The sequence below is a fragment of the Trichosurus vulpecula genome, chromosome 1, assembly GCF_011100635.1.
Source record: "Trichosurus vulpecula isolate mTriVul1 chromosome 1, mTriVul1.pri, whole genome shotgun sequence".
Taxonomy (NCBI): domain Eukaryota; kingdom Metazoa; phylum Chordata; class Mammalia; order Diprotodontia; family Phalangeridae; genus Trichosurus; species Trichosurus vulpecula.
The window spans coordinates 20,852,525-20,961,141 of NC_050573.1; the positions used below are offsets into that span (position 1 = coordinate 20,852,525).

The 108,617-nt window shown below is 47.0% G+C and overlaps 2 protein-coding genes across 8 annotated transcripts; one reads left to right on the forward strand and one right to left on the reverse strand.

The window, feature by feature from the left end:
• Positions 1–9,195: 9,195 nt before the first annotated feature.
• ANKRD13A (ankyrin repeat domain 13A) lies at positions 9,196–41,814 on the reverse strand. Its single transcript, XM_036741993.1, has 15 exons — positions 41,630–41,814; positions 30,640–30,772; positions 29,538–29,662; positions 26,871–26,916; positions 25,910–26,053; positions 24,977–25,166; positions 20,395–20,461; positions 19,092–19,173; positions 17,179–17,240; positions 16,509–16,639; positions 15,315–15,472; positions 14,177–14,290; positions 13,615–13,775; positions 11,995–12,062; positions 9,196–10,908 (listed from the first exon to the last, which is right to left on the reverse strand). The coding sequence occupies exons 1-15, from the start codon at positions 41,726–41,728 to the stop codon at positions 10,713–10,715; spliced, it is 1,776 nt and encodes a 591-aa protein (XP_036597888.1). The 5' UTR covers positions 41,729–41,814; the 3' UTR covers positions 9,196–10,712.
• A 694-nt stretch (positions 41,815–42,508) lies between these two features.
• On the forward strand, positions 42,509–102,145 carry GIT2 (GIT ArfGAP 2). 7 transcript variants are annotated; one of them, XM_036741998.1, is made up of 20 exons: positions 42,509–42,767; positions 63,121–63,254; positions 64,867–64,979; positions 65,615–65,720; positions 68,603–68,689; positions 68,850–68,980; positions 71,116–71,210; positions 72,473–72,518; positions 73,397–73,448; positions 74,280–74,352; positions 74,799–74,896; positions 75,646–75,757; positions 78,752–78,894; positions 80,115–80,264; positions 84,800–85,048; positions 87,374–87,463; positions 90,929–91,011; positions 92,062–92,250; positions 98,431–98,494; positions 99,098–99,425. In XM_036741998.1, exons 3-20 carry the CDS (start codon positions 64,867–64,869, stop codon positions 99,308–99,310), a joined length of 2,094 nt encoding a protein of 697 aa, XP_036597893.1. In that variant the 5' UTR covers positions 42,509–42,767; positions 63,121–63,254; the 3' UTR covers positions 99,311–99,425. The 7 variants fall into 7 exon arrangements, with proteins under 7 accessions (XP_036597893.1, XP_036597891.1, XP_036597889.1 ...); XM_036741994.1 differs by lacking the exon at positions 42,509–42,767 and adding an exon at positions 52,692–52,864 and having other exon boundaries at positions 99,098–102,145; XM_036741995.1 differs by lacking the exon at positions 42,509–42,767 and adding an exon at positions 52,734–52,864 and having other exon boundaries at positions 73,400–73,448.
• Positions 102,146–108,617: the final 6,472 nt, after the last annotated feature.

Genomic DNA, 108,617 nt, shown 5'->3' on the forward strand with positions numbered 1-108,617 from the left:
AGCTCATTGTGACCCAGTAATACTGAGAATGCAAAACCTTTTTCAGGGAGCTGATACAACTGTGCACACTTAACTATTGCATTGTCTTCGTTCCCAACTTTGCACTCTAATAATGCTTCCCCTTAAAAGCAGTATCATAATTTAGCAAGGCATGTCCCAGCCTAGAAGGCACTGATGCTTAACTGGAAATGTTCAGTGTGTTTGTGTGTGCTTGTCTTTGTCTTAAAGCATATTTGAGGCATATTTAATAGCTGTTTGAAAAGACTTAAAAAGTCCCACTAGAAAAAAGGTGCTCCTCTAGATGCGCACTGTGATGGTGTTCCAAAACCAAGTGTAGCCCTTTGCATCCACAAAGTTTTATCTCAAAAATGGCCATCAAGCTTTAAACTTAAACAAAAATCTAAAGCCAGAGACTCATTACAAACTGTGCCCAAACTAATCCCGTAGAGTTCTTTTAAAGAAAGCTGGAGCTCCAGCCATAGCCAGTCCTGGGTTGGAAGGGTGAGTAAAGGCTTCTTAAGGGCAGCTTTGTGTGTCTACGGTGTGTAGTGGACCTGAGTGTTTACACAAACTAAATCTGAACTCTGTAAATGCTGCTATAAATCGCACTGTTAGAGTGAACTGGAAGGTTTTTTTTGTTTTCTGTTTGTCATATATGACAATTATTCTGTAAGTACAAAAGTGTCATTAGTATTTATTTTAGAAATGCTAGATTTAATTATTTTGATTTGTCAAAATGTTTACTCTATGTCCCATTCAAATGTAACACTGGCTTTTCATCACCAGGGTCTGGTGTAGTGGTATCTCTGTGTGTGTGCCCACACATGCATTTGTGCATTAAGCCTTGGTAATGTATCACTTGATGTTTTTTGCGTTGTTATTCATAATAACTATTCATTTAGGAGGCCAGTTTTATGTTTTCAAGCAAAATATGAATTAAACTGAAATCCTATATTATAACATACTTAAGATTTTTAATTTGTTGTGGTTTTTTTTTAACCTAACCTCGAAAAAAATCTTTTAAATCAGTTTCCCACAAACGTGTTTCTGTAGAGCTTTCTGAATATGGGTGGGAACAAATGGGGGGGGAACCAAGTATTGGTGATGTGCCTAGTTCTCTTATCTGTAGTGCCGTGTTACAGTGTGAAAAGTCGATAATGAACAGGCCGTAAATAACCTAGGTGAACCACAGAAGAATAGCTAGAGTTTGCCTTTGAGACGCATGATAAGGTACCTCTGCCATTAAAAACCAATCCTATTAGTCCACATGATGCACTGCATTCTACCCTTTTCTCAACTTTATTGCCATTTGGGTCAGAGAGCTTTGTTTGGAAGGCTAGGACAAGTCATACATTTGACTTTTTTAAAAAACAAGCCTAAAGGAATATAGCCTAAGGTGAGTTAGCAATGCCTTCTGTCCCATTTGAAAAGAGGCTCTTTATGAGAAGATAATAATACACTAAAACCTTAATAGCCCCAGAACCTTCAGTTAAAAACTTTTCTATATTTAATTTTTTGGAGAAAGAAAAAGCTGTTATTTTTCTGGCCATAAGGTAGCTTGCTGCTTGTGGTTCTTCAGAGCTTCATGTTCAGAAGAAAAAACTACTGATGCAGTAAAGGAATATTCTAGAGCAAAGACAGAGACACTAACCAACCTACAGTGGGGAAGCATTTTTCATAGCCATGTCAGCTTGAAACATGGGGCAGAATGGGACAGAAAGCGGCCAGGGGGCTGACAGCATCAGTAGAATGGAAAGAAGATGGGCTTGGAGGACAGAACATGTTGCTTCTAAAACTCAACTCTTAGATCCTAGCAAGTCACTGAACTTCCATTCCTCATTAATAAAATGAAGCCAGATGATCCCTAAGGCTGCCCCTTCTGTCTCCAAATCCAATTTTTCTAAGGCAGTTAAACGGAAACTTCTTGAAACGTAAAATTGTGTATGTTACACCACCTATTAAACCAGGTTTTGAGGAAGGTGCTATATAAAAAGTGAATTGCTGTTACCCTCTGACCATGGTAAATTCTGGCTGCCACCGTTGTGCTGGGGAGGTATGGTCTGAACCTGTTAAGCCCAGAATTCTTTTATCCCTTTCATTGCCGATGGTAACCGACAAGCGTTCCAGATGGAATGAGGACCACAAAGCTCTCTCTCAGTTCACAGTTCGAGGCTGTACTTTGCTCACAATAATAATCCCTGGAAGTTAAGACTGGCAGTAACAGTAATTGGTTTTTCCCAAAGTTGGGGATTTGTGGAATCAATCTCAGATGACCCCACACACACACTTCTACCCCTACTAGGTAAGCCCTAGTATCTTTTTGGAATTGCATCTTAAGTGGTAGAGAAAAATTTTGAAATAGGCCTATCTACCACAATAGCTGATGGTGATGTCAGAAAATGATTGGGTCATAGGATTTAGAGATGGAAGAGCCCTTACCAACCCATACCTTTCACGTAGAAAGCCTAATAAATCTTGTTGAATTGAATCGAACCCCCAACTTTACAAAGGAGTAGACGGAGGTTCATAGAAACTAAGTCACCTCTGGTCATAACTACTAACGGTGAGACCTGGGGCTGTATATCAGTCTGACTTGGAGTCCAGTGCACTTCCTTCTTGAAAACCATCAATCAAAATTCCTTTGTTATCTTGTCCTGATAGTTTCCTCACCTAGCAGAAAGAAGGCACTTACTGTCTGGCACATAGCAGACACTTAAATGTTTGCTGATTGATTCTAGCAATGGTTCTTGCATAGAGAATGGCTAAACAAACTGAATGGAATCTGAATTATCTGAACATAATGGAATACTTACTGCTGAGCCATAAAATAGGTGGATAGAGTGCTGGGCCTGAGGTCAGGAAAACCGGAGTTCAAATCAGCCTCAAACACTTATAAGCTCTGTGACCCTGGGCAAGTCACTTCACTGTTTGCCTCAGTTTCTCATCTATAAAATGAGCTAGAGAAGGATATGGCAAACGATTCCAGTATCTCTGCCAAGAAAACCCCAAATGGGGTCTTGAAAATATAACTGAACACCACAAAGGGAGACTATGAAGACTACAGGGCAGAGAAGTAAGCAGAGCCAGGTGAACCACAGACACAATTGCTACTACGATGTAAAGAAAAAAGTTGAAACTGAATGTTGCATAAATGCACTCCAGCTATGTCCCCAGCAACGAGATACGAAACACTTTTTCTTGGAGGCAGGAGACTAAAAGTATGGAATGTCAAAGACAATGCCAGGCTCAGCTGATATCCTGCCCTGTTTAGTTTCATGGAACTTCTTTTTTCATCATGAAGAATTTTCTGGGTATGGGGAGGAAGAGGGACGTGTTTGGAAATGTAAGTGGCAAAAAAACAAAAAGCATCAATGTTTTTTAAGCTAGTGGGCCAAGCCAAATGCTTTTACTGAATGCCCTTCTGCTGTACGTTATGAATTATTTCTACTGGTCAGTGCTGATGGAGCCACATTGATTAGTGATAAGAATATGATCTTAGAGAGATGGGCTGAACACTTCCATAGAGTTCTCAACAGACCATCATCAATGCTGAGACCACTGATCGTCTACCTCAGGTTGAAGTCACTCCCTCCCTAGCTGAAGCTCCAACTGAAGAAGAGGTTTTGAAGGCCATTAGGCTCCTTTCATGTGGCAAAGCACCTGGTGCTGATTCTATTACAGCTGAGATTTGCAAGGCAGGGGGTCCATTACTTACACAAAAACTGACTAGAATTTTCCAGGTTACATGGTAAGAGGAGGTTACTCCACCAAAGTCCCACTCTGATCATCCCTCAAAATGATGTGGCAGTTTCCCCTCATTGTCTGTGTTTGAACGTAGGCCCAGCACCAGACCATCAACCAAGCACCAGTCCCAGCAACAGAGGGATAGTGACCCCAGGATAAAGCTTTTCAGTCACGGTAACTCAGTAAGACACGAAGTTCTGGAGATGAGATTCTCAAGAACTCCCCATCATAGATTCACAAATCCTGCTCTGTGAGCACAGCACTTTTTTACAGGGAAGGCAAGAAGGAGGTGCCATCAACACCAAGGAGGAGAAGCCCATGAGGATGGGATCGGGGCCATTGGAGCACTTTCCTCATAACAGCCCTATTTACTCGTGAGAAGATGGACTCATTGGAAAAGAAAAGCGACTAATAATATCAGGAGTTAAAGCTGAAAGGGACCTTGGATCTCTCAGATCTCATCCAACCCCCTGTGGCCTTGCCCAGCATCATGGAAGTAGCCCAGCCAAGGTTGGAAGCCAGCTCCTCTGACCCCAGATTTACTGTGTGCCATGACCACTGTACTGGCTTGCCCGAGATTACACAGCTAGAAAGTGTTGGGAGTCCAAGTTTAAAGTGCCTACTATGTGTCAGGTACTGTGTTAAGTGTCTTATAAATATCTAATCTGAGCCTTACAACCACTATTGTCCTTAATTTACAGTTGAAGAACCTGAGGCAAACAGGGTAAGTGACTTGCCCAGGGTCATACAGCTAATTAAGTGTCTGAGGCTAAATTTGAACTCAGGACTTCCTGACTCCAAGCCCAGTGCTCTTTCCACTGAACAGCTATCTCTATATGACTTTCCTAACTTTTAAAACATGTCTAAAAGAAAGTGTGACACTACCATCCTTCAGCAAGAACCGCAGCATTGATGAACTCTGTCAAAGATTAAATAAAAGCTGTTTCTGGTGTGGATTCCCAATACCCTGTTAAAAAATTTGGCTGAGAATGCCGGCCTTCAAACAATAGTAGTCTTATTCGGGCTGCTTTATTTGTACCATACACGCTAAGGCTAATTTCTCTTACCGATCCATTCTCTGCAACACACATGGGAATTTGAAGGCTACTACATGAAATGTTTTTAAAGTGATAAAACAAGGCATTAAGTCTGTAGGTGAAAGTCTGCTTCCTGAACAAACTTCTTTAGACCCAGGAATTAAAAGATCTAGACTTTTGTTTTCCAAGGAGCTTATCTAACAGAGTAAAGCTGTTTGTTATGAAATTAATTGCTTAAAAGTATTTCTTCAATTAATGCCAGAGTTGGAGAGTAAGTTACTTATTTACAAGTTCACAACAGTTTCAGCAAAGTTACTGGTTGGAAGTACTGATGCTACAAACTGGGTTCCTAATGTATGTATTTTTTAATGAATGGAGGCATTATTCTTTGATAAGATTTTCCAGAATAGTGTAAGGTTAATCCCTTTTGAATCTGATTAATCTTAGAACTTAATATTTCCACGAAGTCAAAATATTTAAGATCAGACTGGCAGGCCTTTATAGAAAATGCTTCTGGCTGAAAGAGGGTGATGCACATCACAATGGCAAACTATGCCCACAAAAATCAAGACCTAATACAGATCTCATTCCATGGTTTGTGATAACAATTAAAGCTGGATTCTTGTGTTTGTCCTTCATTTTTGAAGAGGACCGTGGCATCAGGGAAATGATGACATGACTTGCAGTTGACTTTGATTTGGGTGAGGGAGAGCTGTGCAAGGTCACCAGCCTCACTTTCTCCTCCCAAAGCTGGATTCTTACCCAAATACACTTGGAAGTCACAACTGAGTCTCTACTCCATCCACCCCATAGAGAGGAAGTGTGGTTGACTAGCAAGATGGAGGGACCAAAAGACTCCAGTTCTAACCCAGTCAATACCACTAAGATGGTAACCTTAGAAAGCCAAGCATTGGTCCTGGAGTCAAAAGCCCTGGGTGTAAATCTTTCCTCTAATGCTGACTACCTGTATGACCATGGACAAGTCATGTATTCTCCCTAATCTCCATTTCCTCCAGCCCCAAGATCCCTTTTGGGCTCTAGATATATGATCCCACACTCATCCTCTCCATTCTTTTGGTTCTCAGCTTCCTCACATACAAAACGAAAAGCATTGGATTAGATGGTTTCTAAAGGCTCTTTCCAGGCAATGGAATGCCAGCCACTGCTCCTATGGCTTCCACATTCTACATCTTCATCCTTAGGGCTCATTTTCTACCTCAGAAGACTGAGAATGAGTAGTCATTCCACAGTATTGTCATAGGTCTTGGAAAATTCCTTTCAAAGCAGGCTTTTCCCTGCTCCTAGTGCAATGGATTTTTCAGTCTTTGCAAGATTTGATGCTGTTAATGAGTGAAATAACCTGCTCATTCTATAATAAATGCTCGGGCGTAACGATCAACTAGACTTCCATGGACAGTCTTTTGAAGCATTCTGGATACTGTGTATCACTGTAATAACTTTTGTTCCCCCTTCCAAAAATGGAGTAAGATACAAACAAGATCACAGACTCCTAGAAAAGGAGGTAGCCTCATCACCTATCAAACAAGAAGGGTTTCTGGATGGAGAGCACTGTTGGTGGAGCTGTGGATTTCCCAAACCATTCTAGCAACACTCTGGAACCATTCTCCCAAAGTCATTAAGCTAACGTAACCTTTGACCTCGTGATATCCTTACTAAGGAGATTCTCCTAAATAGCGAAACGACCCATATATGCAAAAAGATTCAGAATAGCACTTTTTGTTTCAATAAAAAAAAACTGGAAATAAAGGGGCACCTGTAATATTAACATGGAGACTGGCTTTAACTGTGATAAGTGAATGGAATGGAATTACAACCTAATGAAGGATGAAAATGAAGTATTCAAAGAAGCTGGGGAAGATGTGCCTGATATGATACAGTTAACTTAGCAGAATTAAGACACCTATGGTTTTACTCATGGAAAGACCACTGAAGAAGCCTTGTTGCTATACTCCGAGGACCAGTGAGCACTGCCATCTGACTTAAAAGCTGAAACTTCCTATATGTGGTGGCGTTATGGGGTCATTTCAATCACATCCAACTCTCCATGACTCCATTCATAGTTTTCTCAGCAAAGACACTGGAGCGGTTTGCTATTTCCTTCTCCAGCTCCTTTTACAGATGAAGAAACTGAGGCAAACAGGTTAAGTGACTTGCCCAGGTCACGCTGCTTATAAGTGTCTAAGGCCAGATTTGAACTTGAGAAGATGAGTCTTCCTGACTCCAGGCCTGGAGCTCTATTCACTATGGCGCCACCTGGTTGCCCCAGATCTGCTGCCTCCCTCTATTAAGAATTGGAGTTCCTTGAGAGCAGGGACTGTCTTCCTTTACAATTTTTATCAACACTTCACTTTTGCATAGTCAGCATGCCATGTGATCACAAAGGCCATGTGCTATGCACATAGCATCTAAATACATGCTTTTTCAATTCATCCATCCATTCATTCATTCATTCATTCATTCTCCATTCATCCACACATATACTGGAAATACTGTAAATGAGAATGGCTTTGAAAGACTAGAATTCTGATTAAAGTAGTAACAAAAGACCGGTGCTGATGCTCACGTCACCTCCTGTCTCTCGGCAGACGTGATAAACCAGAAGTGCAGAAGGAGACACAAACCCTAAATATGGCAAATATATTGATGTGTTTTCCTTCACTATACTTGTTACAAGAAACGGCTGGGATGGGGAGAGGGTGCAGTGAAGAAAGGAAGGTGTGATAGAAAGTGACAGAAAGATGACTCCCCACACACACATAAAGGACATCAATAAAGCATTTTTAAAACAACAAAAAATTCAGAAGGGGACACAAAAGGCAATTTTCTTACTGTGTTAAATTTAATATCAAGTTTTTCAAATGAGTTGTACATAAGCCATCTACAGTTTCACATACAACCTCCTTTTGTTCTTTGTAGGTTGAAATGTTTGTGGTTGATAATGCTTAGGTTCATAATGAAAGAGAAAATCAAAATTAAAAAAAAAGCCCAAGAGATGGATGGCTCAAATATTATAATGGTATGTCCACAAAATAGGAAAAGAACCCGAGGACGGCCTCCTGCATTGGATAGCCCTTCTATGGCAGAGGTTCTTAATCTACTTTGTGTTATGGACCCCATCGGCAGCCTGATCAAACTTGTGGACCCCTTCTCAGAATCATGTTTTTAAGTGCACAAAATAAAATAAAGAAGATTACAAAGGAAACCAATTATATTGAAATATAATTATCAAAATATTTTTTAAAATAAGTTGACAGATTCCCTGCTCTGTGAAAAGACTGGATGAGGACATATGCTATATAAAGGTGTTAATAGGTTCTGTTTTGCAATGGCAGATAGAAAATTCATCCCAAGAGTACAGATCCCTGAAGTATGGCATAAAGAGACAATACATTAAATCCCATTAAAGAAATGTTTAAAACCTGGTTCTCCTCTCCTTATTCAAAAAAGGCTTGTCCTCCAAATTAGAAGAAAGATGTAAAACCAACCGTGATCCTGTCCTCCACTGTCCTTTTATGTACAGCCAGCAGACACCTCCGGATGCTTCCTCACTTTCTAAAGAATAGCACACCCGATTCTATCCCAGCGGCCTTCAGAAGGGTTGGAAAGCAACTTTGGGTTTGTGTAAGAATTTAATCAAAGTTCTAACACTACACCATGCAGCCTTCCTCCAATACCTTGTGACAGAGAATGGCTATCACTGGAGTGACAACTCAACCCTGGTAAACCCTACACTGGGTCAGAAAGGCTTGCAGTACAGGCTCAGGGGCACTGTAGGGTGGTCAACTCTTTGTACGCAACAAATGGATCTTCGGCCATGGCATCGGTAGGAGGAAGGGAAGAAAGGAAAAGAAGAGAAAGAGGAAGAAAGGTAAGAGGGGAGGGAGCAAATGAGAGAGGAAAGAAAAGGGGAAGAAAGGAAAGAAATGGTAAAGAAGGAAGGAGAGAAGAAAAGGAGGAAAAGATGAAGGGAGGGAGAACTACCCCCACATTAAATCAAAACACCTTCAAGGACATTACCCCATCCCAAACCTCTTTGCATTTCTTCTGCATAACAGGGTACACAGGGGACTGTTCTCCAATTCTGAGCCAAAAAAAAAAAATCAGCCTTGAGAGTATAACTGAAACACTGAGAGAACAACCTCCAAAGAAGCAGTATTTAATGTGCATTGCACACACACACGAGTGACGCAAGGCTGAGCATTCCCTCTGCTCTGGGCTGACCCTCCCTTGGCAGGCAGCAGGGCAAGTCTGCTGATGATTCACTTCAGTGAATCGATGCCTTCATCCATTCGCCAATAATTGCCAACAAGCTACTCCCATAAAGGTAAGTCAGGTTTACAAAATGCTAATAAGCTGCAGAGTTTGAGATAAATGCAGTGCAGACTCTACTGGCTTTGTTGTGCATAGAAGGAATTTTAATTGGACAATTACACAAAAAAGTAGGTGATTATAAGGCATTAAAAACATTGTCCTATATGACTAGAAACATTTCACCAGCAACCTTAAAGGGATGATCCTGAAATTATCCCAACCAACCACCTCCCCTCCATCTCCCAGGCCACTTGTCAGAATGGCAGCCACGTCCACACAAGGCCCACGTGGCTGAGATGGCCCATAAAGTTATTTCCACGCTGAAAGGAATCCCTGCGGGAACAGACACATGGCCTGCGGCGTGGAGTGTAGCTGTTTATGTTCAACGGTGCTCTCTATATGGTGAGGGGGGTATTTACAGAAGGGTTAGACAAAATAGTTAAATCACTAAAGGTATTAAAAAAGGCCTGAGAAAACCTGGTTAAAATATATACTTGTATTGCTACTGGTGGGAGTAGATTTTTCTTTTATTTTTTTCAAAAGTAATAAAAAGAGTCTGTTAAAAAAATATATATCCAGAAAGATGTGGATTTGAACTGTAAAAAGCAATTAGAACTTTCCCTTTGGGCTGCTTGAGAGCCATTAGTCAACACCAAGCTGACCTCCTAGTTACAATTCCATTCCTTTCCCTCAAGAACATGGCCCAGCTGGGACTTCTCAATGTACTTTGGTGTATGTTTCCTTCCCTAGAGACAGCACGTTCCATGGAAGCTTTCTTATTTTGGTTTCAGGCTGCCCTAATCCTCCATATGCAACAGGTGAACTGCCAAAGCTAAAGATTTCAAGGGGCGCCCCCGCGGGGGTGGAGGGTTAGGGGACATGCTGACCAAATGGTGACCTCACTCTGGTGGGAATTGCCTTTTCAGGTTCAGCTGCCCCTCCCTCCACAGCAGACTGGCAGACCATGGGAAGGGGAAGGCTGCTGTCATGGTCAGACACAGATCCAAACCTGATGCAGAGTTCACAGTCTCAGAGATGCCACTCATTTCTCCTCTTGAACATTACCCAGGAATGTGGGCAGAGCAAATGTCCGGGAGACCCAGAAATCCCACTTGCAGGTGGTTTGGAATGCCCATAAAAACAAGGAGATCTGCAAGGACCCATTTCTTTGGTGAGCCGGGAGAAGCTTCTTTGGACTCCTCACAAACCACGTTCTGCTTTCACATCAACGTAGTGTGTGTGCGTGTGCGTGTAACACGTACAAGCAAAAGCACACACACACACGAAAGCACCTTGACTGCAGCAGTATCTTTCCATCGTTCTTTGATAAACAGGAGCCTACAGACCTTGGCAGGGTTTTTGGTTAGGTTCGGTTTTAGCAGAGGTGACCCTGTGAGCCAGCACCAGCCCACAGGGGCTGAGGGTATGAGTCCAGAGATGCCATGTAGCAGCTCTGCCCCACCCCGACCCCACCTCAGACAACGGCCCACTGGAAGCTGCACCCCGGAGCCCACCAGCAAGGAGGTGGCTGCAGCAACCAACTTCCAGGGGAGCTGGGCTCAGGTGCGGGCCCCTGCTGCTGGAGGGGGCAGGAGGGGTCTACTTCTCAGTGAGAGACAGCTGTAAGACCTGCTGCAGCTCGGCCTCCTCCTCCTGGAGCCGCAACTCCCGCTCTTCCAGCTCTTTGGCAGATAATTCCATGGCAAGCTGCAAGTCAGTGTCAAAATTCCTGGCCTCCTCCACGGCACTGGCCTGGAGACCATTGGAACTAGTGAGCAGACTCTCCTGAATGGCCCTGGAAAAAACAAGGCATTGTAAGCCAAACACCCCTCAAGCCATGCCTTCCCCTCCTTCTTTTCCTTATTCCAACCCTTTCCCTCACATTTAACCACACAAGATCCCTACTGTAGGCCTGGGCTAGATCCCAGGGTGGGAGCTCTCCCAGGCGGATGAGGGCACCCCAAGACACCACCATCAGGCTCTCGTGATGCCCCATAGCTCTGAGTACTAGGATGCCACCATCTCAGAAGTTTCCAGGTTTCAGGTGACCCAAACGTGATGACCCACATTCCATAGAAGCTTTCTTATTTTGGTTTCAGTGAAAAACCGCTGGGAGGATGGGGGGTGAGCAGGTCAAGAACATTCTGAGTGCCATGAACACACCATCCCAAGGCAGGTAGATATGAAGAAGAAGGGCGCAGGCCACAAAGGAGGGAGGGAGGACAAGGCAGATGGCCCAGGCAAAGTCTCTATTGGAAGGCCATGGCCATGAAGACATCGATGGGTCCCAATCTGAGCCTATGCAAGGAAGACCCACAGAGTGGAACCAGCCCATGGGCTGCATGAAACAGGGGCAGCTCTCCCCACAAAGTTCATTGTCCTTACAAACTTAGGGACAAAGAATGGCTATGAAAAATTCATAGGAGAATGGGAAGATGTGAACAAGGGATGTGAAGAAAAGATAATCAAGAAAACAACGTATGTAGTGATAACAATGGAATCCCAAAGAACGGGCCCCCAAACTGAGAGCTATGCCATCAGCATGACCAAGGTGGGTCCCAGGGAAGAGATGGGGGTCTACGGGCATGAAATGCTGCAGACACTGTCAGACAGAGTGGTTGTGCCAGCTCTTTAGGCTGAACTGCTTTTTTTCTCTTTCCTCTCTGATCTTTGTTATGAGGCAATGGTTCACTGGGTAGAACTAGGGAGGTGAAGGTCATATGAAAACAAAAGATACCAACAAAAATAAGATTTTAAAAACCAATGTGGAACATAGGGGACACCTCATTTCATAGTATTTCTTAAAAAAAGAAAAGGCTAATTAAAAATCTGTTGAAATTATGCTCTCCCACTTGAGGACGGGGGAGTCCAAGGACATTACCTTTCATATTGTGAGTCGTAGATGTGTGCACTGGAGAGTCCCCCATTTGAAGGCAGGCCTGAAGCATCCTGGGAAGACAAAAGAAAGGCATCAGCCACCATCTCTTAGAGTGGGGAAGTCAGTGGCAATCCTTCTATCTCTGTCAAGAACTAAAGGAAATCATCATTACAATATTTATTGAGGCGTCATTATGACTTAGCACTGTGTCTCCCAAGGCTGATACCTAATGACTTGTTCCACACATTAGGGTCAAGGAGCTGAATTTGCTGTTCCATGGAGGTGGATGCTCCAGGGGAGGAGAGTGGGGGACTGGAGGGGAAGAGTAGGGGACTGGGGGAGGGAGAGGGGCTCTCTGGGGGGAGCAGGGCGCTCCAGTGTGGGCCTTGCTCAGATTCAGGATCATGGCCCCTCACACTGAGCCATCCAGAGGTCTGGCCCCAAATGTTCTGTGTACCTTATGAGCATCCCAAACAAAAGTCTTCACTAAAAACTGTTAAAAAAAATGGAGAAGAAAACTGTGCAGACCTGGAGGGGTGAGAACATGATGGCAGTCTTCAAATATCTCTAAGATTGTCATTGGGAAGGAATAGCAGACTTGTTCTAGTTGATCCTAGTGGCAGAACTAGGAAAAGGGGGTAGAAATTGCAAATAAATGGGCTTTGGCCCAATAAGGAAAGCCTGCTAATGACTAAAACTGGTCAGAACTAGAGTGGGGTGGATGAACTAGGCAGGGAAGGGAAGGAAGGGAAGGAAGATGGGGGGAGGGGAAGGGAGGAGAAAGAAGGAAGGAAGAAGGGAAGGAAGATAAAAGGGAGGGAGGGGAAAAAGGAGGGAAGGGAGAAGGAAGAAGGGAAGGAAGATGGGAGGGAGGCCCTGCCGGAGGCCAGCATAGAACCACACACAGCGCTTTCTATAGGATCCTGCAGGAAATCAGGGAGCCCCTGGAGCTCAGCGGGCTGGGCAGCAGGGAGGTGGTCAGGCCTGCAGCTGCTGAGTGGAGGACGAGCTCAAGGCTGGCAGGCCTCCCGGCAGCCACTGTCCGGAGCAGTCCAGGCATGAGCAGAGCAGGGCCTGCACCAGAGGGGCGGTCATCTGGGTGGAGAAAGGGGAACAAGAGATGCCGTGAAGGCAGAGATGTGCGGTGAGGTGTGTGAAGTGAGGACATACAGAAGGACTCTGAGGCTGTGGGCCTGGTGACCAGGAGAACCGCCAAGGCCTTGACAGTAATAAGCAAGTCTGGAAAGCGGGAGAGTTTGGAAGAAGACAATTCATTCTGTTTTGGATAAGTTGAGTTCAAGATGGCTGTGGGACATTGAGATCCCCCTCTGACGCTTCCTTATGTAACAGCTGGGCTCCTGTGGGATGGCCGGCAAAGCACTGGCCAAAGGCCATCCATTACAGCTTTTACCACAGGGCAGCAGAGAACACAAAGGCAACGTGGTCCATTCCCTCCCCACAAGGTGAAGGCCCACAGAGGAGGGGAGACACAGACACATCCCGGCAGTGCACACTCAAACAAGCCGCATGTCCAGAAGCTGTGCCAAGTTCTGCAAGGATGTGGAAGCCCCTGCGGGACAGATAGGGCCGGGCTCTCGAGAATCGCGGCCCCGGCCCACTCACCTGACTCCTGCTGGATTCCAACAAGCTCTGCTGAATGGCAAACTGCATGATTTCATAATCTTCATCCTGCAAGTGCATGTTTCTGCCATTATCTTGGACGTGGTATGATTCGGGGATTTCAAACACAGACTGATCGACCTCAAAGTTAGAGACCGAGGAAGCTGAAACACAAAGGCAGACACGGGCTGCTGAGCCGAGGGGATGGGACTGCCGGTGTGGACGTCTCTCGTCCACTTAAAACCAGCCGTGCAGGAGGAGCAGAGTGAGGGCGTCTGATGCGAAACAGCCGCCTGAGAAGGAACACCAAGCCAGCTGGGTCATTCACTACTCAAACCCAGCCTGTGTCCTGGCTGCGCAACACCGTGGACGGGCATCACAACCTGCCCAGGAACAGAGGAAGAGTCCTTTAGAAACACTGACCACCAAGAGACCCCTCAGATGAAGCGTCCAGGGGCAAAGCAGGACCGCGTGGATGGATGCAATCCCATGGGCCTGGAGCCTTAGCGGCCCAATAATCAGGTCACATGGTCTAAGGAGCTCTGGCCTGGCTGGCTTGGCTCACCTGGCTCAGCGTGGCCCCCGTCTGTGCTTTGTGCAGCAGGTTCTTCAGCTGTGCTACAACCATTGACGTTTCCAAATGTAATCCGGGCATTCAAGACATGGAACAATGGAATTTCTAAGGGGGAAAAAAAGAGTTTTCAATAAAATACATGATGTCTACTTCCCCTTGTAAAGCAACAGTGGTTTAGAGTCACTTTTGGGGGGCGGGGGGCTTAAGGGGGAAGGCAGGGCAATTGGGGTTAAGTGACTTGCCCAAGGTCACACAGCTGGTGTGTCAAGTGTCTGAGGCTGGATTGGAACTCAGGTCCTCCTGACTCCAGGGCCGGTGCTCTACTCACTGTGCCACCTAGCTGCCCCTTAGAGTCACTTTTTAAAAAACATTTCATGCGCTGATGCATCCTGAATTCTGATCCCTCAGGCCCCAACCGCCCAGGCCCCTGACAGACCCGGGTAACAGAAGAAGCTCTATCGGCGTCCCCAGACAAGTGAGCAACTCCACAATCCTGGACCTGAACTGTGTCAGAACCTCCACCTGTGAAGTTGGCCCCTTTCATAAGGGAGTAATGCATATTAAGGTTTGAATTTAACAGGATTCACATGAAAATAACCAAGGAATCAGCTGGACACACAAACCAATCATCTTTGGGCCTTAAAATTAAGTGGTTTATTTTCCCCAACAAATGATCTTCATTCCCATGTCACACTCTCTCTACACAGAATCCCAGAACCAGACAGTATGGGGTAAAGTAACAAACTACACATCAATCTGGCGTGAAGAAGTCCACCATCAGCCCACCAGTCTCTCTAAAGAGCTATTCTGCCAGTGCAAGGAGGTAATGAAGAGGCTGGCACACGAGTCACTATATTCTAAGACTCAGCAGAGGCTTCAGAATGCCCGCATTCACGTCCAGGCTGACCAGCTCATCCTTTGCACCAGGGCACCACAGCATCAGGTTTATTAGTCTCTACAAAGAAAGGCCATCCCTGGAAACGGGGGCCCTCTTCATAACCAGTGAGCTCCCAGACACCTCTGACTTCCCATGGGAGGCATCCCTAGAAATCACCCGAATCCTGAAGCTTGGGCTTACTTTAGTTTACGAAAAGATCATGGCAAATCACAGCCAGAGAGACGGGCGTACCGATTTTGACGGGAAATCCGGGTGGGAACTCGAGAGTGATGAAATCTCTCAGTCTAGCAAAATGGGCGCTGGTTCTGGCCATGAGGTCAATGATGGGAATGACCTGCTCCACCAGAGACAAGGGGAACTCTTCACACATCCAAAGCATGGCTTTAAACCTGTGATGTCAACAGAGGCAATGTCAGGCCTGTCACCACAGCTGGGAGCTGCCCCACCCCCCGCCCAAGCCATCTGGGCTGCCTGGAAGCCCAAGAGGGCAGGGACACTCTCACTGCTCCATGGGCATCCTCGGCCCTCCTTGGCACACAACAGTGGTTTAATAGAGCTTTTTCATTCTTTCATCCCATGACTAACAAGGAAATCAGATTCCTCAGACACAACAGGCTGGATGCCACCACCTCACTCCTTCACAAACATTGCTAGTAATTCAATTCCAAACACATTTATTGAGTGCCTGCTATATGCAAAGCATCTCAACATTTGGCCATGTTTATAAAAATAAAACCCTGAAGAATCCCACTTATCTCCAAATCCCAGCCCTGAGCCACCTGGCTCTCATTTTCACAGCCTGAATCTGAGGTGGTGGAGCAAGTCTACATTTTAGCAACCCTTGACAGTGGACTGAGGGGTGCGTTCACAATATTTTTTTTTCATTTATTTTTTTTTAGTTTACAACACTCAGATCCACAAGTTTTTGAGTTCCAAATCTTCTCCCTCTCCTCTCCCCTCCCCAACCAAGATGTCATGCAATCTGATATAGGTCTACATACACCTTTGCATTAAACTTATTTACACAATAGTCAAGTTGTAAAGAAGAATTATAGCCAATGGAATGAATGAGAAAGATGAGTTAACAATTCTGAAGGAATGCAGTAACAGGTGATGAAGATTACCCCCATCTTCAACAGGCTAAGGCTCACCAGTGTGATCAGGGACACAAGTGAGGACCTCCCCCCATTCTACAGTGCAGGAGAAAGGAACATGGCCAAGGAGCAAGCAGGGCTCGTGACTCTTTTCAGTGACACTCTCGAACTGGAGAACACTGAAGCTGGAAGGACTGGGGGGTGGCGTGAAAAGAGGAAACACCAAATACTAACACACACTCAAACTAGAGAAACACACAACCAAACAAGAATTCAGGAACCGAGAATGCCACAGGCCCCAGCTCATTTGCCTGGGCCGTCGGAATCTTACTTTTGGGTTCTGATTGTAAGTTCCTTCGGTCGCCCTATGTCTCGGTCCTTCAGATCAAACTCTTCATTGAAATACTCCTCAGGTGTGATGGCCGTGGGGTTATTTGCTGTTGCACACTCCGTAGTGAGGTCCTGCAAAAAGGACCCAAGAGAGCATCTCGCACACTCAGCCACCCTGCCAATTCTGCCCAATGAAACCGAAGCTTTGTAGAGACTGTACCCATGGGCATCAGAGAGAAACTCAAATATTTAATGTCTTTAAATGTGGAAAGCATCATAACCCACTGCATAAAACATGGGAGTGAGTCACAAAAGTATCCACCACTCAGCCTGAGTCTAATGGCTTCCTTTTTCGGTAATTAAGAAATAAAATATGCTTCATCTCTCTCTATTCCCTTGAATGCTTTCTTGTAGCAATCTTTTAACAAAAAGGAAAAATGCCCAGCCAGAGGCTGCAGTCCACCCTCGGGAACAGCCAAAGGCCCACAATTGCAAACACCCGCCTGTAATCCTCTCTTCCCCTTTCACACCTGTAAAAATGAAAATAAAAACATCTCTCTAAGCTCAGAAACAGGCTGACCTCTCCCTTTGGGCCATCTCAGTGTCCTCAAGCCCTTCCAAGGAAGCTCCCAGATTAACTCAGGGGCTCTTGGAATGGCCACTGTACTTACCCCCTGAGCACCAAACTGGTGTTCCACAGTCCCCAGCAAAGATTCCAATGGATTCCTGTCAGCTACGGAAGGAAAAACATACACTTTAACTCAGAGTGCCATGTGTCAAGTCATGCTCCCCCAGCAAGAAAGCCTCTAGTATCCCAACGTGTCTCACTGGGCAGGGGCTAAGAGGTCAGACGGGAAGACGAGAGCATGAGGGACCGGCTCCTTCACCTTTAAAGGTGGGCAAGCCCTGCTTCCCATCGGAAGGTGAAGCTCTCTGCATGTTCTGTTCACTTCTCATCTTGCTGTCCACAGCACTGAGCCCAGGGCTGGACACGGCATCAGCATTTAATAAATGCCTGTTAGTGAACTGACTGATGGCAACTCAAGAAGGGGGGTATTCTCATGTAAAGGAATCAGGAGATCTGGGTTCCAATTCTCACTCCATTATAACTTGCCAATAAAACCTAATGCTCTGAGCCTCACCTTCCCCATCTATAAAATGGGGTTTGGGAGGAGACAAAGAAGAGACAGTCTGTAAGATTCTTTTCAGTTTTAAATCTTAGGAACTTTTAAGTTATTTAATCTCAGTGAGTCTCTCAGGTTTTTATCCTCCCTGATGAAAAAGAAGGCCTGAAGGTAAAGAAAAAGTAGGTCCATTAAAGGTTTGGGTTTTCTTTTTTCAAACTGGATTACACTTGGAAAAAACTAAGACCACAATTATCCTGCCCACATTGCGGGGCGGCGGGGCGGTGTTTAGGGGCACAGCATCCCCTCAATCTGGAAAATCCATGCAAAAATTTTTGGCCCTCCCTTTGTACCAGAGAAGAAGTCTGAATTTTTTATTTTTCTTTTGTAGGGTGTTTACCCTATCTTATTATAAAATCTGGGTTATTTGGTCATAGGCTGTATGTCTGTTGGCATTTGCATGTCATCTGGGGCTTCCACAAAACTCAAAAATTCCCATTTAATTTCTTATGCTGACCCATGATATAGCGAAACCATGATCGGGAAAGTTGCAATGTGGAAGGAATAAATGGCCTACACACTGGAATAAATCTCTAAAGACTCCTCCCAGGTGGAAGCAAACATAACGTTTTTGTTATTATTAATACCCTCTCTAAAAAATTGTAATTTATAGTTTATGATTTTGTTTTCACATTGTCATTTTTTACTGGAATGTTTTAGTTATGGAAAAATCAAGGTCTCTTCCAGCTCCAATATTCTGATTCCACCAAAGCTGGCACGGAAAGCAAAAGTTACCAAAAAAAAAAAAAAAAAAAGAATAGAAAAAGAAAAAAAAAGAAGTCACCAAAACCAAGCTAAAACTTCACAGGAAAAAACACTAAGGAAAGAAGAGAGTCCTAAGATTATAAATAAAAAATTTCCTCAAGAGAAAACATGACATCAAATTTCCACAGTTCACAGTGGGAGAGAGAACAGTCCTACGCAGTTATTTGTCCAAACAGCAATGGCTTGACTTAGAATGCTTTCATTGCTATGTCTCAGATTACTTAGGCTTTCCGATGATAAACACACTCTAACACCTTTGCCTCCTTTAAACAATTAGTTTATTCCAGGGGTGGGGTAACCTTCAGCCTTGAGACCATGTATGGCCCTCTAGGTCCAAATCCAAATCCCAATCTAAACTAGATTCAGTCCAAGGGCCACTCTTGAGGACCTAGAGAGCCCCATGTGGTCTCGAGGCCACAGGTTCCCCACCCCTGGTCTATCTTAACAACTGTCCAAACATAACCCAGGTCCCATGGCTGATTTTACTAAGGGCTAAAGCTAAATGACCTTTAAGATGGGTGATTTTTTTTTTCTTTTTAGTGAATACACAAAAATGTAGCCTTTCTGTTTTTCTTTACTCAACAACTCATCGGACCACACCATGCAACAACAGGCCCAACCCCCCCAAAAGTTACCTTTATATCTCTTTTTTTCTTCCTCTGTCAAATGTTCTGTTCGTATTTTGGTTATCACACTTACGTTGTTTACCGTGTACACCTTGGGAAAATTTCCAAAAAACAGAGAACAGTTACCCACAGAAAATCAGAATGTGAACATTAGAACTTTAAAAATGAACCAAGAGCAAAAATTCTGAACCATTGGGAAAAAAACCAGGAAATGGTGAACACCAACTCCACTTCTGGGGACCCCTGGCTATGATCAAACCTACAAAGCTACAGGTTTGAAAATGCAGCAGCAGCAAATCACTCTACCACAAGTGAGCAGTGACATCCCCACAGGTCGATTCATCATCCTACCGGCCTCGGTTTCTCCCTACGGTTCTATCATTGGAAAATTTCATCCGTTTTAAAAAAAGTGACCGAGGTCTCCTGGCTGAATTTCTTTCTACGGTCATCTCTACTGTGTGTAATGGAATCAGGTTCTAAGACTAGGTGGCACAGGTAGCCATCTGCTGGACAAAGAGAAATAATGAACATGTGGTTCTCTAAGCCTAGAAGACTAAGGGAAATGAGCAAAGGACAGTGGGTTGTTTGTTTGTTTTTTAACTACTTGGGTGACACTTAACCAACACCAATATGATTGGGGAATGGGATGTTCGAGTTAACCAATATTCTGGTTAGCAGAGTTCCTGTTGATAGTACCCTGAGGGGTTGCCAGGGTTCAAAAAATCCTAATAGTCACCATGCCAAACACAACCCTTTGAATTCAGAAGGCATTTCAGGATCTTACTGTGCCTTGGAATCATCATTACCAATCTCATCTCATCATTAGGCACAGCTCAGAAGAAAGGCCAAAATTAACAGAGGGCTGTAGTACATGGAGTCTTGGGTGAACGAGCTTTATTCTACCACAATTAAAAACAAAAACCCAAATATAATGACTGAAGTGGCAGAAACTCTTCCGTTGTGATTAGAATTTAAAAGAAACAACTAACGAAAGCCAATTTTTACTATTTAAGAAGAAAATTCATCATCAAAACAAGTAAACAACTGTGTCAAATTTGCAACCTTCTTTTTTGAAGGGCAGGCCTGGGTTTTGCTTCAAGAGTCTATGCTCACTGTCTTTCAGAAGAGCTTCCCCTTTATATGAGTTACGTCTTCCAAAGTCAGAGACATAGCAGCAGTTACTAATTCAAGTCCTTCCCCCAGACCCCAATCACCTTGAGGGCTGAAGTGCCAGCAAGGCCCAAAAGAGGCCTTTGTTTGCATAGGAGCTCAAAAGCCATATGAAATCTTATTTGAAGAGTTTCATTTTTACCTTTGCTTCGTAACCATTAACAACTTCTGCTTTATCTGTCCTCCAGCCCCAGAATCCGGATTTAGTTCTGATAAAAAGTGAACACCACAAATTGCTACATGTACAACATGCCATTCAGATTTACCCCTCTAGTCTTTTTTTTTTTTCAGCTGAATTTAGCAAAAGATTCGGGATTAAGAACCTTGGAAACTATCGTCGTCTTGCCTACATTAAAGCAAAGAGGGCCAGCATCACACCCCCCGTGTCCCCCTCCCACTCTAATCAGCAGGCTCCAGGCCTGGCAGGGAGATCTTCAGCAGAAGCAAGGCAGCTGGGGACAGTGGGAGGAACCTGGGACTCCATCTGGGCTCTGACACTAACTGTGTGACCCCACACAAGTGACTTCCCCTTCTGAGGATGTTCCTTCATCTGAGAAATGGGAATAATACTGGAACTCTACTGTGCAGGGCTGGGATGAGAATCCAATGAGCTACTGTGTGTGAAGCACTTTCCCGTTGGGATTCTCTCCAGATGACCAGAAGGGCTGTGGGAATTCTTGGGCACAGGCCCCTGAGTCATAGGAAGGAAGGCGGACCACCACAAGTGACCCTGCTAGATGAGGTCAGCCCTGAGTCAGGGCTTACATTATCCAAATTAGCAAGCTCTCCTCGTCGCCAGCTCTGACTTCTTTAACAAACTGATTTTCCTCAATAAAGAAGTTCTTAGAATAATGAAGCACCAGCTGTACCACAGCTCAGCAGAGGGTAGGGGGAGGGAGGGAAGAGAAACACCATCACTGTGGTGGGCCACTTAGAAAACCCATTAAAGTCTGTGCTATTAACGGGCCATAAGTCATACACTGTCAGGTTTGTTGCACAAGGGGAAGGTTGTTAAAAGAGGCATTTGAGTAATTGATTCCAACTCTGTCATATCTCAATACCGCACTAGCAGCTGAGCCTTGGGCAAAGTGCCCAAATACCCAATCGTTTAGGTCAACATGTTCCTGCCCAAGGCTGCCACTCATGACAGAAGAGGCCCGATGGTTTTTCAGAGAACAGAACCACTGGGAAATCTCACCATCTACTCAGGGGCCATTGTTAGGCTCCGCCCCTTTGTCTAGGACATCACACCCTCCTTCACCATCCTCTGATCTGGCTCTGCCTACATTTTGGGTGCTGGTCAAATCCTGCCTGGCTTCTGGTCCCCTCTGACTCCCAGTAGGGGGAACATTACCCAAATCATAAGGAAAACCAACTGGCATTTATTTTGTTTTCAAACAACCTAGCTTTTTATTTAAATTCCCTTATAAAGGAAGTTCTTTTCAGAAAAGTATTACAGAATAATTTAAAAGAATCATTACACAATCACATGCATGAAAAGAGATAAGAATATGGAGTCCTATTGTATCAGATCTCTACAGAAGGGATCTGCTTCTCTGCAAAGTCTCTTCTCCCTGCCTGATGACCTCACATCTCTGAGAGGGTAGGAAGAGGTCATAAGGGGAGAGAAGACCTAGAAAGGGGATGTGAAAAATTCTGAGCCCTGAGCATTTACATTTCAGAAAGAAAGATATGGCTCCAGGGGCCTCGGAAATGCAGCCTCGCTCCCCTGGGCCATTGATTTGATCAATGTTGTCACAAATAGACAGAAAAAAGAAATCTTGACCTATTTCCTAATTCATTCCAAACGTCCAAGAAGTTTTAATCCATGCAATGTCCAGCCTTAGAAGTTCTGTCCTCCATTTCCTTCTCCCTACTCCAGCAGAGGAGGACTTTGGTTCTCTATGCCTGAACCGTGGTGCTAGCTACTCCTTCCTACCCACAAGGATCAGCAATCTCAGAAATCCTTTCCCTGTGACCCGGCCAGCCTCTGACTGCGGGAATAACTGGTACGTAGACACTGGGTAGCTGTTAAAGCCCAGATGCTCCATCTTGGCTTTTACCAGGATTCCAGTCAAATTCTCAACAATGGACTGTGTTTCCAATCCAAGGATTTCAAGAGCCATGACAAACTCCATCTCCCTCAGTACTGCCTAGCTCTGGTCAACCTGGCTGGCTCGGGCTTGCCTTTCAAGGTAAGAGATGTTCCTTCCAACTCCAGCTTATCTCAACCCTAATTCCAAAGCCAGAAAGCCTCATGCAGACCAGAGCCCCTCTTGTGGCCAGGGATCAAAGGAGCAAACTGACCGGGGCTAGATCCCCCTCTCCTTGAGGGCTGCTGCTCTGCACACTGGAAGATGCTCTCAAACCACTGGCATGCTATGTGACTGGACTGTGGCACAAAAGAAAAGCTTTACTTCAAGAGGCTTCATCTTCTTGTGTAAGAAGGAAGAGATGGAGAAAAATGACCATAAATTAGCCATCAATGAAGGGGAGAAGGAAAATGTCTAATTACAAGCTTGATAAACACTTGCACCCAGAGATCCCAACAAGAAGAATTCTACAAAACTAACTGGGCCCACAAAGTCTCCACAGTCGTTCAAACGACTCTTCAGCAAAGTGAGCCAGTGGTCATTCCTGGCTGGCCACGACCCCTGCTGGAATCAGCTCGGGCTCTGAACTCTCCCTCCTACGTCTCCATTCTACCTCATCTCATACTAAAGGCTTCGGGAGGCCCACGCTCCTGAGGACAGGAGCTAGCCAGGCTTTCCTCTCTACATCTCTGGTGCCTGGCCCACCGAAGGCACTTCTGCCTGTGAAACAGAGCTGGGAAACAACCCACTCCCACAGGAATTCAGACCAATGGTAAACTGCCTGAGGGGAGCTGTGGTGATTGTTCTCATCTCTGTACCACCAGCACCTAGTAGGGCTTGACACCTGGTAGGTGCTTAACAAATGCCTGAATTGGGCATTTAATCAATTGCATCGATTAGGGCCTTGGTAAATGTCAGGGTTGGAGGGGCAAATTGTATGTATGCAAACCCTGTGGCTCTATAGTTCCTGACTCTCAGATGAACTGCAACATCTTGGTCTTTTTAGTCCATCTTCACCAGGGAACAAACCCTAATGACCACAGCTTCTCTCTACACTGCATTGATTAGCAGTGAGAGAAGATGACCACTACACATTAAGAAATAGAGACCTGGTCTTGTGGCCATTCTTGATGAATTCCTCCCAAAAGCCCTCAAAAGAAGCCAGCCAAACTCCCCACGAGGCCCAGGACGGCCCCAGCAAAGGAGACTCATGCTTCTGAACCGCAGTTTGGAAAGGAGAATGCTGAGCCATCAGGAACCATCCCCCCAATTTCACAGGGGCTCAGAGTCCCCAGCATTGGCTTCTAGCCAGGCTGATCTCCATGCCTCACAATAATTAAAAATGGGGGGCACCAGGACAGAGAAGATGGAAGCTAACGCTTGGGTAACTCTCGCTGACATGATAAGAATGATGCAGCCAGGTGCCTGAACCCCAGGAACATGACGGAACACAAGAATAAGGCTGGCTTTCCCTTGAACTTCCAATCAGCTATCTAAGCCCGAAGTTCTTTCTAAGTTGGCCGCAGGATGTAGAAGGACACAAGATTTGGGGCCAGAAGACCAGGGTCCAAGCCCAGGCCCTGCTGCTTACTGCCTGTGTGACCAAAGATGAGTCGTTTTACCGTGCCGGGTACCATTCTCACGGGTAAAAGGACAGGCCTGGACGAGATGACCTCAGAGGCCCCTTCCAGCTCCAAATTCTGCTGTGATCGTAGGAAACCTTCTGGTTTACTAAACCTTCTATGTTGTTTAAAAATCTTTATAGAATAAAGGTAGAAGAGTTTAAAAAATGCATTAAAAAGAGAGGAAATAGTTTAAATAATTGAACAAATTAAAATACACTTTTATTCTTAACTTGAACTTCCACTGAACGTGTAAATCTGATTTATAGAGAAATGGGTGTGATGTCCTAGGCAAACAAACAGTGCTCTCCTGAGCTCCCTTGGCTGAGAACTATCCTAGAAATACTCAGGCCAAAGTGCACGAGAAATAATCATAAGGCCAAGCAAGCCTCCTCCATGTATCATTCTCATCTCTTATAAGACCTTCCTGGGATATTAATGAATGAAACCCAAATGTGAATCAGAGGTAATGGCAATTTGGGGAAGTTGGGGCACAAAGCTCTTAAAATGGCTCTTCCTGTAGAGCAAAGAAAAGAATAAAAACAACTCCCAGATACTCCCTCTAAGTCATTAAGGCTTGTAAGAAGAAACACAAACCTATCATTGTTAAAATGGCAGCATCACTAAGAATTACATTCAACACATCATTGGCCCAATCCAGAAAGGTAAAGACACTGCTCGTGAGCGGCACAGGCTGCGGAGGGGGAAGGGCATGTAAGAATTAAAGCGTATCTGTACTCGATTAAGATCAGTGAGGAGGGGCACATAAAGGAACATAGAGACGCATTTTCTCTGAAAGACTTCTAACTAATGAACTATAAAAATCAAGTGCCACACTGGCGTTCTCTGATTTACGCTTGTGAGAGTCAAGGCTGGCTTTAAACCCACTGGTATTTATCATGTCACATTCTCAAAGTCCCAAGAGCCATCATTTTCTGTAATGTTTAAGAGGCACTCGAGGGTAGTAGTGAAGGGATTAGTCATTAACATACAGAGCTTAAATGAGTACCTTTCAAAAGCAATGTTTCTAGTCTCCAGGCTGGTATTGATGACTGGAGACGTGAGCCGTCTCTCCACCTCCCTCCCTTTGGGTTTCATGGAATCCAACGTCAGGCGTTCCATTTCTTGAGAGAGATCAAAATGTTCGGTCGTGACGACTTTGTCATCATGATTAACCTCCATCAGCTCCGCCCAGCTATCTGTTAACATGTGACAGAAGGAGAACCAAGTGTGACCGAAAGATGAGAAGAGAAAGAAGAAAACCCGGCTAGATGTTAAGAGTCATTCTCCTTCAATTACTCCTCCCAGACCCTACTTTATCAAATGAGGCAAATCTGTTTTCAATGACCCAAACACAGGTTCTCTTTGATTGGTTTCCCTTCATGCCCAACAAACTTTTGGACCACCTTAGAATCACAGAATCCTGGGGCTTTGTTGATGGAATAAATGTAGCTGTCCCACCCCCTCATTTTACAAAAGAAAAAATTTCCTTAAAAAAAAAGAGTGCTTGGGATGATCATCAAATCAGCCTGCAATCTAATCTTTAAAAAGATGTTTAAAATCAAATAATAACATTCCCACAGCTCTGGATTATCTGCTGTGGATGGGAGATTATTTGAGCCTGCCACACCAGGTGCTACGCTAAGGCCTAGGCAAGACAAAGAAGCCCAACACACAGTTCTTACCCTCTAGGAGTTTATAGTCTTGTAAGAAAGACAAGCCAGATACACATAAATGTAACAAATACAAGGTAAGAAATAAGTGATGAGAGTGAAATGCTATCATTTTGGTTTCTTGTCTGGTATCAGTAAGAGAAGTAACTGCGTCACAGCAATGACAGAATCTTACATGCGTTCAGAGAAACTTCAACATTAATTTGGAAACAGTTTCTAAGGTTGAAATCAATGTATTCAGTGAATACTAGAAATACTGACTCACTTACCCTCTCCCTTAAAAATAAAACTACGTCTTCCTCTTATCCAGCTCATGTTTTCAAAGCCCAATAATGTAATATCAACACGAAGTTTGGCCCCACTTTTCCAAATGCGACAGACGTCATTGGGACATATCCTAGAAACCAATGGCACTGCAAAAGAAAGTATTTGCAACTAATAAAAATCCATCAAAAATGAAGGCAGGAAAACCTAAATGGCAAGGACTCTTATTTTAATAACAAAGGTGGAGGCGGGGGAGAAGAATCTAGGGTCCAAGAGCAGAAATTTGGGAGAGGCACGCTCACCAGTCACCCATTTAGCACTTTGGGAAAGATCAACCCATCGACAAGCATTTATTAAGCTCCTACTGTGTGCTAGGGATACAAACAGTAAAATAAGTCCTTGCACCCAAGTGCATCCATGGAAATTGATCACACACACCACACACACACACAAATTTGAGGAAAGAGTGGGAAGCCAGGCTACGTGGTGACTTCCCATCCTTCTTCGGACATTAAAGGTTTCTTATCAAATCTGCCACCGGAGGTAGATCAGGTTTCCTCAAATTAGTGTGCCCTGGGGATTACTCACATTGTAAAAAGGATATTTGCTTTGCCAAAGGACATGGTGCAGAGTCCTGTGGCTATCTCCTATTTCTAAGGGTTTATAAATCGTTCCTACTGGAGGAGGCAGAAGGGCTAAAAGATCAGAGAACCAAGCTGGGGAGTGAGCAGATCGTCAGAGGCAGAAAGAAAGCCTTTCTGAATGGTAACTCTATCACATTTACAAAAGTTTGTTTTTATTCATGGGAAAACATGATTTGCTTTACAAAAATCTGTCTTACAAACATCTTGGAGAAGCAAGTTTATCCTGGCACTCAGCAATTTCTTTCCCAGCTGCAGCAAAAGTTTCAGAGACTAGGGCTTAAGATTTAAAACAGTGATAAATTCAAACCATCCGGCCACTTACCCCAACTAGTGAATTCCCATTTCATCTGAACATAAAAATCAGGTGCCTGGAAGGAACAAACAAAAATTCCAAATTCACTACAAGGCAGGTTCATTAATGTGTACTCAGAATTACCAAACAAATACTAATATAATAATTATTAGTTATTATGAGAAAATAAATGAGCCCAGTACAATTCCCAGATCCAAGATAAACAACAAAAATCCTACAAATAAAGAATGTGAAAACATTTTTTTAAAAAGAAACCTCATTTATCATAGTAATAAAACTATTATGCATCTAGGAGTGAACTTTGAGATATACGACCTTCATAAAGACAGTGAAATAACAGCGTACCATCATAACGCCCTGGGCGAGGGCATACTGCATGACAAAAGGTGCAGCCCAGGGCAGGGATTCCAGTGTGGAAAGGGCCTCCACAATCATCTGGGCCAATCCAGAGGCAGAAGAAACCCCACCCCCACCCTGGGGTCTTCCAGTCTTAGCTTAAAGAACCTCCACGATGGGGAGTCAGGTCTTCCTCTGGCTGCTCATTCCATATCTGGATGCTCTGCGGCCCAATGAGGCCTCTCCACAATCCCTCCCCTCCTTGCTCCTGGTTTCAGCTGATTCTGCTTCCACACATCAGCCCATCCAGCAGACAGCTCTCAGATCCTGGGTGTCTTCTCTTCCACACGCTCGACATCCCTGGTTCCTGCACCTGATCCTCCTAGAGACTGGAATCCAAGCCCTTTTCCAGCCTGGCTGCCTCCTCTGGACACTCCCCGGCTTCATCAACCGTGTTGCCCAGGGCCAAGCCCAAAACAAAGGCTGGGTACCACAGTGGAGAGAGTACAAGATTGGAAGCCACAGAAGGACCTGAATTCTAATCCTGGGTCTGTTACATGTCTCCCCCGGGGCAAACATTCCACTTCTCTGCACCTCAGTTTCTTTTTGTGAAAAATAAAGGGGATGGACTAGAGCAGAGGTTCCACAATGCTCCCCTGGGCAGCCCCATCCAGATTAAAATGTAATTGGGAAGTATTTAACAACAATACAAAAATACAATAAAAAGCAGATTATATGATGTTTTAAAACTAAGTCAACATGGACCCACAGGGATGCTTATTAGGTAATATATAATTATTACTATTACGTACAGATTAGTGGCCCCCATTTCTTTTTGAGTTTAACATCCCTGGCTCAGATGATCTCTAAATCTATAAACCTATGATTAACAATTGACCAAATATGAGAGCAAAAAAGCCTGTGATAAAATACTGCACGAATTCCTGGGGGAAAAAACATACAGAGGGATTCTTCCTCAAGACAATGAAAAGCCTGAGGACCAAAGCCAACATTACATGCAACAAAGAAACACTGAACATATTCCCGGGAAAAAACAGGCGCAAACCTGGGGCACTCACCCTAGGTAACACAGCGCATAGAGCGCGGGGCCTGGAATCAGGAAGACCTGAGTTCGGATCCTGCCTCAGACACTCCCTAGCTGTGTGATCCTGCATTTCCTTATCTAAATGAGTGTAATAACAGTGCCCACCTTCCAATGTTGTAGTGAGGACAGAATGGCACGGTAATTGTAAAGCATTTAGCACAGTCCCTGGTACTTAGCTGGCTCTATAGAAACGCCAGCTATCATCATCATATTATTGGTTATTATTATGATCAAAAATGCTGGCAATAACAGGAAGACAGGAAGAAGAAAATAACACAGGAAATGGAAATCAAAACACCACTCTACTGACGACAGGGAACGTTTCCCTCGAATAGCAGTTCTTAAAACATTCTGGTCTCAGGATTCCTTCATACCGTTAAAAATTACTGAGGACCCCAAAGACCTTTTGTTTATGTTGGTTATATCTATCAGTATTTACCATATTAGAAATTTAAACTGATATGTTTAAAAATATCTAGTTCATTTTATTTAAAAATAACAAACCCATTTCTTGCTGACCTATTTTTATGAAAAATTAACCTTATTTTCCAAAATGGAACAAAATTCAGTGAAAAAAGTAGCCCTGATTTCTATGTTTTGAAATCTCTTTAATGTTTGACTCGACAAAAGACAGCAGGGTCCTCGGAACTGCTCTGGCATTCGGTCTGTTGTGACGTGTTGTTGTGGGTGAAGTATATAAAGAAAATCCATCCTCACCCAGAAATACACTTAACTGGCAAGTAAGGTCCTAATATTATCATGAAAAGATGGACCTCCTGAAAGGATCCACCAACCATACTTAAGAGAAATGTCACCCTAGAAAATCTATCTCAACAAAAATAGAAAATAAACTAGTGCGCTGGCTAAGCTAACACTACAGAGTATCTAAAGAAAACAGATATAAAATATTCATTGAGGGTAAATGGTGGAAGGCATAATGAGACAGGAATACCTTTACCATCTGTGGTGAAGTTACTCTTTGTTGGTAAAGCGCCTAACAGTTTGGGAAGACCTGAGTTCAAATTCAGACTCTGACAGACTGGCTAGGCAGGCTGGGGTGAGTCGCACGACCTGTGGGGACCTCAGGCACCTTTTAGACTTCGTACAGAGTTTCTGAGCCAAGAAGGAGCTCCCTAGACGGATGAATCCAGTGGCCAGGCTCGCCTCATCTCAACAGCTTCTCAAAGCCGCATATCCCGCCAGCTCTGACACAGCCCAACCTGTGGTTCACATACCGCAAGGATCTTCTGGAGCAGTTCGGGAACACCTTCCAGTGCCATTGACGTGTTGTGGTAATCACGATGCTGAAGAATGGTGTACACCATCTCCGGGTCTCCAGTACTCACCGCCTCGTGTAAAACTGAAATCCCCAAAGAGCAAAGTCCATTAAAATGCCAACAAAGGGGAGTAACACATGCTATCTCAAGGATCTGTGATCTCACTGGTGAGGGCACTTCCTCCACCAATGCAGATTGCAACCCCTCTGTGACTTGGCAGACAGTCCTCAAGAGTCGCCTTGGTCACAAAAGGGATCTCTCTGTGGCCAATCTGGTAAGGAAGCTCTGTGCACTTGTCCTGTGTACAGGGCCCACCCTGCCAGGGTACAACTTTCAAGGTCCCAGGGTCAGCCCCACACCCTCGAAAAGGCCTCAGAGAACACTGACCCCAGTAGCCTCCAAGGCCTGTCTTATCTGAATAGGTTCTGCCTGAGAAGGGCAGCCCACTCTTCCCCAGAGAGAGAAGCCAGAGGGCCAGGTCTATCACTAGGGACAACCTCACTCAGCAAAGCACGAAGGACAAAGCTGTGGGGCTGTCTTCCTTCCTCAGATGCACCCCAGCCTGAACCAACAAACTGCTTCTGCCATCAGAGTTCCTTTTTTGGGGGGGTGGCTACAATGGTGCAATCACATAACTTTAATGTAATGGACCCCAAGGTTTCTGCAGGCTTCTGCGCACACTGGTTAATAATATGCCTCAGAAATGGCCTCCCATCACCCGTCACTTCTGCTCCACCTGGTCCTTCCATGGGGATTTCCTACACAGCTGCCTGAGTGCCTGCCCTGCCACATGAGGCCCTGATGGCAGCTGCCTTTGTCGACGTGACAAGTCTCCCTCCCAGGGGAGCCAGGCCAAGGAACAGAATGGAGACCCTGGGGCTGAGCGTGGCCAGCAGCATCTACTTGGAGCTTTCTCCCCCTCCCCTTTTCCTCTTGTCCCAAGGGAAGAACAGTCACGAGTCAGCTAATGACATCTCCTTCCAATAAAATTGTGATTCAGGGCTGCCTTCACGCTGAAAGGACCTGAAATGAAAGCCTTTTTTAAAAAACGTATGCTTGCCTGTCCATCCCTGGCGATTTTCTTTCGTGACATCTGCTTTATGTCGGAGTAAGACTCTGGCAGACTCCAAGTGGCCCAGGGAGACAGCAAGGTGCAGTAAGGTCCGGCCTCGGGGGTCCAGGGCTTCCACATTCTGTAAATAAGATTGGTGTAAACACGCTCCGAAGAGGCTCAAGCCGACGCAGAGGAGCGGCCTTGCACCCATGACTGCACTCAAGCTCAACCTCCGTGGAAGAGGGGCTTTTGCTGACAGGCAATCACATGCTATGACATGGCCCAGGGGACAGCTTCTGAAACATGTCAATGCTCAATGGAGAACAGGGAGGACCAGACTAGAATCAGACTGAAAGTAGAGAAGATAATTTCAGTAGGAATTGGAAGGCTGTGGGCCAGCTGGACTTTCACCAAACCTCGGAGTGCTGGTGCCCAAACCGCCGAAGCAGATCGATGGGCCCTCAGGATCAGGAGAATGGCTAGGGAGGTGCAGGAGAAAAGAGATTTACACAGCCATGAAATACGGGCACCCCGGCTCCATGCACTCCAGGCCTCCTGACTGGCTGCGGGATACGACTCACTGCACTTTCCCTCATCCCTCCTTTCAGCTTTGGGTTCAGAGAGGGTGGACACAGGGTCAGGATGGAGACCTCCGATGTTGTCTCCTCCAATGGCTTCATCTTACAGAGCAGGAAATGGCCTGGAGTGGTCACTAGGTCACTCTGTAAAATGAGGTCACACGGGAAAAGGGGGCAGCTTGTTCCACGTCTCACCAAGCTGACTCTCCCTAACCTGAGTCACATCTCCTAGCTCCTTCTCAGGGAGACTACACACCTTCACATGGATCTCCTTAGGACAATATGTGAAATCAAGATAAGGAAAAGTATGGACTCGTGAACAGCGCGTAGGCCCTAGGAGGCCGACCAGCCCAACATTCTCGTCTGACAGGTCAGGAAGCAGAAGTGCAGGGTCACTATGTGCTGTGCCCAAGGTCAGACTGGCAGTGCCCCTCAGAGGCTGTGGATGAAGTCTTTCCACTGTGCCACAGCATGACTAGTCTAAATAATGATAATAATAATTAACATTTATACAGAACCTACCACATGCTAGATACCAATGACAGGTGCTTTACAAAAATACTCTCATCTGATCCTCACAACCACCCAAGTCGGTGATGATATATTATCTCCACTTCACAGATGGAATAACTGAGGAAGAAAGATGTAAAGAAACTTGCCTAGAATCACACAGCTAATAAGTGTCTGAGGCTGGATTTGAACTCAGGTGTTCCTGACTCTGGGCCCAGGGCTCTGTCCACTGCACCACCCAGCCACCCTAAGGAGATGACTCTTGGGGAGAAAACTAGTTGGAATGCACAGAAAGAAGGCAAACGCCAACTAGACTCGAGCAGCTACAGTAAAAGAGATTAAATGCCATTGAGGACTTAAGACACCGCCACGGCTTTGCCTATGGGACAAAGACAGAGAACCTACTTTTTTTGTTTGTTTTTGTTTTTTGGAAAGGGAAAGGCAGGGCAATTGGGGTTAAGTGACTTGTCCAGGGTCACACAGCTAGCAAGCGTGTCAAGTGTCTGAGGCCTAATTTGAACTCAGGTCCTCCTGACTCCAGGGCCGGTGCTCTGCGCCACCTAGCTGCCTCAAGACAGAGAACCTATTAACAAAGAAGTGATGACCCTTCCTGATCACACCCGCCAAGGCTCCCTGGCAGAGGGGAGAGAGCAAGCTCCTGCTCAGTGCCACTACACCCGACGGTTCCCTCCTCTATGAAGTCAACGTTGTAACACCTCTCTGGAGCAGGCAAGCAGCCAGCTTTCAAGCCCAATCTGAATGTACTCCTCCCGCCCCCATCTCATCAATCCACAAGCCCTGCAATCTCTAGGCCACCTGTTCCCTCCTCCCCACTCCAGGATACCGTGTCTTCCCGTGTCTGAAGGGCTGCCATTTCTGCTTGACCTAAGACATCAGTAATGGGTACAAAGTGGGAAGGAAGCAGTCCAAGCTTGAGGTGGGGTAGGGAGAAACCTCCTGAAGCAGTGGCCGATCCCAGGAGGTACAGTCACATCTTCTCCCTGGGTCAGTGACTCCTGGCAGGCCTGAGGCTTAGATGCCAAGGAGGTGCCTTCTGGCGCCGACGTTATTCTCCCCTAGACTACTTAGTGATAATCTCCTAATAGGACTCTTCTCCCTCCAATCTGTCCTCTCAACGTTGCTGCTAGATATCTCTCCTCAAGTTCAAATCTTAACTACTTTGTCACTGCCCAGACTTGTCACAACATTTTCTGCCTCAAAGCATTTGCTCCAACTGTTCTAATATGGTTTCCCCTCATTTTGGTCCAATTCTAACTGTGGTTTGAGGCCCAACTCAAATATGACCTCTATGAAGTCATCCCTGACCCTTCCAGCTAGAAGTAATCTCTCACATTCTAATAAGAAAATCACAAAATGGACCTACCATGGGGGTGGGTGGCATCTGCTTCTATACTGAAGATAGCCCCAGAAGACAGTGTGAAGAACCCCAGTCTTCTTGGACTGTCGATCAAGATTAACTTAGCTACAGGTTGTCTGAATAGAAGATCCTTGTGCAGAGACCAACGAATGGACGTACTTCACAAGGGACTGCATCTTCCCCATCTCATCCATCCCACTGTAAGTTAAATTGGAGGCCAAAGGAAGCGCTATTTAGGGCAGGAAGGCTACAAGCTCTCCTAGGAGAGACAAGCACTGATCATTTGGGAACAGCTGGCTGGGCCTCCTTTGAGGCTTGTGAAAAGAGCGTTTGACCAAAGATGTCCATGAATATATGACATATCTACGTAATACAGAGAGCATTGCATATTACTGCTGATGTACCAAACTCTGGTACAGAGAATCAAGAGAGTGGAGAAATTCTCAATCTGTATGATTGAATACTATTGTGTTCTAAGAAAGGATTGGAAGGATGCTCTCCGAAAAACCCAGACAGGCTTCCAGGAGCCAATTGAAAGTGGAATGTACTGTGTACCAAGTAACAGCCACATTGTAAGATGATCGACTGTGATTGACTTAGCTGTTCTCAGAAATACAACGACTCAAGACAACTTTGAAGGACTTAGGATGAAGAACGCTATCCATCCCCAGAGGAAGAACTGATGGTGTCTGAATACTGATTGAAGCACTTTTTTTAAAACTTTATTTTTCTTGAGGTGGTTTTTTTTTTTTGGTCTATGTTTTCTTTTACAACATGACTAATATAGAAATGTTTTGCATGACTACACATGTATAACCTATTTCGAAATGCTTGCCTCCTCAAAGGGGGGAGGAGAGGGAGGAAGGGAGAGAATTTAGAACTCAAAGTTTTAAAAATGGATGTTAAAATTTGTTTTTACACGTAACTGGGGAAAAACAAAATACTCAAGTTTTTTTTAAAAGAAATTCTAAATCTACAAAGAATCCAAATTAAACCAGCGCACACAGGCAAAGACAGATGAGAGGAATGTACTAAATGCCCAAGGAAAGAATTTATTTCCAGCTCTAGTTCTGCCTCCTATCTCACTCTCTTTGATCGGCCAGCCATCGTTCTTACCCATATATACTCATGGGTACATGCAGCCAATTTGGGATAATGAGGCTATCCTAAGGAAGGCATTAGAGTTTCCATTTTCACCTCTCATAGGAAAATGCCTCAGTTCACATTTCATCATGGCTAACAGACAAGTTCAGGGACTGCCCCTCTGGCCATTACCTCTGGCCATAAGAGAGTTCCCTATTTAACCTTAAATTCATCCCTCAGGGATAGAAACCTCATGGTTCAGAGTAGATGGTCTTCATCCAGGCAGCTAAGCCAGTCTTCCAGGTTGGTCATTTCAGCCTCAGGCTGTGCAAAAAGAGCGTTTCTCTTCCTAAAGAAATCGGAAGGTCAAATACATTCAACTTTGTGATTCTCATGCGGACAATCCTGTTATGTTGGCTAACTAACCTGTTCTTGCTCTGAAGTTCTTCTCCCTTCTTACACAATGACCCCTGAGCAGGCCTAGACTAGACCAGACAACACTGATCTTCACAGGCTCTACTGATTTCCTTGGAGGTCGGCAAACAGCACAAGTGGAGGGTCTTCTCATCTTTGGGGCGAGGGCCTCCGGAACTTTCACTGTTCAGTCATTTCAGTCATGTCAGATTCTTCACGACCCCACTTGGTGTCTTCTTGGCAGAGATACTGGAGTGGTTTGCTCTCTGGCTCATTTTACAGATGAGGAAACTGAGGCAAACAGGGTGAAGTGACTTGCCCAGGGCCACCCGGCTAGCAAGCTTCTGAGGCTCAATTTGAACTCAGGAAGATGAGTCTTCCTGATTCCAAGCCCAGTGCTCTCTCACCCAAATACACCAACCTAAAAGTGAATTCAGAGGAAGCAAAAATGCTGCTGGTTGTAGCTGTAAAACATCGCCACTCTGCCAACAACTATCTGGGAAGAGGAGATCGATTTCCATTTGTTTCCATAACAAATTGTGGACTGTTGTGATATCTGTTTAAAAAAAAGAAAAGAAGCCAAGCCGGTCCAAACAAGAGCAAAGTGACCTAGGGGGCTACTTCTCATTCATCATAAACTCTTAGCAAAGACCAGAAAAGAAATGGTTTCCATTGTGGCAACTAAGCTTCAAGGCCACATGGAAAGCTCACAACATTCAAGGCAGATGCCCGCCATCACTTTCTCTCTCCACCAAATGCTGAGGGCTTCCAACAGTTTCACTATAGGCCTTAAGTCATTCTCTGGAAACATGGCCAAGATTTCTGGGTTCAAGTTGGCACACAGAAACTCAGAAATGCATTCCTCCCCTTAGGGTGGATAAGCTTTTACTTTTTCCATGTTGCTGTTCCTGGAACAAAGTAAAATCCTTTCAGCCACCACCATGTTTGGGGAAGGAGCAAAGCAAAGGGAAGCAGCGATTCTGATAAACAAGATGTTAAAATGAGGCATCCAGTCTTACTGCAAGGCTGACAGAAATCGTGCCTTTCCAAAGTAACCTGTCCTTCCAAGTGAAAACCCATCAAGCCCCAAGTACAAATCAGAGAGGAAGCTCATGTTACATTTCATAATGCCTTTTCTTCCCCGGGATCTCTTTGGGCTCTCTAATCCCTAGTCATATGGATTACAGATGAAACCCAAACCAGGTTCCAGTGCCTTCAGAATGTCCACAGGAGAAGGCTGCTAACACTGAGGAGAGGTACTTTTATATTGATTTCTCTCTTTCTCTCTCTCTCTCAGATATCTACCTCTCCCTCCCTCCCTCCCTCTCTCCCCTTCTTCCTCTCCCTCTCCTGTCTCTGTCTCTTCCCTTTCTCCTCCCTCTGTCTCTGTCTCTCTCTGATATCTCTCTTCCTCTCCCTCTCTCTGTCTCTTCCCTTTCTCCTCCCTCTCTCTGTCTCTCTCTGTCTCTTAAATAACTTGCTTTTCTCCACTTTCCAGAAGTGTTAATCCAAACAGCATAAGCTAGCAGTCTGGTCAGCAATGAAGGGTTTGGCTTCATTCTAAGCTTTTAGTAAATGGGAGCAAAGGCAGGAACCAAGCCATCCCTGCACTAGCTCATGCCCATGACCTCATAATTGGGGAGCCAGGAGCCTGTCGTGATGAGCACCAGAGTGGCTGCTCTGCTGTCTCCGCTGAGCTACTAAGGTATGACCTTGAACAAGACACGGAGGAATCATCCAATGTAGGTGGCACCACAGCATACAGAGGACAGGGCCTGGAGACAGGAAGACCCTCGGCGAGTCACTTCATCTCTGCCTTCCTCAGTTTCCTCAACTGTGAAACAGGGATCCTGACAGCACCAACATCCCAGGGTTACTGTAAGGATTGATTTATAAAGCATCTGGCACAGTCCCTGGCACACAGCAGGTGCTTAATAAATGTGTTTCCTTCCTAGTTCAATTCCTTCCTTTTACAAATTGGGAAAATTAGTCTCGGAGACATGCACAAGATCAGACAAGAAAGAAGGGAAGCCAGGATTCAAACCCAGCTCTTCTGACCCCTTGAAATGCAGAAAGCCCACCTCAATGTAACAACTCAACTCATAGGATCTTGATGTGGAAGAGAGCTCGGAGAGAATCTCCACCAGCCCTCTCATTTTACATGAGAAGCAGAGGGCAGTAAATGCCTCAGCCAAGTCTTCCAGGCTATGAGATCATGATGATTTCTAAAGTCTTTCCCAGCTCTAGATCGATGATGATGACTGGGAGGATTCCGGGCTCTCCCGAGTGAGGGCTGGAAGGTTTGCAAAGCCTTTCACATCCATAAGGTCATGTGATCTTCACAACAAAGCTCTGAGAAAGGTGTGACAGATGATACTAGCTCCACTTTACAGATAAGTGTCCTGAGGCTCACGCAACTAAGCTACTGACTTGATTTTAGCACCTTCCGAGGAGAGATGAGCATGTGTGTTAACTCCTAGTCTACTGAATGGCATCCCTAGTACCCAGTACATAGTAGTCTGGGCTCAAGAGGGCTGGTAAGACCCAGTCATGTACTTTCCACCGAGACAATCTTTGCCCAGGAAAAGTATCAAACTCTAAATTAAGAAACTGACCACCACCACCACCTCCACAGAGCAACTCCAAATAAGCCATTACTAAACCTTAAACTGTGAGCAAGATGATAAGGGCATCCTGGCAAACACACGCCTTTCGCTGCTTATCTTCCGTGTCCCTTCTTCACAACAAGTGGCCACCAAGCCTGGGCCAAAAGACCTCTAGGGAGGAGGATGCCCAGGCTACTCTGGATGGCTAGGAGAGCTCAGAAACCTCACGCCTACATCCACCCCTCCTGTAACTGCCCCCTGCTCCTAGTCGGGTCCTTGGAGGGGCCAAGCCTAATCCCCTTCCCCCTTCTCCATTGACGTCACATTCACCACCATCCCCCCCTTCTCTAATCCCAGGATCCCTCATTTCAGCATTTTCCAAGTGAGCATCCTCTCTGCCATCTCTGTTGCCCTCTTGGGCAACAAGACTGAAGGAAGAACAACTGGGCAAGCCTCAATTCCACTCCACAGGAATGTAGTGGAGGAAATCAGAAAGACTAGCCACAATGGAGAGCTAAAGGTGTTTTCAGAACTGCAGACAGTTTCACTGCTTACAAAGCTTAGTTCACAGGCACGGCTACCGTTACCTCAATTTATCCCAACCATCGCTTATTTCCCCATTGGACAGTTACATGCCCGGGAGAGCAGGGACTGCCTCTCACCTCTCTTTGTAGCAAAGACCCTTAGCACAATGCCTGACTTTGAATGAGTACTTAATAAAAGTTGACTGCCTACCTCCAAATGGATTTGCTCAAGGAAAATAATCCAATGTACAATCTGAATTCTGTGACCACATGGATGATTATTGGAAGTCAAGGGGCAGCAAGAACTTTCAGTGAACAAAGTTCATTTTACTGTCAACAAGAAAATAAAATGATTTTTCAACTAAACTACATTTTCTATTACAAATTACGACCCAGTTCATTCATCTCATTTATGATTTAACAAAAAATTATAATGTATCTTAATTCCACTGTTTACCCAAAGTGAATTCTGGGAATACAATACACCCTTGGGAAGAGATCTGCTTATTTTAAAATGCCAAGTACTAAAATATATCCAAGTTACAATTTAATTCAGTCCCTATTCCATAAACTCCTGGGTACCCGAGATGGACACAAAGATAAGACAAAATGAAAGTCCTCTTTTCACAGGATGCTGACATTCTGAGATCTACACAGATGAGTGGCCACAGAGTATAGCAAAGATTGATCTTAAGAAAGTCTAAAAAAGAAAGCTAGCAGTACATAAAAGAGACTCGTCATTTCATACAATTGCCCTTCTCTGTTCTACCACATATATGCAAATGCCCATTCAATTTGCTGTTTAAGTTCAGAAAAAGAAAATATGTACAACACTGTACAAAGTCATTTTAAGAGGAAAAGAATACTCTAAAAAAGGTGAAGGAACATGAAAAGTCTTAGGAAGTGGCATCAAGACAGTGACGGAAGGAAGAAGCTAGAGACAGGCAAAGATCGAACGTGCAGACATGCAGGACGATGCTTCCCCGACTCTTCCAAGTAGGTTTTATTTAGATCTGGGGCTACTTTCTTTTTGTGTGTGTGTGCTCACAGACACAGAGATGGGCATGGAGATGAACACAAATGCCCATCTCTCTCTCCCTTCACACACACACACACACACACACACACTCACTCACTCACTCACTCACTCACGCACACACACTCACGCACACAACTGTTTCTCTCTTTCTGCCCCCTCCCCACTCCACACACACACACAGAGCCAGAAATGATATTCTGCTGAGAGTTTAACCTAGAAAAGACCCCACTAGCAAAATGTGCACCAACTCCTACCTGAACACTTAAAAGACATTCATGTTTACTGTCATTCAGCCCTGGAAATAAAGCCAAGCCCAAAAGGATGGACTGTGTTGGGCAGAAAACAGAGAGGTGAATGGCCAGTCAGGAGGAGGTGGCCAGTCAGGATTAGGCTGGCAGGTCCAGGACTAGTGAATCACTTGACAGGAAATGTGTTAAAGTATCTCCTCAGCTGCTCTACAGGGACTTGGAGGCCTAATTAAAAGGAATGAACCTTACAAGGAAATTCAACCAGTCTGGGCAGAGAAGATTCAGGAAACAAGTACCAACCCTTGTTACTGGAGGGGGGGGGGGAGGCACCTGGTTTTCAATGGATTTCTGGCTGTTTTGACAGTGGGCTCTTAGGACTGCAGTGGACAGATTCCTGGCAAGGGTGAAGGCCCGTGCTTGGCAGCAACTTTTCACTCAAGTAGGTGATGCTTAGCCTGCGGATTTTTCCAGCCAACCAAATGAAAATCATTTGTGCTTCCCACAAAGCATTTCCCTGATGATCTTAGGGCTGCCTTGGAGCCACCTAATGCCATGGCACACCTGCCTCTGACCCAAAGAGTGACTCACACCAATAGTAAGAGGCCCCAGCCTTCAGAGGTACTGCTAAATGTCTTAGCCCGATCTGAACTGCTCACCCCCAGAGAGTCTATGGTGCCAGGCTGGCGCTCTACAACTGGCCAACACAATACAAGAAAACAATAAACACTCATTAATACTCATGGAGAGACAGCCTGGGACAGTATAAAGAAAACACTAGCATCAAACCCAAGCCCCAAGAATGTGGGTTGTGTGGGCTGTGTGACCATGGGAAAGTCAATTCACATCTCTGAGGCTCGATTTCCCCCCACATCAAATGGAGATAATAAAACTTCCCTACCTAACATAGGGTTCTTGTGAAGAAAGTGCCATACAAACATGGCTTATTAACATTTCCCTAAGTAAGTACATCAAGCTAGGCCCCGGAGTTGACAAGAAATTAAGAGCCAGATCCTGACCTCAAAGCAGTCAAGTAAGGGAGATATGACAGTCAAGTAAGTGCATTAGAGACGGATCAAAGTCCCCTGCAGAGTCTTACTGGGGCAAGCCTTTCAAAGGTCTGGAGGCAAGCTTCCTCACTCACAGAGTGTGGGGCTTTAAATGAATGAACTCAAAAGTATTTATGAAGCAGGTATGTCACTGGTCTCCAAGGTCCAGAACCACAGCAGCACAGAAAGAGGTGGGGAGATATGTAATTCAGTCTCCCCCACCGAAAGACCTTCAGAAGGAGGCAGCTAGCTCATCCCCCTTTCCAGACTGCTCCGATGGTTAGGAAGATCTTTACAATAACATGTAGCCTTCCAGCTGGAAACCCTCTCGAGGACCCCCTCTGAGCATCAAGGATCCCCTGTGTATGCTCCCCAGGCTCACAGCCCAGGGGTCACCTGGACTCCTCTTCTTTCACCCCCTAAAGCTGATCTGTTGCCAAGGCCAGTACATTTATCCTTTGTAACATCTCTCTAATACAAACACCTGCCTTTCCTCAGACCCAGCCCCCATCCTGGTGTAGACCCTCACTCCTACTACTGCTGGGGTAGGGAGGGGTGGTCTGCCTGCCTCAAGTCTCTCCCCACTCCAGTCCCTCCTCCATTCAGCCACCAAGTAATTTTCCTAAAGCACAGAACCAACCATGTAACCCCTCTACTCAATCAACTCCAGTGACTCCCAATCGACTTTGCCATCAACAATCAAATTCCCTGAAGGTCAAAGCCCTTCCTAACCTGCTCCCCCACCTTGACCATCCCATCTCTCACTCTGGGTACTGTCTCCCAAGCCTGGAGCAGCCCCCTCCTCATCTCGGGCCCCCGGCTTCCTCCAAGTCCCAGCTAACTCCCAGCTTCTCCAGGAAGCCTTTCTTAATCTCTCTTAATGCCGGAGCCTTCCCTCTGCTAATTAGCCTGTTCCGCCTGTCTCCAGCTCGTTTGTCCGGAGCGGCTTGTGTGCGGTCTCTCCCACTAGATTATGAGCTCATCGAGGGCAGGAATCGCCTCTTGCCTTTCTTTGGATCCCCGACACTGAGCACGGTGCCTGGCACACTGGGTAAAGGCCCATTGACCGGACTTGGCCCACATGGCCCATAAGGTCCCTTCCCGCCCTCAGTCCCGACATCTCTGTGGAGTCTCTCCCCCGACACTTACAGAACTAGCAGGAGGTTCCGGAGACCCCTTCTATCTCGGTGATAGGACCTTCCTGCCCTTCAGGGTCCCCCGCGGCTCCTGACCCCACGCCACTCTCTGGGACTCAGTTTTCTCTCCCAGTCCGGGCCAGTGAGCTCAGCCTCCCCACCTAGCCTGCTCTGGGGTTCAGTTTCACCTTCTGCATCAATAGGATCGAAGTCCCCTGCAACTCCTGACCCGGGACTGATCCAAGCAGTCAGGGTGCCCTGCGGCTCTTAGGTCTTGGCTCACTCTGCCCCCCACATCTGTGGATCCAGGGTCCCCTGCAGCTCCTGGCTCCGGGCCACAGGCTACTCTCTACGTCCCTGGAATCAAAGTCCCCGGCAGCTCGTGACCCCAAACCCACTGCGGGCCTCTGTTTCCCCCGAGGCCAGAGGCTCACCTGGCCGTCCAGCTCCTTCTCCAGCTGCCGGTAGTCATTGTTCCAGACCAAGGCGTGCAAGGGGTAGTTGCTGCTGGGGCCGTCACGCCCACAGGACATGCTGAAGCCCCCGCCGGGCCCAGGGAGCCCCGAGCGGCGAAAGGGACGGCGGGCCTTGCCCGACCCTCGGCTCCCGGCCCCCGGCCCCCGGCTCTCGGCCCTCGGCCCTCGACTCCCGGCTCCTGGCCCCCGGCCCCTGGCCTCCAGCCCCCGGCCCTCGGCTCCCCGGTGCGCTTTCGGCTGCCGCCAGCCGCCCCCACCCGCCCCCGGCCTCCGCCGCTTGCCGCCCCGCTCGCCTCCGCCCCGACGCCGGCGCGCTCCGCCCGCGACTTCTCCGCCCGAACTGTCCCAAACAGGGAAGGGCTGAGCCAAACCATCCCGGGCCAGCCGGAGGGGGGGAGACCCGGCCTGCGGCTGCGCGGACTGGGGCCGTCCCAGGCTCTCGGGCGCCCAACGGTGAGCGCAGGAGGCCCGCAAACCACACCTGCGTAGCCGGTCCCCGCCTCTGGGCGCTGAGGCTGAAACCCCGAACTCGGCTTCTCTCGAGCCTCCAGACCCCACCCCCGGCCCCGAGAGCCCCAGTTAGTCTCGTCCACAACTCGGGCTTTTCCATTGGCTCGGCATCGGAGGGGTGTGGGGAGGAGGAAATGGGTAAAACCATTCAAGCAACCTTTGGCCCCGCCCCAGCTTCTGACGCCCCGGCGGCCATATTAGGCAAGGGCGGATTCTTCTGTGATTGGCTAAGAGCCTCTTTGCATACGAACAGGGGGAAATTTTTAAATTAAAAGGGGAAGTCACTTGTAAGCTAGATTAGGGATGTGGATGGTTAACTCCTCACGTCCGAAGTCAATTAACAAGCATTTAATTAATCAATTGATAAACATTTGTTGAGCCCTTGGGGATACAATAAGCACAGTTCCTGCCCTCCAGGAGTTTACAATCTAATGAGGGAGACAACATGGAAACAAATATGTACAAAGCAAGCTATGTACAGGATAAATAGGAAATCGTTGAAAGGAAGAAAGCACCGGAATTAAGAGGTCTTGGAAAAGGCTTCCGGTAGAAGGTGGAATTGTAGTTGGGACTTAAAGGAAGCCAGGTAAGGCAGGGGGTTGAAATGAGGGGAGAAGACCAGTCTCACTGGATCCAAGAGTACATGTGGGGAAGTAAGGTGTAAGAAGACCAGAAAGGTAGGAAGGGGAAGATTGTGAAGGGCTTTGAATGCCAAACAGAGCGTTTTGTATTACATCCTCCAAAAGCAATAGGGAGCCATTGAAGTTTATGGGGTAGGGGGAGAGGATGACATGATCAGACTTGTGTTCTAGGAAAACTTTGATGACTGAGTACAGCATGAATCGGAGAGGGGAGAGACTCGAGGCACAGCCATCTGACTCACAGGCTAAAGAGCCTAACCTTTTCCCGTGGAAATTGACTTCTTGTTGTTTAGTCCAGAAGGGATGGAAATTGACTTTTTTGTTGTGGGGGCGGGGCGGGAGGGTAGAATTGACTTCTTGTTTAGTCAGGGAAGAAATAGAAATTGACTTGTAGTTGTTGTTTAGTTTTGCTTGGAAGGAAGTGGACTGTTTGTTGTTCAGTCCAGAGGGAATGGAAATTGAGGTTTTTTTGTTTAGTCCTGAGGGGATGAAAAGTGACTTGTTTGGTGGGAAATGGACCCTGTTGTTGTTTAGTTGTGAGGGGATGACAGTTGACTTTTTATTGTTGTTGTTTAATGCGGGGGAGGGGAGGGTCTTGGCCCAGATACTGGTTTGCCATTTCCTTCTCCACCTAATTTTACAGAAAAGGAAACTGAGGCAAATAGGGTTAAATGACTTGCCCAGGGTCACACAGCTATTAAGTATCTGAGGCCAGATTTGAACCATGAAGATGACCACAGATGAGGCACCCTATCATACACTGTGCCACCTAGCTGCCCCAGAAACTGGCTAAAATGTAGAAGATCCCATGTTTGAACACAGATCTGGAACTCCAAAAATGCCAAGTTTTCATGAATGTTCCTCTCCCCCCTTGGCTTTCCATTACAACCATTTTGGAGAACACAACATTGTTTTTCATCTGGCTTTCTTTGACGGAAAATTGATCGGAATTAAATTGCAGCTGCTCATCAGACTAGCCTGTCTGTGGCTGTTGTTTCCCAGCTGCCCACAATTAACCACGCTATGCTCTTTGCTGCTGTTTTCAGATGTATTCATAAAGCATTCCTTCTGCCTTCCCTGCTTCAGCTCTAGACACAACAGCTGGTTGGGAATCCTGCTGTAATCTATTCTCCACACAACAGATCCAGAAGCCATTATGTTTCCCTGAGCAGCGCCTCAATACTTGGAAACCAATCATAATAACTGACATTTACACGACCCCTTAAAGCTTTCAAAGTATCCTGTACACGTGAACTCATTTGAGTCTCAAAACAGTTCACAGACGAGGAAACTGAGTCACCTGCCTGACACGGGTAGCCTATGTCGAAGGCAATATCTGAACTCCAAATACAGCACTGTATCTTGTTATCCAGACAACCCCTGGTTAATTTGCCTCCTGGCCGCCAGAGTGGGATGCACCATAGTACGATAGATGGCCTTGACTCAGAGAAGGTAATTGTGTTCCAAGGCAAGGTCTGAAGGCTTTGAGTTTTATCTGAAAAATGTTAAGCTTAATTCATCACAATGCATACATACATTCGTACAGGCCATAGGGAAGAAAATGTCCAAGCATTAAACATGGATGCAATTGTAAAGGTTAGGTTACACTTAAGTCCTCTTTCGATATGACCTGGTGGTACCGATAGAAAAAACTTACACTAGGGTGTCACAAAGTGGTCTGGGCTGCCCCTAGACAGGGTGGATTCCCCCTCTCTGGAGGTCTTCAAGCTGAGGCTTGATGCCTCCTTACTGGGGGGGGGGGGGGGGAGGGGATATAGAGTCAGCCTATCAGTCAGTCAATAAGCATTTATTAAGCATTTGTTATGTGCCAGGCACTTTGTTATGGGCTGGGGATATAAGACAAAAACTGGAAGAGTCCTTGACTCCAAAGAATTTCCAGTCTATCAATCAAAATTAATCAATAGACATTTATTAAGTGCCTACTATGTGCCAAGCACTGTGCTAAGCCCTAAGAATACAAGAATAAAAGGCAGTCCCTGTCCTCAAGGAGTTCACAATCTAATGGAAGAGGGACAGCTAGGTGGTGAAATGGATAAAGCACTGACCCTGAAGTCCTGAGGGCCTGAGTTCAAACGTGGCCTTAGATACTTACTAGCTGTGTGACCCTGGGTAAATCACTTAACCCTGACTGCCGAGGAAAGAAGAAAAAAAAAAAGAATTTAACAGAGGAGACAATTTGAAAACAAATATATACAAAGCAAGTTATGTAAAAGATAAGTAGGAAATAATTCATCCTCTATTTTTAGAGGGTAAATAGCAAATAATTAACAGAGGGAAAGCGCTAGAATTAAGAGGGGTTGGGTTGTTGTTGTTGTTTGTCTTTTGTTCTTGAAGAGGACCGTGGTATCTGAGAGGTGATGCCAAGGCATGCAAGTGAATTGGATTTAAGCGAGGCAGGGCTGCGCAAGGTCACCAGCCCCACTTTCTCCTCCGGAGCCATCTGGGTCCAGTGGCCTGATATTCACCAGGGTGACTGGACATGGCCCTCAAGAGGTGTTAGGAAAGTCTTTCTGTAGAATGTAGTATTTTAGCCAAGACTCAAAAGAAAGCCAGAGAGATCAGCAGTCAGATTGGAGGAGGGAGAACGTTTTCGGCCTGGGGGACAACCAGAGAAAATTCCTGGAACAAAGAGATGTTTACTGGGGAGACACAACTTGTTAGTAATCAATTAATCAGTTGGCTGTTATTATGTAACCAGACATTGTGTTGGGCACTGCAGATACAAAGACAAAGCAGTTCCTCCCCTTAAGGAGCTTCCTTTCTTCTAGGGATATATGACATGTACCCATATATTATATAAGGATTGGTTGAAGTTAGCTTAGAAAAGAAAAGAAATATTCAAGAAATTTTTGTTCAGTCATTTTCGAGTCATGTCCAACTCTTTATGACCCCGTTTGGGGGTTTTCTTGGCAAAGATACTGGGATGGTTTGCCATTTCCTTCTCTAGCTCATTTGACAGATGAGGAAACTGAGGCAAACAGGGTAAAGTCACTTGCGCAGGGTCACATAGCTACTAAGTGTCTGAGACCAAATTTGAACTCAGGTGTTCCTAACTCCAGGGCTGGCCACTCTCCCCACTGAAAGGTGTCTTCAAATATTCGAAGGGCCGTGACTCGAAGGAAGAATCAGTTTTGTTTTCTTTGGCTCCTGTGAGGGCAGAACCAGAAGCCTGGGGTCCATGGCCAAATTTAGCCTTGATATCAGGAAAAATTTGCTAACAATTAGTGCTGTCCCCAAGGGGGATGCGCTGCCTCAAGAGGCGGTGGCTTTCCCATCCTAGGAGGTCTGCAAGCTGGGCAGGCACTCATCAGGGAGCGAGCAAAAGGAAGCCTCGGTCAGGTCCCCAAGGCCCCTTCCAGCTCTGCCATGTTGTGAGTCTAACTGCAGCACTGACCACGCTGAAACGCTCTGTCTGCTCTCTGCCAACCATGTGCACTAACTGTTTCAGCTCCAGATCTTTGAGGACAAAGAGGCTGCTTTCGGCCGGCCAAGTATGACTCAATCAATGATGGAAGACTTGAGCACTCTGGAGATGATGTAGCATTCCCTTCGTGGCCATGAAGCAGGAACAGCTGATGAATAAGAATGATCATAATAACTAAAATTTATGTAACATCTACTATGTGCCAGGCATTGTGCTTTACAATTATTTTCTCATTTGATCCTCATAACAACCCTGAGAGATAGCTACTTTTATTATCCCCATTTTACAGATGAGGAAACTGAGGCAAGTGGCGGTTAAGTGATTTGTGTGGGGTCATACAGCTAACAAGTATCTCAGGCTAGATTTGAACTCAGGTCTTCCCGACTCCAGGCCCAGGGCTGTAACACTGTACCCCCTATATCAGTGGACCTTTAAAAGGGGGCGTGATTCTCTTCTTTTGTCCATTTTCTGTGCGGTCAGTAGTGCTGCCCTTTCTCCCAGCCGAATCGAAACCTCAAACCTTGAGCACTTGGCAACTAAAAAACCTGTCTCACCCAGGCTGGTGTGAGTCTGCAGTGTTTACTCTTTCCCAGATACAGGGGACTGAACAATGGTCCTGGGATGAATGTGTCTTCCAGGTAGTTTTGTGGATCCCAAAGATTTGGAGCTCCAGGGTCCCTAGTCAGAACTGACCAGCAGCAGAAGGAGGTTCTACATCAGAAAGGAGAAGGAGCTCAGCCATTGGCCTGGTTTACCAGAAGATGTGGACCTAAAGAGAGTTGTTTGGACAGTGCAGAGCCAAGGTGAAATGTGACAATGCCTCTTCAATGGTCCCACAAAGTGCTGCATGTTTTAAGGCTCCGCTTCCTGGGAGCGTGTAACGGTGGTTATTACTGCTGCTTGTTTCAGTTTCTGTCAAAGTGTGCTGGTGAGAGCGTTTTGTGGACAGCAAATAAATACCTGTCCCATATCTGATTTACATTGTGCATTGAATAAGTTTCTACTTTACCCTTTGGAGAGACTCTACACCTATGTTCTAAGTAATTTTTCCCTATGGAACTAGGGTGGAAATGGGGGATATAATGAACCAAAGAATTTGAGAAAAAAAAATCTGTTTGATTTTTCTGTTCTGGGGTCAGGCTTCCCACCAAATTGAACCCAGTTCAGACTGTGCATGTGAGTGGGTCTAGAATAGATAGGCCCCTTATTGAAAAGGGAGAGAGTACAGTGTTCTTTCTCCTTGGGCCCAGAAAAGGTTCAAATTTTAGATTAGAGTAAGAGGCAGCTTGGACCAGTGGAAAGAATATTGGATCCTCTTCAGCTTGGAGGAATTGTCAATCCATATAACAAAATCATGGATCTCTGAAGTTCAAAGACCATCTCAGCCCCATCAAGATATAGAAGAGAAAACTGAGGCCCAGAAGGATTAACTGATTTGCCAAAGATCTCTAGGTGGTAGATCTGAACCCAGATCCTCTGCCTGCAAACCCGGGGCCTTTCCCCAAACCTTGGAGATGAGCATTGATTTAAGAAATATTCAGTCATTTCAGTCTTATAAAGGCTGCTGGTCACTGCTAAAGAATACAATCCTAAACCTTCCTATTCATCATCTTATTTCCCTGTGACTAATTTAATGATCTTCATACTGATCTGTGAGGAGGAAGGAAGGAAGGAAGGAGGGAGGGAAGTAGGGAGGGAGGGAGGGAGGGAGGAAGGAAAGAGGGAGGGAGGAAGAGAGGGAAGAAGGAAGGAGGGAGGGAGGAAGGGAAGGAGGGAGGGAGGAAAGAGGGAGGGAAGGGAGGAAGGAATAATGGAAGGAAGGGAGGGAAGGAGGAAGGAAGGAGGGAGGGAAGGAGGGAGGGAGGTAGGAAGGGAGGAAGAAAAGAGGGAGGGAGGAATGAAAGAGGGAGGGAGGAAGGGAGGGAGGAAGGAAAGAGGAAGGGAGGAAGGAAGGAGGGAGGAAGGAAAGAGGGAGGGAAGGGAGGAAGGAATAATGGAGGGGAGGGAGGAAGGAATAATGGAAGGAAGGGACGGAAGGAGAAAGGAAGGAGGGAGGAGGAAGGAGGGAGAGGAAGGAGGGAGGGAGGGAGGAAGGAAGGAGGGAGGGAATGAGGAAGGAAGGAGGGAGGGAAGGGAAGGAGAAAGGAAGGAAGGAGGGAGGGAGGGAAAGATGAAGGAAAGAAGGGAGGAAAGAAGAAGGAAGGATAGAAGGGAGGTAGAAAGAAAGAGAGGAAAAAAGAAGGGATTTCCTTCAGGCACTATGGGTAGTGCTTTACAAATATTATATCATTTGGCCCTCACACCAACCCTATAGTTGTTTGGTTGTTTTTCAATTGTGTCCAACTCTCCGTGATCCCATTTGCGGTTTTCTTGGCAAAGATACTGGAGTGGTTTTCCCTTTTCTTCTCCAGCCCATATTAGAAAACTGAGGCAAACAAGGTGAAGGGACTTGCCCAGAGTCACACAGCTGGTATGTGCCTGAGGCCGGATTTGAACTCATGAAGATGAGTCTCCCTGATTCCAAACCCAGCGCTCCACCTACTACACCACCTAGCTGCCCCTATAAGGAAGTTGAGGAAACCCTATAAATTAGGTGCTGTTATTATCCACATTTTACAGTTAAGGAAGCTGAGGCAGGCCTCAGGGAGGCAGGACTGAGGTCAAGTAACTTGCCCAGGGACACAGGTCTTCCTGACTCCAGGCCCAGGTCTCTATCTACTATGTCACCTGGGTGTTAGGTAGAAAGTAGCATCTTAAAGTGGGGCAGCTAGGTGGTGCTATTTAAGAGTACAAGGTTGGAGTCAGGAAGACAGGAGTTCAAATTTGACCTACGACACTTACTGGTTATGTCACCCTGGGCAAGTCATTTCACTTGTCTGCTTCAGTTTCCCCAACTGTAAAATGGGGATAATAATAATAGTACCTCCCTCTTGGGTTTGTTGTGAGGATCAAATGAGGTAATATGATTTGTAAAAAGCGCTTAACACAGCGCCTGGCACATAGTAGTTACTATATAAATGCTTATTCTCTTCACATCTCTCTCCTTTTCTTCTGTGACCTTCACATCAATTCCCCTCTGACCCTCAGCTTCCAGCAAAATGAAGGGATTAGAAGAGAGGGCCTTTATGGTCCCTGTCCTCAAGATTGTCTGATTCTCTCAAGGAATGGGGAATCAGAGCTCGAGGGATCCTACCCCAGCTCTGCCACTTACCCCCCTGCACGATCATGGGGACAAGCCTTCCCATCTCCAGGCTTCTATTTCCTCTTCTGCGGAAGGGGTCGGATCAGACGAACTCTGAGGTGCCTGACATTACTAAGTGCTTGATTCTGACACGATGCGGCCTCCTCCTATGTGAAATGGAAGAGACCTAATAGTTTTGGCGCCTGGGGCAAATAATATTAAAATGCACCCTCAAATCGATTCTGTAATTCATGATAAGAAATACAGTGGAAGAAGCAATTGAAACAAATTGAGTTGATTGAGAGAAAGAATTCCTTGCCTTGTTCCTGTGTGACCCAGGGCCAGTTGCTAAACCTGTCTGCCTCAGTTCCTCATCTGTAAAATGGGGATAATAAATAGATTACCTCCCAGGGTTGTTGTGAAGATCAAATGAGATGATATTTGTAAAGTGCTCAGCACGGTGTCTGGCACACAGTAAGCACTATGTAATATTAGTTATTATTATTATATAGTAAGCAATATAAATATATACTATGTAACATTATATCATAAGGAATATGTAAACATTAGTCATTGTTATATAGTAAGTACTATACATATATAATATAAATATCTAGTAAACACTGTACAAATGTTAGTTATACAGTAAGTACTATAAATATAGAAATATATAATAAACTATAGAAATGTTAGTTATTGTATAGTACTATCATATAATACATAGTAAATTCTATATAGATGTTATTATAGATTGTTATTATATAGTAAGTACTATGAATATGTCATAATATACAATATATAGTAAGCACTACATAAAAGTTATCACTATTAACATATAATGTTATATAATATGTAGTGAGTTACTGTATGTCAGTTATTATTAGTAGTAAACACTACAAACATATAATATATGATATATAGTAAGCACTATAAATACATATGTATTAAACACAATATAAATGTTAGTTATTAGTAATAGTAAGCACTATAAATGTATAATATATAGCAAGCTCTATAAATATATTATAACATATATAGTAACCAGTATATAAATGTTAGTAATCATTATGTAATAAGTGTTATAAATATACAATGTCATAATATATAATATAGAGTAAGTGCTATGCTAATAGTAGTAATAAGCACTACAAATATGTTATGCATATATTATATAATATGTAATAAACACTATATAAATGTTAGTTATTATGTAGTAAGCAGTATATATTATATATTATGTAATAAGCACTATATAAATGTTAGTTATTATGTAGTAAGCAGTATATATTATATATTATAGAATAAGCACTATATAAATGTTAGTTATTATGTAGTAAGCAGTATATATTATATATTATGTAATAAGCACTATATAAATGTTAGTTATTATGTAGTAAGCAGTATATATTATATATTATGTAATAAGCACTATATAAATGTTGGTTACCGTCATTACTCTTGCTAACCAGCACATACAGAGCTAGTGATAGAATGGGGAAGATTGAAGCTCAGACTCTCTGGGAGACTAGCTGTGTAACACTTGGTAACTAACTCTTGGAGACTTTCATCCTAAGTCATACTAGCACCAGACTGCTACTGGGCCCCCAGAGCCAGGGTGCTCAGCTACCCCAGCTAAGGGGCCTGAAGCCCAGGCCTTAGTCCCAGGAAGTTTTTCTGCTAAAGAGGAGAGTCAAGTTCTTTTTCCTGCTCACACTTGGTAACCTCTGGAGAGCGATCAGAGCTGAGGTTTGACTCGGACCTCAGCTCTCCCCAAAGGGGTCAGCAAGGACACCGTCTACAAGGGTTCTGCATGAACAAAGTAGATCTTGTTTCTAGGACAGCTCATTATTCAGTCCACTACAAAAGGGATGTTCAAAACACCCAAGTTCTGTAAGCACGTGTTAACAAAGACATAAAACACGAGGTGGTAACTTGTCCCCTATGCTACTCTTCTAGGAAGTTGATCCTTTAAGCAGTGCACATGTGATCAGACTGGTGACTGGGCCTTCATCCTGCTTCCCCTTGGCTCTGCCCTGTCTCCACAACTCCCTGAAGGTCCATGGCACCCGAGAAGCCAGGCCAGGGCTGGGGTTCATCCTCCCTGCTGGGGTCATTGTGTCCATGGGACAGCTGGCACTCAGGGCTGAACCTCCAGAGCGCATGAGGTCTTCTCTCAGGCTGCTAAACCCTCTATCTCTGGACCACCACTGGCAGGGCCTCAAGGTCTGGACTCTGCTCAGCACAGGGTCCAGGTGCCATGTGGCAGTCGCTGCCAGAGGCACTGGGAGGAAGAACCTCCAGGAACAGCCCAGAGAGAGATTTCATGCAATGTTTCCAAGAGAGAAGTCATCTCTCCCTTTAAAAGAGAAAAAGAGAGAGAGAAAGAGAGAGAGAGAGAGATGGAGATGGAGATGTTCTTCCAGGCAGAGGCACTCCTCCTTCCACTTGGTGCCATCACAGGACCAAGGACCCAAGGAGGGGATCATGCACTCAGAAGTACAAGCCTTCCAGCACTGAGCTAACCCCAAAGGAGGTCCCAGCCTCAGATACTTAGCTGCTGTGTGACCTTGGGCAAGTCACTTAACCTCTCTGCTGCCTACATAGAGCTTGCTTTGTACGGCTTTGTTTGCTTGTCTGCCCCGTTAGACTGTAAGCTCCTTGAGGGCAGACACTGTCTTTTGCCTCTTTTGGTATCCCCAGAGCTTAGCACACTGCCTGGCACATAGTAGGTCCTTAATAAGTGTTTATTGAATTAAATTAACTTGCCCAATACCGCAGGGGTTGTTAGGCATTCCTGCGATCATGGATTTGAACCTGGAAGGGGCCTCAATAGGTCCTTTAACTCAAGTGCCCCCTTTTACAAATAAGGAAACTGAGGCCAGGGAAGTGAAGTGACTGGACCAAAAGGGATGCAGGCACTCAGCATGAGGGGCAGGATTCGAACCCGGGCCTTTTGCCTCCCAACCCGAGTTCCTTCCATTACAGCAGCTATTTCTGAGGACTGGAAAGGGTTTCTTGGGCGTCGCAAGCTGCTGCCTCCTCCATTTCGGTGTTTCTTGGAGGCCGCAGCAGCTCTGACATTTCTGGAATCCCCGTGAAGGAGCCGGGAAAGGGCGTGGCGGCCGCCCTGCCCTTACCCAAGATGGCGCCGGACGGCCGAGCGCCGCTTCCGGCCACGTGATGGGAGCCCCGCCTTCGGGCGGGGCGGCGGAGTCGGAGCGCCTGCGCGCTGCGCCTGCGCGCTGCCGAGGGGGAGGTGCCGCCGCCGCCGCCGCTGCCGCGGGGCTGCCAGCGCTGCCGGGAGCGGAGCCGTCGGAGCGGAAGCGCCGCCGCCGCTGCTGTCGGGGCGCCCGAAGCGGGAGCCATGTCGAAGCGGCTGCGGAGCAGCGAGGTGTGCGCCGACTGCAGCGGCCCCGGTGAGTGAACGGCGCCGAGCGGGCTGGGCTGGGGGCGCCGCCTCCGGCCCGTCAGGAGACTCCCCCCGGGGCAGCCGCGGGGAGGCGGGAAACGAGCGGGGGGACTGGGCCCGGCCCGGGCGGGGCCCGCGGCAGGTGTCAGCGGGGGGGACCCGGGCGTCCGCGCCCCAGCCTGGCCGGGGCAGAATCCGCGAGGCCGAGGGGACTGGAGGGACTGACCGCCGAGGGGGAAACTGAGGACCGGAGGGGGAGGGATGACAGAGCCTCGGAGCTAGAGCTGGGAGGGGCGAAGGAGGCTGCTCAGTCCATCCCCCGTCTTATGCAGAGGACTCCGAGGTTCGGAGGCCTGGGTAAGTCATCGAGCACTTATTAAGCGCCTACTATATGCCAGGCCCAGAGCCGAGGGACCTAGAAAGCGAGCGCAGATGTGGATAGAGCAGGAGGAGGAAACTGAGGCTGAAGAGGCGAGAGGCGCGGGCCCCGCCCCTGCAGCGGAGGGAACCAGTGTCCGGCGGAGCCAGAGGGAAGTGGAGGGCGGGGTTGGGGGGGGGGGCTGGTCATCGGCTCCGGCACCCCCACCCTGAGCGGCTGGGGATATCTGGTCTGGCTCCCCGCCCTCGGTGCAGAGGGGAAACTGAGTCAGGAGGGAGCAGGGAGGTCATTCAGACTGAGTCCCCACTCTACAAGGGAAGAGACCTTAGGGACTGTTTTGGCGGTGCCTAAGCTGGGGTCTGGGGACCCCATCAGAGAATCTATGAACGTTTATTTTCAGTCCCCTCTTAACTGAGATGCAGCATTTCCTTCAGTGGTTAGCAATGTCCTAAGAAGGGGTCTCGGCCTCCCCAGACGCCCCAGGAGTCTAGAGAAGAAGGGGGAGCACTCCTGCCACCTCCAGCCCCCTCCTCATTCCAGGTGTCGGTCTCCAGTCCCTCACTGGGCTGATGAGGAAGCGGCTGCCAGGAACCTCAGAGATCCCTCGGTTCAGCCCCTTTTACAAGGGGGGACACGAGGGCCACCGAGGAAGCACCTGGCCTTTGGTGCTGGAGGTCCTGCCCGGGCAGCAGGAGCTGGGGAGAGGCAGGAGGGGCCTGTTTTCTTTGTTGTCATTCCCTCAACGGTCAGGTGGGCTGCCCGGGTGTTATCAGCCCCATTTCACAGATGAGAAAACTGAGGTCCCTTGCCCCAAGGAGTGTCTTAGTCCTGGAATTTGAATCCAGGTGCCAGGGCTTCTTTCACACCGTCTCCAGTGAATCAACAAATTTTACAAAGCCTGCCAGTGCCAGGCCTGGTGCTGGGTGCCAGGCAGGGATCCTGAGGTCTGGCATTCTCTGGGAAAGTGACTTCATCACTTCTCGAATGGGTCTGATCCAGCTTGGGCATCTTAGGGTCGCCTGGCACGGGGGGTAGTTTACCTCCTTGGTGCTCTGAGCCCACCAGATGGACAGGAGAGAAAAGACAGGCTCTTTCATCAGTTAGGAGAATTTATTTTTTTTAGGTGTGTTTTGTATTTATTAGTTTGTTAGCTGTCATTGCCTTCTGGACTTGTGAGGTTCTTCTTAAAGGTAGTTGGGTTTTCCATTCATCACTATATGAGGGTCACCTGTTTATTTTCAAGTAAGTTTCTTGTCATTCAGTTGTTTTTCAGTTGTGACTGATTTCTCGTGACCTCATTTGGGTTTTCTTGGCAGAGATATTGGAGTGGTTTGCCATTTCCTTCTCCAGCCTGTTTTACAGCTGAGGAAACTGAGGCAGACAGGGTGAAATGACTTACCCAGGGTCACACAACTAGTAAGTGCCTGAGGCCACATCTGAATTCGGGAAGATTCATCTAACCGATTGCAGGCCAGGTGCTCTATTCACTGCCCTTAAATAAGTTAGCTATACTCAACATTTTCATTCACTAGGTCAACCTGTCTCTCTCCTCACTTTCTGAGCCAAACTCCTAGGAAAAAACTGTCTCTGGTGGTTGCTTCCACCTCCTCCTCCCTCATCCCTTGTCCCCTTGCACCTAGCTTCTGACCGAATCACTCAGATGAAATGCTATCAGTTATCTCTGGATCACCAAATCTGATGGTCTTTTCTCAGGCAGCATTTGATAACCCTGACCTCCCTGCCCTCTTTGACATTTCTTCTGCTTCTCCTCCCTGCCTGCCCATCCTCAGTCTCTCTGGCCCCTTGTCCATCCCTCATCCCCTAAGCGTGGATCTTCTCCCAGGCTCTGGCCTGGCCCTCTTTCTGCCTTGGTGATCTCATCCGCTCCCATTATCATCCTGATGCACATGACTCCCAGATCTGTCCAGACAGCCCCAGGGCCACCTCTCCTCCTGCCTCTGGGACATTTCATTACGGGATCTCCAGCTCAGCCTGTCCAGACAACTCAGTCTCGATCCTGGAGCCGACCTTTCTTAGGCACAAGTGTCTCTGCTTCTTTCAAAGTTATTGGTCCTTTAGGTACAAAGCTCCTCACCCTCACTGGTTGTATCCAGTTAGTGGCCAAATCTTGGCATTTCTGATTCTCCAGCCTAAAGTACAGGTTTAATTCTGTGATTCCCTGCTCCGTAGGCTCCGGGGGCTCTCTGCTGCCTCGAGGATAAAATTAAACTCAGTTTGGCTTCTGAAACTTCCCCACTGGCCTGTGTGCTCCCATTGGCCCACCTTGCCAGCCTCCTGTGGTGCTCCATTCCCTGTTCTTGGTGTTCAGGTCAGCGTGGCTGGTCCCCCATGTCCAGGATGCCTTCTCTCCTTCCCCAGGCCCCAGAGAAACCCTTCATCACTCACTCCAAGCACCACCTTCTGTGTCAATCTCGTTTAGTTTCTACTTATGTTGTAGTCATATGGACGGATGGATAAAAGTACCTCTGTCTGTCTGCACACATGCTTGTTTGTGTATGTGTGTGCACATACACATATACATGCATCATCTCCCCCGATGCAGTGGAGGTTCACAAAGCGGAGGGACTCTGCCTTTCGTCTCCATCTTAACTTCTAGTAGGTTCTCGTTGACTGGTTAATTGACCCCATTGATAGATGCAGTGAAATGGGATCATAGGAATAATAGGATTTAAATTTGGAGGGGATATAAGATAAAGTGTCCCCCCCCCCCCAAAAAAAAAGAAAGGCCCCAAGAGGCTAAATAATTTGATGGACGTTTCATAGGGTAGGAAGTGGTCCAGTCAGAATTTGAACCCTGATCTGATTGTTCACCGAGGCCTCCTCGTTGGCGTCTCTGTCAGCCGTCCCCCTCTGGTCCTTTCTTTGGAGAGGGCTGGAACACTCCTATCCATGAGGAAAATGTGCAGTGTGGAATTCAAGTCATCTTCCATTTGATGTCGCATAGAGAAGTGGCTGCATCCGCCTTTGTGATTTACAATCCTTACTGCCTTCCCAAGGCAGGAGGGGACTCATGGTGGCCTCCTGAGCCCAGCCCTCCCCAAAGTAAGGATTTTGTGTGGCATCCATTTTTAGAACTTCATTCTTGTCATTTTGAAGCTTGGCCTGAGTTAACTAAAACCTCATGTGGCAGTGTGAGTGCATGCATAGGACAAGCAGGGTTATCCTTCCCTTTGAAGAGAGGGAGGGAAGGAGAGGCCAAGTTTTAAAAACGGCTGTTGCAAGAATAAATGAGATTGGGCCCAGGAAACGCATCTGATCGAGGATATCTTTATTGACCGAAATGATGATTCTCTGAGTTCAGCTTTCCCCATTGCCCGTCTCTCCTTTCATTCGGACCGGACTGATGTGGGATTCAGAGCTGTCTTGGGCCCATCTCTCCCCTTTGTTTGGATCAGTCTTTTTTGACTCCCCAGAAGATTTCTGGCCAAAGAAAAATCTCTCGCCTGGTCCCAGGACGGGTGCAGATGCGGCCTTGTCCTTCTGGGGCACTTTGTGCTCCTCAAAGCCTCCTCACACCCAGGATCTCACTGTCGTTGCTGCTGTAGGCCTCATCTGCAGGGCCTTGAGTCACTTCCTTCCTGTTTTGAGTATATACTAAGAATACCTTGAAATGTGCAGTGAACTTGTGGACCTGGAGAGCTGGGTTTCTTTCCCTGCTCACAGGAAGACTTTTGGTGGCTGCAGTTTAATCTTATTTTCGAGGAGTAACTCAAGTTTCACCTGTTGAAAGAACTCCCCGTAGAGACCCTGCCTCGTGCCTGTTAATGACTTAACCAGGGGTGGGGAACCTGTGGCCTGGAGGCCACATGTGGCATTCTGGTCCTCAAGTGCAATCCTTCACATGTGGTCCTCTAGGTCCTCAAGTGGGGCCTTTTACATGTGGCCTCCAGGCTGCAGGTTCCCCACCCCGGCTTAGCCCTTTGATTGCCCTTCCTTTCCAAATTATCTCTAGTGTTTTCTGTTCCTTCTTGGTAGATGATACTGCAGTATCTGAAGCTCTGGGTGCTGAAATGAGGGGTGCATGGTTTGTACAGACAGGTCACTGCATACCTGCCACTGTGGGCCTGCTGTTAGTCCTACGGTGCAGCTGTCTTTGCATACAGTCACTGAACCTCGGGACTCCTGGTCTCTTACGCTTGGCAAGTATAATAGCCAGGATTGTTTCAGACATTTGGGGGATTAGCCATATAGGTAACCATTTAGCCATGATCCCCAGTCTTTGGACAGATTTTAGTATTTTGGAGTTCTAATAAATCGTTAAACATTTATTAAGCACCTGCTGTGTGCCAGGCACTGTGCTAAGTGTTGGGGGTATAAAAAGAAGCAAAAGACCATCCCTGCTTCAAGGAGCTTACGGTCGAAAGAGGGAGACAACGTGCAAACAAAGGTACACTAAGCAAGCTCTATACAGGATACACAGAGGGAAGGTGGAAGGCCCTGGAATTAAGGGGGGTGGGAAGGCTTCCTGTAGGAGGTAGGATTTGAGTTGGGACTTTGTTCCAATTACCTACCTCATTCTTGCTTAATTAAGTGACTTGACAACCCCTCTGAGATTTATCCTCTTGCATCTAATGGGACAAACTTGACTTTGTTTCCTGGTCTGCCTTGTGGTCCTCGTGGTCACTTGGGTTTTCATCACACTGGCATGTGCTAAACAGACCCGGCTGGAGTTGTACGCATTTTGATTTACAGTATTCCTATAGATGGTGCTCTTTTCTTCTGGATTGTGGTGGAATAAAGATACTTCAGTTCTCTGCTGTCCCTTCCTGGAACCCCTAAATATGTGTGTATGGGCCCATCTGGCAGGAGAAATGATTTGTTTAAAAATGAGCTGCTGTTTTGAATTGGTCTGACCATTCTGAAAAGCAGTTTGGAACTGGGCCCCCCCCCCCAAATCATTAAGCTGAACCTTGCCCTTTGACTCAGTGCTACCACTTCCATGTCTGTGCCTCAAAAAGATCAGAGGAACAGTAAGAGGACCCTCATGTACAGAACTCTTGAGAGCAGCTCTTTTTGTGGTGGCAAAAAATTGGAAACTGAAGGGGATAACCATTCTTTGGGGAACAGCTGTGAAGGTGAAGGTGATAGAATACTGGTGTGCTATAAGAAATGAGGAAGTGGATGCTTTTAGAGAAGCCTGAGAAGACTTGGATGAACTGATGCAGAGTGAAGAGAACGTTTTATTCGATGACAACAGTGTTGTAAAGACAAACAACTTTGAAAGACTTCAGTACTCTGATTGACACAGGGACCAGCCATGATGCCAGGACTCAGGAAACATGCTTTACACCTCTCGATGGTGAAGATGAAGGCAGGGATGTATTTTTTGGCCATAGCCAATTCGGGAATCTGTTGCTTGACTATGAATTTGTTACGAGGTTTCATTTTTGTTGTTTTTTCACTGGGAGATAATGGTGGGAGTGAGAAGAGGTGCCCTTTGATTAATTAGAAAAAAGTAATTTTAAAAAGTCAGCTGTTTTTTTTCCTTGTAGATCAGATGCTAGTTGATAACTGTCAACATCTGGAGAAAAAAATCAGTTTCCCACTACTCTTAACTTTTGGTTAATATTCAGATAACTTGAGAGAGCCATACAGGTTCAATGCTTCCCTGTTTTTAACTAAGCCAAAGGGTGACTTTCTGTCCCAGCTTCTGCCCTTTAGAGTTTTCGTATTATCACTAAGTGTTTACTTCCAATCTGGGACTCTTTCTAGTGATAATGAGATTGAGTGAGTTTCCGAAGATATCGATATAGTACTTGGAAAATAACTTCAAAAAGAAATTTGTCACTGGCTTGTTTTTATCCATATTTTAATCAATACACAGAAGACATTGCAACCTTCTATATGCTTGTAGGTTTGTACCAAGTCCGAAAGCAAATTTATCATTTGCGCCACTCAACTAACAAATCCTAGTAGTTTTTCACAGTTTAGTTTATAAGGGTCTGAATTCGGTAGTTAAAAAAAAAAAAAAGGTCCTCTATGTTTTCTAATGATTTGGGGCTACCTGGGGCATTGCAGATTTTTTTTTAACACTGGAAGGACTGGCTATGTACAAGGATTTTATTATAATTCTACTTTGGAATAACAATTTTCGTTTCATTTTCATTATGGATTTTAAAATGCACAGCATCATTTGATGCAGCTTGGTCGGTCCTTCCAAGTATTCCTAAATTCTGGGCCTTCTGGTGTCATAGGATAAAATTCTGTCTTGAAGGTAACTTGAATGGTACCCATTTTCAAGCTGTCAGTTAAAGAAAGGGCAGGTCTTCATTCAAATTTATTTTTTAATATTTAGTGGACTTTACTCAAATTAGTCTATTAATTGAGTTTAAATCTCATTTGTTTTGAAAGCAGTGAGGCTAAGTTCTGTAGAATTTTATGGAGCACAGATGTGAACACTCAAAATACAGCTTTCTCAGTTGAGATCACGGCCTCCTGTGGCCCCCTGGTTTTCCACCCCTTAGAATAATGGAATGTTTAAATTTATTCCCTTCCAACTTCCATAGCAAATTGCCCCCATTCACACCTGCACTATTGTTCTTCTCTTTCACTTCTTCCTTGTTAGCAACAAATATGCCTGTGTCTCTCTGCCCCTCCCTCAAAACTTCTCTGATCTAATCATCCCACTAGCCAGCCAGCCGGCTATCTCCCTCCCTGTATCTCTCTTCCCCTTCTTGGCTCAGCTCCTTGAGAAAGCCACCTCCACTTCCTCTCTTCTCACTCCCCTTTGTGGTCGTCGCTCCCTTGAAACTGCCCCATCCAGAGTTACCATCGATCTCTCAAGTGCCAGGTCCAGGGGCCTTCTCACAGTCAGGTTTCTCCTTAGTCTCCCTGCAGCCTTTGGCCCAGTCAATCCCCTTGTCCTTCATGTTACTGTCTCCTCTCCTGGTTCTCCCCTGCCCTTCTCCCTCTGTCCATTTGCTCCTTCTCCGTCTCCTGGCCTGGCGTGCTCACTGCCTGTGGCTCTGTCTGGCCACTCTTGCTTGTCGATCCTGTCAGCTCCCATGGGTCTTGCACTTGATTCCCAGATCTAATCTCTGCCTCGATGGCTGGTCTTGTGTCTCTAACTCTCTCTTAGACATCTCCAACTGGAAATCCGGTGACATCTTAAACTCAGCACGTCCCAGATGGAACCTCAAGCCCTCCTACCTTCCAGACTTTCCTTTGCATTGATACTGCCATCTTTCTTCCCCAGCCACAGTCTAGTCCAAGCCCTCGTCACCTCTTACCTGGATGAGGGCAGTCGCCTTCTAACTGGGCTTCCTTTCTGTCCTCAACTTGAGGCTAGGAGGACCCAGTTCAAATTCTCCCTCTGATGTTTGCTGGTTGTGTAACCCTGGCCAAGTCACTACATTTCCCAATGTTTCCTTCTCTGGAACATGGAGATAATATAATACTACCTCACGTATCTGAAAACCCGCTGGGAAAACCATGAGGTGCTACTGGACTATGACTCATTATCACATATTCTGGAATTTGGGTTGAGAGGGACTTGGGGATCCTCTGGGCTGATCCCTGTCTGAAGAGGGAGCCCTGTTAGAACTTCTCTGCTCAAAGACCTCTGGTGACGGAGAACCACATTTCCTCTGTATCCATCCCAAATGTGTCTCCTTCAGCTTTGATCCACTGCTCCTGATTCCGCCTTCCAGAGTCAAACACAGAGTCTAACCTCTCTCCTGCTGAAGCTCCCCTCCCCGCTCCCTGCATCTGGCTCTGGGCGTCTTACTTGGACTCTTCAGCTTAGCAGTGTTCTTCCTGTGCTGTAAAGGCCAGAACGGAGCCCTGTGCTTTAGAAGTGGTCCGAGCAGGGCCAGAGGACATAGGGACACCCAGCAACCTCCTCATTCCTGGGAGTGATCCTCCCTCTCCCAAAGTACCCCGTGGTCACACTGCTTCCTCCTTGAGCATGCATGTCACTGGGAACCTCAGACCCTTTACAGAGCATGGCTTCTGCACCTTCTACTCATGAAATGGATTTTCTGAACCCAAGTGACATTCATCCCTGATGAACTTGATTTAATTCATCATCTCAGCTCCAGCCCAGTGCTGTAGCACGTCAGTAGCTTTTTGGATCCTGACTTGGGCCTCCAGCTTGCTCTTTCCCCTTTGTGTGGCTCTTGCAAATGTGCTGAGCAGGCCACTTAGGCCTTAATCCAAATCACTGGTGAAAGTGTTGTACAGCTGAGCACCCGTCCTTGGGGCCCTCCACTGAGGCCTTCCTGCCACGTTGACATCGAAGCATTAATGACCACTTTTTGAGTCTGACTATTCAGCCAGTTCCAAATTCTTCTAATTATATTATCATCTGGCCTCATATCTCCGTCTTTTCTAGAATAAAAGATGCTTTGCTAAAAATCTAGGTGGGGCCTAGAGGTGTCTCCATAGTGCACAGAGAGCCAGGCCTGAAGTCAGGAAGACTCATCTTTGTGAGTTCAAATCCAACCTCAGACACTTCTAGCTGGGTAACCCAGTCACCTAGAAAGTCACTTCACCCTGTTTGCCTCAGTTTCCTCATCGGTAAAATGAGCTGGAGAAGGAAATGGGAAACCACTCTAGTATCTCTACCAAGAAAACCCCATAAAGGGGCCACAGAGAGTCAGACATGACTGAAATGTCAACGACAACAACTTGGATTCTTAGAGACGGATGTGACTGAAAAATGACCAAACAAAATCTATGCCTAGTTTGGTAATCCCATTTAGAACATCTGTACATTCCCACCTTGGGTCCCTGGGTCAACAAAAGCTCAATGTGTCACGACTTGAGGAGCCGTGTTGACCGCTTGTCATCACTGCCTTCTCCTGAATGCTCCGGTCCAGAATTTCCCCAGGAATCGATGTCAAGGTCATTGGCCTATAGTTTGTACCGTTGCTGCGGTCGATGTAAAAGAAGAAATGGATACATCTCTGTAGATAGTTCTTAGCAAAGGTCAGCTCTCTGTAGGACATCAAAACCTGATCGTTGGAATGATTGTTGGTTCCATTAAATTCTGGCACTTGTCTGGGGTGATGGAGTCTTTTGTTTGGCTCAGTACCACTGGTAAGTGTAGATCCACACACACTTTTTGAAAAATTAATTGAGACACTTTAGTTGGAATTGTTATTGGATCCAGCTGCAGACAACTAAGGATGTTTGACATCCCAAGTCAGTGAAGCTTTGTCATGAGGGGGTTCCTAAATTGTTGCTCTTCTGAGCGTTTGCGCCTCCTGTAATGTCATCCTGGCCAGTTTATGATTCACATTGAGAAGTCTCTGAAGCAGAGTGTCAGGGTTAAGGTTTGAAAGCACACCATCCTTCCTCTGCTCCATTGAATAAGGTGAGGGCACCGGTCTTCTCTTAGCCTCCTTTCCTGATTTAGAACATTCTATTTTAGTTCTAAAGTTAAATTTAGTTTAAATATAATTTATTTTCATCTAAAATGTAGTTCTAAATCCCCATTTAGAACATCTGTACATTCCCACTTTGGGTTCCTGGGTGAGCTTATGTTAGGCTGAAGTCTCATCCATGTAGAGATTGAACATGTGACCTGAGTATCATCAGCACAGTGCTTAGGGCCAGGCATCAGCCTGTTGTCGGATTGACTCCCCATCAGTTCAAGTCAGCAAATATTCATTTATGCTAGGTGCACAGGATACGAAGACAAGCGATAAATCATCCTTGCCCCTGAAGTTCTGTTCTGCTGAGAGACACAGCATGTAAACAGATAGGTTTTAATAAAATAATTTAATGAGAAAGAGAACACTAAAAACTGAGAGATCGTGTGCTTTACGTTTCTTTGGAAAAGCAGAATTCAGTTTTTGCCTGTACTATATTCCTTTGTCATATTTTCTAATCCGGAGTACTGCCATGCTTTCCCTTCTTAGATCCTTCGTGGGCATCAGTAAACAGGGGGATTTTAATATGTGATGAGTGCTGCAGTGTGCACCGTAGCCTGGGACGGCACATCTCGCAAGTGAGGCATCTGAAGCACACGCCATGGCCCCCCACATTGCTCCAGGTAAAGGTCTTGGTTGTATTTCTGCTGGTTTGTAATATAAATTAGATAGGACTTGCCTTTCAGTATGAAGGTTCTGTTTGCATTAGGATGTATCCTGAAACTTACATACATCCTTGAGCAGCATGGAGTGACATAAGCATCGAAGGCCCTTCTTTGATCAGTTCCGTGTGACCTGACCTGGCTGCTGGCTCCTGCCTTCAGCCTCGTGAGCTTTCACCAGGTCTGCTGCCTCTGTGACAGGACAGTAGCATTTGTGTTCAGCCTGACTTCTTCCAGTGGCCAGCACCGTCCTTTTCATGTGCTGATGCCTTGTGGTGGTGTAATGGAAGGAGTGTTGGACTTGGACTTGGTCCAGACCTGCATTCAAATTCCGCCTTAACACTGGCCCTGTGACCAGAGAAAAGTTAGCCTCTCTATTTCCTTTTCTGCTGGCTCCGAGGCTCAGACGCTGCCAGTCCTCAGAGCTAGACAGATGTCCACAGTCACTATGACCATTAACACCACAAAAAGCTATTTTCCGAAGCTTCTGCAGTAATAAAGACTTCGTGTCTTAGGACACTTCCAATTTTCCCCAACATTGGCCTTAATTCAGTTTTCTAAAGCTGGTACTGGTTGCAGTCACTCTAGGTCGGGGTAGGGAACCTGCGGCCTCAAGGCTATATGTGGCCCTCTAAGTCCTCAAGTGCGGCCCTTTGGCTGGATCCAGTTCTGTGAAGTTTGGATTCAGTCAGAGGGCTGTACTTGAGGACCTAGAGGGTCACACGTGGCCTGGAGGCTGCAGATTCCGCACACCTGCTCTAGGTCCTCCCTGTTGTATTTAGTTTTTTCTCTGCCCAGTGCTGGGCGAGGTCCTGGCTTGGTTTTTGCCTTTTGTGTGAGGCCCATTGTAATTTCATACATGTTTCTATTTTGGTTTGACACATTTTACTGCCCAGGGGCGCCCAAAGCTGAGCATGTGTTTCTTCTCCTATATTTGTCTGGCTCTGTGGCCAGATACTTGCCTCATCCATCAAGCACGGCCTCAGTGACCTAAGCCCCAGACAAATGGTGTTTAATCCCTTCCATAAAACTGCCCCGCACTGATGTGAAGGCGGGCACCATACTTGCAGCATCATCCTTTCTACTGTAAGTGGGAATTGGGGTAGAGGGCAGATCAGTGATGACGAGCTCTCACGTTCACAGCAGAACCTTCATTCTGTTCTCTTGCAGAAGGTGGCAGCCTGTGATTTTTAGAATCAAAGTGTGGTATTAGGTTTGTATGAAGCATAGAGATGATGGATTTAATGTCCTTTTGTTCTGAGGAGTCAGGAAGAACTTTTCCTAAATTGTAGCCTCTGACAGTGGTTCGGTGAGACTCTTGGGACAGCACCACATGTTTTGTTCTTCTGCTCCTCAAGCACACCACTCTCCAGCACTGAGAACCAGGGCCCTGGACATCCTCCTTATCCGTGATGTTGTATCAGGGCAGGGGGAGGGCAGGGTGCTCTCCTCTGCCAACTAGAACTCGCCGGTTTAATTTCCTTTAACTCTCCAGAGTTAACTTCCATGCATTGCTCATTACTGAATGAACAGAAACTAAAATGTGATTTTTTTTTTTAACTTTTGCTTTTAGATGGTTGAAACTCTGTATAATAATGGTGCTAATTCTATCTGGGAACATTCTTTGCTGGACCCTGCCTCCATAATGAGTGGGAGGCGTAAAGCTAATCCACAGGATAAAGTACAGTAAGTGGAAAGTTTATAAATACCTTTTTTCTTTGTAACTTGGGGGGGCCCATTTAAAGCAATGCAGTTACTTTTGTTTAGTCTCCCAAGGGCAGCAAAGGAAGTGGTGAGCCTGATCTTAAAGCAGGTGCCAGTATTCAGAATGTTGGAGAGATGGGTGTGGCAGAGCTGCTTACTGTAAACACAATCATCTTTATTTATTGTACACCTTTGTTGATCAGCCATTTTCGACCCGAGTTACCAAGACAGACACAATAATAAATAAAACAAACTTGGGGGCTAAACAGAACGTAGTATCATCTGGCCTTGTTGTCAAGGTCGTGTGCACCTCTCTGTCTGGGCCAGTGATCTTGCCCAGCTGCCTGTGCTTGCAGTTCCATGGTAGTATTATGAAAATAAGCAGGTATTGAGGTGCACAGATAGGGGAGAGGGGTTCTCTGTAAAGCCGGGGGACTAACTTTCTTGCTACTGCTCTTCCACAGTAGACATTGCCAGGCCCCACTAACCACTTAAACGTGGAACGTGAAAGCATTTCAGTGACTTGTAGGGCTTGTGGGTCTGCTGAGGCATAAAGAGTAGGGAATAGTATATCTGAATTACGAGTGACTGATTTTTTGGTTTTGATTTTTAACTAGTCCCAATAAAGCAGAATTTATCAGAGCCAAGTACCAGATGCTAGCATTTGTTCATCGCTTACCTTGCCGTGATGATGATAGTGTTACTGCCAAAGACCTTAGTAAGGTAAGCCTGTGACCTTTCCCTTCTCAAAATCGCTGCAGTTCTAGGCAAACAAACAGTGTTTTTTAACCATTTTTATTTTGTCAGAAAAATCAGTGTGGTAAAAGCCACTCATTATTTGTAGACTCTGGGTCATTGGTAACTCTATTATATGAGGTTGGTGGTCCCTGCATTTGAAATAAACAGAATCTCAGCAGCCACCTAGTCTAACCTATAACATTCCCCCCCCCCACCCCAAACAAAACAAAGCAAAGCAGTCCATCATTCAGCCATTACACGAAGGTCTAATGTTGGGGAGCCACTATTACCCAGGGCAGCTGATTCTATTTTGGGGTCAATCTGGTGATCACTTTTGGGTAATTCTATTGTTACAGAGTTCTGCTTCCTCCCCCCATCACTCCCATCAAATTTAAATTTGTTACTTTGCCTTTTGGGGCCACTTTCATGTGACTAACCTTTAAAATTTCTATCATACGTCTCAGCCACCAGCCCCCCAGCCATCTCTTCCCCTGGACCAGCGTTCCCCATTCCTTTAACTCAGCCCCTGTGGGAACTTGAGGGCCTTCACTCTCCTGGTCCCCCTTTCTCAAATGTAGCTGAATACAGCACTCCAGGTGCAGTGGGACCAGGACACTGGTTAGTGGGACTTTCCCCTCTGTAGCCCTGGAAGCTTGGTGGCTGCAGAATCACACCGTTTTCTCATGGAATAGTAGAGTTAAAACTGAAATGGGCCTCAGAAACCATCAAGTCCTGGCCCCTGCCCCACCATTTTACAGGAAAGGAAACTGAGGCTTGGAGATGGGAAGGGTCAGAGGCAAGATTGGAACCCGAGTCTTCCTGCCTCCCAAGGGCAGCACCCTGTCCCATGCACCCTGCTGCCTTTCCAGTTCATGTTAGCTATGTTTGGCCAGAAAGGGAAAGGATATGCTCCCAAAAGCACAATTTGCATTTAATACAGATGTTTTTAAAATTTGTTTTTTTTCTTGATGTTTTAAAGTACATAAAGTGGGGAAAATGTTTTGTTTCTAAATGCTTATGGATATTAATTGAGTGGACCCATGTCATCTCATTTCTGTCTCTGCCATCGTGGCTAATAGTGAACAGAAAAAAGCCAGTGGAAGAACATGGACCTTTTCAGGCCCGTGGGTGATGGTGCACAGAGCAGACTGTGGGCTGGGAGGGCTTTGTGGCCAAGCTCACGAGCTTGGGATCCTCAGGGGTTGACTCAGATGTTTTCTGTGGAGGGGCCGCGGCCTTCTCATACACATGAAGAGCTGGCATGCCAGGGAGAGGCAGCTTTTGCTTTGGAAATGTTGATTCTGGGCCCCTTTTTCTTCTCCCTCCATTCGACTTCACTTGGCTATGTCATTAGCTCCCGTGGATTTAATTACTATCTCTATGCTAATGATTCTCAGATCTACCTGTTCTGCCCTAATTTCTCTGCTGACCTCCAGTCTCCTGTCTCCACCTGTGTTTTGGGCATCTCAAACTGGATGTCCAGTAGACATCTTGAACTCAGCATCTCCAAAACTGAGTTCGGTGTCCTTATTCCCGATCCCTCCCGCTGCCTATTACTGTTGAGGCAGCCCCACCGAGCCCCTCAGGTTCCCAATCTAGTAGTCACCCTGGACTCCTCACTGTCTCTCAGCTCCCCTCCCCCCAGATCCAGTATGGTGCCAAGGCCCATCAACTTTACCTTTGAGGCGTCTCGTGAATACGCCCCTTCTCTCTTCTCTCATTGCCAGCCCTCTGGTGCAGCCCCTCATCACCTCGCACTTGGACCATTACCGTAACCTGCGGGGGGTGGGGCTGCCTGCCTCAGGCATCTCCCCTTTCCAGGCTATCCTCCATTCAGCCACTAGTGATTTTCTAAAGTGCAGGTCAATTGTATCTCTCTCTCTCTCTCTCTCTCTCTCTCTCTCTCTCTCTCTCTCTCTCACACACACGCACACTCGCACACACACGCACACACTCTCGCACTCTCGAGCGCACACACAAACTGACACACACATTCTCTCACACTCACACTCCCCTCTGACCTTTCCTGAATTCTTACTCCTTCTGCACTTCCTCCCGTCCCCTCCGCTGCCACCCTGCCATCCAGCCACGCCCTGGCCTCTTTGCTGTTCCTCTCAGAAGGCGTCCCACCTCCTGACTCTGTCTCACTGTCACCTGATTTCTCCCCTTGCTGGGACTCTGCTTCCTCATCTCTCCTTCCTGGCTTTCCTTGTTTCCTTTGGGGCCCAGCTGAAATCCCACCTCCCTAGGAAGCCTTTCTCAATGCCCCTTAATTCTGTTGATTATTACCAGTTAATCCTGGACATAGCTGTTTGCTTGTTGTCTCCCTCCCTTAGACTATGAGCTCCTTGAAGGCAGGGGCTGACTTTTGCCTTTCTTTGTGTTGTCAGCCTGTAGCACAGTGCCTGGTACATAGTAGGCACTTAATAAATGCTTAGTGGCTGCCCAAGGAGTACGTCCACCTCCTACTCGTTGACAGGGTTGGCCTTGTTCAAGTTCTTTATACGAGCTTCTGTGATCCTTGCCCCTTTGATCAGCTTCTAGAGCTTGGGGACTGACAGGACAGTAGATTCCTACATATCCACAGGGATGACTGGATTACAAAATTCTCGGTTCGACCCAGGAGGAAGGCACAGGCAGTCACTATCTGAAAATACTTAAGCTTCAGCATAATGCAGCCTGTTGTGTTCCAGAGTTGGGTATAATGGTGGTCTCCCTTGACTCTCATTCATGTCATGGAGCTGCCAGAGAGTCTCCTTCAGAGCCTTTAGACCAGGGGCCTGAGCTGTCCCGGGCCAGCAGCAGTTCTGGGGCACTGTTCCTTCTCTTTCTTCTTCTAATACTTGTTTTCTCTTTCTCTTTTTCAGCAACTCCATTCAAGTGTGAGGACAGGAAATCTGGAAACGTGTTTAAGGCTACTGTCTTTAGGAGCCCAGGCCAACTTTTTTCACCCTGTATGAAAATACATTCTCATATTAGCATTAAATTAATACTAAGTATGTTTTGTGTATGCAACTGACAGTCCAGTTGTTTGGTTGTGTTTTTTAGAAAACATTTGTTTGTAATGATTCTCTTATTTAAATGTCACATCTGCTTCTTATTAATGACTCCTAGGAGAAAGGAAACACCCCTCTCCACGTTGCTGCCAAAGCCGGGCAGATTTTACAGGCTGAGCTGTTGGCAGTGTATGGGGCCGATCCAGGCACACAGGACTCAAGTGGGAAAACCCCCATTGATTATGCAAGGTAAGAGCCCCAGCGTGTGCCTGTGCCCTTCTCCATTAGTTACTAGGGATGCTTTGTGGAAATTCGTGAGGAATTCCATGGCCACCGAATTCAGGTGCTTACACTTAGCATCTAATACCCCCTCAGAGGTAAAGACGCACTGTCATTTCACTTCGAAGATGAAGACATTTGAAACAGATGAATGAATTGCTCCCAAGTGTAATATTGGAATAGAAATCATGTGCCCGTGGCTTCTGGGTCCAAGGATTTGGTCCTCTTCTGGCTCTAAATTGAGGCGCTCTCATGTCAGACTGAACAGGAGACTTCTTTCCTAAACTGGAAAGCTGACGAGGAAGCCATCTGAGGACTGGGGAAATCACTCGAGGTTCACTCTCTTAGGTCAAGAAACATTGGCTAAGCTTTTGGCATAGGCAAGGCTGGATAACGGCAAGTGGGCACAGTCAGGCCAGTCTTCAGGGGGCTTAGGGTCTCCCTGGGCAGATGAGACAAAAGCGTGTGAACCGGCTCAACAGTAATTATAAGGATGACAATGTAATGGATCCAAGTGCAGCAGGAAAACGGCTTCTCAGGGGAACAGGTTTTTTCCCCTTCTCTTTTCAGTGAAAAATATTTGTTTAAGTGTTATTCTTGCTCCTGTAGTAAATCTTCTTACTGGTTCTATTAAATTAAAACCTCAAATTCTCTGCATTCTTGGAAATTCCTCGAAGTCGCTGTTTACACACGTTGCCGCCGCTTCCTCCTCATTCATCTGGCATCTGATCCCACCACATGGCTGAGCGAGCCTCCTCTCCAGGGTTCCTGAGGGCCTTCTGAGCTGCTAAATCCCTTGGCCTTTTCTCAGTTTTCCTCCTCACTAACCACTGCCCCCACCTCCTGGCAGTACTCTTTCCTGCTTCTCCTCTAACCCAGCTGCCAGTTCCTTCTGCCTTCTCCTGGTTTGGTCATCATCCTTTTCCTTCCCACCGAGGGAGGGGGTCTCCCAGAGCTCTGTTCAAGGCCATCTTCTTTGCCATCTCCACTCTTCCATCCCCTGGGGAAACTCCTTGGCCACCCTGGGTTCCATTCTCATCTCTGCACAGGGCCTTCCAGTGCTAGAGATGCAGCCACGGCCTGTCCCTAAGCCGCCTCTCAGATTGGCTGTCTGCTGGACCTGCAGTGGATCTCCTCTTCCCCCCAGAGTGCCGTGTTTCTCCTGAAGGAGTTGTTGTTTGCTCTTTCCTCTCCCCGAGCCCTCCCAGCCTGTCACTGGCCAGGTGTTTTCAGTGCTACCTCTGGGGCATGTCACCCCTATTTCCCTGCCCCTGCCCCGGCTCAGGCCTTGGCAGCTCTTCCTCTGACCATTGGGGCAGTCTCCTAATTCATTTCCCTGATGCTTCTGGTTTCCCTCCTTGCTAGTCCACACAGTTCCCCAGGAAAATCTTGTAGAATGACGTGTCTAACCACACCATTCTCCTGCTCAGAAGCCTTCAATGGTTTTCTGTTGCCTCTAGGACAAAGAAAAACCCCTTAGTCTGGCCTGTAAGGCTTCTTGCAGTCTACCTTCCAACTGTTGAGGCAGCTGGTTGGTGCTGTACATAGGGTCAGTAAGACCCGAGTTCAAACCCTGCATCCATAGTGGCATCTCCCTCCCAGGATTTTTGTGAGGCAACCATCACAAGTATAGCTCTTTGTAAACCTTAAACCTCTAGAAATGCCTCTGTGTTCCTGCCCATTTGGGCTATAGGCTCTTCCTCAGACTCCTACTCTTGTGCATGCACCTGTCTGGTCTGTCCTTCTGGTAAAAGGGAAACACCTTGAGAACTGAGTTTGGTTGGATCTTTTTTGTCTCAGCAGCTAGAATTGTGGGCTATAGGTGATTAAGAAATGCTTGTGGTTGAGTCGGATTGATTTCTTTGCCAAGTACATATTTTGCAAGTGAAAAGAGATGGGCCTGCCTTTAGTGGAGTCCTGGTTTTATAAAGGTGACCGTAACCAGAGCATATCTAGGCCTTTCCCCCATAGAAGGAGGCTGATTGTTGTAGACCGGCAGTTTTGGTCTGACTTTGGAGGTGTCCTCAGAAGTGTCTTTGTCCTTTTGTGTTTTAAAGCCAGCGAGCCATGCATGACACAGACGTTGCTTTGTTTTCTCTTGGCAGACAAGGAGGGCACCGAGAGCTAGCAGAGCGTCTGGTCGAGGTGCAGTATGAGCTCACGGACAGACTCGCCTTCTACTTGTGTGGCAGGAGGCCAGGTGAGTGGGCCTGCAGCTTCCCTGTATGCACAAGCCTGGTCAGTTGGCAACTCCTGGACTATTGGGAGCAATGGGCTGAGGCCAGCTTGGGTCACATTAAGCAGCTTTGCATAGAAAGGTTCTTAGGCGAAATTATAGAAAACTGCCTGATGGTCCTTTATAGGGTGGAGATGATATGAGGCCAGAACACTTTGATTTTCACCCTTCCTCCATTTTATCCAGAGGGTGGAATGCTAGAGAGGAGTCTAGAGCCCTACAGCATAGCCAGGGGTAGTGTGGCCAGTCCAGAACTTGGAGCTTCTTGCCATGCTCAGCGCACCTTGTGTTTGGGTTTGGTTATTGAGAAGAAATGGGAAAAGTCGGTCTTCCAATTACCAATCATAGATGTCTCTCAGTTATGGAGGTAGGAGGGGAGTTATCCCTGGAGATAGTGGCCTGGAAATAGGATTCATTTTCTCAGAATTAGTTTGCCAGCCAGGCCTTGTAAAGATTTCAGCTATACAAGATGGGCCTCTTCATTTACTAAAATGATATAAATTCTTTCCCCTAGTTTTTCCTGGTTTGTGTTTGTAATATAATTCCAAAATGGTATTTGCCAACAGGGATTATCGTGGTAGCAGCATGATATTTCTGGCCCCTGCACATGCCCAGAAATGGCCTCTTATTCATTTTGCATCATAGAAACCCAGAGAACAATGTTTAGCAGCAAACATATTGACAGTTCACTCGCACCTAGGAAGGCATTTGACCCTAAGCCAGAGCACCATTTAAAAAGCTCAAGTTGCACTGTCAGTAGGAAAGTCTAGACTGTGGAAGGTCCTTAGAGCAAAAACAACTTCCTTCCCCAATCCTGCTTCTGGAGATTCTGTGCCATTTGATTGATTCAGAGATGATGGTCTTTCATCCTGATGAAGCCCAGAAAATAGTCAGCATCATGGGAGTGGTCCCAACCCTAAACCAAGTCCCAAATGCCCGTTCCTTGGCTACAGACCACCACATATATTGGGAAGGACTAAGATGTAAGGGTCTGCAGAGGTGGGCTCCTGACCTATTCACCTGCCCCGTTATCCGGGCCTTTGTTGTCCCCAGAGGCCCTACTTGAGTAACACCACTGCTGCTGAGCAGGCTTTCAGAAATCAGAGCCACCTGACAATTTAAGTGAAAAACAGAGGAATTGAAAATGTGAATTGACATGAAGCCCAGAGTACCTTTACAGTGTTTCCAAGGCATAAAAACAAACCTTGGGTTGGTTTCTATTTCAGATCACCAAAACGGACAGCACTTTATTATACCTCAGATGGCAGACAGGTAGGATCGCCTACATTCTAAAATGCATTTTACGCATCGCTGACATTAAGTGTCTTGTGGCATTGTGAATAATACATCATAACAAAGTCCATACATTTTTTTCTTTTATGGCTTTGCAATTGGAAATAAGACAGCTGTAAGTAAACCACTGTAGATTTTAGTTATTTATAAAATGCAAGTTTGCAAAAAATATCCTGGTAACAGATTTACTTTAAAAAACAAATCCACTCTCCTGGGTTACCATCATTATTTTAACCAGTTGATCAGAGTCTGTGTCTCTCCTCTTAGAAGGAATATCCTTTTGCTTCTCGGCCCATTTCCCACCTAAGCAGCTGCTGCAGGAACTTCTCCAGGCCTCTTTTTTAGCCCCCAGATTCCTACTCGTTGGTGAAGGAGAATTCCCAAAGCCATTACACAGGGTTCCTAGCAGAGGGCCAATCCCTCCAGCCCCCAACATAAGCAGATTGTGCTTTCATTTTTTACTTCACAAACCGTAACTTCCCCTCAAAGAGGTATCAGCTTGAGGGTAGTCTGTTTTGTTTTTTATCTGATAGGAGGATTTTTACCTGAAGATAGTCCCAGCATTTACTATTTCAGGAAGGAAGAAATTAATATGACCAGCTAATTCTGCTCAGAATTCACCGCTGAACTCTGTGTGGACATCCTGTAGTTGTTTTCTGCCTGATTATATCCCAGGGTTAAATTAACTGTAACATGATTGTGTTGGTGGTGTTATAGTATCACTTTGAATTGTATTATAGTTAGGTATAGTGTTGGAAACTTGGAATGTTAATTAAAACTTTTGCAGAGCTTGTAAAAATGGCTTTCTTCATTGTTTTTCATATTGAAATTTATATTAATTTTGTGCATTTTCTCAGCAGCCTGGATTTGTCTGAATTAGCAAAAGCTGCTAAGAAGAAACTCCAATCTGTGAGTATCTCTGTATACTATTAATAAACTGTAGGGTGGGAATCATACCAAATGCCAAATACCAAGAGATGTGGAAGTCCATCATGGCCTAGACGGTGGGCTTGGCAGCTGCTTAAATAGCCAGACCCAGAGTGTCACAAGTAGCATGATGAGGGATGGGTGCCCCAGGGGCCGTGCTGGACCTGGGGCTGTCTCACATTCTCATGAATGGCTCTGACAGAGGTATAGGTACATGGTTACCAGATGTACGTGTGACACAGAGTTGGCAGACAGAAAGAGTAGGCTCACTGGCTGACAGGTTCCCCCGAAACCTGGACATAGGACATTGTTCAGCACAACCAAATTTAATATGGATAAATATAAATTCAAAACAACTTCCCTAGGCTAAAATGAAGAGCGAGTTCAGTGCTAATCAGAAGTTTGACTGAGAAAGATAAAAGTGTCTTGATAACAGGCGTCACCTTGTAAGATGGTAGCAACATGATACAGCAGCCAGGAAAGCTTTGGGCCATGTTAGGAGAGCCAGAGTGTCCAGGATTTTGGAAGTGAGAAACCCACTGTGCCAGTCTGCCTCAGCAGGGTCATGTAGACGGGTGGGTGGGTGGGTGGATGGATGGATGGATGGATGGATGGATGGATGGGAAGGTGGGTGGATGGATGGATGGATGGCATTTACCATGTGCCATTTTAAGACTGATCAAGAATAGTCATTCACTCCTTTCTGTGTTGATGAGGTATATGCATCCTGTGGGTGACAGATAAGACATGGGGGATTTATCGTATCTCCGTTCATGGTAATCCTTGTTCCTCTGGTTCTTACATTTGTTTCAGCTAAGTAACCACTTGTTTGAAGAGCTCGCCATGGATGTGTATGACGAAGTTGACAGACGAGAAACGGATGCAGGTGACTTACATAGAGCAGATAGAATGGGACGTTTTGTCCTCAGTGGTTGGCTGGGAGGGACCTTAGGCCCTTATTATCTGAATGTTCTACTTGTATCATTTTTCATGGGGAGTGTTACTTTTGAGGTTGCTCCTTTCCCAAAGCTACATTTCATTTTGACTAGAGTGACTTGACAAGCCATTTTCCAGCCACGGGTGTAGAGGCTTTTTGCATTTTCCAGTCTGGGGGAGCCTGTGAACCCCTTCTTCCTCGGAATGAGGCTTTTCAGTATATAAAGCGGCGTGCTCAGGAGCCCAATATGGTGAAGGACAGTTATCACCATATTAAAAAGTAGCAGCCTGAGTTCACAGACCCTGGTTGGGAGCTGAGAAGCCCTGGTGTCTACTGGGGTTCATTGCTCCATGTTGTAATGAGCTTCTGTCTCTGGCCCTTTTCTCCCTCACTAGTGTGGCTTGCAACTCAGAACCATAGCACTTTGGTAACCGAAACAACAGCTGTCCCCTTCCTTCCAGTGAATCCAGAATATTCTTCAACAAGAAACCAGGTAAGTCAGTTCTGTGGATGTTCTTTACCATCATGTCATGTGTTATAGTCTTGGTCCGAGTGCGGGACGTCCTGATTTGTAATAGACACGGATGAGTGGACAGGTCTTTACAGTCAGTACTCTTAAAGCTTGTATTGACATTTTATAACCAGCCCCCTCCTGTTTCCTCAAAAATTAACTTTAATTCAGATTAGTTTTTCATCTTGGGTTTTGATTAAACTCTGGTTTTATATTAAAAAGAAAACATGAAATGCACACCAAAGTCAGTGGGCAGTGTAAGAGTCACTAGTCTTGTGAAATCTATATAAATGTGTGTAAACCTGGAGGAAGGAAACTTGGGTTCTGTTCTAGCTGTGGTTTATTATGCTCAAACCTGTCTGACCTCTCTAAAGCCCTCCCTTATGTCACTACTTTGCAAGGCGTCACTGGGTTCTTGAAAGCTATGCCAGTGGGGCTCAGGTTCTGGCAGCTCTTACCAGATGAGCGAGGCCTAGAGGCTGGGCCAGTATACATCAGCGTGGAGAGGCCGATCCCCAGGCAGTGGAGACTTTGGCCACCAGAACTCCTAGAGCTGCCCCTTAGGACATCCTCTGCCTTGATGGAGGGAGTGCCCACACCCAGCATCCATGAGGTCTAGTGCTTGAGAACTGTCTCTCTCAGACCACACAGATAATAGCCTGACCAATGAGAAATAACACACGAGCCTTTGAAACAGCTGGAAATACTTTTCATCATTTTCTTTTCCTCAGGGCAGACAGAAATTAGCCCGATTTAATGCTCATGAGTTTGCTACACTGGTCATAGACATTCTGAGCGATGCCAAGAGGAGACAGCAGGGAAACCAGAGCACCGGATCAAAAGGTGACTAGACAAAGCCTCCCACCTTGCCGTGCTTTCCTTTCTATACTACTTACCTTGTCCCCATCTCCCCTGATTAACCCTGGTAGTGGCCAGTGTAGAGTTTAAGGCACGTGCTGCTTGAAGCAGCCGCCCATCAGTGAGACCACATGTAGCCTTTTCCCACTGTCCTGTGAGTTTTACTGTTAACAGATGTCACAACATTATGGAAAAGTCCTCCAGGATTGATCCAGCTCCCTTCAACGTCATTTTCTGCCACTGAGATTTATCTTCTTAGATCCCAAGTCACCTGCAGCTTCCTTTTCAGAGATGACATTTGCTATTAGCCCAAAAGCATAACTGGAATTTGTTTAAAGACAAGAAAAGCACAGAGATTTGAAATCATCTGTGGTCGCCATTGTTCATTTTCAGGAGTCTGTTACAGAATTACAGGACTCCATTTCAGACCATTAAGAGATAGTCTTTCAGCTCCAAAGATCCTGGTGTTGTAAAGGTTATTGTATTAGAGGGTGAAAGAGTGATGGGCATGACCCAGTTGTCCCCAGCTGGATCTCCTGGGCTGTCCTGCATCCTCACAGAATTGCTGGATGTAGAGATTGAAAGGGGCGCCATATTCCATTGAGATGAGAACCCATGGGCCCCTGAGTCAGCCCAGTCTGCATTGGAGGGGGAGAGCTGTTAAATCTTAGGAAGGTTTTTCTAGCATCTCTTGTCAGTTTGCTTCTTTCTGGCTTTCCCCCATCCTGGATTTGTCCCTTGGAGCCCTGCAGGACCCGTCTGATCCCTTTTTCACACGCCAGCCTTCAAAGCCTTTGCAGCCTGCCAGTCTCCCACAGACTGAACATTCCTTCAGCCGTTCCTTGTAGGACTTGCATTCAAGGCTCTTTACCATCCTGGCTGCCACCCCCCATACTCTGCAGCTGCCGTGCTTCCTAAACTCTAGTGATCAGAGTAGAGGGACCTCCCTGGATTCCTACAAGCTCTGCCTCTCAGTGCAGCCCAAGGTCCCATTCTCTGTTTGGCCTCCATCCCCTACCCCACTGCTGACTCCTGCCAAAGCCCCAGATCTCCCTGAGGTGCTGCTGTCTGAGCAAGCCTCCCCCCAAATGTAAGACTTTCCATTCGTCCCACTAGATTCAGTTCAACCCAGAGCTCTCACCTGCTGGGGCAAGGGCATGGGGGGAGGGACTGACCCTCCCATCTGTTGTGATAGCCGACTCTCCAAGCTTTCTCCCAGCTGCATGTCTGATGTGCATGGAATCTGTGATGAAAGTGACTGTGAGCCTGAGTCCAAATTCATCTAATTGCAGTAACCTGTGGTCCACATCTGTCCATCTTTTCCACAAGGATCGTGTGAAATGCTTCGTCAAATGCTTGGCCAGGTTTGCATAGACTCAGTCACCTTCCTATGATTTACTGGTTTGGTGACACCCCCGTCAGTAAAGGGAGTGAGGTAAACGTGGCATGAGAAAGTCCTTTGGGCTGGGTGGTCCCCGCCTCCTTTTCTAGGTGTTTGCTCACCATCTTGGCTTTTCCCAGGACTCAGTCTTGCTCGCTTTCTTTTTGAGGATCTGGGCTCATGGTAGGCCCTTCTCCCATTCCTGTGATCTCGCAAACATGAGTGTGCCTTGGCTGTGTTCAGTGATAACCAAGGGCAGCTCAGCACTCTTTTGCTGTCTCCTTACTCATCTCAAGTCAGTTCTCAATGAGTCATTTCTCTTCCGTCCTTTCTGATGCAGAGAACTCCAAAGCACATGAAGGTGGCCTGGCTGGGGTGACCGGGGGCCCTGTGGGGCCCTTCTTGTTCTACCAGCACAGCCAAGGCTTAGCCTCCTTCCTCAGACCCACCTTGTTTGGGCCTCTTTTTAGAGGACCGGGCCTCCTTCTTCTGTCCATCTTCCCGTACCTAACCCCACTTCCACCTTCCAGGCACATGTCTGACTCCCTGACTTCTCTGAGAATTCCCATCAGTCTCTGTGGACAGCTCCTGTTTCTGTGTCCCCTTTGGCTCTTCAGAATCTCACCCTCAAAAGTTCCCTGTCCCTTCTGGGCTGACGTCCCCATAGCCTTTCTTTGTGCCCTTTGAAATGGCCTCTCAGACTGGGCCTGGCCCAGCTTTGCTTTATCCTAAACCTTGATGAGGTAACTGTGTCCAGGGTCTGGTCCTCAGCCTCGGATGCTCAAGAGCTGGATTTTGTCAGTTTCTCCAGAAATGATCAGTTTTCTGGGTTGATGGTTTGATGCCAAAAGCCCACGAGACTTTATGAGACTTCTGGGGGTGCAGCTTTCCAGTGAGTGACCAACTATCAAGCTGCTTAGGAAACTAGTTCATGTGAGCCCAAAGGCAGGGCCCAGGCACCAGGTTTTGTGGGACGCACCCTCTGGGCTCCAGTTGAACCCAGAGATGACTTCTTGCTCTGTTCTCAAGAATGCTGGAATGCCCCCATCACCACCTCTGTCTTCCTCAGTGCTGAGGCAGCCCATGAGCAGACATCCTCTTTCTAGGTTCCTAGGTTCTCGGCAGACCAGCCCCTTCTGTTTTTACACTCGCCTCAGACATGATTGATTCAGTGATGCCTGATCTGAATTTCTTATCACTTCATTCAATTTAAGTGCTTCCTGTTGGGGAGGGTGGGGGATAGTGCCCCGTGAGTCTGACCTTCTCTTAGGGTGGGACATGCCCCCATAGGGGGCTGCTGAGGGAGATCAGGGAGACTTCTCTTAAAAGCCAGTAACTTTTTTTTTCACGCTTCTCCCCAAGTTCTGAGGTTCCCTCTGCCTGGAGTTTGCCTTCCTGTGGGCTGATGACAGGAGAGCCTGGGCATGATTCTCTCTTGCCTTTGCTTTGATTACTCAGGTTTTTCTGGAGTGAGCTCTGAGGTTTGATCTCGGGAGCCACCTCGTGGCTGAGTCAGATGCTCCTCAGAGCAGCTTTTCTAGGTCCTGTCCTGGCCTTGTTTTTCCATCTGAAGTCACTCTGTTTGCTGTTGTTGATAGACAATGTAGAACTCATCCTGAAAGCCCTCGGCAGCCAGCCCAGCATGGAAAGTCAAGACAACGACCAGCCGGACTACGACAGCGTCGCGTCCGATGAAGATCCAGATTTGGACACGACAGCGAGTAAAGCAAGCAGGCAGAAGGTGGGCTTATGAGGGGGGTGGCCCCTCAGGCCAGGTTCCTTTCCATTCATTCTTTTCAGGCAGCGTAGTGTGGGCTCGGACTCAGAGAGAGGCAGAAACCACAAATGAATGCTGTCAGTCATGCTGTATTGTTTTTAGTTTCCTGTTCCCAAATTACATCTTAATCTGGTTCATGAATTTTTGGGGAGAGTTGGATATGTCTGCTCTAGTGGCTCAGTCATGGGAGGGGGAGCCACAGAGTTCTGGCTCCAGTCCTGCCTCAGACTCTGCCTAATATCAGTAGAACTGCTAATAAGAGTATTCCCCTCTGAGGGTTAATTCTGGTGAGGCTCCAAGCAGAGAGTGTTTGGGTTTTTGGGAGGTTTTTTTGGTTTTGTTTTTGGAGGCAGTTAGGGTTAAGTGACTTGCCCAGGGTCACACAGCTAGTAAGTGGCTGAGGCCAGATTTGAACTCCAGTCTTCCTGATTCCAGGACCAGTGCTCTAGTCACTGCACCACTTAGCCGCCCCTCAGAGGGTGTTTGTGCAGCATGTGGCCCACTTTAAAACACCTTACAAAGGCCTATTTTCATATTTTACCAATAAATTCATTATCTGTTGGGTAAAAGATGCAGATGGGCATGAAGAAAGTCCAGAAAGCTACGCCTGGGAGAGCTGCTTGGTTATTAAGCGAGCCCAGCCTCTCTGGACCCAACCATAAGCGTTCAGTCATTGGTACCTCCAGACTTCTTGGAAGTAATGACTCCCCAGTTGGTGGGAGATGGGATCACAGTTCTAGAACAGACCTGGAAGGGAAGCCTGGCCTCTGGACCTCCCTCTCATTTGCAGAGGGGGAAGCTTAGGCCCAGAGGGGAGCCAAGCCTTTCCACAGTCCCACGGGAGAATAGCCAGGCCCAGGCCCTTGGAGCCCCCGCTGGATGGCTGTTTGCCTTCAGAGCATGTCTCCTTAGCAAGGAACCAGGAGCTGTGAGAAAATGGCAGCTTCCTGTCTGCCGGCAGCTGTGGCTGAGGTGGAAGACACTTGGGGTGTCTTCAGTTTAATGGGCCCTCTCCACTGCAGAGAAGTTGGCTGCTTCCTCATCTCAGGGTGGTGAGCATGCACCTCGGCGCAGCGCCAGGAGGAGGCCGTCATCACCATGGCTCCCCAGAGCCCACAGTCATCCGCTCAGGACCTCACACGCCGCTCTCCATCCTACTGACTCTTCTCCTGGTTTATCTTTAGAGCCTGGATTCCGACTTGTCAGACGGACCAGTCCCCATCCAAGAATTCATGGATGTCAAAAATGCCCTGGTGGCTTCTGAGGCAAAGATCCAGCAGCTCATGAAGGTGAATAACAGCCTGAGTGACGAGCTGAGAGTGATGCAGAAAAAGGTAACAGACGCACCGCATAAAGCCCATTTTGCTCCAGTGGTCCGCGGTGGGCCGCCCATGGTGTGAGGGAGAGTGTCCTAGCGACTTTGACAAGCCTTTCGGGCAGCAGGTGCCGGGGGCCCCCAGGGCTGGAGGAGATCCTAGAGGTGTGCCCACTGCTGGGCCTGGCACAGATGAGGTGCCCATCATGAGATCATGGAATTAGCACCACTAGGGACCTTAGAGGCCACCAAGTTCAGACTTACTTTACAAATGAAGAAACCGAGGCAGAGATAACAGGAGCGACCTGCCCGAGGGGACGCAGCTAAATGTCCAAGGCAGGAGTTGAACCTTTCTGATCCTACATGCCCACTATGCCCTGCTGCCTTTTATGCTGTAAATGACAAGGCCAGGATACAAACCCATGTGAGCAAAACAGAGTGAATCGGCAGCCAGATTACAGTGAATGGCAGGGGCCTTTAAAATCTGTGCTGTGACTGAGCTGGAGGTCAAGGCAGTAAGTGGTAGAGCCGGGATTTGAACCCAGGGCTTCCTTATGACTAACCCAGCATCCTGCTGCCTTCCAGGGTGGCCCAAAGAATTTTTAGAGCTTGGAAGAATTATTTTTTCTTAGCACTTCCTGCCTCCTTCCTAGAGTGAATCTGGACTTACAGATTGCTAGGTAAGGACCAGGTTTAGCATAATCTCTTCAGAAACTGACAAAGTATTTGATTATTCCCACGAAAGGTCCCAAGTGTGAAGAGTCTCCTTCATGGAAGTCTTGGGAAGACAAGTTGTAGCTCCAGGTAACCAGGGATCCAGCTAGTCTCATGCCTTGAAGGTCATGCAGCAGTCATTGTGAAAAACTTGTTTCTGGATAGTGGGTCAGCTGATAAGTCATCACAGTTCCAGATCAGCAGATGGTACTTTAGTCATCAGGCAGAGTTTGTCCTTCCAAAAGTACCTGGCTTCCTAGCAGTGTGAAAAACACTGGACTGGAGCCAGGAAGACTGGGTTCAAATCCTGCCTCCGATGTTTCCTAGAGGTGTGACCTGGGCGCCTCCCTGAGAGCTGTACTGAGGTCCCTCTTACTTCTAAACCTGTGGGGCCTGATTTGGATCATTTATGGCAGAGGAAAATGAGGTGCAGATGAGAGATCCCTCAGGGCAAGATTGCAGCATAGGTCATACGATTGAAGTCCAGGGCTGTCTCTGCCATTCCGGGCTGCGTCCCATTCTCACAGGACTGAAAGTCAGCTGGCCTTTCCTTAGTAAGTGGCAGATACAGTTAACCTGCAGCACGGTGGTGAGGTTTCTGTAGGCTGGCAACTGAAATGGGGACATTCTACATTTTTGTGAAATGTTTCAAAATGCTCTAAGGTGATATTGAGAAGGATTGATGGGTGAAATTGGTTTGCTCTGAGATCTACGCAGTGGAGACTTTGCAAGTAAGAATCTAGTAATCTGATAAATCTTATGCTTTTCACATAACACAGGCAGCGAGGTGGAGCTCAGTGGGTACAGCTCTGGGCCGGGTGTCAGGAAGACCAGAGCTCCAATTCAGCCTTGGACAGCTACTACTAGCCATATGACCTTGGCCAAGTCACTTCACTTCTGTCTGCCTCAGTTTCCTTAACTGTAAAGTGGGTAGGGTTGTTGTGAGGATCAAATGTGGTGATGATTGTGAAGCAGCACATAGCAGGCACTATAGAAACACTTGGCTCCTTCCCCTTAACCCTTGCCTTCTTTCTGTTATTCCCGATTTTGAGAACTAGAATTTAATCAGTTTACGTTGGTTGCTTTTGCTAGTTCTAGAGAATAAATTTGTAAGGAAGAAGAGCAGAAATATTTCTTCTCTCTTTTTGTGTTTTTTTTAGTCATCCTCTGTCTTTTAATCATAGAAGACAGTGTTCCTTGAATATTCCAGAATGAAGGAGTGAGAACCTGGAGAAAATGGGCCCTGGCGGGAGAAGTGTCTTCTGTAAAAGGCCCTTTAGGAGAGTGACTGCCCATCATGGGTCTGGGTGGTGGCTCGGCGCAGGGGCCGCATTGCCTTTGTTTGGGGGGATGCTCTCCAAAGGCCCTGCTTCTTTTAAATCCCTCCACAGTGTCCCTGTTACCTGGGGACTGATGCCTTTCAAATCACCATCTCAGAAACCTCCCCGAAATAAAGAGGGAACTTTTGAACACAGAGGTTTTCTTTGCCTTGTTTACTAGTGAGAGATGGAGTCCATGTGTGTAGGGCTATAGCTGCACCTCTCCCAGTGCTGTTTGCTTTGGCTCCAGATGCCACCCTGATGGTCAGCCCTCTTGTGGGCTCTCTGAGAGATGTAGCTGTGGCCACAGTAAGAGGGGAGGAAACGTACTCAAAGCTGGCACCTGTCCAGCTCTGACCACAGACCTCAGGGCTGGAGTGCTCTCTCGGGAGAGCGGCTGTGCCCCTCTGTCGCATGGCCCAGCTAGTGTTGTCTGTCCCCTTCTACTTTGCTTCCATGGTCTCTGTCTCCCCAGAAAGGTTCCAGGTAAGTGGGCTTGATAGGGACCTGGTTTTGGTCGGGGAAGGTGACTTTTTCTGGAAATATGTTGCATTTGCCCGTATGCTGACCTCCAAGGTCCAACTTGCTCTTGTAATGGTAATTTTAAATTTGTCACATGTCACCAGAAATGACCTCATTTGCCAGTCTTTTATATCTTCTGCTCCCATGGGAGATACGGAGGGCAAAAGACCCATTTGCCAGCCAGCATTCGCTCATTGCGTGGCTTCCATTTGGAGAGACTCTCTTGATATCTTGGCCTGTTAAGCTAGCTGATTTTTTTTTCTGGCACAGTTTTTGAAACATTGATGAAATCTGAGAGTTAACAAGTTGAACATCATTAAAGGTTATGCAAGTACAACATGTCAATCAAACACAGGGAGGGGCCCAGAAATCAGAAATTCTTGTCTTTATAGATGGTCAGTTTCTGCAGAGCCCAGGACGTGTGGCTGTGTTAGGGTGAATTACATTCTCTGGCATTAAGAAAACCTAGTGTTTTTGGTGGAGACACAAGCAGGTAACTCGGCTCAGAACCTGTTCAGTTATAAGCCTTTTACTTGGGGAGTTCAGAGTGAATGCACGCACACGTACCAGGACCTATTTCTCCCTGTAGTTTCTTGTGCATCGTATACATGCTGTCTGCCTTGCACCTTCAAGGCTTTCGTGAGGGGTGGGGTTGAAGAAGGAACATGAGGGTCAGTTCTTGGTAACTCATTTTAAAGAAATTATTGCAAAAAAAGATTTGTTTTAGCCATCCATCGTATGGTAGAATTTTTGAATTTTGCTTTTTTTTAGTAGAGGGTTGGGATTTTTTGGTTTTATTTCAAGGGCTAGTTAAAGTTGTAAGCTGCCTCCATATTTCCATATTTCTATCACAGTAGCAGAATTTGTGTCTGATCTTTCACACTTAGTAGTCACTGGGAAAAGATGCCAAATGAGGAGGAAGAGCTGTCTTATTGATATGTATCTCACAGATGAGTTCTCCTTATGGTGGCCTCCTGACACAAGGAAGTTTGCTTTTGGGCCTGAGCCTCTCCAGTACTGGGAAGTCTGGTCAGGTTTTACAGTCACTGTCTAGGAGCAGAAGTCTGAAATTACACCCCACTCAACTTATAAAGATGTCCTGGAAGATTAGGGCCTGAAACAGGGCAGGATGGACTTGGTTCATTGTATTTAAGGAATAGCGTGGCTCTTTGCTGCTGAATCCTAAGCCCAAATTCCCCAGAGCCCGTGCAGTGGACTGCCCAGCCCAGAAAGTGGGCAAGGGGCCATGATTGGGATGAGCTCAGCTTCTTTGATGGTAGATGGTGCCAGGCCCCTGGGGGAGGTTCATGACACCAGCTGAGCCAAGGGAGGGTCGGGTCCCATGTGACAGTCTTAGCTTGGAGGTCATCTGTCCCCCAGGGGGAGCAGCAGCACCACAGGCTTCCCCCACATACAAAAGAGGGCCCCCATTCCCGAAGGAGGTCAACTCTCCAAGGGGTCTGTGGTTTTCTTCCTGCTCTTAAGAAAATGTCCCTTACTCAAAAGGGCCAAATTGTGCGAATTATCAAGAATATTATGGAATAAAAATCTGTTCAATATAATATTTCTTGTTAGCTTTTGGGAAAACAACTAATCTTCATTTCCACCAGCTAAACCTCACTGTCTTTCTTGCTTTGCAAAACACCTCCATTTTTCATTCTCCTGCTTCCCCAGCATCCGTGCTCTGAATTTGGCATTTGCAAATTTAATAAGGGCTCGTTACAAAAAAACTTTTTAGTGCTGCGAATGAAAGCATGCAGGGCCTGCCTGCCTGCCCACTGTGGGGTCCAGCAGCCCAGGACAGCTGCCCTGGAGGCCATCCCCAAAAGCCAACCTGCCCCCACTCCCAGGCCACCTGCCCATCTGCACTGCTTAATTAGGTTGCCCTGATTGTGGCTCCCCTGGCAGTCAGAGCCGGTAGTCACTCGTCCTTGTCTGTTCTGTGTTTGCCTTTCTGCTTGCCGTGGACAAACAGTCCCACTGCTCCACTCTCTTTCAGCTTCTGACCCTCCAGAGCGAGAATTCGACCCTCAGGAGGCAGGCCACCACCCATCTCTGTCAGGTGCCACCTGGCTCTGAGTACCCAGACCCCTCCAGCCCTTCCTCCTTAAAGCGGCGTCCATCTGCCCGGGGCAGTAGACCCATGTCCATGTACGAGACCGGATCTGGTCAGAAACCCTACCTCCCCCTGGGGGAAGTCGCCTACCCAGAAGAGAGCGTGGCCAGACTGCAGCCTTTCCCCCCACACGTAAGTAGACCTGACCATGGGTGCGCACTCAGTGCCCTCGGGCTCGCTGCTCTGCCTGTCCCAGCTGGTTTTCTCACTTAAGTCTGTGCTTCTTTGCCCACTCAAGCTCTGATGCTCAGTCAGTTACTGGTCACTGTGTCTGTTGGATGGATTCAGCAGCAGCAGCTGGAGGATCTTGTCAAGGACCAAGGGCTTCCCGATGATCTCTTTTAACGTGCAGGTCGGGGCTTCTAGCTTGTGCACAGGCCTTCCTTTTCCCCCTCCTTTACCTGTATTTGTTGAACTAGCCAGGGCACAGACAGATATTTGGAATCAGACTGGTAAGTATTCATCTAGCACCTGAGCCTTGGAGGTGGACCTAAAGGGGTCTACGACCTTGTCCAGTAGAGAGCCTCTCCTACTCCCAGCATCTTCCAGAAAAGGTCAGCAGGCCCAAGTCTGAGGGGCCGTGGTGGGAGAGCTTCCCAGGTTGCACTGGCTGGTCTTGCTCCTTGTGGGGCTGTGGGGCCCACCTGGCTACCTTCCATGCTCTGTTTTGATTTTGGAGAAAGTGTATTTTGTCATAAGTTACATGATGAGAGTGAAAGCCAGTCTGCATATATTTTAAAGGTAACCAGGTCGGTGAGCTATGGTCCTCTGGCACCACATCCACAGCCCTGTTGTAAGATGGCCTAAGGATCAAGGCCAAGGGTTTGGAGACATGGTATTTCTTGGGGGTTGCTCCATAAAAACACCTCACATCAAAAGTGTTACACCCAACCTCTGTAGTCCCTTCTGGTTCATGATCCATATTCCTCTGATCTCTGGAGACAGGGAGATAACCACCCGTCAGTAACAATCATGAGAAGCAGTTTCCATTGTCCCTCTTATTGTCTCAGAGTTGTGGTGACTTCTCCAGTTGGGCTGCCCGTGATAAAGTGTGATGACCCATACCACACCATGAAGAGGGTATATAAAAACACCAAGGCTGCCAAATGGATCACACAGCCAGTGGTTTATTTTGGGCAGATAAGGTGTGTCTGTTCCCGGGAAGTTAAACTGTGGGTCAGTTATTTTTAAAAATCTCTCCATTGAGTTTGTATTTAATTTTATGAATTTAATTTCATAGGAGAAAATCATGTGATTATGAATTTAGTTTGTTTGTTTTAGGGGTGAAGGCAAGGCAGTGGGGATTAAGTGACTTGCCCAAGGTCACACAGCTAGTAAGTGTCAAGTGTCTGAGGCCGGACTTGAGCTCGAGTCCTCCTGACTCCAGGGCCGGTGCTCTACTCACTGCCACCTAACTGCCCCCCTGTTTCTTTGGGGTTTTTTTGTTTGTTTTGGTTTTTGGTGATTATGAATTTAGATCACCTTTAGTTCAGTCAAGCTGTTGATTAGGGTCAGCAATAGGAAAAGGCTTTTGAAAGGGCAGATTTTATTAACTAATAAACGTGTACTTAGCCATTGATTTTTATATGTGGACTTTGGAATTTGGAGGTCAGTAGTAAGAGACTGCACCAGGAGTGGGTTTCTGTGTAATTGTAGTAACGTCCTTTGTAAAAGAAGAATACTCTAAAGTGTGATTTATTTTTATTCCTGTAATTTCTCATTTTTCCCCCGAAGGGTAAATATTTCTTATGCCACATAATTTACTTTATTTTTTAACATATTTTAACATTAGTCGTGTTGTAAAGAAGAATCAGAACCAAAGGGAATAACCACGGGAAAGAAAAAGCAACAAAAAAAGGCAAATGGTCTGCTTCGCTCTGCACTCAGACTCTAGTTCTTTCTCTGGGTGTGGATGGCATTTTCCATCTTTAGTCTTGGAACTGCCTTACATCATCGCATTGCTGAGGGCAGCCAAGTCTATCAAAGTTGGTCATCTTACGGTGTTGCTGGTCTCCTGGTTCTGCTCCCTTCACTCAGCATCAGTTCATGTAATTTCTCATTTTTAATGTAATGTGTATTTTAGTGTAACAATCGCATTTTCAGTCCTCATTCTGAAATGGGCCTTTTTGTTTGTTGTTCACGTTTGGAATTGCTGTATCTCAAAATACATTCATTCCGCATTTTTTCCTACTTAAAACAGTCTTCTGTGGATTGTTTTGATAAAAGCTGGCATTTCGCTATGGGATTTAACATGCATTCGCATCACTGGATTGTCATAGCAACCGGTTGTGTGTTGCTGGAGGTCAGATCTGATGTCATGTCCCAGACCATCTGGGGCAGTCTTCCTCTGTACAGTAACTCTCTGCTGGAGCTCAGGAGGTCTGTTTTGTGGGTGGTTTTTATCCCATGTTTGTTCGTTTGTTGTTTTCCCGAGTGTGTTTCTCTCTCCCCTTTTAGATCGGGAGGAGTGCGTTTGTGACCTCCTCTTCATCTCTGCCTTCCTTCCCCTCCACACTTTCCTGGTCAAGGGATGAAAGCGCCCGAAGGGTTAAGTACCTTCTGACTTGGTCTGTTCTCTGGAGGACGCTGCTGCACTGGCCGTGCCGGGGAGCTTGGTGCTGCGGCCCTTCCTCTCCCTCTGCTAACCTCCCTTCCCTCCTGCATGTAACCACCCCGGCCTTCTGACTTCTCACAGTGCACCCCTAGCCAGGCCAGCAGACACACAGAGACTGCCTCGCTCTCTAACTTCACGTGGCTGATCTCCATTTGGTACTTAACACGATGCCTAATCAGTCGTTGATTCTGCAGCATCACTGTCTTTTCAAAATAATCAAGAGGAAATTAGCTGGCTGCTGGTTAATGATCTCTTCTTAGTAGAGCCCATTTTAAAACTTGGGATTACAAGGCAAAAGAAAAGTTGATTCTGGATGAGCATTGAATAGAGTTGGCACCTCCCCTGTTTGGTGGCAATCAGCTGTGCTTTCTGTATTCACAAGTTGGGTGTGGGGCCATCCCATGGTTTAGGAGCTACCAGGAGGTCTGGTGTCACTCACTTGGGCCACTAGGTTGAATCCAGCTTGTTAAGATCAGTCCATAAAGGATTTCAGACAAGAGCACTTTGGAATGACCAGCCAGGGAGGAGGCAGTTTGATGCAGCCCATGCCCTTGGGGATCATTGATGCTCTGGTCAGTCACAGACACCAAGAGCTGAGAATGACCAGCCTCAAGTCGATGTGATAGAAATTGATGTGCCCAAGGCCCCAGGGCCAGCGGGTGAACCCCTCAGAGAGAGCCACCAAGGGGACTGCATAGTCTGGCAGGGCCCTTGAATGGTACTGCCCCCATCCTTCGTTTGGCAGCCTTAAAGAAACATGGAATCCGAGGTCCAGCTTCTCTCAGGTGGCCACAGTGGGTGAAATGTCATGAAAGCTGCTCTTTGACCGATTTAATCATTTCAGGGGAGGGGGGAACCTGTAAAGAGAAATATAGTGTGGGCAAGTGCCATCTTGTAAGCATCTCTGCTTCTGAACTCCCTGAGCCTAGTCTAGAGGTGTGGTATCATCAGTAATGAAGCCCTTGGGGGACTGGGGGAGGTTGGCCACTGGGCACGTGTGCTTTTGGTCCAGCAGCTCCTGAAGATCCCCTGCTTCAGATGGGAGGGGGAGGGAGTGCCCAGTCTAGGGAAGAGAACCTGCTTTAGTTCCTAAGATGAAAAGGTAGGCCCATAAAGCCCCCAGATAACCCCGAGGGTTCTGGCAGTCTGATGGACTCTGGGAGCAGAGAAAACTGACTCTAGTTCATGAACTGAACCAGCACCAGCTACCAGGTCACTTTTCTATTAACAGCTTTGGAAAAGCAGCACTTTTAACCAGTAGATCTTGGCTCTGCATGCTTGGAATAATTGTTCATACAATTAAATACTGAATAATTTGAGCATCTGTTTGCATATTGTCCTTACCACTGAGGGAGATAAAGGAATTTGGCCTCCCTAGGGCTTAAGGATCTGGGTTCCTAGGGGAGGGGCTCGAGAAAGCCTGATTCCTGTCCTGGAATGTGGATGGATCTGTGTTCGAGGCCTGCCTTCTTTGGGCTCACTGTGTTATCATTTGTTTGCTTCTTTGTTAAATTCATAGAAAGGAAGGAGATGGAACTGATCCCATAATGTTTTCGATTTAATCCTGTTTTACAATTTTATTTGAATAGAAATATCTCACCCAAACCCAGGAATAGAATTTAAATCCTTTCTGTTTGCATTCCATTTATGGAGTGTGGTTTTGAATGGAGTGGAGATTGGAAATTAGCATAAAGCCTTTAGAACTTTGGAAAGGTAGTCCAAAGAGTTTTTACTTTTTTTTTTAATCTGAATTTCTTAAGGGAAACACATTTGATCTTACAATTCAGTTTCTAATGGGCAGCCATTTGCTTACTCAAATCATCACTAAAGCAAGACTGTGAGCCTATGAGGTCAGCCTGCTAATTCTTCCTGAAGGAAGATGTCCAAAAAGTAGTTTATTTTGACTGACTTATGTTCCATCTCAGAACTTGGTATTTAAGACTGTCTTATCTAAGCAGCCACTCCCTCTTAAGGAAATATTCTTGAGTTGCATGGGAATAGATTTAGGTGTGAAGCTTGGGTTGGTTTCGGGGAGCCTACAGCTTAGGGCTGTAGCCCACAGAAGACAGGGTACTTGTGGGGAGCAGCAGCCAGACTAGAGGAGACAAGAAAAGAGCCTGCCCCAACGGGTCAGGTGGGCAGGCTGGTCACTTTTTCACTCCCAGTCTGTCAGGTTTAAAAAGTTGAGAAGCATTGATTAATAAGAAATCTGGTCAACTGCAGAAGTGAAGGGCTGAAGGCCTGATCTCGCTATCTCCATTGAGTATTTTGTTAAATTATAATGATAAAATTCTACTTCCTATTAGATGATGACAGGCCTGGCTTCTCTTGGCTCCTGCCCGTGCAGGTCATCATTGACAGTGCCTGACCACCTGCTCTTCTAGTAAAAACCTGGGCATCTCTGCTTAATTTCAAATCAGGATTCCCAGAATAATCTCTAGACATTGGTTTATATTCTAAATAACTACAGCCCATTTCATTTCTTCTTAAGAATTAATGTGGCAGAATCTGGCTCGTCCCTTCCAGAGTAGGCATCTACCACTCAAAACCTCTGGAGAAGTATGCTTTGAGAATTGCCTGAAGGACCTTTGTCACACTCTTCAGAGCAGCCTCACCCGGGCAAAGTCTCCTGGCCTCTCAAGTCACCTGGGATGGGCCCCAGCCTGTGTGGCACTGGGTCCTCTTCTCCAGCTTCTGTGCAAAGGAGAGTCCTTATCTTCACATGCCTTTTGGCTTTATCCCAGAATAGTTCCCAAGCTCAGTCCTGACAGAAACCCCCTTCATGGGGCACCTTGGAGGTTGTGAGCCCTCCGCTCACAGCAGCCCAGCGGCCTGTGTAATTCGTCTCTCTCTACACATGAGGAAACTGAGGCTCACAGAGATTTCTGCTTCTCCTGACTTTGTTCCAGCATCCTTGCTGTTTTGCACAGGGGCCTCTAGAGGGTGGAAGTTGGAGCTGCACGCCCCAGGTCTTGCTCCATGTTAGCTGTGTGATCTTGGGCAAGCCACATATCTTCTGTGGGCCTCAGTGTGCGAGACGCTCCCTCAGGTCCGTTCCACCTCCTTCCATAGATGTCTAAATTGGGATCTGTCCTGTCAGTCAATTGGATTGTTCTAGACTCCCACATCGGCTTTTTAGGGGGGCTTCCATGGATGGGCCTTTCTGCCAAGAGGGCTTCTCCCCGGGGATGGCGCCACACTTGCCAGGCTAGAGTAACTGGATCTTTGGATCAGGGAAGAGAATCGCGGCCCCCTTATCCTGCTGCTTGTGTTTCCGTTGGAGGGTTAGCTCCAGTCCTTAGTTATATGGAAGCAAAGCCAAGTCCTCAGATGCTGAAGGAGGGCGCTTTGGAGGGTGTTGTGGCTTTTGGGAACAGGCACTTTTCTGTTTGTTTTAGGCTTCCAAATTAGAGAAGCAGAACAGTGTGCCTGAGAGTGACTATGACAACGCCACCCCTGACTCTGAGCTGGACGACACAGGGTATGTAGGGCCCATGTGGAGTGGAGGGGAGGGCCTGGCTCAGGCATCCCTGCCTGTGCCCTCCTGCTCTAGGCTTGCGAACAAATCAGCTGGGCCAAAATCCAAAGCCTAGGTGGGGTCGTGGTCCATGGCAGAGCCAGAGAGGCCCATCTGTCTGTCTCCCTCTCCTTCCCTCCCCCCCTCACTCCTCTCTGTCTCTGTCTCAATCTGTGTCTCTCCCTTTCTACCTTTTTCCCTCCTCTCTCCTGTCTCTTTCTGTCTGCCTCTCTCAACCCCTCTTCCTTCCTTTCTCCCCCATCTCCTTCTCCCCCCCTCCCCCCCCCTCCATCTCTCTGTCTCTGTTTCTCCCTCCTTTCCTCCTTTCCCTCGTCTCTGTCTGTCTCTCCCTCTCATTCCCTCCCCCCCACTCCCTCTCCCTCTCTGTCTCTGTCTCTCCCTCCTTTCCTCCTCTCCCTCATCTCTGTCTCTCTTCCCCCCCTTTCTCCCTTTCTCTCCCTCTCTCCTCCCTTCCTCATTCTCCCTACCCTCTCTGTCTCTTTCCGCAATATTTCTACATGAATTTCCACAATGATCTTGTTCACTCTAAAGGGAACATGCCATTCCTATTCTAGCTCTCCATTGGTGGCCATGGGATTGCCTTCTGTAGGGGAGACGCCAGGAATAAGAAGAATCCACTCCTGCCGCCATTATTAGTCTTCCTCATTATACCTTTTCTGTGAAAGGAAATCTAAAATATGAGACTCTAGCTCAGGAGAAGACCTTAGAGGTCATTGAGGCCAGAAACGAGCCTAGGATAAAGTGGCTTGCCTATGTCACAGAGACGGGAAGTGGAGAGCCAGATTCCGCCCCAAGTCCTCTGACTCCCATCGCTGGCGCCATGTTGTCTCCGTAATTGTGTGCAGCCCTGAGGTGGAGCCATAACTGCCTCATGATGCAAGGAAGAGACTGAGATGTGGCGCCATGCCCCCAGACTCCCCCTTTACGTTCCAAAGGACAGTGAGCACATCCCTCACTCATCAGCCTCGTGTGCTTCATCCCTCACCTTCCTAGGTCAGGCAGGAAGGCCAGACAGCGGAGCGTCATCTGGCCCGGGGAGGCAGCCATCCCCGAGGTGGGAGACCCCCACGGCGTGTCGAGTTCTACCCTTCCAAGCACAGAAGACGTCATTCGGAAAACCGAACAGATCACCAAGAATATCCAGGAGCTCTTGAGAGCAGCCCAAGAAAACAAGCATGACAGGTAAGCTGAGGCATTGGGATCCAGAACCTGCCAGGCGGGCGCTCTGGGGCTGCGAGAACAGGAAGAGAGGCGGCCGTTTCTGTGATTAATCTGTCAATTAAGATGTGACATTCGCATGGCTGTGCCCAGCGCTTTGGAGAACTGTCCTGTGAGAACAGGACATTAGAGACGTGTTTGGGCTGGGGAGGCAGAGGTTATAGAGAGGCTGGCTGCACCTTGATCTGCGCTGTGATCAGGGTGGCACATGGAGGTGGCCGGCTTCCCCTCCCTGGACGGTCCTGGTTGGGGATGGTGTCGCTGACCTAGGAGCCTCTTGGGCCTTGCAGTTCTGAGATTCTCGGAGTCTGTGAAATTGTAACAGTTACATTTTAGAAATGTTCATTTTTGAAAATCTTTAAATAAAGTAAAAACCAAATGGAAACGGCAGGCACAGTCTATGGCATCATAAATATCTTCCTGCGTGGAGTCAGGAAGCCCTGAATTCAAATCCAGATGCTGATACTCACTGGTTGGGTGACCCTGGACAAGTCTCTCAGTTTACCATCTGTAAAATGGGGATAATAAGAACCCTCATCTCTCAGGGTTTTTGTGACAATAAAATAAGATGCTTGTAAAACGTGGGATGCTGTGTCGACGCTGCTTATGGCATTAGCTGGTGGTAGTAGTGTTAGTAGGACTAGCAGTAGTAGTAGTTAAGGTTAGTGGGCAGTGGTGGTGGTGGTGGTATCCGTGTAGACTTGGGTGCTGTTTGCTCTTAATCTGAAGAAAGCAGAGGCTTGCCCGATGTCCCATGGACGTCTCCCAGGCCATCCCTGGTTCTTCTGCTGTTGCTGTGCCGGAGGTGATCACTTTTATACCACAAGGTTGTGTGGACACTGATGGGCTGATTCCTTTGGGGGCATTTTTCTTGCCAAAAACAAGTTAATCCTAAGTGAAAGATTATCTGATCATTACCTCAAGGGCTTTTTCTTTCTGTGTAGGGAAAGGAAGCTCCTTAGACAAACCCTCCCTCTGGTTCTTTCTGAGTCAAACCCAGTGCCGGGTGGGGTCACTTGTTACTTCCAGGACATTATTTGCTTTTTCTCTGACTTACATAGGTTCGGTTCTCTTTCTGGAGTCAGCCTCCTCAAAGGTGCTGAAAAGTAGAATTCTTTAATAAGGAAGTAGAGACAGTTCACATTTATGTGTTGCTTTAAGGTGAAGCACTTCACAAAAATCTCATTGGATCCTTGTAACAACACTGTGAAATAGGGGCTGTTCTTAACCCGCTTCACAGATGAGGAAGCTAAGGCTGGCAGCGGTGGTGTCATTTGGCCAGGGTCACCCAGGTGGCTGGCTTTGGCCTCTGGGTACTTGACCTGGCAGTGTATTCTGATGGTCCTATTAGGGTTTCCAGCAAGTGTGAAGAGTTGTGCTTAGGAAAGCTGAGTTCAGAATTCAGAAACAAAGTGGGCCACCCTCCCCCTCGCGCAGCAGAGTTTTACCACTGAGGGGTCCCATGTCTAAGGGGCAGCGCTGTCAGCCCCAGCCCTGGGGCGCTCACACCTGATGCCTCCTGGCCTTCCTTCTTGCTCCAGTTCTGTTCTCCCACGGCTTCTGTGCCTTTGTGGCTCTGCAGGTGCAGTATCTGCCGAGTAGAGGCCCTGAGCAAGGTCACTGCTCAGCCACAGGTTCTTCCCCGCTTTCCTCTGGCTCGCTGCCCTTGGTGCCGCAGTAAAGGCTTCCTAGCAGCTTTGTCCCATGAGATACAGAAAGTAGCAGTCAGTCACAGGGCTGCTGCTGGGGTCTCATCACTTTGCACAGCCCAGATTTATAGCCTCTTTCATTGGCAGAAGATGACTGTTCTCAGAAGGATTCTCCAGGGGCTCAGGAAAGCTTAAAGCACTGTGGCAGGGTGAGGTAGTGCGGTTCTCGCTCCCTGGAACACATTCCCTTTCTTTTTCCTTGTTCCTAATTCATGAGCTCCATGTTTGGTTCTGAAACAGGAATCGGCCTGTTTTTCTTGTTCTCTCTTGTGTGTGTTAGAAACAGACATGTCTTCCTGGGGTCCCTTTGTGCCTCCAGAGGGTGCAGGACAGCTCTCGTCCCACATCCGTCCTCTGTCTTTGGCTCAGGGGAGAGCGAAATGGGCAGGAAACAAGCAGGAAAACAACAGAGTTTTCCTGAGATCGAGGGAGGACATTCCAGGATGGCAGCTCTTAAAGAAGCAGCCGCTTGAAGTCCAGGACCCAGTCTGTCTTGATGTTTCCCTGTGCATGGCGCCGCCAGCTGAGCGGACGAGGCATTTATTTAATCCACACGTGGGGGCCTAAGTTTGTGCGGGCAAGGCAGTGCAGGGGCCTAAGTTTGTTCGGGCAAGGCAGCTAAGGGGTTAAACCCTCACGCCTTGAGTCCCCCAGGTGCTAAGTGGCTGGGCTGGGATGCCAAAGGCAGCATTCTCCCTGCTCGGCTTGGCTGGGCCCCCTTGGAGGGGTGGCTAGGCCAAGGGCTGGGAGGTGGCCTCCCTCACTGGCCCTTCCTGCTGGTAGAGGCTCTCCACCTCAGTTCCTGCAGAGTACATCTTCAGCACATGCCCTGCCCCTCTCGCTTCCTCCCTCAGTGCTCTTTCTTAATGTTTATTCTCTTGTAATAGATCATTCAGGAGTGCACAGGTGCTGGCCCTCGAAGCCATTGACCACAGTGGCAGTCTCTGTGTATCTCTCTGTCTCCCCACCCCTCACCCCCATCTCTCTCTCCCTCTCCCCTCTCTCTCCCAGTCTCTTCTATCTCTCTCTCCCCCCATGTCTCTCTCTCTCTCTCTCTCTCTCTCTCTCTGTCTCTCTCTCTCTCTCTGTCTCTCTCTCCCTGTCTCCCTCTCCCTCCCTCCTTGTCTCTCTTCTATCTTTCTCTCCCCCGCTTCCATGTCTCTGTCTCTCTCTGTACTCCCTCTGCACACATACACGCTCATCCCAGGGCTGACCACAAGTCTCACATTAGGCATGAAAGGCTATAGAGCAGGTTCTCAATGTCACATGGACACAAATATCCCCCCTCCTGAAGGGGCCTCCTCCTTAATCACTGCTTCCTTCTGTGTTTTCTAAGAATTACCTACAAGCATTGGGAGGGAGCAGATTCTTCAAAGAGGCCAGAGGGAAAATTCCTTTTTCTTGTGGCCTGGAGAGTGTCCTGGCCTTCTGGCCCTAAATGGAAACTGGAACCAGATGAATGTCCGAGATGTGAGGCCTGAAACAGGCTTGGTTTTAGGTAGAATTCTTGGAGAATACGTTGATAGCCCCTTTCCTGAGTAGCATGAATGGTCTTGTTGTGTGTGTGGTTAGACCTTGGTGCAGTTGCCTTCAGAAATGACCGCATATCAGACTGGGCTATAAAGGAAGAGCTGGTCCGGCTTTGTCTCAGAAGGCCAGTGAAAGTCTCTAAGGGAAGGTGGAGAGATGGGGCGGGGGAGGGTTATTTTGATCTAAATGCGTGTCATAATGAATTTATAGGATTAAAACAGAACAGAGACAGGCCAGTGGGATCATGGGATAGAGCCAGCAGGGCCTGAGGGGCCGTGAAGCCCAGCTTCCTTGTTTTACAGTTGAGGAGACTGAGGCAGACAAAATGAAGTAACTTGCCCAGGGTTAGGGGGGAGTCTAACCCAGATCCCCGAGGTCCAGGGCTCTGTCACCTACTTCATGTGACCTCTCCAAGGTAAAGAAACTCCCTCCCCCAGCGCACACTGGCACCTTCTCTTCCACTTCTGGTCTGGGAGAGTGCCTAGAGCACAAGCTCGCCACCCATTGCACGACCCTGCCGCTCAGATAGGCTTCAGATAGCCTCGATCAAAGCCGCTTTCTTAGAGTTAGATTTATTATGGTAATTAAGTGGACAAGTAAAAGATTATATCATCTTACAGAATAAACTAAGAAGTCGGCTTTTGTACTTTATAGAGAAAAAATGTGGTAAAACAGATGTTTGAGAAATTTAAGGAAATGACCCTGCCGAGCCTCTTTACCCCTCTCCATGTCCTTGGTGATCCGGTGATCGCTGGTTCCTTGTTCTCCCTCCACAAGCCACTGGGGTGCCCTCCCTGTCCTCCAGGTTCAGCCGGGATCCCCCCTTCTCTGAGTGGCCTCTGCCGAGCCCCTCAGTGCTCGTGATTCTCCCCGATTTATTCTGCACTTAACTTTTTTTGACCATCACTCATCAAACATGCATTGTGGGCCTGCCACGTGCCAGCAGCCAGCGCTAGGCCGGGAAGCCAGCCGCGGGAAGGCCCTTGCAGGAAGGAGATCGGGAAAGGCAGCAGAGAAGGGGGGATTCCAGCTGAGACAGAGGAGCCAGGGCGGGGAGGATGGTCAGTACAAAGGCCCAGAGTCTGGAGATGGAGGATCTGGTGTGAGGAAGTACCAGGAGGCCACTGTCACCAAGTCACCAAGTACATGGTGGAGTGTAAGGAGCAAGAAGGCTACAAAGGAGGAGGGGGCCAAGTTGTGAGGGGCTTTAAAAGCCAGATGTTTTTCTCTTTAATCCTGGAGGCAAAAGGAAGCCTGTGGAAGTGACTGAATGGTGGCGTGATTAGGTTTGTGCTTACGGAAGATCAGTTGGGCAGCGAGTGTCCTGGAGAGGCTGGAGGCAGGGAGTCTGAGGCTTTTACCAGGGCAGTGTTTGAGACACAGAGAGAAGGGAAGCGGAAGAAACACCAGGCCTTGGCACCATCTTGGATGTGGGGAATGAGAGAGGGAGGAGCCCAGGGTGAGGGTCTGGGAGGGGGGCAGGGAAAGGAGGAGAAGGGGGTGGGAGGGGGAGGGGGAAGAGAACAAGGTCAGTTTGGGGCAGGTCGAGCTTGCCATGTCTACTGGACACCCTGCTGGAGACATCTGAGGGGCCACCGGAGGTTGGCAGAGAGGTCCATCTGAGCCTCTCAGAGATGAGAGGGCTGATGAGGCCACCAGGAGCAGCAGTGATAGTTGTTGGCAGGTGGTCTTCTTCACTCCGTTGGGAGTCCCTGGAGAGCAAGGTCTCAGTCTCTTCCCCTGCCCCTGCAGGGCCTGGGGCATTTCATCGCTGCTTCCTGACAGGCCCTGGAAGGGTCAGTGATTAGTCCTTTGAGTTTTTCAGCCACAAGTTTTTTATTAGCAGAGAATCCACTTTAGTCAAGTATTTCTTTACTAAGGAGATTTTCTCGAGAGTTGGATTTGTATGGAAAAATATGCATGTTTTTTAGCTTCATTAAAAGTCTTCATTGTCAATGTCACCAGCTTAGGATGTCAAGAGACTTGTGGTCCTTTGGTGTCCCAGAGGCCTTGATGAAGGAGTGTGTTCAGTGGAAGACAGGATGTGGGCTGGGGGCTGCCCTGTAGGGGTCTGGGCCTCAGCCAGGCCTGGCACCCAGTGGCTGCTTCCTAAAGGCCTCTGGTATCTAATTGAGTAGCAGCACTGTCCTGAGGTGTCCAGTAATCCTGAGATAGTTGTGTTAGTAAAAGGTGAATATTGGGATGTCCTTGCGGTCATTCTTCTGTTTTTAATGTAGTTCATTTGGGAGCATGAGCCTGCATTTCTGTTCACCTTGTACGTGTTTATTTACATTTATAGACATCAACTCTCTGACCACTGCAAAGGCTCAAAGAGTTCCTTTCAGGAAATAAAATTGGGCCAGAAATGGCTCTCGGGTTACTGTTTTTCATCTCCCTGTGACCCTGTGACTTCTGAAGCCTTTTGCCCAAGAATCTTTATTCTGTATCAGGAACCAAGGAGACCAGGCCTGGAAGGAGTAAACAGCCGCTGGACAGAGCAGGGTGCTTGACTGGTGTGCACACCTCTGTGCGGCCTCTCGAATCTTCCCTTTCCTCCAGTGACCACTGGAGTGATTGCCACATGCCAGCCAGGTGCTGTGCTGAGTGTGCAGAGAAAGGCCTCAAGGAGCCCCGGCATCTCTGCCAGCAGTGGGCTGTGGACCCCCCCACCTCCATCCCCTGTTGTATCACCAACTTCCTGTTTCATCCAAGGACCTGCACTTCCTGGCCGCATGTGAGGCCAGGCACCCTCCCAACGGCCTGAGGCCTCTGAGAGCCCCCAGCCCTCTCCCACGGGTTCTTCACGGTGACTTTGCTTCTGAAGGAGTGGTGGCTAAACCATTGGACAGCCCCACACTCTGAAATAGATTGTTGCTTTTGAGTAATATCTTGCTTCATCTTGCAGTTATATTCCGTGTTCGGAGAGGATACACGTGGCCGTGACTGAAATGGCAGCCCTCTTCCCCAAAGTAAGTCATGAGTCTGGGGTCCTACTGGAGCATCAACCCAATGAAATAAATGGAACCCGGGGATTGGAATCAGAGGGTCGGGGGCCTTCTTCAGTTGTTGTCTGCTCTGCTATTTGCTTCTCATCCTCTGTGGGCCTCAGGCTCCCCATCTGTAAAGTGAAAGGGGTTGGTCTTGGATAAGCTCAAAGGTCCATTCTGGATCTTAATCCAATTTCTAAATCCCTGATCTCACAAGCATTCTGTAGCACATAATGAGAACTCTGAGAGAAAGCAACTTCTGGATCTCGGCTGTGGTGTCAGTTACTGGACCATCAGTCCATGAAATCGTTGGTTAATAGAGTATGCCAGTTGATAACACGCCAGATAAACCAATCAGGAGTGGGGAACCTGCAACCTTGAGGCCACATGTGGCCCACTAGGTCCTCAAGTGCAGTCCTTTGACTGAATCCAAACATCACAGAACAAATCCCCTGAATAAAAGGATTTTTTTCTGTAAAACTTGGACTCCAAAGGCCGCATCCAAGGACCTAGAAGGATTCCCCACCCTGACCAACTTTTAGTGTGCATTTGAGAAGATGGTTTTGTTTAATTTTATCTCTGTAGAAACCCAAATCTGATATGGTGAGGACTTCCCTGCGCCTCCTGACATCCAGTGCCTACAGACTCCAGTCAGAGTGCAAGAAAACCCTGCCAGGGGAGTCCAGTTGTCCTGCAGACATCCAGCTGGTCACCCAGCAGGTCATTCAGTGTGCATACGACATCGCCAAGGCAGCTAAGCAACTGGTGACCATCACCACCAAAGAGAACAACCACTAAGGCGCCTCGTTGGTTTTTTAGTCTTTGTAAGATCTGATTTCAGATTTAGACATGGAACTTTACAGATTTTTACAAAAAAAAAAATTAGTGGCAGAGTAAACTTTTTAAAATAAAACTCAGTATTATTTTTGCATGTTTTCTAACAAATTTTCCACTATTAATTTAACCCACTTGCCTTATTTTGTGCCTGTTTTGCCAGTTTCGTTACTGATCCTAGTGTGTTGTAAACTGCTCTTGGGTTGACTTGTCCATTACATGCAAAAAAGTCTTGATGTTTGTCATCTCCAGCAACTTCACGTCGTCTCTGGTTAAAACTATGAAAAGAGCTTTAGAAAAAAATGTCCTCGAGACAATTGGATTCAAACTCTACAGTCTCTGTCCCATATATAAGCATTGTGCAATTACCAAAATTTCACCAGGTTCCTGCAATGCCTGGGAAATTTGGGGTGTCCAAGCCCATGCCGGGAAAGGTCCTGGCCCCTTTCTGATCCCCGGCCGTGGAAGGAAGCATGGGGACCAGCAGGGTGGAGATGATGCACTGTAACTTATCTACAGGCTGGTCCTCTCACATCTCACCCTGGAACAGAGACCACGATCTTTCTTTATTGTTAGGTTAGGTTGGGCCAGGACCACCAGCTGCAGGCTTTGTGTCTGGGTAAGGCCTTTTAAAGCCTTATGATTATAGAGCAGAGGTTTTTTATGAGTACTGACTGCAGAGATACACATGTGTTGAGTAAGCCATGGTTGTTTCTCTAGAGCCCCCTCAGATGCTGCTGCTGACATTGACTGAGGTCAAAAGTCAGAAACAGCCTTGGTCACCCCTGCCACAGAACTCAGTGTTCCTTCGTCCCCCATCAGCCTACAGGCGTCGCTTCTTTGTCTTGTAAGAATTCCCTGCAGGATGAGTCTTCATGCTCCCTGAGCTGGTTTTCACCACTTGGGAAAAACTCCCCGGGCACACATACTCCTCACCTGCCAAATGTCCCAGAGCTATGACGGATTGTCAACCATGGCTTCTGGGCCCTGGGTCCAGATGGTCCATTCACCCTGACTGTAAAGGTCTATGTGAAGTGTGGCCTCTGGGGACTGGGTCGTTTGAGAGTGTTCCTGTCCGTGGTTGCCGTGGCTGCATACCCTCGTATGCCGCTGGACCGTGCCCTTAAAATAGGTCCATCATTGCTGTTTGTTACGAGGGCGTTGGCTGGCTCTCTCTTTTTTAAAATTACATCTGCAATAACCTACTTGTCACTTTTGCAGATGAACCCATTGGAATAATCACAGTAAAATGTGATCCACTACTTCAGATTTTGTCGAAGCTTGTCCGTGGTTTGATGCAGAAACATTTGTAGCTTTGGCCGTACCTGTCATGGAATCACTCCATGGTAGCATTTCCAATACATTGCAGATTGAGTTTTCACCCCAGATGTGCTCTCTTGAAGATAAAGGGTGTGCGTGTGCGTGTGCGTGCGTGTGTGTATGCGTGTGTGTGTGCGTGTGCGCACGTGTGCGTGCGCGTGCGTGCGTGCGTGTGCGCGCGTGTGTGTGCGTGCGCGTGTGCGTGTGCGCATGTGCACGCGCGCATGTTGGGGGAAGGACTCGTTTCCTGTCATTCTTATCCCCTTGTTTGCATTGCCACCAAGTGCCATAACCTTGTCAGATACTCATGTGGGGCTGTTGCTGTCACTGCCTTAGGGGCAGCTGGGGGTGGAAGGGTCACTGTATTTTTGTTCTAAAAAAACCAAACAACTGCCTAGTAACTCTGATTGTACGTGGTGCCCTCTCGTCGTCCTTCTACCTTGTAAATATTTGTTCCTCCCATTTGGTTTGGCCCCCCAACCTTAGCCATGTGAATCCTATGGAAACGCAGATGACAATTCTGAATTGGTGCCATTAATGAATTGATTAGAAGACAGAATGTCTCAAGTATTGGGAAAACTAAGCTATTTTCAGCATATTGATGAGCTCATCTCAAGTGACCACTTTGTTCCTAAATGGTAAACAGTGTCCCAAGAAAGATGGAGGAAGCAGAAGCGTGTGTAGGCGAGACGTTGCGGTGTGAGCGCTTTCTCTGTGGCCGGGCAGTGCCAGAACCACACAGAGGAATCCTTAATTAGCACAGTCTGCAGGAATGGAAGCGATCTTCAGTGGTCCGTGTTGCGCCTGCCCCATCCCAGAGGCTTTCTGGTCTGTTGGCCAAGGGCACCTCGCCCGGGGGGTTGTTTCTGGTCCCCTTTTGCACGTGTCAGGCTTGGAGGGCACCAAAGAGCCCTCGTTGTGATGTCTGTTTTTCTTCTGAAAGCATGTATTGCTCCCTTTCTGAGAAGCCAAGAGGACAGAGGTGCACTTTATGAACAGTGGCACTTTAGGAGCAGACGTTACAAACGCCTTTCCCCTCAAGGCCCCTCAGCCCAAGATCCCATCCTGCTTTTCGGGTGCAACTCGTTCCCGTTTGCCAAAAAGGGGAGAGCTGGGCCCTCCGAGGCGCAGCTCGGGATCTGGGACACAGTCGCTGATGTGACTTCGCTTGCGGGACCTCACAGGAGGCCCTTCTTTCTGCAGGTGCATCAGTGAGCTTCCAGCAAGTTCATCTCATGTTTTTTTCCTTGTCCTGGTCGGAGTGAAATCCTTTCCTTTCCAAAAATGCTGCATAGGAAAAACAAAAATGCCTTTTTATTGAAAAATGTATTTATCGGCGTCACTCATCGTTCTGTACTTAGGATTTCGCTTTTGTTGTACATTCTCTTACTGTAATTACTGTACAACCTTTTAAGTGTTGTAAAATTGTTTTGCATCATGTGCCTGCTAGTTATGCAATAAACAGGCTTTACAAATGTCCATGGCTGGTGATGGTGTCCTCCCAACCGACTGACCCTTCCCCCTTGGTTCTAAACCCAAGAGATTCGGGTGTTCCACCACTCACCCATCCATCCACTCGTCCACCCATCTATCCATTCCTTCGTGGGTCTCTCTTGCCCCTGGGATAATGAATCTGGTGTCACCTACTGGTGAGCATGGTGAGATGGAAGGAATTGGATGGGGGGCTCTGGACACTGACTTAAGACTTGGCTCGGTTACTAACTGGCTGTGTGCCTTTGGGCAAGTCATTTCAAATTTGACGACCGACGTTTATCAGATGCCTACATTGTATGAGGTACGATGGTGAATAGCACTTTCCTTCTGGGAACGTGAGTTTCTTCCTCCTCTGAAATAAGAGAGTTGGGCCCAGTAATCCCAAGAGCCCTTCTAACTGGGTCTGGAGTCAGAAGACCCAGGTTCCAGTCCCAGCTCTTTTATTGTACCTGTGTGGCCTTGCGAAAGTCCATTTACCTCTCTGGGCCTCACTGTAGGATGAGGGCTCTTGATTAGACTTCTAAGCACCCCTCCAGTTCTCTGTCATCCTGTGTGATGGATAGAGAGGTCCCCTCATGGAGGCTGGCAGGGAGGACTTTCATTTATTAGTATTAGGGAAAGTAAGTTGCCCCTCGATGCTTCCCCCATTCTCTGACAAGCAGCTACAATCTAAGATTAAGGGTAACCTTAAAGGCCCTGTGGTTTAGTGTAAGTGGATCCTTAAGAGAACCAGGGAAGATGGATGGGTGGGGAAGAGAAGAGCTCAAGTGTTGGGCTTCACGGCAGCAAGCAATCTACTCTCCTGGATGCTGGAAAGATAGGAAGCTACAGGGAAAACGGCATAGCTAGAAGAAGGAGAAGGAAGCACATTTCTCCCATGAAGCGCTGTGCTTCCTGAGCATTGGAGATGACAAATACAGAAGCCAAGAATGCCTGACCTCAGAGGGCTTATGCTCTAAAAATGGCGCACAATGTTACACAGTACATGTGTTAAGAGTTGCAGAACAAAAGTAGGAGATGGCGGTTGAGTCAGGTTTTCGGGGCAGAATAGGAATGGGCTGAGCACTGAAGGTGGAAGGTACCGGCAGGCATAAGGGGGCAGATGGAAACAGAACCGGCAGAACTTGGTAACTGATCTGCAGTGAGGACAAAATGAAAGAGTCAAAGTCAACCATGAATTTAGGAAAAGGGGAGTTTGAGTGACTGAGGGTCAGAGACCTAGATTATAATCCTGTTTTTAACACCACCTGTGGGAGACCCTGGGCGAGTCAATCCCTGTGGGCCTCAGTTTCCTCACCTGTAAAATAAAGGGGCTAGATTAGACAATCTCTAAGGTCCCTTCTAGCTCAAAGTCTCCAATCTTATGATTCCCAGATCTGTTTATCCAGCTTATGTCTCCTGAGTTAGTCACCCATCACCAGCTGCCTGTTGGGTAATTCCAACTGGATGTCCCATAGATACCTCAAACTCCACTTGTCCTGCCCTTCTTCCAAGCTTTCCTGTTACCAGTGGTCCAGGGTGCCACATCCTTCTGGTCATCTATGTACACAAAACCCTAGTGTCAGCTCTTGACTCCTCTCTCTTAACCCACCTGTCTAATCAGTTGCCAAGTCTTACATTCTTTCACTCCGGTAATTTTCAGTCCCTTTCAACTCACAAGTTCAGGCCTCATCACATCTCACCTGGATTATTGAAAGTTTCTCAATTGGACTCTGCCTCAGCTCTGTGCTGCTCCAACCCATTCTCCACGCAAAGAAGCCATGTTTCTGAAAGTGTAAGTCTGACTCAATCACCTCTGCCGATGCCCCACGATCAAATGGAAACTCATGCGGCTGGCACTTAAAGCACTTCACAACACGGCCCCTTTCTGTCGTGAGTCTATTAATATATCACTTCCTTCTATGCCCTCTATTCTGTGAACCAGCCGTACTGGACTATCTCATCGCTGTGCCTCACGCCCACCGTGCTCCTGAGAATCCTTGGTCTCTTAGAATCCCTGGCTTCCTGTAACACTCGGCTGAAGCACCGCTTCCTTCCCTGGTCCCCACAGCTCCTCGTCCCTTTTCCTCTAAGGCTAATATTCATCTCCATCTACCATGTATGTTACGTGTATGTGTGTGTATAGTGTCTATGCATATGCAGTGTGTGTGATATATGGCCTGTATATATAGTATATGTAGATAATGGGTGTATGTGGTGTGTGTATTATATATGTGTGTATATGGTGCATATATTATGTGGGTGTGTATGTGTGTGTATGGCATGTGAATTATGTATGTGTATATATATAGTGTGTGTGTGGAGGCGTACATGTATACAGTGTGTGTATATATATACACACACATACACACATATTTATGGAGATGTGGTCCCCCCATTAGAATGCAGGCTGCCTGAGGGCAGGAACCGGGTTTGCCTTTCCTTGTGTGTGTCCCCCCCCCAGTGTTTAGCCCAGCGCCTGGCACACAGTTAAGTGCCTAATCAATGCCTGCTGATTGCCAGCTCGCTCCCCACCCCTCCCCCCACAGCCTCCTGACTTCCCTTTCTCCCCTCTCACTCTATCCATCTTCTTCCCGCTCTCCTTCCCAGTAGCTCGGGTCTCTCCTGCCACCCCCCACCCCCATCTAAGTCTCACATTTTTCGCTGCCTTCGAACCCGTCTTCTTAGCTCCCCAGACTCCTTCCTCTCACCATTTCAGCCCCACCCCACCTCAAGCCCTCCCAATCCCTCCCAGTCCCTCCTGGGCATCTTCTGACAGAAGGGTTTCCATCTTGGTTGGCGCCCTTGCTTTAATTCACGGCTCTCTAAATATGCATTTAAAAATAGGATTCTGAAAAGGTGCGCAGGCGCCTCCAAACTGCCAGAGGGGTCTACTGCCCCCCCCCAAATTGAAGAACACATGCCCTTTCCCCACATAATCAATAGGCATTATTAAATGCCTACAGTATGCCAGCTACCGTCTCGGTTCTGGGGGTGTGAGGACAAGAAAGGAAGCTGTGCCTGTCCTCAAGAAGCTTACAGTCCTTTGGAATCAATAGATCTGACTAAAAACCCCAAGAGTAATGGTTAATAACTAATGATAATGATAATTAAAGACAATGAGTAACCAAAAACAAGAGTGAACAAGCAGTAAGCATTTATTAAGCATCTGCTGTGTACCTCCCACTAAAGTTGGAAGAAACAAACAAAGGAAACAGTCTCTGCCCTTAAGAAGCTTGCAGTCTCTGGGGCCTTGGAGGAGCTGCCTGAAGTGGGGTTTTTCGCCTTTTTTGTGCTCTTGGCTCCTTCCCAGGATGATTTTGCATGTGTAAAACATGTAGGATTACAAAGGAATACACTTGTCAAAATATTTTTTAAACTGAGTTTACAGAACCTAAGTGAAGAATCCCTGAGAGGATGCTCTGGGGGGGCCTGAGGTTCATCTCCCCATTCATTAGTCCTCTAAATATGCTCCTGCCTCCACACTTGAGGGTGGGTCCTGCAGTCAGGCCCGAGTTCAAGTCCAGCCTCAGATATTTAATAGCAGTGTGGCCCTGGGCAAGTCACTCAACCTCTGCTTGCCTCAGTTTCCTCATCTGTAAAATGGGGATACCTCCTAAGGTTGTTTTTGAGGATCAAATGAGATATTTGTAAAGCACTTTAGCACAGTGACTGACACATAGTAGACACTTTATCTCTGCCTGTCCAGTCTCAGATGAAGAAATACCTCTTCTCCTTGCCAGAGCCAACCCTTCTACGTTCACCTTTGATCTCATCGGTTCCTGATTTCCCCAGCAAATTGCTCCCGCCTCATCCCCACTGTCCCTTTGATCTTCAGTTTATTCCTCTTTGCTGGCTTCTTCCTTACCACGCCCATGGTTTAAAAGAAAAAAAAAAAAAACAAAGCCAACCCTCTCTTGATCTCACTGTCCCACTAGGACTCTGCCTGTATCTCTTTTCTGTCGCTTATTACTGTCCCCAGCTGGCATCTTCTCCTCTGCTCTCACTCTGTCCTGAACTCTGCAGTCTGGCTTCCAACCTCAATTGAGATTCATCTGAAATCTCCCTCTGCAGAGTTACCAATCAGCTCTCCGTTGCTAAGCCTACTGGCCTTTTCTCAGTCCCCTTTGACTTCCCTGCATCAACTCAGTTGATCACCTCCTACCAGATCTCTCTTTTCTAGGTTTTGCTCCTGCTCCCTCCTGGTTCCCTCCTATCTGTCTGACTGCCCCTTCTCAGTCTCCTTGGGCGGTTCTTCATCCATATCATGCCCACTAACCATGGGTGTCCCTCAAGGCTCCTCCCTGGACCTTCTTTTTTTTAATGCTTCCCTATCTTCCTTGGTGAGCTCCTCAGGAGCCGTCAGTTCAATGATCATCTCTTTGCAGATGATTCTCTGATCTATATGACCAGCCCTATCCTCTCTGCCAACTGCCTTGGACACATCTCCAATCAGATGTCCTGCAGGCATCTCAAGCTCAACATATTCTAAACAGAACTCATTATCTTTTCCCCAAAACCATCCCTTCTTCCAGACTTTCCTATCACTCAACAAAGGCACCTTCATCCCTCCAATTGCCCAGGCTCATAACCTTTGTGTCACTCTCAGGTCCTCACTTTCATAAAGTCATCCCATAGGTCCAATCTGTGGCCAAATCTTGTAGTTTCTCCCTATACAACATCCCTCAGATAAATAAATCTCCTCCTCACGCACAGTCACAGCCTTAGTTGAGGCCCTTTGACAGCTACAATAATATCCTAACTGGTCTTCCTACCTTCTGTCTCTCCTTAGGCTAATCCGGGGGTGGGGAACCTGTGTCCTTGAGGTCATATGTGGCTCTCTAGGTCCTCAAGTCTCCCCCTAGAATGTAAACAGAGACTATCCCACTATTATCTGTGAATCCCCAGTACCTAATGCAGTGTCTGGTACACAGTAGGCACTTAATAAATTCAAATTGATTAATCGATCAATTTGAGGAATGTCTTCTCTTTGGAAGTGTTCGAGCAGAGGCTGGATGATAACCTGCTATGTATGTTATAGTGAGGATTCCTTTCAAGAATGGATGGGGCTCCATTCTGGTGAGCAATTTGGAACTGTGCCCCCAAAACTACTGAACTGGGTTAAAAACTACTAAACCTTTTGATCCAGCAGTACCACTGCTACTTTATACCCCAAAGACATTAAAGAAAAGGACCCAGGTGCACAAAACTATTGATAGCAGCACTTTTTGTGGTGGCAAAGAATCAGAAACGGAGGGGATGCCCATCCATTGGGGAACGACTGAGCAAGTTATGCCATATGAATGTGATTTTGTGCCCTAAGAAGTGATGAAGGGGATAGTTTCAGGGAAACCTGGGAAGACTTAGATGAACTGATGCTGAGTGAAGTGAGCAGAACCAGGAGAACACTGTACACAGTAACAGCAACATTGTGATGATAATCAGCTCCAAGAGACTTGGTAACTCTGATCAGCCCAATGACCCACCACAGTTTGAAAGGGCTCATGATGAAACACGCTGTTCACCTCCCATGGGACGGTCTCAGAGTTCAGATGGAAGCATATTTTCTTCTTTCTTCTTTTTTTTTTTTTGAGGGAGGAACATGGCTAATGTGGAAATTTGTTTTGTATGATTCTCTTTCTCTGTCTTTCTGTTGCTGGGTCTTTCTCAATACACACACACACACATATGTACACACATACATATATAAACACATATACATATATGTATGTGTGCATAGTAATGGGTTTTGTCTTTCTTGCCTTCCCAATGGGTTGGGGAAAGGGGACATGAGACAGAGAGTGAGAGAGTTTGGAATTGAAAATAAAATAAAAATTGTATTAGAAATAATAAGAAAATAACCAACAAAAATATGTTGGATTCCATGGCCAATGAATTCCCTTCTATTTCTCCAGTGATGTGAATGTGTTAGTTAAGGCTCGACCTCTTGCCCAGCTTCTTCGGATTCCTGCTAAGCCTGTCTTACCTCCAATGCAGAATCAGACTTTTGGAAGCAGAGGGGGATCAGAAAGGCTAAGGCCCAAGAGACAGAGATGGAATCGGTAACCTTGAGTTTGGCCTAGGACCCTGTGGATCTTTCTTGGAGACCTAGATGCCCCCCACCCCCAGCCTGAAAGTTAAGAGCTGGTCGCCTGAGGTAGAGGTGAGAAGAAATGGGATCTAGGCTTTAAAGATAGACCCTGACTAGGCCAACCTCCTCACTTTATAGGTAAGTCTAGAGAAGAGAAGCAACTCAGTCCAGTAGCCCAACAGGATTTGGACCCAGGGCCTCCAGCTCCCCATAGAGTGTCTTCACTTCATGCTGCATTCCCTCACCTTCCCAGGTCTCTGACCCAGGGTTCTAAGCTCTAAAAGCCCAGGAGGCTGAGAGAACACCAGGATTACCCTGCAGCTGGGTATCCTATCTTTTTCTATGTATAAGATCTTCCTGGCCTGGCACTGGAAACAGAATCAGGCC

Coding starts and splice junctions, on each gene's coding strand:
- ANKRD13A (XM_036741993.1), bottom strand. CDS start 41,728: ATGTCCTGTGGGCGTGACGGCCCCAGCAGCAACTACCCCTTGCACGCC. Junction 19,174..20,394: donor TTAATGGTTACGAAGCAAAG/GTAAAAATGAAA, acceptor AATTTTCCCAAG/GTGTACACGGTAAACAACGT. Junction 15,473..16,508: donor CTTACAATCAGAACCCAAAA/GTAAGATTCCGA, acceptor TTGACATCACAG/GTTTAAAGCCATGCTTTGGA.
- GIT2 (XM_036741994.1), top strand. CDS start 52,813: ATGTCGAAGCGGCTGCGGAGCAGCGAGGTGTGCGCCGACTGCAGCGGC. Junction 68,690..68,849: donor AGGCCAACTTTTTTCACCCT/GTATGAAAATAC, acceptor AATGACTCCTAG/GAGAAAGGAAACACCCCTCT. Junction 80,265..84,799: donor TGAGAGTGATGCAGAAAAAG/GTAACAGACGCA, acceptor ACTCTCTTTCAG/CTTCTGACCCTCCAGAGCGA.